General features: G+C 49.0%; 2 protein-coding genes and 2 non-coding genes across 4 annotated transcripts; 2 read left to right on the top strand and 2 right to left on the bottom strand.

Annotated features, from left to right (window-relative positions):
- Positions 1 to 33294: 33294 nt before the first annotated feature.
- Trnap-agg lies at positions 33295 to 33366 on the bottom strand. Its single transcript has one exon. It is a non-coding gene; the product is annotated as a tRNA-Pro (tRNA).
- Positions 33367 to 33548: 182 nt separating this feature from the next.
- Positions 33549 to 33620, top strand: Trnap-cgg. Its single transcript has one exon. It is a non-coding gene; the product is annotated as a tRNA-Pro (tRNA).
- Positions 33621 to 53297: 19677 nt separating this feature from the next.
- On the top strand, positions 53298 to 87204 carry LOC122372493 (neurotrophin 1-like). Its single transcript, XM_043349712.1, has 9 exons — positions 53298 to 53531; positions 67368 to 67428; positions 68224 to 68350; positions 73618 to 73699; positions 81852 to 81938; positions 83694 to 83797; positions 84146 to 84292; positions 85629 to 85756; positions 86126 to 87204. Exons 1-9 carry the CDS (start codon positions 53517 to 53519, stop codon positions 86332 to 86334), a joined length of 960 nt encoding a protein of 319 aa, XP_043205647.1. The 5' UTR covers positions 53298 to 53516; the 3' UTR covers positions 86335 to 87204.
- Positions 87205 to 87645: 441 nt separating this feature from the next.
- Positions 87646 to 105046, bottom strand: LOC122372494 (peptidyl-prolyl cis-trans isomerase E-like). The gene is made up of 7 exons (XM_043349713.1): positions 105027 to 105046; positions 101641 to 101728; positions 92585 to 92728; positions 91994 to 92113; positions 91055 to 91243; positions 89575 to 89748; positions 87646 to 88893 (listed from the first exon to the last, which is right to left on the bottom strand). Exons 3-7 carry the CDS (start codon positions 92699 to 92701, stop codon positions 88588 to 88590), a joined length of 906 nt encoding a protein of 301 aa, XP_043205648.1. The 5' UTR covers positions 92702 to 92728; positions 101641 to 101728; positions 105027 to 105046; the 3' UTR covers positions 87646 to 88587.
- Positions 105047 to 112632: the final 7586 nt, after the last annotated feature.

The raw sequence follows: 112632 nt of genomic DNA, 5'->3' as shown, positions 1-112632 counted from the left end.
AGACCGGTTAGTAGGGTGCAGTGCACAAGTTAGTTGGAGTACCCCCTCGCAATTTCGCACGTGCAAGGCCCATCCTCTCGCTCGCTCCGTTGTCGCCCAAAAGGCGTTTTACTGGTATTGAAATTAAACCCCAGAACAGCTATTTTTATAGGCTTATCTCATCGTGGCATCACTGCGATTAAAATCACCCCATCATGCAGAAACAACAGGGAATTCCCTTTTTCATTCGCATTCCGATTACATTATTGAGTTTCCACTTCAAAAAAAACGACAGTTCACATTGTATTTTGATAACACAAAAGGCCAAAAGCATTTCAAATCTTTCTCACCGTGATTATTACACCGTGTCTCTTACACAGCGTTTTACCGAAGAGAAAGTAAATAGCTGGCGAGGGCGAGAGGAAGAACTGAAGTCCAGTCTAGCAACGCCTTGATTGACATGCCCAGCATGTTGCATCACAAGTCACACGCTTCATTACATTCGTTTTCATCGCCCACTTTTACTATTTCTTTGCAGTATCCATATGCTGTCCAATGTCCATATTTCTTTGTGTTGTGGCCAAATGATTCAATTTATCACCGGCCTCCCGCTCCGCGTTTGTTTAGAGAATGATTCCGAAATATTCCCATATTTGAAGTCGTCGGTACCCTTCGATTATTTAAAAACTTGATTCAGGTAATATTTCAGATAACTTGTCGGCTAGTCGGCCGTTCTCCTTGCTACCATCAGTGATCGAGTAGTTAGATAGGTGCCTCAAGTAAATGCCATTTCTTGTTCTGCTTTATTTACATTTGCTCTAAACCACTCCAGCATTGCGTAGAAGATGTGAACAAATATTAAAGCAATATTTAATGAGAAGTAACTTGGAAGAAAAATTAATATTAATTCAAAATCCAATAAAACCCACACCTTGACCCACACACGCCAGTAACTTCAACTGTGCTGCGCGGCTTGCTGCCGATCGTTTACATTTTGGCTTTGGAATGTCATGCTCCGAGCAAAAATCAAGAGCATTATTAGCAATATTTCCTTAGGCACTTCCTCTTGTATGATCAGCAAATTTAATTCTTATTAGAGTAGCCAGAATTTTTTCATAATATTGTATATCTGAGCATTTAAGCTCGTCGACTTTAAATACGGAAAAATATACATAGTGAATGCATGTCGCCGACAAGATGTATGCATGCGCGCGGTGGCTCTCAAACTACGTAAAGCGGGCGTAGTGAATATATTCCTGTGGTGAAACAGAATAGTATTGTCGTCGTACTTTGTCGGTGTACTTTTCCAAAGTACACCAAGAATATATCACTTGGTGAAATCGGGCCCAGGGCTGAGGTTAAATTTTTATGTGGTTCGATAGAAAATTTTAAGCAAACAACGGTGCCTAACTTGTACTTCGATGTGGATGTACTTCCGTTACACCATATCGGTACTGTTTCAAAATGGTGGCATGAGTTTAACGGCACCTCGGCGACAAAGGCCATTTGGCCTCTAAAAACGAGCGGGAGTATCTAGCAATCATCAATTTAGCTGATAAAACGGTCGATATCAACACTATCAAACTGATGGGCATCGTATCAATGTGCACTGCTCCTTTGCAGCTGCCCAGTGTCTTTGTATCAGTGTATTCTGACCGTCTCCTGCGGTCCAACGTCTTTTGTCATTGCGCTGTCACGTAATGGCATGTCTTTGTAGTGACTGACGTCCATTCATGACTAAATAATGAAAACATGGCTTTCAACGGCCGCTGTTCGGCTTTCATAGCCGCTGTTCGGCGAGGATATCTGCAAAAGGTATGCATACCTGCATACCTGCATACCTGCATACCTGCAACGACAGAAATACCTATATCGTGCTGGCGCAGGCCTACTGAGTGCCACTCTATGTTCCGTCGGGTGTTTTTAACCCTCGCCCGCACATGCCATTTTCCCATCCTAGAGCGTACATGGGGGGGGGGGTGCCACCTACCGCGCCTTTTTTCGTTCTGCTGGAGATAGAGCTTCGCAGCAAGGACCAACAGATTTTGGAGAAGAGAAAAATCCAATGGTGCCCAATTTTACCTCATTAGGTCAATCATTGACCTTCCAGGTCAAATCAAACTAAAAAATGCTGCTGTTTGGGGCCACCGTTGGAATATCACGTCGCGGTGCCCATCATATACCGATGGCGCTGCCCTTTGTGGTGCCAGGCCAGCTAGAACAGCTCTTTGTCACACTATCCTAGGTTTTACCGGCTTTGGTCATTTCAAGTCAAGTTAGGTCAAGGGCAATAATATGTGTTTGTATGTCTGTGTGTCTGTGTGTACACTGATGTGTGCACCGATTGGTTTGTGTGTCCCTATTACATGAGAGCATGATCCATAAATGAAGTTTTCAAGCTTTTACCATAAATGCAGTCAAAAAGCTTCACGAAAATAAATTCAGCAAACCTAAAATGCAATGTTTTTAGGTGACCTATGTTGAACTCGACCCTAACCCTGACATCCGCACATCGTCGAACAACATGTTTCATGATGGGTGGGAGGTAAAAATAGCAAAAACGTACCGACATCAAGGTGTCCAAAGCTCACAAGACCCATAGCTAACGCAATATATTGAATTTTGGTCATTTGAGTCATGACATGACCTGAAAAACCAGGTCATATCTCCGAAACCAAAAACCACAGAAACTTGACGTTTTCATTGGACGCTGAGAATGGATAGAAGAGCAGCTATACGAAAAATCAGGCTTCTAGCTTTAATAATGTTTAATGCAGAACAAAAAACTACCTGGGAGGGAGGGGGGGTAACCCCCCATGTGCGGGCGAGGGTTAACCCTCGCCCGCACATGCCATTTTCCCATCCTAGAACGCACATGGGGGGGGGTGGTTGCCACCCCCCCCGCGCCATTTCGTTCCTGTTGGAGATAGAGCTTAGCAGTAAAGACCAAAAAGATTCTTTGGGAAGAGACGAATCCAATGATACCCAGTTTTACCTTCTCAGGTCAGTCATTGACCTTGCAGGTCAGGTCAAACTAAAAATGTTGCTGTTTTGGGTCACCGTTGGATATCAAGTGCGCTGCTTATCAAATACCGATGACGATGCTGTTTTCTGGTGCCAAGCCAGCTAGAACCTCTTTGTCACACTATCCGACCAGAATTTTGCTGCTGAGGTCATTTCAGGTCAAGTTAGGTCAAGGTCAATTATATGTGTTTGTATGTCTGTGTGTGTCTGTGTGTATACTGATGTGTGCACCGATTGTTTTTGGGTCCATATCACATGAAATCATGATCTGAGAAGCTTTTACCAAAAATGCAGTCAAAAAACTTCACAAAAAGTAAATTCAGCTTGCCTAAAACGCAATTATATTAGATGACCTAGGTTGACCTTGACCCTGACCTTGACCCCTATACATCGTCGAACAACATGTTCCATGATAGGTGGGAGGTAGATGGCAAAAAAGGCCGAAATCAGGGTGTCAAAAGCTCACAAGGCCCATGGCAAACGCAAGATGTTGAGAATTGGCCATTTGGGTCATGACATGACCTGAAAAACAAGGTCATATCTCCGAAACCAAAATCACAGAAACTTGAAATTTTCAGTGGACATCAAGGAAGGATAGACGAGCAGCTATACGAAAAATCAGCCTTCTAGCTTTACAAATGTGGAGTGCAGAGCAGAAAGACTGCCTGGGGGGGTGGCAACCACCCCCCCCCCCCATGTGCGGGCGAGGGTTAACTCTCGCTCCACTGCACAGTGGGGATTTTTCCGATCTAGCGCCTATTAATTCAAAAAATATTTTTTTGGATTTTTGTTTATTTTTTGTGTCAGTAGGGCTAAGAAATGTCTGAATTTTTCATATAGGCATTGTTTTATCTGTATGTCCACAGCAAAACTAGGAAAAATGCGCCCAAAGTTCACACTCATGCGTGATTACTCAATGGGCTCAGCAAGGCCCGAAAGTATAGCTCAATTTCATTGTCCTGTCCTGTTGGTTTTAATCTTGCGAGGTCTTAAAGTTGCATATCGTCTGAAAGGCACCTTTATTAGGAATGGAATGGCAAACAGAAAGTATGCCACAACCTTACTAAGGTCACAAAAATGCCCTTTACAAAAAACCCTTACAGACACCATATTGAAGGAATGGTATTCTAAATAAATGTAGGAAATCAACAATGTTCTCCACACTTTTCCACTCCGAAATATATCCTATCGAATTCGCCACTTTCTTCTGCACAAGGCAACGCCTAGTTTGGCTGCCGAAACTTGCCTGAACACGGAATATTCACATTAGAGTATCTTAACACCCACTCGAGGAGCGCTAGGGCAAACAGCACGATATAGGTATGTTCCGGACATAGGCGAATAATTTTACTTCGTGATTTATATGATGCATATTTTCTGAGACACATTCATTAGGAATAGGATGACAAGCGTAAATTATACATACCGTAACCTTATTAACCATCGCACTTGTGGGGAGGGGGAGGGGGAAGGGGTCGGATAAAACCCCATGGTTTTCCGCAAATTACTCGCGCAAAAAGCGGCCGATCGCGCCGAAACTTTCGGTACCCTCGAGATCATCAATTTTACATCTAACCTAAAAATTTCATGACTCTGACCCAACTGACCTTTGACCTGTGGCATATTTCTCGAGACCATGTTTGGCCGGAATCGCGATTCGGCGTATGCCAGCTCACATTATCCGCGGTTTCCAGTCTTTTTGTGGTTTTAAACGTTCAAATATGTGAAATGATGTTGGTGCCATGCATAATGGTGGGTGTCAAGGTCACGTTAAGGTCAAGTCAAGGTCATTGACCTTTTGATGACCTTGGTTCACTTTTTCGAGTTTTACTTGTTTCTAGGGTAGTTTTTGGTGCTGATTTCGATTTTAGCAGCCATTTGAATATTACGAAGTAGTTCTAGTGCCTTCGTTCCATGTTACGAAGCTATCAGTAGTAGGTGACACTTCTATGGATGGCCGGCAGGACGCCTACTAATTGATCTAACCTGACCTGACCCGACCTGGCCTAAATGCATAAAGACATCGTCTGTGATAAAAACTAACATGAAATTCGTGATCAGCACCCCAAAATACCCCATAACACCCTAACTTTGCGAAGTTTCAAGAGGTCTCGATTTCCCAACTTTAGTTGGGTCATTAAACTGACTTGGAAAGTCAGCTTATGACCTTGGACTTTGAAATTGGATATATTCGGCCTAATTTCGTCATAGGCAGCACGCTTGACTTTTCCGCGAAGCTCTAGCTTGATCAGGGGCCTGAAACGGCTGAGCGGGGGGTCCAATTGAACCCCCTATACTATGTTGATTATGCACATTTACAGGTACAATTCTCACCAGGACACACCAGCCAACATCTGTGCACAATCTGGCTACAATTCTACTATGGTTTGCCCTCTACGAATAAATACGTGCTAGATCGGAAAAATCCCCACTGTGCACTGAAGGGGGGGGGGTATTCATAGCCCCCTCTAGTTTTTCTGCAATAACTTCTAAACCACTTGACGCATCGACGCTAAGCTTTTATTACGTTCGGCTGCATCAATTTGACACCTTGTGCCAAAATTAAAACTTCGTAGCTACCATAGGTCAGCCGGAAATGACGTCAGAGTCACGTCATGTTTGACCGATTTCGTGTTCTTATCATGTGTTATATCATGTTCGACCGAGAGCTCAGTTTTTAGGCTAGATCCAATGTCTTTGCATGAGAGGACTTCGAATACACTCTGCTATCAAACTTCTGTCTCGAGTTTTTAAAACATTGGAAATTTTGAAAAGTATAGGTATATTACGGAAATCGTGATGCTGATCAGATGCTGATACCAAACCAAACACCAACAATAACCATGAGAAAATACCTAAAACCGAATCGACCTTGGAAAATGAGAATAATTTAACTTTTACCAAACATTCAGTCTCTTTTACATTAGGCCGGCTGCATAATACCCACAAGACACCAAATGTTTTAGCCTTGAAATACCAAATAACAAGTTCATATCGGTTTGGTATCGGCATACCAAAAAGTTGGTATCCTATTGACATCTCTAGTACGTATTTTAGCAAGATTTTTGCTGGATATCTTCAAAAATAGCCAAGTTATAAGCATTATAGTAAAATTTATTTATTACAACTTTTAAAAATCAATTTCACTGCGTATTTGACATCGTACACCAATATTAATAGCACCATCGTGTTCCTTAGCTCAAACTAACTGCATCCAAGTTCCAATATACACATTTTTTGCTTTCAACTTAAAAACGACATCGAATTCGAAATATCTGGCCAAAACGAATCATAAAACATGTGTCACGTTACCGATGCATGATATAAGATTTTCGTGACCTTTGATGGCCTGGTCCTGACCTGAAATCAAAGTACAAGCTCGGCGACCTCAGGGTATCTAACCCTCGCCGGCCGATGGGGGGGCGGGTGCCGCCCCCCCCCCCCATAGGGTTTTTCGCGATAGCTCCGAACACGCTGGCGATAGAGAGCTGAAACTTGGCATACCTGACCTTTGATCCAAGCCGCATCTTTTGACACCAACCGCATTTTTAGGTCAGGTCAGGTCACTGACCTATGACGTCATAAGTGAACCTCTGCACGGTCTTCAGATGTCGCAACTTCGCAACGCTCTCACTGCCAGAGGAGATGTCACAGGGAAATGAAACTTGCAGGATCTAGTATCCATTATGAGTCCCACAACTTGTATATCTCGGATTTTTCCTAAAGGTCATATGAGGTCAGGTCATTTTCGTGACCTCACCATTATAAGTCAATGGGGAAAAATGAAAACTGCTATTCTGGCGCCGGGAACGATCTCCAACTATCTCAAGCACACAGAATCGTGATTTTATGCACTCCTTGCAAGGTTAGATGCGTCACTTTTGCAATGTCGACCTTGCGTGACGTCATTTATGACGTCATCAAGGTCATATTAGTTTTTCGTCAATAACTCTTGATCAAATTGAGCTAGCGAGTCGGGGAAAGCCACCAATGGACTCAGGAAGACCTGCTGAATCGAATGATATGCGACATGACCTCTTTCGACCAACTTCGTGACCTGGGGGTGCTGACCTGACCTTGACCTGAGGTCAACACCCCAAGCTGACCTGACCCGGACAACAAGTATATCATTCGACGCGCCTGAGCGAGACAAACACGATGCTGCCAAAATCGGCGCTCTGCGGCCGTTTTTTGCGAAGTTATTCACCAAAAACTGAACCGTACCTTGGGGCACTTGACCTGACCTCAGAGGTCACCGGTTGACCTAGGACCTTAAAATCGGGTACCAATCTCTGCGTCTCGTAACGGCGCACACGCTCGTTTTTTCCGCGACGCGCTAGCTCCACCAGGGGCGAAACGGCGAGGGGGGTCGTACCCGCCCCCCCCCCCTCGGCCGGCGCGTATGTAGAAAACCAATAGGTCCGGCGAGGGTTAAAGTACCTATTCACGGCGTGTAAACCAACAATGAGCCTGATCTGACTTGTAAGCCGGCGACCTGTGACGTCATCGGTGACCTCGAGGTCAATGAAATAAGATTTTGTTCGACAGTTTTTTTCCAGGCTATCAGACGCCGTTTGAATTTTGACATTCGGCTCAGTAGTTTTGGAATACCCCTCCCCCAGTACGGCGTGTTACACGCAGATCCCAGTGGGGCGCGGGTTAGCAATCGTGCGCATCGAACCAATGAATTACTTTCATTTAAAACAATAAAAACTAATTTGTTCAATGAAAAAGCATAGGAACATGAATCACATATATTTTCGGTTACGAACACATTATCAACTCATCCTAAAAAAAAAAAACACGCCACTGGGTAAAGTTAGATCCTGTAGCTGACCGACGTGCAATGTAAATCAGCTGATCCACTGTACAATTTGGCAGACCCGAGGGAGCAGAGGGATCACCGGGAGCGGCCGCACTCGGGGAGACTTACTGCCCCTCCCTAAGTGCACCTCGTGTCCAAGAACACCAAACTTGGCCGGGTCCAAGATTCTTACAGATAAGGTTGGGACGCTAGTCACGTGATCCTTTTTCTGCTTTTCCCATCCCTACTCACGATTTTCATAAGCCTTGATTTACTCCTTGCACAGAGGCGTTTGTAGTTATTTTATTTACAAAAACTAATTCAAAGATATTTGAAATTAAGAAACACATTTTTACTCGCCATCTCAAACAAAAGTGAAGTTATTCTCGTTTCATTAATTTAAAGGGACCCTCCCACCTTCAAAAAAGTTAATGAATTGGCATGAAAGTGATGTCCCTTGGTTCAGAAAGAGCGAAAACGAATATCTACCAAATTTCACCGAAAAATATTCACTGGTTTTCAAGATATTAGGCTTTTACTTTTGTTTACTTTTTGGGATCTCCCCTGTTACTAGCGACTTTATTTGGAAGCAATAATTTGGCAGCCTTAAAGTGCGGCAGACGTTGCGCGCAAAGCAGCGTATACCACCACGTGTTAACGATGGTTTTAGTCTAAGATTTAAAAATCGTTAGATCTCCGCTGACATCACAAATTCTAAGGGGGCATTCCAATGCATTAGCCCCTTAGAATCCGAAAACTGCAAGTTTGAAATTCCGTATCTTCGAATTAAAGCATTTTTCGATGTTGTGAGTGCCCAAACCGGTATTTGCAGGCCATGGCCACCAATTTGGCTATCTCAACTCAAAACTAATGTTAAGGTGGGAGTGTCCCTTTAATCAGCTGGCAACCATCACCCATCGTCCTCGATGTAGTCGAACCTGGCGCACTCAGATTGTGTTCGAAATTTGTGACGCTTACTTGTTGCTATGGCGACCGAGCAGTAATTACGATTTTCATTTGTCAACAAGTGCTTGCGGAGCTGCCGCTCACACTTTTGAACGCAGTCTTTATGCGTCAGTTTGTTTTACGCGTCATATCTGAAACATGTTTCGTGAGGCTCCAAAACCATTCAATTCATCTCCTTCAAAAGAAGTGTTTTGTAACATTTTCGATATGTTTTTGGGCTTAACCCGCGCGGAGCTGGGGGGGGGGGGAAATTTTACCCCCCTCGCGAATTTTTGCGATATCTCAAAAACGGCGGCGCGCAGCGCCGCCAAACTTTCAGTACCTTTTCTTACATCAATTTGACACGTTCCCTGAAAATTTGAGCGAAATCCGTCGGAAAATTTTTGAGAAATTGACGTTTTAGTGACGTCATGTTCGTCATTTTCGCCTCAAAAACGGCAAAAGTTCAAACGCCGCTAACATCTTCATTTTTAAAGGAATCAAGACGTAACAAAAAGGTTATACGTAATTTTACTTTGTCTATCAAATGGCTATCTCGGTTTTTTGAAAATCTTGGATTTTGGCCTAATTTTTTTTTCAAAAAACTGACTTTTTTGGGAAAATCAATATAAAATCCAAAATTTTAAGTCTATCGAAAAACCGGAATATATAACAAAGAAGTGGTCTATGTGCACCTACATACCAAATTTTAGAAGAATCGGTTCAAAAATGTGGGAGTTATTCAAAATTTTATGACGTCACGACACACAAAATTTTTGAAAAATGATTTTTTTGGAAGTTCTAGACCTCGTACGGAAATAAAAATAGCACCATTCGATTCGCCGTGAAAAACTGCATCATATAGACACCTTTTTAGGCCTTAACCCTATTCCTGGCGGGGGGCCTCAGGAGCCCCCCCCCCCCCTGAGGTTTTTTGGTTATTTCTCCCAAACGCGTTGAGCTAGGAAGCACAAATTTTCTGACTTTTCCTATAAGGCTTCTACGCAACATGTCTGAAAATTTTGAGTTGATCTGACCTCAGGTCAGGTCACCAGAGGCGGTTTGGTGACCCTACCTCAGAAAAGTTTGCAATCACGCCAGAGCTAGAGTTTTTGACCGATCAATTTCTTCTCTTCAGGCTTTAGTTAGGGTACCAGTATGTGCAATTTGTATATCTCGGAATTTTGATATCGGTGACCAGGTCAGGTCAGGTCAATTTCGCGACCTCCCCATTATAAGTCAATGGGGGAAAAATCAACTCCCTGTTTTTACCACTAAAACGGGTCGGAATGGCCCCATATACCACACATGACTTCATATACGATCAACCTTCACTACCTTGAGGTCTGTTTTGCTGTTGGGCAGCTGTGAGGTCATGTGACGTCATCAAAGGTCACCAAAGGTTTTTGGCCAATAACTCCGTACAGGAACAAGATACAGACGCGTGGATGGTCTCATTGTGTTCAGCTCGTCAAGACGCATCGAATGATATACATGATGACCTCGAGGTCACGTGACCTGAGGTCAACCTTTGACCTTGACCTTTCGAGGTCAACATATATATCATTCGATGCGGATTGACGAGAGGATCACGATGATGCCCTTAGTTTGTTCCTATCTTGACTAATTCGAAAGTTATTCGAGAAAAACTCTCTCCATATCTAGCGCCGCCATTTTGACTTTTTCGACCCCTGTGACGTCATCTTTGACCTGACCTGAAAATGACTTTAGTAAAAATTGTAGACCTTGTCCATGCGTATCCGATGCCGTTTACCGCTTGTCGCTATCTTGCTTCGTTCTCGAGATCTCAGGGGGGGGGCCGAATCGGCCCCCCCCCGCCAGTTTCTTGTCCCGGCGGAGCCCGCCAGGAATAGGGTTAACAACCAACTTCAAAATTTGACCTCACTTGACCTGACCTTGACCTGACCTCGACCTGAAATTCATCCAGAGGTGGTCCATATCACTTATTGAGTGTGCCTATTGAATTCTATGTGTAAAATGACCCATAAAACATGTGTCGCACATGCCCTTTTCTATATTTTGTTTTTTGGTGACCTGACCTGACCTGACCTGACCTTGACCTTGACCTCTGAATGATATTGTATGCAACGAATATTGTCTTGGTAGCCTAAGAACACGTTTTGGGCGATCAGTCTCAGTCCATGACTCCATTCTTCGGCAACTACGGTGCAAGGCCGATACTGTAGAAACTTGCAATTTGTACCCTTGACCTGACCTTGACCTTGACCTCAAACTTTAAATTAAGTACATGTTTGTAGTAGTTCGTGATGAGAGCTTTCGATTGGCGTTTGAATTTTCCAAATCGGACCGTTAGTTCGGGAGATAACAGGGGGGGTAAAATTTACCCCCCCCCCCAGCCCCGCGCGTTCGGCTGGAGACCCCAGCCCCGCGCGGGTTAATTGCTAGCTCCATTCATCCTATCTTGCGTGAGGATAGTCATCACTCGGGGACCAGTCGTTGACAGCAAGGAACAACGACGAGGAGAAGGTCTTGTAAAAAGTCGCAGCGATTGCATTGAGCATTAAATTACAAAAATATTTTTACCCCCACCGTCTCAGGCGATCACGTGCCGTCACCTACCTGGCCGGGTCAGCCAAGTCCTCCCCTTGCCCTTTGCTCTGATTGTAGGCGAGACCGGAAACCAATCGTGCCACTGGAACCTGAATATTGAATAAAACAGATCATCCCCTATGCTCCTGGTGTGAGCGGTGGGGTGGAGTGAACAGGGCCGCGTGTAACTAATAACTGCATATATTCGGCAGTCAGTGCGGCCGACGGGCCCGCAAGTCGCTTGCGACAGCAGGGCTGCGCCGTCCTCAATGCACGGCCCTGTGTGCATAAAACAAACGGTGAGCTAGATAATTTATGAACTGCAATCGGACACTTTTTGGGATTAAATGCCAAAAGCACGCCGGAGACACTTAATTGGACATGACACAGCTCTTAGCAAAATTACAGTTTATTTTCAGTAGGAAGCAATCTAAAGGGACGTTACTTTGGGTGGTTTTAACGAGTCTTTGAATGTCAGTGTCAGTGAGGCCATAACGGCTGCACCGTGCCGTGCGTACTACACCAAAAGGTGGTAAGGGCCGTGGTACTGTCCCGTTCGCGCTGCTAAATCGGTAGACAATGAACAGTGAACACTGAACAGTAAACAGTGAACAGTGAGGGCGGCCACAATGCCGGGCACGTCCGTCGGAAGGCCAGCCCGGACGGAGCAGGAATTCCTCCACCGTGCCGTGTACCGGCGCGCATGACCGGGAGCACATTTATCCAAAGGAAATACCGCCGTATGACCACAGCTCAAGGAGCACAGTCAGTGGAGCACGGAACACACCGAAAAAGGCCAGCCCGTTTTCCACGCGACCATGCTCGCACGTGACTCATTGACGGGTGTCCCACACAGCTCAGGAATTACTGGGTCCTTCCACCGCTAACAATGGTTGGTGGCTGCTACTGGGCCGACCCCACACTGGGGGCCGCGTCCAAAAGGCCGGCTGACCTCACCGGTCGGCTGCGGACCCGCACTGTCCTCCGACCCGGGCCGACCCGGGCAGAGCGGGGAGCCGCGGGGAGAGCGGTGGGAGTCGGCGGGGAGAGCCCGTGCAGTGGCCCACCGATGGCAACACGGATATACTACCGGGGGGTATGGATATACAAAGGCTGGGGCGGGGGCTGGATCCTTGTCAAATTGGCAAATGACCGGGCGAACAAGACAGTGATGGCTGCAGCTGGGCTAGTAGGTCAGCTGGACGTAGTTATGTACCGTATGATGATATGTGGTCAGCTGTCCATCAACTGTCAACCGGTAAAGGTGTATTTGACTGACCACAGTACACGTCCACTGGGCGGACATGCTGAGTAAACATGTGTGCCGATTTACTGCCTCGTCATGCAAAGTGCAGCCCTACCAGGTGCCATGGCGTGAATCACTGACCGCTGACAGTGGTGTGACCTCCCGTGACCGGTGACCCCGCGCCCTGTCACTGACCCGTGACCGCTGACCGACCGGTCTGACCGATCGATCAGCGCGGACCGTCCAGAGCGCGTGCAGGGAGCGTGCAGGGAGCGCGCACACGCCGCCTTATCGCCGCTTAGGACGGGCGAGCGGGTAAGGTGTGAAATATTCATTGTGCAATGGGTGATGGGCATACCAGTGGTGTTTAAATACATTGCTTGTGAGTCATTTTATGAACGTCGTACTTTATGAATGAACGCAGATCTCCGAGAAGTGAGCGCCCTCAGCATGATCACCTCAGACAGATCGCCGCAGAGAGTTCACCGCAGAGAACACACGTCACGAGATTCCCTCATAGGGTCTGTTCCAGTCGCACTTCCTAACACCCCTAAACTCCTCCAAGATTGCTTTCCTGTTCCAGTGGCAGCTCTAGCCCCTACAAAGCCAAGGAGGGCCCTGCTCCAACCTCCTCTATCTTGCTCTTGGAGAAGTTTAGAGGTGTTAGGAAGTGCGACTGGAACAGACCCATAGAGATCGCCTCAGATAGATCACCTCTGAGTTCACCTCAGAGAGTTTACCTCACAAGTCACAGAGATCATCTTGACTCCCTGAACCCTGACACCCTGAACCAGCGGAGATTAGGTACTGAAAGTCTAAATCTTTACGGGCACTTATAAAATTTACTGAACATGGCTGGAACTGGGAGACAAAGGATCACGCGCACGGCTGTTCTACCACTTGATTCCATACTGCATATAAGTAATGTTTCGGTTATTAACCCACGAGCCGCTGGGGGGGGGGGGGGCATAAAGTTGCCCCCCCCCTTTACGTTTTGTGAAATATCTCCGAAACCTGATGAGCTACGAACGCGAAACTTGGCATAGCTTCAAATGAATACCTAGGCAATGTTTGAGGAAAGTTTGGTGGTTGTAGCACCTAAGATGACGTCACAGTGACGTCATGAAGTTTTGTCGTTTTCCGACATGGACCGTTTCTGATGACGCTGAGCATGAAACTCGACTGTAAATGAACTGGACAGCACCTGCTGTCATCCTAAAACATCTTACTACACTTCCATCTAGTTTCTGACCAATAATCGGCCCTTTATATTCGGTCCCATATATGTGATGTATCGTGAGGAATATGAGAGTCGCAAATCTATAATTTCACTTATGACGTCACTGTGACGTCATTTCAAATGGGATCGACACCAAATTTGGACACAACCTCGGCTAGGTATTCAGAAAGATGTGTGCAAAGTTTCGCTTCTCTATCTCTTCGCGTTGCGACGATATCGTCGCAGAAGTAAAGGGGGGCAACCCTATGCCCCCCCCCCCCCCAGCGGCCGGCGGGTGGCGCGGAGGCCCAGCGGCCGCCGGGTTAATATCTAATATATGTTGACAGAGAAGTCATGTGCCCAAGTTAAATATTTTGAAGCAATCAAATGTCTGGCGATAAGTACCATGTTAAACTTCGTCAGTTTCAGTTAACGCCACCGAGAGCGACATGTGTCTCAGTCCTGGGTCCCCTCCCCGGTGTGTGTCCCGTCTCCGGAGCGGTCCCCCGGTCCCCTCAGCCTCAATCCTGGGTCCCCGGTGTGTGTCCCGTCTCCGGAGCGGCCCCCGGTCCCCTCAGCCTCAGTCCTGGGTCCCCGGTGTGTGTCCCGTCTCCGGAGCGGTCCTCGGTCCCCTCAGCGTCTGCCCTGGCTCCCCGGTCTCCTCAGCCTCTGTCCTGGGTCCCCGGTGTGTGTCCCGTCTCCGGAGCGGCCCCCGGTCCCCTCTGTCCTGGGTCCCGGTCCCCTCAGCCTCAGTCCTGGGTCCCGGTGTGTGTCCCGTCTCCGGAGCGGTCCTCGGTCCCCTCAGCGTCTGCCCTGGGTCCTGGTCCCCTCAGCCCTGGGTCCCGGTGTGTGTCCCGTCTCCGGAGCGGTCCCCGGTCCCCTCAGCCTCTGTCCTGGGTCCCCGGTGTGTGTCCCGTCTCCGGAGCGGTCCCCTCAGCCTCAGTCCTGGGTCCCCGGTGTGTGTCCCGTCTCCGGAGCGGCCCCCCGGTCCCCTCAGCCTCTGTCCTGGGTCCCCGGTGTGTGTCCCGTCTCCGGAGCGGTCCCCGGTCCCCTCAGCCTCTGCCCTGGGTCCTGGTCCCCTCAGCCCTGGGTCCTGGTCCCCTCAGCCTGGGTCCCCGGTCCCCTCAGTCCTGGGTCCCCGGTCCCCTCAGTCCTGGGTCCCCGGTCCCCTCGGCCTCTGTCCTGAGGCCCCGGTCCCCTCGGCCTCAGTTCTGGGTCCCGGTCCCCTCTGCCTCAGTCCTGGGTCCCGGTCCCCTCAGCCTCTGTTCTGGGTCCCCTCCCCGGTGTGTGTCCCGTCTCCGGAGCGGTCCTCGGTCCCCTCGGCCTCTGCCCTAGACCCTGGTCCCCTCAGCAGCCAGCCTCTGTCCTGAGGCCCCGGTCCCCTCGGCCTCAGTTCTGGGTCCCGGTCCCCTCTGCCTCAGTCCTGGGTCCCGGTCCCCTCAGTCTCTGTTCTGGGTCCCCTCCCCGGTGTGTGTCCCGTCTCCGGAGCGGTCCTCGGTCCCCTCGGCCTCTGCCCTAGACCCTGGTCCCCTCAGCAGCCAGCCTCTGTCCTGAGGCCCCGGTCCCCTCGGCCTCAGTTCTGGGTCCCGGTCCCCTCTGCCTCAGTCCTGGGTCCCGGTGTATGTCCGGTCTCCGGTGTGGTCCCCCGCCACAGTGACCCGCCCCGACCCTTCCTCGTTGCGTGCGGTTCATTCCGTGATTAGCCGGCGCTCCGACCAAGTAATCCGACAAAACTGAGTGGCAGGGTGTGTTCACATGGAAACCGCACAACACCGCCAGGGCCGCAGGAGTCGGTACGAGCCGGCGCCGCACAACACCGCCAGGGCTGCATCAGGAGTCCGTACTTCACATGGAAACCGCACAACACCGCCGGGGCTGCAGGAGTCTGTACGAACCGGCGCCGCCGGAGGCCGGCGGTGATTAACCCTCGCCCATGTAGGGGGGGGGGGTTGGTGCAACCCCCCCCCCTGAGGTTTTTCGGAAATAGTGCAAAAACGGCGGAGCGCAGCGCCGCCAAATTTTGGGTACCTTATGGGGCAAACCTTGCGCATCTTTTGATAAAAAAAGAATTTGACCGGGTCATGTCAGGTCACGGAGTTATGACGTCACAAAGGGAACAGCCTCCGGCCGGATTTTCACAAACTGAGTGCCAACGCCCGAGGTTTTCTGCCGGTGGTACGGACATCGGTTGATGGATCGTGATGAAACTTCCCATGCATGTTGGGGCAAGTATTGGCTATCATATGGTATAAATAACTTGACCGGGTCAGGTCAGGTCACGGAGCTATGACGTCACAAGAGGATCAGCGTCCGGTACTATTTTTGAAAAGCGCCCGAACCACTATTTTGCTAATTCTTGTCACCTCGATGGGAATATGCAGCAATATTAGCTTCTATAGGGAGCAAATGGACCTCCCAAATCCAAAAATACAATCAGATTTCAAAAATTTAAATTTCGATTTTTCGAATTTCTGCCGCCGACTGTGACCTTGCCGACTTCCGGCGCTCCCAACGCGCCGTTTTAGAGCTAGGGAAACGAAATACATACCAAACGATGGAAAATTGATCAAGGAACACGATAGTGAAGGTTTCAAGTCGATATCTTCCACCGTTTTGCCGCAATCGCCGCGGAAAGTTGCAAAAGTCTATTTTTCCGAAAAATTTGACCTTTGACCGGTCAAAAGTAGGTCAAATATTGACCTAGGACCAAAAAATATACCACCAATCGCGAGATCTCGGCGAGAGCAATCCCTTGGTCTTTTCCGCTAAGCTCTACGACGCTCCGTTTTCAAACGCCAAGGGGGGGTCGCACCAACCCCCCCCCCCCCTGCATGGGCGAAGGTGGCAGATCGCCGTTTACGGGCGAGGGTTAAAACACTGCGTGCCAGACGGCTGTTTGACCGACACCACCGCCGGCACAGAGACGGGCTGTGATTGGTAAGGGGGCATAGAGACGGGCTGTGATTGGTCGGCGGCTGATGTGTCAAGGACGGTGATTGGCCAGAAGTGGCGTCAGGCGGTGACTTTGGCGTAGGCACAGCAAACAAATTGGTGTATTTATACGGTGCAACACATGATTATTGATTCAGGAACAACGAACATTGCGAAGTGTAACCACTGCTATAAGCCGGGATACATATCGTTAACAAAAACATCACCGTTCCCGATTGATGTGATGTTTGCTCGATTTTGCGATCGGTGATCGGTGGCGGAATACCCCAGCAACTGCCGGGTTAGCCCGGCAGTTGCTGGGGTATTTCCCCACCTCTCGTTTGTGGAGGGAGGGGATGGGGCGTTAAACGCCCCCAGCCGATAAAAAAGGCGCAGCGAAACGCTCTAGGCGGCAACCGAAAGAACGCGACGAGACGCTTCAGATGAGCATTTAAAGGTTGAATTTTAAGGTCACAGCTCGGGTTAACGTCAGGTCAAACACCTGAGGTAGGTGTTCTTCTAGCATTCTTATTTTTTTCTGAGGTGAGGTCACTTGGCGTGACCTGGTGACCTGACCTAAGGCGACCTGGGTCTGAAAGTTTCACATGTGCGGAAGAGAAGCACGAACAGGTGTGCCAAAAACAGCGCTACCGTGTCAAGGAAAAACATAGTAAGCGCCAATGTAAACAAAAATGAGTTAGATATGCTAAGGGGGGTTTGCGGGAGCGACGGACTCATTTCTGCAATTGTTTTTTTTTTCATAACTGTCCCCATAACTGAGATATTAATCAGGTAGAATATAGCAAGTCCAGTGACAACTTCCCTTTGACAAAGAAAAACATAGTATGTGGGGAACTGCTGCTTGCTAGGTTTTACCCTGCCCACCAAGGCTTCAACATCCCATCTTGCATTAATTTAGTACGTGACATGTGTTTCATGCTAGGTTTTTCCTTTTCTACGGGCATTATACTGCGCGCCAATTATAGGGGGCCCTGTTAAAGTGAGACATACTATGTTTTACCTCACAAGTAAATAAGCACGCAGTTTTTAGCTATTTAACCCGCGCCCTGCTGGGGGGGGGGGTGTTTGAACACCCCCCCCCCCTGTGGTTTTTCGCGAATATCTCAAAAACGGCGGCGCGGAGCGCCGCCGTTTTTGGTACACCTTATCATACATCAATTCTACACATGTTGTGAAAATTTCAGACCAAGGTCATTCAAGGTCAGGTCACCAGGTCACTCGAAGTGACCTCACCTCATAAAAAGTTTCAATGTCTGTCATAGCTACACCGAGTGACCGATCGCTTTGAAACTTTCAGCGATTGCTAAGAGCATTAGCATGTACAAAATGTATATCTCAGAATTTTGATATCGATGACCTAAGGTCAGGTCAATTTTGCGACCTCACCATTATAAGTCGATGGGAGAAAATTGAAATGCGCCTGTTTTGGACGAAAGACATTATAAACACTCCCAAACACTGAATTACAAGTGGTTTAGACACACTGAACATGAAAATGGTGTCTGTGACCCCTGTTTATGCCCTGAGGTCATCTTAGGTCACGAATGGTATCTAACAGTTTTTCGCAAATAACTTTTGATAGAGGCATGCTAGAGCGATGAAAACGCCTTAGATGTGTTCAGCTCGACGATACGGATCGACTGATATGCAACATGACCCTTTCCGGTCAGGTCATGACCTTGACCTGAGGTCAAATTTTCAAGTTGACCTTTCAAGGTCAAATTATAGTTCGTTCGATGCGTCTTGACGAGAGGAACACGATGCCGGTAAAAGTAAGCTCGTACAATGCTTGGGTCAAAAGTTATTGCGGAAAAACTGTTTCCGAAAAAATCGGCTATTTTTGCAGTTTTTGCCCCCTGCAGGCAAAACCGTTGACGTTAGGTCAAATCTGAGAAAATTTCCAGAAAGGGCGTTAATAGGGCTATCGAATGCGCTTTTCCGCGGCGCTGTAGCTCTATTGGTTCCCGAGTTATGCGTTGGCTTCTTGGAAATTTTCGACATTCGACCTGGAAATCGGCGAAAATTTGCCTTCAATGACCTCTGGTGACCTGACCTTTGACCTGACCAAAAAATTGACCGAAGTGATTTCCTCATTATTTTTGACGCTCTTTCGAACGCCGCCTTTCGCGTATCGCTACGTGGCCCAGGAGCCGAGTTAGAAGGGGGGGTGTTCAAACACCCCCCCCCCCAGCAGGGCGTGGAAATCCAGGACCCCCAGCCGGGCGCGGGTTAAAAGCGAAAACAATGCTATCTTTTTCCAGCGTTTCTGTCAGCTTATCTGTCACAGTAAGTACCTTTCGCCTATACCTCAACATTTGATTGATGGTTCCTACTAGCTTTTCGTTCTGGCAAACAACGTGCGCATCGGTAAAATAAAATCCGGCCAAATGACACAAAATATACCTGCAGGCTGCTTCCTGTTTCAGAAATCGGATTTAGATGGTGCATGTCGGACATGTTGAGACGCAGCGATATGGAGTCAGGGCATGAAAGTGTAAGTGACTGGCTTGAATCGCATCCTTCGATCCCTGACTGGGACATGCTGGACTTTATTCAAGAAGTTGAAGTGTCGAGCGAGAGGTTAGATAGTGCTGAGGACGTGTCACTTGTTGGAGATTTGCGCCCCGAACATCCCGATCCAAAGGAAAGCATCGCACATCACCGCCATCAGGATGGTGATTCAGACACAGTGTCTGATGGAGACGGCAATGACGAAGAGAGTGATGATGATGGGACTGCAGTTGGCCGACGCCGCCGACTAACGCAGCGAAGTCGAGCTCAGTATAACGTGGAGAAGTACCGGCTTCTACCTCCATGTTCTTGCAAGAAAGAATGTGGCAACAAGTTCCCCCAAGAAGAGCGGGAAAGCATCAGGAAAAGGTTTTGGGCATCGCCATTCAGCGGAAGGAGGAGCTTCTTCAATGCCCACATCGCGGTGAAGCCTGTGAAGAGACGCCGGGCTCGAAGTGAAGGTGAACATTCGTCCGAGAGAGAAGCCAAGAAATCGAGGACGATTGAATACAGCCTGCCAACAAGTGAGTTTTCAACTCATGTGTGTAAAACGATGTTCCTCCATACTCTGGGACTGAAGACAGTTGTTCTTCCAACCTTGAACAACTCATAAATGAACCCACTCGGTACATGGAAACAAGCAAAATTGCAAATTTGAGGGATCTTATAGTAATATCTAACGAACTGATGGTTGAAGATTCTGGACTTCTTTCTCCCTTCTCCAATATCGATCACATACCTGTATATGTTTCAATAAAAATAGAACGTCCTCCAAATATCAGCAAAACAATACAATTCTGGGACTACAGACAAACTGACACTGACAAGCTCACTAGACTCTTGATGGACACTGATTGGGACAGACTTCTTGACTGTGACATAGACACTGCAACTGAAAACGTAACTGAAGCCCTTCTAACTGCAGCCAAAGCCTCAATCCCAGTCAAGACATTTACTACCAAATTCAACAACAAGCCATGGTTTAACATTGAGCTCAAACGCCAAATCAGAAAACGTGACAGATTGTTCAAAATTGCAAAAAGACATGACACTCCTGAGGACTGGCAAAGGTGGAGGACTCAACGAAACCTAACAACAGAGACAAATCAACGACTAAAAGACATGCACATCCAATCAGAGGTTACTAAGCTATTTGACCAGAAACAAAATCCACGCACGTACCATAGGATTTTAAAGGGACTGATAGGGAAAAAAGACACTCATACTATGCCACCTCTCATTGATCAAGACGGAACGCCAATTACGAATGACTATGACAAGGCCACAATTTTAAATGACCATTTTGCAAAACAGACCCGACTTGACACACGTGACCTTAACGTACCTCACATTAATCCTCCACCACCCAATACTCCCCAGCTTGCGGAGGTCCAGGTGACCGAGCTCGAAGTTCTCAAAATTCTAAATTCCTTAGATGCAAACAAAGCATCAGGTCCCGACAAAATCCCAAACAAACTACTCAAAATGTGTGCACTTTTATTAGCAAACCCCCTCTGTAAACTATTTAATAAATCTCTGCAAGTAGGCAACTTTCCCCTTTCTTGGAAAAAAGCTTGCTAACACCCATATTCAAACGTAAAGGTTCCAGTTCCGACCCAATCAATTATCGACCTATCAGCCTTCTACCGAACATTTCAAAAATTCTTGAAAAATTGGTTTTCAATAAAATATATGAACATCTTTCAGAGCATGATCTTTTGACTGAAAAACAAAGCGGCTATAGGCCAAGCCATAGCACGCACATCCAACTTGTTTATCTATCGCATCAACTATACTCAGCATTAAACGAAAACAAGGACTTCACAGCCATCTTCCTGGATATTTCAAAGTACTTTGCTAAAATTTGGCACGAAGGACTCATTAAAAAATGCGAAATTCAATACAACATCTCAGGGAACTTATTGGCATGGCTAAAATCTTACCTTAAACACCGGAGTCAGGTTGTTCGAGTTGAATCTAGCATTTCGGCATCACAAGAAATACAGGCTGGCTGCCCCCAGGGCTCGGTCCTTGGACCTCTGCTCGCTTTGATGTACTTAAATGACCTTTCCGACCGAACAGAAAACGAAGCACTATTTTACGCGGACGACACTTCACTATATTTAGCACATCCACCACACAGCCAGCAACATGAACAATCACTACAAAGAGACCTTGACTTAATACGACAGTACGGATTAGACTGGGCCATAACATTTAATGCTGACAAGACGGTACGACAAACCTTTACCAACAGACTAGAAAATGACAACTTAACACTTTATTTCGATGGAAAACAACTGACTCCAGTTACTCAACATAGACATCTTGGACTTAACCTTTCCACTGACCTACATTTCCACCAGCATATTAATTACGTAATAAAGACAGTCAACTCTCTTCTAGGGCCAATTTACCCAGTTGCCAAATTTTTATCCAGAACAACTCTCAACGAAATATATACCATGTACATTAGACCACATTTTGATTATTGTGACATTGTGTTTGACGGCAACATCACCTCACACGACATAATGCGACTCCAGATATTACAAAATCGATGTGCAAGACTTGTGACCGGGGCCTTATTTCGAACACCGACTGACGCACTTCTCAAAGACTTGGGGTGGGAACGACTAGAGACGAGGAGACAAATTCACAAGCTACTATTCTTTCATCGTCTTTACTACAACTACCCCCCTCTTCCCTCATACCTCACAAATATTCTGACAGACACAAGACAAGACGCCACAGGACTTCGACTGCGCAACGCACGACTCCTATCGCTCCCGCCCACCCGTCTAACCTCTTTCCGCAGATCCTACATCCCTGCCACCATCCGACAATGGAACCTTCTTCCCGAATCGCTTCGAGACACCCGATCTCCCCGCGATTTCTCTCGTCAAGTCTGGCAGCCATGGGCGCCGCCACCGGGGGGGACGGGGGGGGACGCGTCCCCCCCCCCCACTCTCAGAATGGAAGGGGGACGTCCCCCCAAACTCATTACGGAGCGAGCGAAGCGAGCGTAGTCTTTCGTAGGTTAACGGAAATTTCTGAGTATGCCGTGGTCACGCTTTTGCTAGGCTTATATCTCAGCAACCACTTGACAAATTTACATGCGGTAATTTTTGTAGGGTAGCACTGATTCATTCCTTCTAACGAGCTTCGGACTATTCCCGATGCATGTGAGTGACCCCATAGCAACGTGCCACGTAAAAAACGAAGAGGTGTCAGTTTTGTAACAATTTCAATATCTCGGCAACTACTGGGCCGATTGCGCTGAAACTGTTGGCATGTAGGTAGATATACCCACTAGGCAGTGCATATCCATGTGCCACAGTTGGGGTGCTGCTGCACGTGCGCACATGCAGGGGTCGATTCCAGATCTCGAGAACGGCTGAACCGATTGTGCTGAAATCTGATACATGGTTAGGGACCGGTTAGTAGGGTGCCGTGCAAAAGTCAGTTTGGACCCATTTTGCACGTGCGCACGTGCAGGGTGCCGCTTCCAGATCTCGAGAACGGCTAGGCCGATTGCGCTCAAATTTGGCACATCCTTAGGGACCGGTTAGAAGGGTGCAGTGCACAAGTTAGTTGGAGGTATCCCCTCGCAATTTCGCACGTGCAAGGCCCACCCCACCCTTTCGCTCGCTCCGTTGGTCGCCCCAAAAGGCGTTTTACTGGTTGTACCGTTGTTATCCTACATACTCGAAATTTCCAGCTCTTATCCGACCAGTCATCGCGGAACTGCCGATTTTTGATATCGTGATCAACGTGTGTCGTATAACACGACTGGCCGAACACGGGCCTAATATATTTCGTCTAACCAGCCAAGAACATGACTTTACACTAATCCGACCTCGAAGTCAAAATCCGAACATTTTCGAAGACTTCAACTCCGACTCTGGCCAAAACTGGCCAAAACAGTCAACTCCGACTGATTCCGGCTCCGACCTCACACTTCTGCAGTCACGCTACACTAAATTTCGAGCTTCTAAGAAATAAGCTATACGGTTGCAGGACCACAAAACTTTGATGCGACTTGACTACTTGACTTGGTTTTCCTGACCTAAGGTTTTCTGGTATCAAGCTTGTTACACGGGCTGCACAATTCGTATTTTGGAGCAGTTTTGCCAAATGTTTTTTTGCCAATTTTCGCGGCGCTTCGCGCCGATTCGTGCACAAACCAAAAAGAGAGATTTGTGACTATACAACGCCCCCTCCCCCACGCGGCTATGCAATATGCATTACCTATGCAATATGCATTATCGATCATACCTATTAGTGGCATACATCAGCAATTATATCGTTATAGAACACGAGGCTTTGCCGTGTCAAACTGAATCGGACATCAGATGTGTATATCTATATAGGTAGGTACTCGGTGGGAATGCGGTCTATAGCCATTACTTTAAGGAAATACCTAAACATGGGTGTCCATTTCCGCCAAGTCCGAGCTCTCCAAATTCTCGGCCGGCTTGGCTTTGGAGCCTCGACCGCGCGGGTCAAGGTCAACGCTATAGGCACGGTTCGTCGGAAGGTCATCTCAGGCTCAAAAGAAACGATATATACCATTCGAAAGCTGACGGTGAGCTGAATCCAAAAATGTAATTTTTATCAAAATCGATCGATGGCCTTTTTTGAAAATTGCGTCTTTGTAAAAACTTAATAATGTTTTATTCAACGGGCTGTCCTGGACATTCTTGAAAACATAAACATGTATTTTTGAGTTCCAGTGAAAGCTGAATGCCGAAAGAACAATATTTAGCGAAGCAACATTTCCAAACATTAATATGCGTCTCCCACAGCCGAAAATAAGGCGCAATCACACAGCTCAGTGTCACGATGGACCAAAGTCAGCCACACAGAAGCGTGAAATGACCCTTATCGACTCGCAGACCCGGCGCTCTCGGCCCGCCTGACCGGTCACGGACAGAACGTTCGGCTCTCGTTCTACTAAACAAATGTCATATTTGTTAGTTTAACTGTCCACATCGCTATTGAAGTTATTCAGGATACCTGTGAAGAAAATTCATTGTTCTGTCATCCTCACATAATGCATTAATTTGCATTTGTTCATGTCTACTTTGCTCAATTGAGCTTGGTATCATGCCCATATAAGGAAAATTGACCGCGCTGAAATGTCAGAGGCTGCACCGGCCTCAGCTCGGGTGGAGTGGGGGTAGCGCCCGGCGGGGCAGGGTAACATTTGACCGGTCGCACGGCCGAGCAGCTGTCACCAGTACAGCCTCTGACAGTGAAACCCCGCTCACTTCCCCTGCGCGGGCACTGATCGCAGCTGGATGGAACAAAACATGCATAAGAAAAATGTAAATTAAAGCATGTTGTAAATCGAGCAGAACAATGAATTTTCTTCACAGGTACCCTGAATAACTTTAATAGCGATGTGGACAGTTAAACTGACAAATATGACATTTGTTTAGTAGAACGAGAGCCGAACGTTCTTTCCGTGACCGGTCAGGCGGGCCGAGAGCGCCGGGTCTGCGAGTCGATAAGGGTCATTTCACGCTTCTGTGTGGCTGACTTTGGTCCATCGTGACACTGAGCTGTGTGATTGCGCCTTATTTTCGGCTGTGGGAGACGCATATTAACGTTTGGAAATATTGCTTCGCTAAATATTGTTCTTTTGGCGTTCAGCTTTCACTGGAACTCAAAAATACATGTTTATGTTTTCAAGAATGTCCGGGACAGCCCGTTGAATTAACCCTCGCCGGCCGAGGGGGGGGGGGCGGGTGCCGCCCCCCCCATAGGGTTTTTTCGCGATAGCTCCGAACACGCTGGCGATAGAGAGCTGAAACTTGGCATACCTGACCTTTGATCCAAGCCGGATCTTTTGACACCAACCGCATTTTTGGGTCAGGTCAGGTCACTGACCTATGACGTCATAAGTGAACCTCTGCACGGTCTTCAGATGTCGCAACTTCGCAACGCCCTCACTGCCAGAGGAGATGTCACAGGGAAATGAAACTTGCAGGATCTAGTATCCATTATGAGTCCCACAACTTGTATATCTCGGATTTTTCCTAAAGGTCATATGAGGTCAGGTCATTTTCGTGACCTCACCATTATAAGTCAATGGGGAAAAATGAAAACTGCTATTCTGGCGCCGGGAACGATCTCCAACTATCTCAAGCACACAGAATCGTGATTTGATGCACTCCTTGCAAGGTTAGATGCGTCACTTTTGCAATGTTGACCTTGCGTGACGTCATTTATGACGTCATCAAGGTCAAATTAGTTTTTCGTCAATAACTCTTGATCAAATTAAGCTAGCGAGTCGGGAAAGGCACCAATGGACTCAGGAAGGCCTGCCGAATCGAATGATATGCGACATGACCTCTTTCGACCAACTTCGTGACCTGGGGGTGCTGACCTGACCTTGACCTGAGGTCAAAACCCCAAGTTGACCTGACCCGGACAAAAGGTATATCATTCGACGCGCCTGAGCGAGGCAAACACGATGCTGCCAAAATCAGCGCTCTGCAGCCGTTTTTTGCGAAGTTATTCACCAAAAACTGAACCGTACCCTGGGGCACTTGACCTGACCTCAGAGGTCACCGGTTGACCTAGGACCTTAAAATCGGGTACCAATCTCTGCGTCTCGTAACGGCGCACACGCTCGTTTTTTCCGCGACGCGCTAGCTCCACCAGGGGCGAAACGGCGAGGGGGGGTCGTACCCGCCCCCCCCCCCCTCGGCCGGCGCGTATGTAGAAAACCAATAGGTCCGGCGAGGGTTAAAGATTATTAAGTTTTTACAAAAACGCAATTTTCAAAAAAGGCCATCGATCGATTTTTATAAAAAATACCTTTTTGGATTCAGCTCACCGTCAGCTTTCGAATGGTATATACCGTTTCTTTTGAGCCTGAGATGACCTTCCGACGAACCGTGTAGGGCGGCGGCCGATTTGCTGCGCCCGGGCACCCCAACTCGGTAGAAATCGACACCTGTGTACCTAAACTACTTTCCTCAAACCAGTTGTTTTGCCACAGTTTTATGAGTTTTTAAACTTAAAATGGTCAGGAAATAATGAATATTTGCAAAAGGATTTTATATTTATTTTTACATCACTATTTTCCACCTTTCGTAGAGGCTACTTACCTATATTGCAGCGGAAGCTGATTACGCGTTGACCAAGCATAGTACGTAGTTCAAACCAGCTGAATGCTGATTGGCTCGCATTTTTCCGTAAGGGAATGGATTCCTCGGTAAGAGAATGACAAAGTGTAATCTATGGGGATGAGTTCAGTCTCCTAACTTAAAATCGATACCGATATATTTGGCTAGGGTGATCGTTGGGCCATAAAAGCTCCCGATTTGTTCTCGTCTCAGCTCAAGCTACAAAACTGTTACTTCAGTTCAAAACCTTATGTTAAAAGTGGCATATTTGCTTTAAACGTTGAATGCATCCGACCGAAAAAGCCACGGTAAGAATGTCTACTTTTGGGTTTTCAGTCGGTCAGTCCGTCCCCCCCAGTCAAAAATCCGTGGCGGCGCCCCTGCTGGCAGCGATATGGGGCACCAGAGCCACCAGCACTTCACTCATTTGGCACCAAGACACTCAACACACAACACACACGACTACGTGTCGGCCTAGCTACACTCAACGCACATCTCTTCACACTCCAACTCACTCCAACTCCAGCGTGTTCCTGTGGCTACAAACACGAAGACACAGCACACTACTTGCTCTGGTGCCCCCTTTACACAAACCACAGGCAAATACTCTTTAACGCCGTTCGACCAATCGTTCCAAATTTTGACAACTTACCAAGTAGACAGAAGCTTAACATTCTTCTATATGGAAACGACCTTTCTGAAACCCAGGGCACACTTGTTGCTCTCCACATTCACTCATACATCGCACACTCACGCCGGTTTAACACCCAACACTAGGTAACCCACTCACACCCAAGCACGCTGGCCTAGCTGCTGTCGCTCGGGCCCGGGCGCCTTGACCCGGTTCGTTTGTTGCTCGGAGGGTTGCTGGCGGGGCTAGCGTCGTCTGGCCTCAGGTATCGGTTAGGTTAGCATTGTCAATTTTATGTTCTTCTTCGGAGAGGCGCTTTAATTTAAGCGATGCTTTTGCGCCGATCCCTTATTTGCTCTGTACATTTATTTGATCCTTGTTTACTAAAATACACTGGAATGGAATGGAAACAGACGGCATGGTGACCAGCTTCATCAGGAATAAGACAGAATGTGTAACCTCAAGTGACGAACCAATGCCAGAGCTGATTGACAGGCGAGGAAAAGCCCCGGCACCTAACAGGATATGTACAGATCCTATCAAGAAACACATCAACTCCTATCACCCACAAATCAGTCACTACAGAAAAGAGCATGCGCCAAATAGGCGGTATCTTGAGTCGAATTTGACAATCACAGATATGTGGCGCGACTACAACTCATCTCACCAGCAGGTATCTTACCCGACATACAGAAAAGCCTTTGAAGAGGAGAAAATCACGTTCGGACAACCTCCTCAGGATGACTGTGACCAGTGCAAGCACCTTGAAAGTCACTTGAAGGAAATGAACTGGTCACTCAGTGCATTCAGTGAAACTCCAAGCGGCAGCTCTGGAGCTCATGGCTCTTTTGGTGTCCCAGAGAAGTTCCTGGACGGCCCCGCGTCATCCACGTCTTCTGCGCTTCAGGTATAAACCATGTACTTATCGTTTGTCGTCATCTGTTACTGATAGCCACACATGTGAACATCATCATGATGTCGTTCTAGAAAACCTTAACTAACCTTCGCACCTCCAAAGTCTCTGTTCTCACTGATCAACGTTGACCCCGATTTTGCAATGACCGAAAGGCACACTGACGAATTTTCGCCGTGTCCTTGGACGCAGGCCGAGCCGTCGTCTGCAGTGTCAGCCGGCGATACGAGTGGCAGAGGTGCCAGATCCAGCGTCCCTGGTCCTCCTCCTGCCGTTCCCGAGGAGGTCCCGGCTGACCCAGCGTTATCCACGTCCGCGTTATCGAATGCGCCAAAAGAGCATCACATCACTACGTGTGAAGTGTGTGTTAGTGGGAGAGAGCATTTGGGTCGTGCTAAAGTAGCGAGAGATGCATATCGAGACACTGTAGACAACTTGGATGACGATGAAATGGCGTATACTGCGGATATGCAAAAGGTGCTGCTTCTTCCAAAAATGACCACGAAAAAACACTTTTTTGTGAGCCGTCTGGTCGTGTTCAATGAGACGTTTGCCTGCATGAACGGCAAAACGCCTGACTATTGCGTCATGTGGCATGAAGGTCTGGCGGGCAGGGGGGCGGCAGAGGTGGCGTCCTCGTATTTGAAATGTGTGGAGCTCAGTGGTGCCACAAAGCTCGTGTTCTGGGCCGATAATTGCGTGGGACAAAACAAAAACTGGATACTGTTCACAGTTCTTGCCTCGTGTGTGAACACGTTGTGGGGCCCCGAGAGAATCAAGCTGCGATACCTCGAAAGGGGACACACATATATGAAGGCTGATAGTGTGCATGGCCAGATAGGGAAGAAGCTGAAGAAAACCGGCGAGGTCATCACTTTCGACGAGCTCTGCGACCTGTGCGAGAAGTCTGGTAGCAACATCAAGGTGGTGACGATGAGCAGCGCCGACTTCAAGAGGTGTGCTTCTGGTGTTCGCTCCCGCAAGGCGTCTGGTTCAACATGTCTCCCTAAGATCAATGACATCTGCGAGGCAGTGTTCACCAAGGGTTCGAGGAAAATGCAGTTCAGGGAAGGAAGCTGCACATCTGAGCTCAAAGAGGTTGACTTCCTGAGTCCTAAGTTCCGGCTTCTGGACCTCGGCTCAAGCCAGTCAAAGCCACGTGGAATTCATCCCACCAAAAAGGAGGGGATCTTGAGCCTCCTCTCGTCCTCTGGAGTGGCTCCTGCCAAAAACAGGTTTTGGCATGATCTGTCTGTGAGCAATGTGGCAGCAGACCTGGTAACCAATGAGTAGATAACCAGGCCCAGAGCTTGATTACCAAGCCTGATCTGGGAGGACTGGTGTGCATCTACTTTCTCAAAACTGCATGAACGTTTACTAGTTATGCCACTGTACGCCAATGCCAGTTAACTGTTATGTCAAGGTGGACATACCAATACATGTGTACACTGTGCATTCTCAACGTGTGTCATCATTTATGATCACAGAAATCCGGAAACATTATGGGGAAGCTAACAAATTTTGGACAAATTCATCACTGTTTAGAGCTCAACCTTGTTTAAAGTGATCCATTCTTTCAGTGAATGACTCTTCAGAATATTGCCACCGTCCACAATATCAATGACTTGATTCTTTGACTTTGACTTCTTTGACTCTTGAATGACTCGATCAGTTTTTTTTAAATGACATACTTTTTGCCAACCAAAATCTTAGGTAGGTAACAGGTGCCTGGCACAGAAAAACATAGCAAGTAACGTCGCTAGGTTTTTCTGTTTTCATCCAATGCTACACCCAATCTAGCAAGTCCACATTAACATATTTTCAGAAGTATTTCAAATGTCCGACTACTATTTCTCAATTACACACATAAAATATATATATAAACAATAATCAGCTAGGTGCATTTTATGCGCATTTCCTTAGGCTAGCACACAATAAAGTTTCCTCTTTTTTCTCGGTTTCATCACTTTGGCGCTTGCTAGGTTTTTCAAAAATAGGGTAGAGCGGAGCTCTGCGCCGCCGTTTTTAACCCGCGCCCCGTTGGGCTCTGCCGAGCAACGCGCCCGGTTGGGGGGGGGGCCATTTTGGCCCCCCCCCCCCTAAGATCTCGAGAACCACGCAACATAGCGACAAGCGGTAAACGGCGTTGGATAGCCCCAACGGGGAACTACCTTGTGACCCAATTTTATTGACCTAGGTCAAAGCGATGACGTCACAGGTCAGGTCAAAGGTCCAATTTTCACCGTTTACAGGCACTTCAAGAAATGCGTTGTAAAATCGAGTAAAATGCATTTCATTGAAAATCATCGATGGGGAAATGTTCTTCAAACACATATTTTGCTATTTGAGGTCACTGATACCAGGTCAGGTCACAGAGGTCAGGTCACTGGGGGGTCACAATATGAAAGTATCGTGTGATACATGTTTTATGGTCCATTTTACATGACAAATGCGATTATATGGGTCAGGCAGCTTTTGGGGCCAGCTTAGATCACGTTTTGGTCAAGGTCAGGTCAAGGTCAGGTCAAGGTCAGGTCAAATTAGGTCAAATTTCAAAGTTAATATTTTTGCATAAAATGGGTATCGACTCGATGCAGCTCGTCACGGGGAGTTCAATGGTGGTCTTTGTTTTGCCGTACGTAGTCTAGAATTGCTAAAAATTGAGTTCAAAAATTTGACGTCATCATTTTTGAACAGTTTTTTCGCTATAACTTGGCCAAAAAACGAGATATCGATCTGAAATTTGGTATGTATATAGAAGAGCGCTGGGACTATCACATATATTCCGGTTTTTTCGATATTCGGAAAATTTTTGGATTTTTTTAAAGTTTTTCTAAAAAAATCAATTTTTTGAATTTTTTTGGTCAAAAACCAAAAATTTTGAAAATCCGAGATAGCAGTTTTGTAGCGCCGCTTTTTGTCTACTAGACCATATAAAGAACTTTGAAATTGCTTGATAACTGTAGATTTGGTGAGCGTTTCAAGATTGCATGTTTTTTGCTCATTTTTGCTCGAACATGACCTCAGTTTGACCTCAATAACTCCTGACCTAAGGTGACCTAAGACTTGAAATTTGGTGTGAAGGTGTTAAATTGATGCCCGGGAAGGTACTGAAAATTTGGCGGCGCTGCGCGCCGCCGTTTTCTTGCTATTCAGGAAAAACCACAGGGGGGGCCAAAATGGCCCCCCCCCCCAACGGGGCGAGGGTTAAGATATCTGCGAAACACCGCAGGGTGTGTGTGTGTGTGTTCAAACACCACCCCCCCCCGGCCCGGTGCGGGTTAAGGGACCCTATCCCCCTTTGGGAATGGGGACCGGGAGGTCGGGCATTTCTCTCCCCCCCCCCCCCCTCCTAGATCTCTGGAAGTTACCGTTTGATTTTCAAAATTCCAAAAAACGTACGATAGCCTCACCGGGGAACCACCTTGTGACAAAGTTTCGTTGACCTATAGGTGCAATTGATGTCAAAGGTCAGGTCAACGGTCGCATTTTTCGCCGTTTACGGCCTACGGGTCTTCTAAGGAATGCGTTATAAAATCGAGTAAGAGACATATTTTCGAAAAACATCGAAAAAGGTTTGGTTGCCTAATCCATATGTTGCTTAGCCCTCGCCCGCACATGGGGGTTGCCCCCAGGTAGTTTTTCTGCTCTGCACTCAGCATTTTTAGAGCTAGAAAGCTGATTTTTTCGTACAGCTGCTCCTCTGTCGTTTCTTGATGTCCACTTAACATTTCAAGTTTCTGTGGTTTTTGGTTTCGGAGATATGACCTTGTTATTCAGGTCATGTGATCCAAATGACAAATATCCGATATCTTGCGTTGGCTAGGGGTCTTGTGAGCTTTTGACACCTTGATTTCGGCCTTTTTTGCCAGTCCTACCTCCCACCTATCATGGAACATGTTGTTTGACGATGTACAATGTCAAGGTCAGGTACAAGGTCAACCTAGGTCATCTAAAAACATTGCGTTTTAGGCAAGCTGAATTTACATTTCGTGAAGTTTCTTTGACTGTACCTATTTTTGGCAAAAGCTTCTCAGATCATGATTTCATGTAATATGGACACATAAACACTCGGTGCACACATCAGTATACATACATACACACACAGACATAGAAACACATATAATTGACCTTGACCTAACTTGACCTGAAATGACCTCAGCAAAAATCTGGTCGGGTAGTGTTACAAAGAGGTTGTAGCTGGCTTGGCACCACAATGCGGCATCGTCACTCGGTGTATGCTGAGCAGCGCACTTGATATCCAACGGTGACCCAAAACAGCAACATTTTTTTAGTTTGACCTGACCTGGAAGGTCAATGACTGACCTGAAAAAGGTAAAACTGGGTATCATTGGATTTGTCTCTTCCCCATTTTTTTTTGTCTTTACCGCTAAGCTCTATCTCCAACAGAAACGAAATGGCACGGGGGTGGTGGCACCCCCCCCCCCCCATGGGCGTTCTAGGATGGGAAAATGGCATATGCAGGCGAGGGTAAAGAAGTCATTGATACCAGGGCTTCGTTTCATAAAGCGAGTCCGTAACCTACGCCGGTTTTTGGTCTTATATTGTAAGTGCATGTGAAGCAATGACGATAGTTTGAATCGTTGACTTTATCTTGCAAGCAAAAACAGAAGGGAGAAAGGGAAATAAATTTATCGCTTCACATGCACTTCCAATACAAGAAAAAAAACGGCGTAGGTTACGGATTCGCTTTCAGAAACGAGGCCCAGGTCGGGTCATAGATGTCAGGTCCTCAAGGTTCACAATATGAACCCAATTATACTAGGGTCGTGTGATACATGTTTTATGGCAAATTTTACATTTCTAATTCAATGGTGTGGCCTACACGACCATTGGAGCCCGTTTAGGTTACATTCTGGTAGATGTCAGATCAAGGTCAGGCAAAAAAAGTAAAAGTTCGAAGTTCATATTTTTGCATAAAAAAGGGGTTCGATACGGCTCATCACGAGAAATCCAATGGTGGTCTTGATTTTACTATACGTAATACAGCTAAAATAGCTACAACTACAAACAGCTGCAACAGCTAGAAATTGAGTTTGAAAATTTTACGTCATCAGCTTTGACTATTATTTTCATCATAACTTTGCCAAAAATGGAGCTATCGAGCTCAAATTTGGCATGTCAATAGCAGACCAAGAGCTCTATTACCTACATGCTTTCCCGTTTTTCGAAATTTTGAAAATTTTGGTATTTTTTAGTATAGTATTGAAAAATACTTTTCATTTAGGGGGTGAAAATAAAAAATCGACCAGCCAGTGAAGGAGACCAGAGAAGTACACACGTCAGCTTGTAAATGCTAAAACAATAGAAACTAGCAGGATTAATGTCAAAAAAGCTTAGGGCTCGTCCGGGATTTGAACCCGGGACCTCTCGCACCCTAAGCGAGAATCATACCCCTAGACCAACGAGCCGCGGTTCACAGCCGGCATTAATGAGCTTTCATATAACGTACCACGCCTTTCACTGTGCGGCGTTGACGGATCTAGTCCAGATAACGGCGCCAGCCACGCCTCTCCTTCCGGATAGCAGGACGGTGAAAGTAACGGTGCATCAAGTAAGTATTGTCGGCTTGAAGTCCAATCGTTTCCTTGTCGGCTCGTTGGTCTAGGGGTATGATTCTCGCTTCGGGTGCGAGAGGTCCCGGGTTCAAATCCCGGACGAGCCCAATAGTGTTTTAATAGAAATACATAGGTACATACATACTTGAGTCCCGAATCATCAAAGAATATTGTGGCTCATGGTGATACCAAAGCAGCTAGTGGTGCCTATCGGAACCTGGACCTTCGGAATTCTGATTTTATCCAATGTCCAATTAGGAATTTGGTTGGAGAGAGGCAGCAGGCTTTGAAAAAAAAATGGACAAGTCAATCACGCAGGTACCGAAAACCAGTGCGTAGATGAATGATCGGTTATTAGCCGTAACAAATATACGTTTTTTTATTATAACTACTTACCATAGATACTGTAGTACGGTGGTCATACCCACTGATAGATAATTAGAATTAAATGTAGGAAGAGGAACTAACTACCTAATATATTAACCCTGCTCGATGTCCCAGCCCGCCCATCTGGCACCTGGCCTCTGCTGTGAACTACACTGTAAAAAATATTGACGAGCTATGTGTCAAAACAAGGGTCTCGAAACAGTCACCAGGTTGTCAATGCTTCCGGTACCTACCACTTGACTAGTTACCGCTTAGTTAGCTTACAGGCTGAGAACTATCCAGATCGTTATGATCCGGTATTGTAATGATACCCTAGGTGTACCTTTGTTTTGAAGTGCTGAATTAACTATCAAGGTTGTTTGACGTTTGTTTTCGCCTCAATCCGAAACGAGGAAGACCCTCATCAAATTATTAGGTGAAAGCCAGCCTCAGGATGATCAAAATACTAGGGGTAGTTTTGTAATAGTAATCTGTGAAGGTTGAGGAACAAGCCGTAGCAATGCACTCGTCACTAAACCAGCCTGAGATTATTCGCCAGGTAGCGGCTGCGTTTCCCTACTTGCTGAATCATGTTAGCAACTTTCCATTTCCAGACACTTTTTACGGCAAATAAATTGTTGGGTTATTTGGAAGGTGAATGACAATTTTATTTCTATAAGTCAATACATTTGTATTTCCGATTGCCCTAAAACTTTTTTTTTAATCGTTTGCGGTAGGTTTTTATTGTTCGCAATAAAGTTGCGCACCTGTGAATCCTTCACTTAATGCGTTCCCGGCTTCCCGGCGCCAGCTGTTGCGCTGTGCCGTGCCGCGTTCGGTCGGGGGTGCGCGAGTCTGTGCAGTGCGAGTGTTTATCACTGGGCAAACCTGTATCGTTTCCATTTGTGCAGTGTCTAGTTATGAAGAATTGCTTGCCGATATATGACCTGCAGTGATCGACGTTCTGATTCAATAACTTGCCATAAGCCATTATTCTCAACCAAATCGCGCAGAGACGTTTGCAAAGTTGTCGAGGGGGGGGGGGGCGAAACAAGAGCGATTTTAAATGAATTGCTCTCCATGCAGTGCAATAGGACTTAGGTTTAATTTTTCGAAAGTTGTGGAGCCGCCCCCGGTGTCCGGCCTGGCCAACTCTCTCAAGAACCGACAGCTAATTGAACACTGAAGTTTCACTACGACGATTTCCGCCAAAGTTATGAAGAAAGGGCAAGTGCAAGAAGTACAAAACTTCTCTTGGTAATCAAAACTTAGGTTTGGCAAATTCCAAACCCTAAGTCACTACAACTGTGGAAATAAATAAGCTGGTTATTGACGGCCAAGCTCTGGCCAATCTGAGGTTCAGACCTATCATCAAGTTCATGAGGCAGCTGCGGTTGGGCGGCTCACGGGCTCCACTGCATAGGCTCAGACAGGTAGGTACACTCGGGGGCAGATTGATGTTCCACAACTCTTTATCCACCGGGTTCCTATGGCTCAGCATTGGCAGCAGCCGCCTGGTACCGGTAGACTGTGCCGCTTCACTTACTTGTCAAGCGGCACAGCCTACCCACACCGTATGCCACCGGTCTGGGTCGGTGGCTGGAAGGCGATGTGGGCCGCCTGTGACGTAGCGCAGCGGTGAAGGCCGAGCCCGGAGGCATGGCTCGGGTCGGCGCGGCGCGGCGGCTGGCGAGGGCTGGGGAGTGAGGTGGGGTGGGAGCACGGACCATCGCGCGGCTGAGCGAGTGTAGTTAACTTTCGCGTCTCAAGGCGCCAATTATTCTACCTAACAATTGTGCTAAAGCAGTTGTTAAAATGTCCTATCCCCAAGACAGCGCCTATCATCATACTTGCCATGCACATTACGACACACTTGAAAGTGACATTGGGACAGCCGATAGAATTTATATCACACGTGCATCGAGTTGCGGAGCTACATTGTTTTTAACAGATATGTATTAAGGGCTTGATTGAGCTCATTGGTGTCTATTATTTCGCACAGCAATCGTCCAGAGACGTGGGAACTGGGGTTTTTGGATAGCGCGGCGTCCCAACTTTAAGCAACTCTTATGTTCCTCTAATGTGTGGTCGCAGCCACCAATAGCAAACCGTTCCATCTAGGAGCAAATAAGTAGCGCACCTGGGACGGTTCGAACTGGGTTTCTCCAACCGGTCACCCCACGACGCTAGCGTGTATCCACTGAGCTGCCGAAACCAGCGACCGCCCGCCGCGGTCAAACTCGATCAAATGTCACAATACTGTCATTGGCGGTCAGCGGGTGAATGTCATTTTGTTTTGTGCGGACGAGGACCATTCTCGGTAGCTCAGTGGATGAACGCTCGTGTCGTGAATTGGCCGGTGGGAGAAGCCCGGTTCGAACCCCCGTGAGTGGCCGACTTTTTGGCTCCTAGTTGGAACGGTTTGCTATTGGAGGCTGCGACCACATATTAGAGCAACAGTAATAATCGCTTTAAATTGGAGCGTTGGCTGCGGCACTACTCATAACCCCCAGTTCCCACGTCTCTGGACGATTGCCGTGCGAAACAATAGACACCAATCTGCTCAATCAAGGCCTTAATACTAATATGTTATACAAAATATAGCTCCGCACCTCGATGCACGAGTGACATAAGTTCTATCGGCTGTCCCATTGCCACGCTTAAGTGTGTCGTAATGTGCATTGCAAGTATGATGATAGGCGCTGTCTTGGGGATAGGACATTTTAACAACTGCTTTAGCACAATTGTTAGGTAGAATAATTGGCGCCTTGAGATGCGAAAGTTAACTACACTCGCTCAGCCACGCGATGTCCGTGCTCCCACCCCACCTCACTCCCCAGTCCTCGCCAGCCGCCGCGCCGCGCCGACCCGAGCCATGCCTCCGGGCTCGGCCCTCACCGCTGCGCTGACGTCACAGGCGGCCCACATCGCCTTCCAGCCACCGACCCAGACCGGTGTCATACAGGTGGGTAGGCTGTGCCGCTTGACAAGTAAGTGAAGCGGCACAGTCTACCGGTACCAGGCGGCTGCTGCCAATGCTGAGCCATAGGAACCCGGTGGATAAAGAGTTGTGGAACATCAATCTGCCCCCGAGTGTACTCTACAAAATGTCGTCTGTGTTCTTAGGTTCAGATCTATCGATAGGTATGTGCATGCTTCTGATTCGATTGATAACTGTAAACGGGCGCTGGAAGTGAAAGATTTGCTTGATATACGAAAGGTGCATTGCAAGAAAGCATATTATTTCAGAAATACACTTTCATTTTATCTTGAGCGTTTTTGGAATGGGCCGGATGAATTCGTCATCAAACTGGTAAGGGATTTCGTTTGAAGACCACCGATATTTAATAATATGATGGTCTTCAAACGAATTCGCTGGCAAATTCGATGACTGGATTGGGCGGCGTAGGATCTGCTGGTCATCTGACTATGGGTTGAGCAATACGTTAGTTTTGACCTAGTTTGAGCTTCATTCGTTAAGTAGGAACAAGACGATGCTTCTTTTGAGCATCGTCACTAAACAAGCCGCCCTCGTTTTGACATTGTTTTTCGTTATTATTGTTACTAGGTACTTTGTTACCATACACAGCATTAACGAGGACCTGCTTCCAAAACAAGGCAGAAACGCTCCAGCTATTTTTGGGACGTGGTAAAAACTAACCGACACCTGGTAACTGTCATCTGACGAACACAAAACAAGCCAGGGGCTCGCAGCGTGTGTCAAAAGTAGGATGCAAAACTAGTCTGTACCCCCGACATTTAGCGTTGAGAATCATTTGACGAGGGGCTAGTCAATATTTTTTACAGTGTACAGGTCAATGGCCCAGGCGTTCTGACCTCTTGACCTCAACCCACCTTTCGACTTGACCTTTCGGCTCCAGTGGCCAGCGGACCTGTCACAGGTGCGAGAGAAGCACGCGCTAGGATTTTCCAGGACTTGACAGTTAAATAGCACACACCTAGCGGAAAATTAATATTGTCTTTGGCTTACTCAACGACGCGTGCCGGAGTTTTCTCTGGCAATTACCGTAACATCACCAGACCTAGAGACAAATTGGTCGACGGCAGGACGGCACGCGCTGGGACTTTCCCAGGATCCGGCGATAAAATCACCAGACCTGGCGACACAGAATGGGTCAGCGGCCACGGTCCAGCATGCCTCCACCTGTCGGACTTCCCGAACCCACCAGCCTGCCGGCCGGCAATACAGCGACAAATGAGCGCCCTTATAGCGCTACTAACTCCAAACTAGCTGCTCAGAGTCACAGTAGCAATTGTTCGCCATTAAACAGCGGCGTGCCGCATTTGTCTGTTCACACTTGGAGCGCAGCCAGCCGCGCGCGGTAATCTGGTGTGCGGCAGTACCGCGCGGTAATCTGGTGTGCGGCAGTACCGCGCGGTAATCTGGTGTGCGGCAGTACCGAGCGGTGGCACGGGGCGGGGATTTCCGGCATCCGACGCCAGGCTTGTAATGACCGGCCTGGCCCACCAGTGAACAGAACTCACACGGCCACGGGCCAACTCTAGTTAAAGATATCACGCACACACCGCAATGGTGTGTTAAAAAAGTGGAGAAGTTTGTTTTGACGGTAATCAAAGCTCAGTGCAGGAAACGCCAGCGTTCGCTTCAAATTTGGGGCTTGTGTCATGAGAACGCATTTAAGATGTGCTCAAATCTAATCTCAAATGATGTCTTGGGCTTGGCACCAGCTCGTAGCTGCATGCTTATCACCTCCTGAACACGGGGTGCTTCATTGAAGTTGCGGCTTTCGACTTACGCCGGGCCTAAAATGGCCAGCGGCGGCGAGTGGCAGGGCTGCGCTGCTATAGGTATTACCATCACTAGCCCACTAGGGTTTCGGGCCTGAAATAGACCATATACAAGGGAATCTGACATGAATCACATGACTGTGGGCGTATTTACAAATTGCAACCGAGCTCCGCCGTGGGGTAAGGTGGGCAGGGGTTTTTGCACTACGGCTGCGGTTTTGAACTACCGTCTGTGGTAGAATTTTCAGGACGATGGCGCGTTTCATACGAAATCTGGCGCAATGTTTGTTTGCTTCTGAACTTGTACTGTTATTGCTGTGAATTCTTGAAGTGGGAGTGTTTCAATAACAATTTGTGGATTATTTGAGTTTCTTTATATTAACATAGAAAAGTATTATGAAACATTTTGTGGAAACTGCAAATACTGATATGATCAATTACTTAGTTTGGGAATTGATACACATTTTGTAGAGTAGTCTGGCAAATGGTGTAACAAACAAACCTCAAGCCTATCATGATCTGAAGCTGTTGTAACAAATCAAAATTGCTTTGATGTTACATAGTACCTTGTTGGAAAGACTGGAGCATGGTTCAAGATGATGCGTAAAAATTCAAGATTTGTGCGAAAGCTTGTGACTGAAGAACGAAAACAGTTTGATATGATGGCTCATTTAAACGTGGAAATGGACGACAAAAGTAGAGTTTCAACATTCCAGCATGTGAGAATAACTTCAGAAATTCATAGTTCTTGTAGTATTGCATTCTTCTTATGTACAGTTATAGGTTTTGTTAGGGTATTTCAAATTCATTGTGTCAGTTGAGATATAGATGGATTGCGGAAAAAATTTAGAATCATTGCATGGTAGCTAGGTACTTGTTCGGTAAAAAGGTATGCGATGAATGCCATGAGAAGGTTTTTTATTTAATATATGGTCGTTGTTGTACCTACAAAAATGCAAGCTTACTAGCAACTAGTTTCTGAATCAGAATCAAATCGAAAGTATTTGCCATGAATGTAAATATGTACCTGCAAAGTATGTCAATAAATTTGTGTGATGTTGACCAGATAGTTTTATCATCTGGGCATTTATGTCGCTTCTTACGTTAGGTGTTAAGCATAGTAATTACGGATGAACTTTGTGCCAATATCTTCAATGCACAATGTATGTAGCATGTCTACAACCCTCACTGATCCTGCTATAGCTATAGGTGCATTTGGCACCAGCTTGACCAAGGGCATGAACTTCACAGTTGCACAACCTTTTGTCATGTACCACCAGTCACTTTTTTACTTAAGGTGCACATAGCAGTGCACACAACAATGTGCAGAGGGCGTACACAAAAACAACATGAATAGTGTGCACTATGCACAGCATTGTACCCTGATTATTTGAATATTTTGACCACTTAACAGTCAACAGTCAGGAGATAATTATTGAATATCACATTTATTATACATCACTTGTCAAACAAGAGCATGATGACACACATTTTGACAAGCAATCATGGTAGTATTTCAATAAGTTGGACAGTCACCTCCCTGGGCGTCATTTTCCTAGGAAGGTACCTCTGCAGGTGTTGTGGTAGGCTAGGTTGAATTGGGTTAAGTTAGGCGAAGTAAGGTGGTTAGGACCAGGCCAGACCGTAAGGACTGGTCAGGTTGATTTTAATCTTTCATTCTAATTTGACATAGATACCTATTACCTATGTATTTGCTCCAGCCTGAATTTCATTAGGTAATGAGTTAATTTTGCTTTGTTTTTATCTGTCTTGTTTTGTGTTTTTGTCCCTTATATTTTGCCCCATAAGCAAGGGTGGAGCTTTTCCAGGGAAGGTGGTGGAGCATGATTGGAGGCGCTCAACCAGACGGCATAGGATGGCACGGTTTCTGAACGCGCACTGATGCCTGATTCAAGCCACGGTGTCTTCATGCGGGGCGGCGCGCTACTTAAAAGTCCCTAAAAGAACGGGAAGTGATGCCGATAGAACCTTCAATCATTCTGGGCTAACGCTTATGACTTGGGAAAAGTCGCGATCCCAATTCAATCGAAAACCTGTGGGCTCTTGTTCAGCAGGAGGTGCATGAAGAGCCACCCGTCATAAGCACTGCTCCACCGCAGGCACAGGTTAAGACGGCGTTGGTCCGCATCAAAGCCAGTGTGCTGGAGAATTCATTGGCTGAAATGCTCCAGAACATTCACCACTGTGTTTTTATGAAAGTTGGCTACAAGCTCAGTTAAAAGAAAAAGTATCAGATTGTTTTGCTTTTTAATTACAGCTGCAAGAAAGTTGTCCGAATAATTTCGTTACACCCCCTGTAATGTTCAAGTGGTTGCTAAATTCGAAATCAGCTCCAAAAACTAGCCTAGAAACATGTAAAACTCGAAAAATGAACCGAGGTCATCAAAGGTCATTGAGCTGACCTGACCTTCAGGTGACCTTGACACCCACCCTAATGCATGGGACCAGCATCATATCACATGTTTCAACGGTTGAAACCACGTGAAGACTGCAACCGCGCGGCTAATGCGAGCCGACATACGCCGAATCGCGATTCGGGCCGAACATGGTCTCGAGAAATAGGTCACAGGTCAAAGGTTATTTGGGTCAGGTCATGAAATTTTCAGGGTAGGTGTAAAATTGATAAAATCGGGGGCATTGAAAGTTTCGTCGCGATCGGACGGTTTTTACGCGAGTTACTCACGAAAAACCGATAAAGCGCACCCGAAAAGGCAGAAATATGCACATGCGATATCCTATACTGCGAAAAAAAGTGCATCATTTTTTAACGTCGCCGACAAATTGTAATTACCCTAAGCTCAGGCAGATTATGGTAGAAAATCCCCCAAGTGAAATACACTACGGCGGAAATAAAATACCCTACGGCGGAGCTCGGTTGCAATTTGTAAATACGCTGACTGTGGTGCTGTGCAGCACTCAGATATGCCTAATTAATGCGTACGTGCGATTGCTGACGTCACTGGTCCTATGACATCAGCTTTTATGTTTCAACATCAATATAGCCGGCACTAGCGCTGGGTTCTTTTCTACTGACCACTATACATATTACATAAGCAGGCTGCCACTATTCTCCGACCCCTCCCGCACAGACGGACCACCTCTATTACCGCACTGTGTCGCATGCAGACGGTTGTAGTTACGTTTCACCTCTATCTTCCCATCTTTTCGACACCGACGGTTCTCGTTCCGACTTCTGGTGATCGTTTGGATCCCAGAACAGACAGCATCTGTCCTTCTGTCCCCTCCCAATTCCAGTACAGCCAGCCGCCTGCGGTCATTGTTTGGAGTTTACACCCCGACCGACATTGCGACACACACAGACACACCCTCTGTGAGGCGGTGGATGTGCAGTAGAGCCATATGGTACGAGATGGGAGGATAGGAGGGAGAGGTCTGCAGCATAACGAGTGACGTCACTACCCGGAACTGGTGACGTCATTTTGGGGATCAGCTGTCCATGGGCAGAGTCCGCCTGAACGAGAAAATCAGCTAGTCGATAACCGGTAGCCATTAGCCAGTCTGTTATAAAGGCCCATCCTTACCACGTTTAACCCACGAGCCGCTGGGGGGGGGGGGCATAAAGTTGCCCCCCTTTACGTTTTGTAAAATATCTCCGAAACCTGATAAGCTACGAACGTGAAACTTGGCATAGCTTCAAATGAATACCTAGGCAATGTTTGAGAAAAGTTTGGTGGTTGTAGCACCTAAGATGACGTCACAGTGACGTCATAAAGTTTTGTCGTTTTCCGATATGGATCGTTTCTGATGACGCTGAGCATGAAACTCAACTGTAAATGAACTAGATAGCACTTGCTGTCATCCTAAAACATCTAACTACATTCCATCTAGTTTCTGACCAATAATCGACCCTTTATATTCGGTCCCATATATCTGATGTATCGTGAGGAATATGAGAGTCGCAAATCTATAATTTCACTTATGACGTCACTGTGACGTCATTTCAAATGGGATCGACACCAAATTTGGACACAACCTCGGCTAGGTATTCAGGAAGGTGTGTGCAAAGTTTCGCTTCTCTATCTCTTCGCGTTGCGACGATAGCGTCGCAGAAGTAAAGGGGGGGCAACTATATGCCCCCCCCCCCCCCAGCGGCCGGCGGGTGGCGCGGAGGGAATACGATTCAACCCTCATTCGACTTTTTTGCGCTCGAATTCGACTTTGCGCAAAATAAAACGACAGCGCTTAAAAGCGACAGTTGCCGCAAATTGCACACTCAAACTGCGCTGAAATACGACATTTCTTTCATGTCGCAAAATCTTCAAAGTTATGCATTCTAGGAAGCTCGCTGCAATGAAAAGAGGTAAATTTAGCCCCCCGGAATATGTGATAGTATCAGGACACTGTTTGATTCCGCCACAAATGAGAAAAACGCGATGCAGAACGATGCGGTGAAACTGCGCTCATTCGCGACAAATCGTGGGTAAATTGCGCCTGTATTCAACAGTCCTGTTGGAGCCTGAGTGGTCGAGCACTTTCCGTTTTTCTGTTCTCATTCGTTTATTTCGTAACCAATCTTTAAAAAATGATGCTCATTTGAAAGAGATTTTCTCGCTCGTCATTTCTGATGCATAATGCATACATTTAGTACATCACACTCACAACCATATGTACTTGAATTTTCAGATGAAGGATTTTGCCGCGAAGACGTAGTGGGTGTCGTATACCTTACCTAGATGTTGAGCTGGAATTCGGTGAACAAGTTTTTTTTAAATAATGACCTGAAGGTGACCCAAACACTTTTAATTGATAGGTGTGTTTGCAAAACGCATTTCGACAGCTTTTCTTTTGCTTTTAACACTGTATTTTTCTCGAAATACCGGTTTGAATAATTTTCCCGAGTCGACTTCAGGCGCAATTATCAGACACTTAGCCTAAAAACGACACTACCGAGTCAGATAAAAGCGCACTGCGCCATTTTACGACACTCTGCAGTATGATCCGAGCGCATATGCGCCCTTTCCAGACACTTTTATGTTTGATTTGGGCGCATTGCACTTACACTTGACGGCACAATTTACTTGACAGAGGCGGCTTCAGCCACTGGTTTTGTGGATTTAATGCCTTTTATGCTATACTTTAGCATGTTTAGATGTTAACGATCAGTTTTGTTGTATTTACTCTATGCACATACTTACCTGTTGCTTGCGCGGGACCCCTCTTCATTAGGCCTGTTATGCGTAAAGTATTAGCGGAGGGGATTTCCTTCGCACTGGTGTATGTGCTGCCAAATGTGTCCGTGTGGCGCTCAGCTGGTCGGTGTTGGCCGAGATATGAATGCATAGGTGTATGCAAGGCGGACGGCTCCAGTGGCGGTCCCAGGGGGGGGGGGCATCAGGGCCATGCCCCCCCAAAAGGCAAATCAGGGGGGATCATATCATTTGCCCCCCCCCCCCCAAACAACCGATGGGCCCCCATGGCCGTATGGGGCCCTGGCCCGTGTTCGATTGTCACGAGGCTCGAGAAACCCACGCCAGCTATTAACAGCTCCTATACCAGTCTTTGAGGGTCCTACACTGACCTCTGAGAGCCCTTCAGTGGCGGTCAAGCGTCCACATTGACCGCTGAGGACCCACATTGACCTCTGAGGGCCCTCCACTGGCCTTTAAGGGCCCCTAAACCGGCTTCAGGGGCCCATCCGGCGTCTGATAGCCTCACGCCGGCCTCTGGTGGCCTCATTTCTGTCTCTCTAGTCCCAAGACTAGCCTTTAAGTGCCTCTGAGGGCCCCGCACTGGATTCTGAAGACCCGATGTCGGCCTCTAAGAGCCCGCATCGGCCTCTGGGGGCCCATTTTGGCCTTTGAGGGCCCTCCGCTGGTCTCTGGGGTCCAACGCCGGCCCATACCGGCCTTTAAGGGCCCCACACTGACCTCTAAGGGCCCCATGCTGGCCTGTAAGGACCCACATTAGCCTCTGAGGGCCCCTGCACTGGATTCTGAAGACCCAATGCCGGCCGCTCAGGGCCCGCATCGGCGTCTGAGGGCCCATCTTGGCCTTTGAGGGCCCTCCGCTGGCCTCTGGGGTCCAACGCCGGCCCATGCCGGTCTTTTAGGGCCCCACACTGACCTCTGAGGGCCCATGCTGGCCTGAAAGGACACACATTAGCCTCTATGGGCCCTCACTGGATTCTGAAGACCCCATGCCGGCCTCTAAGGGTCCGCATCGGCCTCTGAGGGCCCATCTTGGCCTTTGAGGGCCTTCTGTTGGCCTCTGGGTTCCAACGCCGGCCAATGCCAGTCTTTTAGGGTCCCATTCTGACCTTTGAGGGCCCCATGCCGGTCTGTATGGGCCTACATTAGCCTCTGAGGGCCCCCCGCACTGGATTCTGAAGACCTGATGCCGGCCTCTAAGAGCCCGCATCGGCCTCTGAGGGCCCATCTTGGCCTTTGAGAGCCTTCTGTTGGCCTCTGGGGTCCAACGCCGGCCCATGCCGGTCTTTTAGGGCCCCACACTGACCTCTGATAGCCCGTGCTGGCCTGTAAGGACCCACCTTAGCCTCTGAGGGCCCCGCACGGGCTTCTGAAGACCTGATGCCGGCCTCTAAGAGCCCGCATCGGCCTCTGGGGGCCCATTTTGGCCTTTGAGGGCCCTCTGCTGGTCTCTGGGGTCCAACGCCGGCCCATGCCGGTCTTTAAGGGCCCAACACTGACCTCTAAGGGCCCCATGCTGGCCTGTAAGGACCCACATTAGCCTCTGAGGGCCCCTGCACTGGATTCTGAAGACCCAATGCCGGCCGCTCAGGGCCCGCATCGGCGTCTGAGGGCCCATCTTGGCCTTTGAGGGCCCTCCGCTGGCCTCTGGGGTCCAACGCCGGCCCATGCCGGTCTTTTAGGGCCCCACACTCCTCTGAGGGCCCATGCTGGCCTGAAAGGACACATATTAGCCTCTATGGGCCCCGCACTGGATTCTGAAGACCCCATGCCGGCCTCTAAGGGTCAGCATCGGCTTCTGAGGGCCCATCTTGGCCTTTGAGGGCCTTCTGTTGGCCTCTGGGTTCCAACGCCGGCCAATGCCAGTCTTTTAGGGTCCCATTCTGACCTTTGAGGGCCCCATGCCGGTCTGTATGGGCCTACATTAGCCTCTGAGGGCCCCCCGCACTGGATTCTGAAGACCTGATGCCGGCCTCTAAGAGCCCGCATCGGCTTCTGAGGGCCCATCTTGGCCTTTGAGAGCCTTCTGTTGGCCTCTGGGGTCCAACACCGGCCCATGCTGGTCTTTTAGGGCCCCACACTGACCTCTGATGGCCCGTGCTGGCCTGTAAGGACCCACCTTAGCCTCTGAGGGCCCCGCACGGGCTTCTGAAGACCTGATGCCGGCTTCTAAGGGCCCGCATCGGCCTCTGAGGGCCCATCTTAGCCTTTGAGGGCCCTCTAATGGCCTCTGGGGCCCAACGCCGGCCCATGTTGGTCTTTTAGGGCCCCACGCTAACCTCTGAGGGCCCCACGCTAACCTCTGAGGGCCCATGCTGGCCTGTAAGGACCCACATTAGCCTCTGAGTGCCCAATTCGGTTTCTGATGGTCTCAAACTGCCCTTTGCAGGTCCTGTACTGGTCTCTGAGGGCCCTAATTTTGCCCCTAAGGACCCAAACCAGCCTCTAAAGGTCCCACACCGGCCTCTGATGGTCCCAACTCCCATTTCTGTCTTTGGGACCCAAACTGACCCTTATGTGCCTCTGAGGGTCCCGTACTGGCTTCTGAAGGATCGATGCCGGCTTCTGAGGACCCATAACGGTCTTTAAGTGCCTCATACCGACACCTGAGGCCCCACACTAGCCTCTGAGGGGCCCCAAACTGGCCTATGAGGTCTCTACACCGGCCACTGATGGCCCTATTATGTTCTCTGGGGGGCTCAAGCCTTACCTTTGGGCGTCACGCACTTGCCTCTGAAGGCCCACATCAGCCTCTGGGGCCCTACCTTGGGCCTTTGCCCTTTGAGGCCCTTCGCTGACCCTTGGGTCTAACACCGGCCTCTGGGGGGTCTGACACCGTACTCTAAGGGCCCCATTGCAGCCTCTAGGCGATAGGTATCGCCGAAGCGCTATCGATGGGCCCATAAGGGCGCTGTACGGTGAGGAGGGCGCTATAATACGATAAGGAGGGCGCTGACAGGTCAGGAGGGCGCTGGCAAGTGTGGAGGGCGCAGAAAGATCAGGAGGATGCTGTGTGGTAAGGACCATGAAGGCGCCGACTGGTCAGCCCAGAGGGCGCCGAATGTGAAAAGGGCGCCGGCAGGCCATAAGAGCGCTGAATGGCGAGAAGGGCGCCGACAGATCAGAAGGGCGCCGAACAGACAGAAGGGCGCTGAAGATGATGCCAGGGTGCTAGATGGTCAGGAGATTGGGGGTGGATGTCTGGCAGTTCAGGATTGTGGGTGCATCTTCACCCACAAAGAGATATAAAATTGTAAACCTGGGCGCCAGTGCCGCATGGTGTACCGCAATGGCTAACCGTCGAGGGCGCCTAGAGTGCTGGACATTAGAAAGGCGCCTTCGGCGCCCCGAAATGATCGTGGAAGGCGCCGTCCAGTGAGGGCGCCTACTAGATTTGGGGGGTGGGGCTAAAGCCCAGTGTGCCCCCCCCCCCTTGGCTGCGCCCCTGTTTAGAGCGTTTTACTGTTGTGTTTTCTATCAAGATAAGGTCGATGAGATTGTTGCCTGTGCCCGCGTTATGTACCTACCTACTGTGTGCGGCCGTCTGATCCTTGCGGGGCGGACGACCATTGACGTCATTTCTTCAGCTGAGCAAATGTAAACAAACCTACTGACGAGTTAACCCCCTAATATACGGCCTTGGACGATAAACCGATTAATGAATATTATCCTGGGCCCTGGCCCCTGTCTCACCGCCCGACGCTGCGCGCGCTGGGAGCTAAGGCATACCCCTGACGTCACTCGAATGACGTTGCGAGCGATCTGTTAGCTTATGATGAATCGCGTTTGGAACAGAGGTCCTAAGGAACCAAGTACAAAGAGAACAGAGGTTTGAGTGTGAATGCTGCTAGCGTGCTGGCGGAGCGGCGCGCTAGCGTTTTGCGATGACGTCATAGCTTAGCGTCAGAGTGAAGTTTGTTGATATTGCCATGGAAACCCAACGCGCCGACGCGCGCAGCGCACTCAGCGATCTGCTGTGAAACACCACCCTGGAGTCAAGGTCACTGGAGTAATTGGGAGACATTTTCACTGAAGTTCCTCTACGTCATTAACGCCTTTGGTTTCACACTCGAACGCCGTCAACAGCCACAGTATCTATAATAGGGCAAAGTTTCCCGAGTATTTCATGATAGTAACTACAGAATGCAGATGGACCAGAGACATGCGATCAGCAGCTCATGACTATGACATTCGGTTGAAATAAATCAACCACCAATGAAGTCATAGCCTACGATTAGGCAGCCCAATTCAAAGAATATATGGAGCCGTAGATTTGTGGACGGCTCCGGCTCCGGTTGAGTACCTAGGCTCTTATTGAGCTTCGGACGCCACAAGCCATTTGCTACTTCTTCCCCACTTTCTTACCCCCCCCCCCCTTCCTCCCTGATTCCGCCACTGGCGGTTTCTGTCGCCTGCCGGCGCAGATGGAATGGGTGCGCTCGGACGGCTCAGTCGACTGTTGTTGTAAAGCGCAATTTGTTAAAATATGTGCAATTCTAACGCCGAATTAATTCGAAAAAGTGTCGAATGCCAAATCGTCTCCTGACTACAATGTTTGATGGATTGGCAATATCGTTGGTACCGAAGCATTATGAAACATTTATCTCGCTTTATTGAAGAGAGCAGGTTAAACTGAACACGTTTATTGTCTTTAATTGCGTACAACTCTCGGTGCGATATAAGCGCACTCTGTCTATTGAAAGCGCACCTCTAGGTCACGTGACTGGGGTGTGTCACGTGATTGCGCTTAAAACCGAAATCGGCGTCACAGGAGGCCCAGCGGCCGCCGGGTTAAGAGGGGTGAACAATGAACACAGGCGTAAAGCGATAGTTGCTTGTGCTAAATCACTAGTAAAATGCGTAGGTAAATATAAATACCTACAACGTTATGAATATCAACTCGGATCTGCACGTTGCACAATAAAAATTTGGTAGCATGTATTTAGCAGAGACCAGAGAATACTTTGTATACGTGCGCAAAGGCCTTAGTGACGCAATCGATGAGATAATACGTAACGCTATATAATACCAACCGACCAATCGTACTAGATTTGGAAATCATCATCATGATGTACTAAACATAAACTTGGTGCCCCGTTTGCAGTATAGTAACACAATTTGTTCATACATTTGCCCTGATGAGATGATGGCTTGGATAAAAGTGCACAATACTTCCACTTAGTGTGGGTTAGTATGGATAACTCTGCTCACTGAAAAAGACCAAAAATATATAAGTAACTATAGGAAAGGTGGATGGTGGAGTGTGGCAGCCGAGGCAAGAGCCAAAAGTTTGCTTCACAGTTTCACAACGCGCATTGTACAAGCAACCGCAGCAATTAACTCCTAATCTTCCCGATGTTTTTCATTACACTGTGGGAATTTCGGAGGCTCCTTAATGTTGACCAAATAATCCAGAATTGGAGGATCCGGAAATTCACATTGGTGGGTCGCTGAAAAAAAGTTCGGCTGAACCTGTTTGTATGATATAAAACTGTATCGGAATTCACTGGGATTGTATTGCGGATGCAAGTCCAAATATTTCGGCCAATATTGTTTGGCCTTGGTCACTGGACAACTACAATAAATAGCCTTGAATAACCCTATAAGTATAGCTCACATTGCAGCGATACCCAAAAATTTTTTTTTTTTGGGTATCGCTGCAATGTGAGCTATACTTATAGGGTTATTCAAGGCTATTTATTGTAGTTGTCCAGTGACCAAGGCCAAACAATATTGGCCGAAATATTTGGACTTGCATCCGCAATACAATCCCAGTGAATTCCGATAAAGTTTTATATCATACAAACATAAACCTGGGAAAAATATGACTCTAAAACAGCACTGAACCTGTTTGTCAGTGAGTATGTGAGTATGTGAGTGAGTTTGTCCAAGCTTTTTTGGACCTGGAATCAAAATGGGTGGACCGATCGGGACGAAAGTGGGACCGTTTGATTCGTCTCCGGCGAGGTAAACTTTTGGTGCTGGCCTTGGTTCGCTCGGTGCTTCGTGGCACATGCTATTCCGCTTCAAAGTTTCGGTGACACGAAATTTTTTGTCAAGGCTACAGGTCAACCCGAGGTCACCGGCAAAGCCATACTGGCGGGACACATCGGTAACACCTTGAACCAGTTTCCAGGGTGGTCACCGTCTGCGAGGGGTGCAGGCTGCACGTGCTGGGGTCGGAAAACCGTTTTGACGTGAGGTCCTCTGGCTCAAAGAAATTTTAAGCTATCAACCTCAAAATCGGTTCAATGGTAGTCCCAGGCAAGGCCTCCAAAATAATGCACATTTGGTTGAGCTTAACTCTGTGGTGCATGAGCTATGCACGTGCAAGCCGATTGCACCCCTTCGTACGTTGCCACGCCTGCAGGGTAAACGGCAGCTCTAACTGGTTCAAAACTTGCAGGTCATAAGAAGAATACATTTGATCACGACATTCCGGCGAGATAATTTATCTGTTGGTTTGGAGTTCGACAGGGGCATTAACCCGCGCCCGGCTGGGGGTCCTGGATTTCCACGCCCTGCTGGGGGGGGGTTGAACAACCCCCCCCCCTTGTAACTCGGCTCCTGGGCCACGTAGCGATACGCGGAAGGCGGCGTTCGAAAGAGCGTCAAAAATAATGACGAAATCACTTCGGTCAATTTTTTGGTCAGGTCAAAGGTCAGGTCACCAGAGGTCATTGAAGGCAAAATTTCGCCGATTTCCAGGTCGAATGTCGACAATTTCCAAGAAGCCAACGCATAACTCGGGAACCAATAGAGCTACAGCGAAGCGGAAAAGCGCATTCGATAGCACTATTAACGCCCTTTCTGAGTAATTCTCTCAGATTTGACCTAACGTCAACGGTTTTGCCTGCAGGGGGCAAAAACTGCAAAAATAGAGCCGATTTTTTCGGAAACAGTTTTTCTGCAATAACTTTTGACCCAAGCCCTGTACGAGCTTACTTTTACCGGCATCGTGTTCCTCTCGTCAAGACGCATCGAATGAACTATAACTTGACCTTGAAAGGTCAAATTCAAAATTTGACCTCAGGTCAAGGTCATGACCTGACCGGAAAGGGTCATGTTGCATATCAGTCGATCTGTATCGTCGAGCTGAACACATCTAAGGCGTTTTCATCGCTCTAGCATGCCCCTATCAAAAGTTATTTGCGAAAAACTGTTAGATACCATTCGTGACCTAAGATGACCTCAGGGCATACATTAGGGTCACGGACACCATTTTCATGTTCAGTGTGTCTAATCCACTTGTAATTCGGTGTTTGGGAGTGTTTATAATGTCTTTCGTCCAAAAGAGGCGCATTTCAATTTTCTCCCATTGACTTATAATGGGGAGGTCGCAAAATTGACCTGACCTTAGGTCATCGATATCAAAATTCTGAGATATACATTTTGTACATGCTATTGCTCTTAGCAATCGCTGAAAGTTTCAAAGCGATCGGTCATTCGGTGTAGCTATGACAGACATTGAAACTTTTTATGAGGTGAGGTCACTTCAAGTGACCTGGTGACCTGACCTTAAATGACCTAGGTCTGAAATTTTCACAACATGTGTAGAATTGATGTATGATAAGGTGTACCAAAAACGGCGGCGCTCCGCGCCGCCGTTTTTGAGATATTCGCAAAAAACACAAGGGGGGTGTTCAAACACCCCCCCCCCCAGCAGGGCGCGGGTTAAATTTCGACTACAGGGTCGAATAGAGACGACATGCTGCATAGTGCATTCGACCTCATTATTTCGTTTTAGACGGTAATCATTATCATTAGAAAAAGCAAAACGCTTTCTTTTTAATGAAGTCATTGGGCTATGGATCCTCCAATTCTGGCCCAAGGCAACGCACGAGCGCTGCCGGCATCTAGTTATATAACGATGCCGCTTTGGACCCTGATGGCTGATAGCCTCGTTCAGTACCACGAATGGTATTAGGTTCCCGATGTCGTGACGTGGTGTCGTGACTTTTTTGTTACCAAAATCACAAATTCCCAGCAAGGCTGCAGCCTACACAGACACATTTGTTATACTGTTGCGTCCTAAGCACGACAGCGGGGCCCTCGTCACCAAATATTGCAAACACCAGCTGATTATTTTCAGAGCCCGTAACACCCATTTCCTGGCTACCCGAGATAGGGGACACCGCCGGTGACGTAACACTGTCGTGGGAACTCCGCCACTGGCCGTCTGTTCTGTGTCCCAGTGACGTCATTATGACGTCAGAACAGCCGCACAGTCTGCCTGACTACCGGGCGGACGGCTGGTGTTCCATGCTCTGTCCGCTCATTATGACGTCACAGCAGCCACCCTGACTACCGGACAGCTGGTGTTGCGATCTCTGTTAGCATTGCAGATGTGGGAACGTCTATATTCAGATTGGTTCTGCTGAGCCGAGGTCCGGAGCGCCGCTCTCGTTACTCCGCGGCCTTCCTTCCAGTTTCCTCGGGGTTTACCTGGGGAAAGTACTGTACCCTGCGGACCGCTCCGGTCGGGTCCCTGCGGTGAACGGGGTGCGGGCTCCTCCACATGGCTGTGCGCTGTCAATTATCAGACACGGAACCGATCCAGGCGCCCCTGCCACCTTTGGGAGTGCGGTCAACAACCTAACCTCCAGACATGTCGCATTCATGATCTGTCATTAGTTCAGGCTGGTTCAGGCGGTGTTCATTACCACCCCCGTGGTCAGCGTCTTCATTTTTCAGTTTGCTTTCCTAATTCACGTCCATGGCCCACGTGCGAAGTCCATGGTTTCTGGCGTGTCTAGTCTCCACACTCCACAGTCTACACTCTACAGTCCAATCTGTGGCAGACTGTGCTGGCGACTTTCCGAGCTTCGCATTTTTAGCTATGGGCCCTATCTTATGTGCTGCTGTTATGAATATATGGTATATATTAGCTTCTCGAAACATGTCACTACCACAGTGACATTGATCAGAACATTGTGACCTGAATTTGTCTAAACCGAGCTGTGGTTTTCCGATCGTTCACCAGCCTTACTCCGGCAATAAGTCGAAATTCTGTGGGTAAAACGCACGGCCATTCGGACTATTGTCCAGTTCCACCACCCCGGTCCGATATATCATATTATCCGCGAAAACGTGCTGTGCATTATGTATGATACGAGTAGCCTGTCCAACTCATTACGTATTGACCATCGACCATATGCAACGTCTCAGTGGTAAAGGAGTCCTGTGACCTCTCGCCCGTCCAATGCCGTCCCATGAGAGGCGCTACGTGCCACGGGTACCTATATCCGACGGTTCCTGCTCCGTTCCGTGGCACGTGCTGTGCCCCTCCCCGCCGTGGTGCCACGTGCCACGGCACGCCCCCCCCCCCCCCCCCCCCGTTGGCCGCGTGCCGCCACATGACCCCAAACAATCACCGCTGTAGTGTTTCCCAGACGCCGCCGTCTGGAAAGTCTCTGTCTGGGGCCGGGAGCGGAGCGCCGGGTCGGAACCGGCCCGACCGGACTTCCCGCGCCGCCAGCTGACTGTGGGTGTGTGTGACGTCACTGGTGGTGGTGGCGGTGACGTCACTGGCCGCTGCGGTACGGGCCCGGCCGGCAGACGGCGGTCAGTCGCTGCGCCGCCGCGCCGGTGAGGGTTGTGCTGCCCGTGTCGGGAGAGAGGGAGGAGCACAGGGAGAGAGCGGGAGAGCTGGTCTCGCACACACACAGGGCGGCAGACATGAAGGTGCTATTGGTGAGTAGACCACGAGACCCATGTCATATGGGTGTTCGAGAAATAACCGTTATCGCCGTTTGATATTATGTAAATTGTTTGTAATTAGATGTATTTCTTTGTCAAATGACGTGATGACGCGAATTGATGTTTATGAAAACCAGAACAGTAGTTGGATAACGCTCTGCACGAGCGGGTAACACTTTTCGCAGTAAAAAGAACAACTAGTTTTAAATACCTGTTATATTTTGAATATTATCAAAAAGTCAAAAGCTCGTGTGATTATAAACAAGGCCATACATATACAAATTAAAACATTGATGCCACAGTAGTGAAAAAAATAGCAGCGCCGGGCTGTCACCTGGCCATTTGAAAACTACCGATGTTCCGATATCCCAGGTCGCATTACTTTTGTTTACCTATAGATTACGGAGCTAAATTTACTTACATATATGGACTACCAATAACACGCCTTTCGGGGCGGCAAACAAGCGAGCGAGAGGGTGAGCCTTGCACGTGTGGAATGGCAAGGGGTACTTGCAACCGACTTGTGCACGGCACCCTACTAACCGGTCTAAGGCAGTGAGCCAAATTTGAGCGCGATCGGCCCACTCTGCGCGAGATCTGGAAGCGGCACCCTGCACTTGCGCAAGTGCAAGCTGGGTCCCAACTCCAAACTGACTTTTGCACGGCACCCGACTAACCGGTCCAAATTTGAGCGCAATCGGTTCAGCCGCTCTCGAGATCTGGAATCGACCCCTGCACGTGTGCACGTGCGGCGGCACCCCAACCGTGAAACATGGAAATGCGTTGCCTGGTGGGTGCCTACTAGAGACGTCAATCGGATACCAACTTTTTGGTATACCGATACCAAACCGATACCAACTTGGTATTTGGTATTTCAATCCTAATGTGTTTGCTATTTTGTTGGTATCATGAACCCTCACTAATGTATAAGAGGCTAAGAAATCGGTATAAAGTTGGTATTTCCCTCATTTTCGCAAGTTGGTTTGGTTTGGGTATTTCCCCACGGTTTTGGTTGGTATTTGGTTTGGTATCGGTATTTCGATTTTCCGTAATTGACACCACTAGTACCTACTAGTGATGTCAATTACGAAAAATCGGAATACCGATACCAAATCAAATACCTACCAACCAAAACCATGAGGAAATACCGAAACCAAACCAACTTGGAAACATGAGGGAAATACCAAATTTTACCAATTTCTCAGCCTCTTATACATTAGGGAGGGATCATGATACCAACAAAATACCAAACACATTAGGATTTAAATACCAAATACCAAGTTGGTATCGGTTTGGTATCGGTATACCAAAAATGGTATCCGATTGACATATCTGGTGCCTACCTATATACCTAGACATGCCAAGTTTCAGCGCAATCGGCCCAGTGCTTTTGGAGATATTGCACTTGCTGCAAAACTGACACCTCTTTGTTTTGCACGTGGCACGTGCATAACCCTCGCCCGCACATGGGGGGAGGGTAGTTGCCACATTCGCTCGCTCGCTCGTAATCAAGCAATAAACCAATGAAATTTTTGCCACTAAATAAATGCCTATAAGCACCTAAATTATAGTGTCCCAATCAAAAATATAGAAATACAAATAAAATTAATAAACGAAAGATCATAATATATCTATAACAAATAACAGAATGCATGACTGTCTGTTTTGAAAATATATCTCCTTCAATTTCCTATCCAACCCATGTTGTCAGCTGGAGACATCGGCATGTTAAATATCAGCTAACGAGATATGACGTCATAAATGAACATCTCTACCTACACTGCACAGTTCACAGATTTGATAGTGCTACAATTAGCGACGCTTTCAATGCCAGGAAACATCTGCAAAACGTGTTCAGCAGGCTGCAAGTTTCCTGGCTCTACATGGTGCTTTGTACAGCTACAGATTTTCCTTTTCATACCGACCACTTGGGGTCAGGTAGGTCACGTAGGTAGGCCTTATAACTCAATGGGAAATGGAGCCGCTCATTTTCATCGGAACCACATAATTTAAAATCAGTTCATCGGTATTTTTATAACCCTCGCTGACAGTGGTTACTCTACCATCTTCGCCGGCAGGAGGAGAGGGGAGGGGAGGGAGAGGTGTTTAGTGTGCTATATGTACAGTGGATCTAGTAAGGATCTCCAGACGTAACTAGATGGCGTTGAGCCTTAGTCGAGTCCATGTCAAATTCAAGGAGAGGTCACTACCGAGCTGGCCCGTTGGGGAGGTGGGCTAGGGGGGGGCGGGGTGGCGAGGTCACGGTGTGGGTGACCTGTCAAACAGCCCCGGCGCGGTTGGGCACTGCCGCAGGCAAATGACGCACTCCAGCCGGCCTGTTCCATATCGCGGTGGTGGGCCCGGCGCGGCGGCCGGTAGCGTGGCCGCTTGGAAGGGAACTGGGAAGGATGATGAGGCGTGGGTTTACTAAGGCCGGTTTATCTATTGTCAACTATAACTAACTATGATGCACTCAAATAAATGCATATGTGATGTTGGCAATGCAGCTGGCAATGGAATGCTAGCGAATGCTGCGAGCGTCCAGTAGCTCTAAGGATTAAGGTTATTCGTATCTCCTGAAATTTTCAATTGATATAATTAAAGCACTAGAAAGATCGTATCGTTGGCCGGTTTTTGACTGGCTGGCGTTGCTTGTGTAGAGCGCTCTTAGGTAAATAATTATAACGGCAGGCCCTTTTTATGACGGGCCTCGGTCAAATTTAGTCGTTAAAAAGAAGATGGGGAAGCGTGGGCGAATATCCTATTTTTCTGCATTAAGTCTTGCATTAATAAGTTAAAAACAATAAGATCATTTAATAAAAATATTCGACCCGAAATTATGTTTTGTCTGACCATGATTGCGTGTAGGACCCCGGTGCAACCTGGTTTAACCCGGTCCAATCTGGTTCGGCTCCCTCATTTACCTTCGGGCTATAGCCTCGTAACATTAAGACGTCAGACATCCAACCAACAACTTTGGTCGAAACACTGTCCAGCACTTGGTCCAGCAAGCTGCGCAGGGCGATAGATGCCCGTAGCGTAGAGGATGGGTGACCTGTGAGCGGAAATCGATGTAGTGAGTTCGAGTCTCACTCCCGGCTCTGGCTTTATCTAGACACGAACCAAAACGTTTCCTTCTACTGCAACACTGACAAGCACGGTGATTTAGCTTTTCTCAGTATCCTCTCAACAACGTTAAAATTGTCGCACCTAAAGGTTTTGCTAAGTTAATCTTTAAGAAAATATTTTTGGTCATTTTCTGGCCCCATATCAACCCTTTTTCTTTTCTTCTCCCTTATTTTTTTATTCTTTTGGACCCGATAAAGCCCACCAATGCTGAGCGTGCCAAACAATGAATAAACATGGAACTCAAAGGACAATTTAGAAAAGCCTAAGACAGCATGCAAATGTCGACTAAAAGTTTAGGTCCTAGATTTCAATTATCATTTGTTTAAGATTTTTCTTAAGTGAATGGCGTTTTTCGCTTGCCCGTTTGTTTGAGACGATTATTCCCTTCAGGTGCATTTTTTCTGGCTGCACATGAAAAGGATATCACCATACCGGAGTGAAGGCACCCGCAACCATCATCCCTTCCCCTCAGCCGCGGCGCAGGTGGCGGGCGGCCCACTCCCGGCGCACGCACGCTCCGCGCCGCGATAGCGCGTCACTCCCCTCCCTCCCTCCCCCACAATGACCGGTGACCTCACTCCCCTCGCGATTTGGACTCACTCCACCCCGACCGTAGCGCCACGTGGTGGCTCTGGAGATCTTAAATAGACCCACTGTACTCGTAGGTACAGCCCCTTCGCGCTCGGCCAAAATTGAGCCAGCTCTTTGTTTACATGATATCATGTGCTGCTTTCGACGGAAAGTAGCCGACTGTATCCATTTTAGGCTTACATATTGATAAACGTATTGCTCACTGGTCATCTTGGAGCTCAGCTCAAATGCTTCCATTCAGACTTATTGAGAAATGTCCGAGGCAGAGGTCACCTAGAGCCAATGACCTCAGATGATCTCGGATGACTAGGACATACAATGAGTGAAAGATTATGCCTTCATGTAGTAGACACTGATGTCAAAGCTGGCATACCTACCTTTCACTCTTAACAGCAATAGAGAGGCTCAATATAATGCGACCATTGTGCTTGTTTGCCAGAGCTACGCCAACACGAGCTATAACATCATAAGTGGGATTGATTGATCAATTGCACATAACGGCCAGTAATCCCTCACTGCAGAAGTGTTATTCCAGTCCGAGACCCTTGACCTTGGTCGCCCCGTACCACTTCCCGGAGCTGTGGGTCGGTCGAACCGGACCCCCCCCCCTCCCCCCTCCCCCGGACCAGCTGGGAGGGGGATCAGGGGCGGCTCCAGACCACCGACCGGGGAGGACGGCGGCCGGGATGGCCTCTTGTGCCCAACTGCGGTCTCCCGTACGCACAGCGGAGCGTTGCCTAGCAACGGCTGTGTTACCATGGCAACCAGGTGATACCTGCTGTGCTCCACTGCAGTCCTCTCTATAGTCCGTCGGGCTCCTTTGGAATTGCCAATCGGCAAACCATTCCTCAATGAACACATGCTCCTGTGTCACTAGAGCTCCTATTTTTTTTTCTCCCCAGCTCCAATCGTCCTAGCCATTCCAGTTTTTTTTACGGTGCACCTCTAGCGTGGGTTGCGTGTGCTTTGTTGTACCGATTTGGCTGAGGCGGCCGCACCTTTTCTGCACGGCACTACACCACAGCAGCGTATTATACGGCTAAATGGACAGGTGCGGTACCCGAGCCCACTACTCCCATCAGTGGTAAACATTGTCATGGAGCAGTTGGGCGCGCTCTTAGTCACCCTCCTCGCTAGTCGAGACTCACCCATCTGGTATTCAGGAATAGGTACATCATCCTGATCCGCTTATCCCACACTAACTCCCGCATGTTCAATTTACATATAACGACGTGTTGCCGGCCCAGAGTAGGTACAGTCCACAGCAGAAGTAATGTGGGGCTTCAGTCATGGGCATATTCTGCTTCTGAAGCTTAGGAACGATTAGCCAGACTACAATGAAACATTGAATGTAGCTTATATGTATCGTCACCCTTGAAGCTGCAATTTTAGCTATTGACATCTTCTTTTCGATCACTCCGCATTAAACAGTCGCCAGTCAAAGCCAACCGTTGAGATTGGTAAAACCCTACATTACTTTAGCGGTGGGCTGTACATACCTGCTCAGTTTTGGCTTCAGCCTTCATGGTAAGAGTTCCTATTTCGATTTAATGGCTTGAACTTCGCGCCACCCCTCTGCTCCGAATCCAGTTCCTAAGTTTGGTTTATTTCCTTGTGTGTGTGTCGTGTGTTGTATTTCCGGGAGGAATTCTTACTCCATGATTTGCACCATATGTAGTTACGGCAGCCAAGCTATGTTGGTCGTTCCAGCTTTCGTCCATTGTTTGGCAAGCACACACTCAATTTATTACCCATGATAATAATCATGCAAAGCCATAGTCACCATCACGATTCAGAAAGCAGAGCCGATAACTACGGATGTGCACTGGCTGCTATCATCGTCAAGGATGTGGATTTGTCGTTGATGCCAGTTTACACAGGTAAATTATGTGTTGTGCACCTGCTGTAGCTGGCGGCTGCACCTCCCTGATACTTGGACCGTGTTTTGTCTGATGACGCGGCATGACATTGACCGCGGCACACACACAGCCCCGCTGTGAGTGTGTGCCTTAGTGACAGTCCGGGTGGGTGGGAGGCGCGTCATTGAGGAGTCACGGGAGGGTAGGAGGCGCGTCATTGAGGAGTCACAGGAGGGTAGGAGGCGCGTCATTGAGGAGTCACGGGAGGGTAGGAGGCGCGGCATTGAGGAGTCACGGGAGGGTAGGAGGCGCGTCATTGAGGAGTTCGGGAGGGTAGGAGGCGCGTCATTGAGGAGTCACTGGAGGGTAGGAGGCGCGGCATTGAGGAGTCACGGGAGGGTAGGAGGCGCGTCATTGAGGAGTCACGGGAGGGTAGGAGGCGCGACACGGAGGAGTCACGGCCGGCGGACTCTGACTCGGCGGCGAGTCGGTTTACCGAGTCGGACTCAGCTGTGTGAGACTCTGAGTCTCACACAGGCTCGGACGGGGATTTGTGTTTAACCCTACTAGTGGCAGGGGGGGGGTTGTTTTTATCCACCCCTCAGGTTTTTCGGGAATATCTCCGAAACCGCTGAAGCTACGATGCTGAAATTCTCTGACTTTTCCTAAAACTAAATTGGGCACATTCCCTGAAAATTTCAAGTTCATAACTTTACCAGGGGCGGCTCCAGAGCACTGGGAATTGGGGGGTCCTATTCGTGAAGCGAGTCATTTGGGCGAAGATCACGATGCTGCACCAGTTTTACGAACAGTGAATGAAAGGTATCATGTGATAACATATACAAAGTTATTGTTCATCCTCTTTTGACACGTTTTTGCTATAATAGGCGGATCCAGGCGTCCAAAAAGGGGGGCTATTTTTTACCTCCCAACATAGGTGCCCTGACACCGCCTATGCATGACCAATACAATTTTAGTCGTTCTCTCATAAGAAAATTGTAACATAACAAGACCATTGCCACCCTTTTTAGAAACAGTACCAACAAAAACCTTATTTACTATACTTTTTGTGTACCCCCAATCTCAATGATCTGTATCCGCCTATGATTTTTGAAAATGCATATTTTTAGGATCCATGTGAATTCCTGGTTCATTCTCTATCGATCGGCAAAAGTTGCGTTAAGATTGGTTCAGAAACCTGGCCGTGATAAACAGTCTAAAATGTATCTGCAATTTGCCCGTTTTTACCCCCCTCTACCCCCCTATTGACATTTTTTTTTTTTAGAAATGTAGATCTCGTTGAGCCAAATCGAATGCCGTTTGAATTTTGAAAATCGGCCGGTTAGATCTCGAGATATCAAGGGGGGGTCGTAAACAGCCCCCCCCCCCCTGCCACTAATATGGGGTAGCCAGGAGCCTGCCACTAATAGGGTTAAAGGGTGAACACGATCCCTTTCACCTTATACATGCGAATGCCGTAGTGCTTTGCTCTACAATTAGTCCATGACGGGGCCACTTTTCACATTGGCTTTCTTTTCGTTTTTTTTTTGTGCTTAGGCTAGTGGAAGGAGCAATTAATCTTCCCTTCTTTTTTCCCATGCATGAGAACCATGCGTCAATAATATTCAGGTGCATTATAGTAAAATATGTTCTACTTATTTCTGCAACTGTAGCGTGCTGGCTAGATCTATGAGTTATGGCTCATCCGGTTTTTACACGCCACCGGTCTTGGAACACATTTGTTTTACTTGGAACACATGTTTTGTAGATTAGCACATGCTATTTCGTTTATAATATTTCGTGCTGTATGCCTATGAAGAAGTAGGTGAGGGAAGCGCAGTCCCAAACGCTCCTCGCTAAGGAGCTAGTTACTTTCTGCCTACAAAGCTACGTTTAAAGACGATAGAGAGTACTAGTCAATGACACATACACGGCACACGCTCTATATTTCCACGTTCTGTGCTGCCCGACCCGGAAACGGCTCTCAAGCCCTATGATGCTGCACTGTTCCACTAGCGTACAAATAAGCAGAACTCTGCCTAAGTAGATACTGGTGGTATTTTTTGCAGCTACTTGACAATGTGGTATCCAGGTACAGCTCCACAGTCATCTATTGACGAGGTGTGTGAGGCATGTTCACTGTTCCAGCGCTGATCCGGGACATGGGCTGACGCCTTGCGTCATGAAGATCGACGGTATTAGTTCGTCCGCGGCTTGCAGCTGGCCTTTCAAGACGGGTGGTTTCGTTATCCATCGTAGTGGATGACATACGTAACGTCGCTGAGTTCTGACGTCACAAGGCCTGTTTTAATCAGCACTGGCACACCTGTTCCCGTTTATCGGTTGTTCCCCGCACTAACCCCGGAGTGGGGCGGACCTCACCAAATCCGGGTCAAACAACTGGCTGTGGGGCACCCAACCGAAGAAGAACTGTCTCCGCTCGGCTACCGCCACCGGACGGAAAGCCCGCACGGGAGCCGGACGGCGCCGGTCGGCCTCAGCCGCGCCACGGTCGCCGCCGATACAACTGCGGTGCATCCGGCTGCGCCGGGATCGTCCGCCGCCGCCGGCCCTGTCGCGGTGGCGGCGGCGGGCTTCTTTTCTTGGGTGACGAGTCGTCGATGTCCTGCGGTCGAGCTCTGCTGGTCAGGGTGACGACAGCTGGGCCGGCAGCTATTTTGGACCGGTGACGTCATTACAGGGAGGTTGTGGCAGTTGAGGTTCACAGACCACTGAACAAAAATCCAGTACATCAGTAGTGGACCGTGGTGACATTTTTCTTATTAGTAACAAGGTCTATTAAAGGGACCCTCCCACCTTCAAAAAAGTTAATGAATTGGCATGAAAGTGATGTCCCTTGGTTCAGAAAGAGCGAAAACGAATATCTACCAAATTTCACCGAAAAATATTCACTGGTTTTCAAGATATTAGGCTTTTACTTTTGTTTACTTTTTGGGATCTCCCCTGTTACTAGCGACTTTATTTGGAAGCAATAATTTGGCAGCCTTAAAGTGCGGCAGACGTTGCGCGCAAAGCAGCGTATACCACCACGTGTTAACGATGGTTTTAGTCTAAGATTTAAAAATCGTTAGATCTCCGCTGACGTCACAAATTCTAAGGGGGCATTCCAATGCATTAGCCCCTTAGAATCCGAAAACTGCAAGTTTGAAATTCCATATCTTCGAATTAAAGCATTTTTCGATGTTGTGAGTGCCCAAACCGGTAGTTGCAGGCCATGGCCACCAATTTGGCTATCTCAACTCAAAACTAATGTTAAGGTGGGAGTGTCCCTTTAATGTTTTCTCCAAACACATGATCCAGCTGTCAACTTTTTTGAAGGAGAATTAGCTAATTTACACTCAAATTCCATTTCTTCAATAATCAATATACCTACTTTAGTTTGATAAACACAACGGAGCATGAGGACACGAATGCATAGGCATTAGAATGATGATAACACAGACCTGTTTAAATATTTTTTATTTAAATTTAAAAGGGCCACATAAAATGCGTCTACACTGCATTTTATACCATGCAAGGCAATACCACATCCATAGCAGTAATGGTCTGCTTTTTGAAATGTGTACAGCTAGCCCTCATTGAAAGTCACAGTCCATGCCAATAAGCTTGAGAATGTCTATGTGATCCTAGCCCATTATCTGCATATCCGATCTCCAAGCCAGTCTGTCCGTGCCATTTCGGTGGTCCTTCCCGGAACGTATCGCGGTGGACCAGCCATAACCTCGTGTAATCCGTCCGCTAGCCGCTGTTTACACGTCGTGAGCACGTCAGATCTCCGTCAGCAGCGATCGCCGCAGTTCTGAACACCTGGACTGACCTCCCCCGCTCCCGGACCGGTTTTCAAAACCCAGTGATTTCATGCGACGAAATTACACTTAAAAGGGCAAAGTCTTGCAGTGGATGAAAGATTGAAGGGCATTTGTGTTGTTTGATGTTATGAGTACATTGCTACGGTGCTTTGGTACACTATTGCCGCGAAATGAGTCGCATTGGGTTTTTAAATGTGCCGTCTACGAAGTATGTCACGTATTTAGGGCGCTCAGAAGATTGAACGTCTCCTGCAGCCTGCCGCCGTGCACTACCTGTACCCTTATTTCCGCGTGTTTCACGCACCGCCGGCCTCCCCCGGCCGTTCAGCTGCTTTGGTGGCGCCCCTGCACTGCGGCACATATGTCGCCGCCGCGCGGCGTCACAGAGCGGCCACTGCGGCGCAGACGTGACGTGCAGTGGCGCAGCCGTGACGTGCAGTGGCGCAGCCGTGACGTGCAGTGGCGCAGGACCCACACTGCCGACACCAATTCAATGGACCGTGATTTGCATTTGATTTTGGCGAATTGTCCAGGAAATGGGCGGCTCTCACGCTAGCCGTTCATTGCTGTACAGTTGGTTTGGTTATATATGTGCGGTGGACCGATAATGGCCGTACTACGAATTAACCGAACCGAACTGACCGGCCGCCGGGTGACTTTAGTCGTATGGCGGGTTATTAATGGCATTGCCAACACGGAGCGGGACACAGGTCGTTGGCTTCTGATATCAGCGGTGTTCTCTATAGTATAGCTAGGGCACGAATAGGCGCCTACATACAGGCCCATAACTGGTGTAGTGCTACATAGGCAGTTTGAATTTTGCCTGTGTTACCGTCCCCTCTGCAGTCGCCCTTTTCTCAGGCGTCTAGCTGCATACAATCATTTCTATTTTAGCACTTTCGCTTTTTCGCAGCAAGAACCAGCGTCGTTCGATGCTACCACTTACTGTAAGCGTGTGAGCGACCGTCTTGACTCTTGAATATGTCTCAGTACGTATGTACTGTGCATTGCTTGCTCCATCGGAATTCGTTTGAAAACATATTTCTGAGCGGGGACAGTGTACATACAAGGGTGACGACACTCGGAGCCACGCGAGCTATGCACCAACTGACACTGGGTGACACTGGGTGACACTGGGTGACCTGCTCTGGAGTTATCGCCTCAGGGCACCAGGGAAAACATAAACACAGCACCGACCAGTAGCCCAGCCAGACCAGATATCCAGGAACAGTGCTATGCTGAATTTTATGTACATACAGCATTATAATATCCTTACTGAGTCAAGCACACTTTCCGGTGTGTGTGAACACAAACCGGTTCTGCCAATTGGCTGAAATTATCGGTCTGCTGCTGTTCGCTGTCTAGTGTCCAATAAGCCAGGCCGTTGCCGATAATGTTGATTGACACAGTGCCACAGGAAACGATAGGTTCTTTAGCTCAATACAGAACTCAGAGGGGAGCCAACTCGGCAAGGTTAAGGTGTCGCTGTCATGACCCGCGCGAAGCGATGAACACTGAGTCGACTAGCAGACTTTGCAGAGTGTTAGTAAATGACAATGTGTCATGACTCACCCTTTTGTCGGGTGCGGGGAAGTGGTGGTTCATGTTTCAAGTTTGGTCACGTTCGGCGCATCTCTACTGAAGTGTTGATGGCTCAGCAGCGGTCACTGTGGACGTTCTCCAAACCCGTAATAGCAGAACTTGGAAATGTATACAGTGAACACCGAGACTCAATACTCGAGTGGCCGTTTATGGGAGCGCTTGACTTTCAGTCTGCATCGGTGGTGCATGTGCATTCCAACTCATTTAACTTAAAGGAAATAGTTCACTTTCACGAAATTATTTTTTTTTGCAACGGATTTATGATTTTTTATGTTCAAAATAATCAGCAAAGAAAATAAAACTGTGGTCGATTTCACAGCCAGTTAGATAAAAGATAGATATTATTGTCAATATCAAGCGATGTTAACACAAAAGTAGTCGCACTTCACAGAGGGCTGGAACTCCCCAATAACGACACCATTCCATCCCTGGACTCCCCGACCTGCCGTTCCCCTTCGCTGCTCCCACCGCACTGCTGCCTTGCTGCCAGTGATCCCCGATCTTATGCCCTCTCCACCAATCCCCTTCGGCAAAAACCCTGAATTCTAGGGCCTAGCCAATCAGAGATCACCAACACATCAATAAGTCAGGCTCCTTGATCTGGTTGCCATGGCAACATAACAATTGTCACGAACTTCCTAATTCCGAATTAACACTACAACAATTGTCACGAACTTCCTAATTCCGAATTAACACTACACTCCTCCCTGATCATAATTGATCACAACTACATATATCTCGGGTCTGCCGCCTCCTCGTGCTTCTCCTCAGGGCCGGTGGTGGCTCCGCTGTGCGTGTTCCATTGAGACCAGTCCTTTCTACTTGCGTCAGTCCTCCGTCCCTATCTGCTTGAGCGTCCTCGTTTTGCGCGAAACTGTCCTCTTCCACTTCTGTTTCGTCTGGATCGTCTGCGTCCCGCACATGTCCATGCTGTGGCTCTGAGTCATTTTCTGCTCCTCCCAGAGCTCTTCTGCGCTGCTGTACTGAGATCAGCAGCGGCCCGTCGTCATGGTCGCTGTGCGGCGCTGGAGCGGCCGCCCGATCCGGGCCCTGGTCTGTGACGTGGCGCAGATCTCTGACGTGTCTCGGAATGCCGTCCACTTCAACCGATTGAGCGGACAGCACTTGCGTCACCGTGCCCTTGGCGCTCGGTACATCGCATCGCCTCCTGGGATCCTTGATCCACACCCTGTCGCCGATGCTGAACCGACAGGAATCGGCTTTACAATGGCAGTGAGAATTGGTGATGCCGGAACAGGGGGCGGAGATTTGGATCTGCGTTTGGTACCAGAATTCGATGGAGTTTCTCAAGACATCGCCGAAATAGCTTGTGGTCGATTTCACAGCCAGTTAGATAAAAGATAGATATTATTGTCAATATCAAGCGATGTTAACACAAAAGTAGTCGCACTTCACAGAGGGCTGGAACTCCCCAATAACGACACCATTCCATCCCTGGACTCCCCGACCTGCCGTTCCCCTTCGCTGCTCCCACCGCACTGCTGCCTTGCTGCCAGTGATCCCCGATCTTATGCCCTCTCCACCAATCCCCTTCGGCAAAAACCCTGAATTCTAGGGCCTAGCCAATCAGAGATCACCAACACATCAATAAGTCAGGCTCCTTGATCTGGTTGCCATGGCAACATAACAATTGTCACGAACTTCCTAATTCCGAATTAACACTACAACAATTGTCACGAACTTCCTAATTCCGAATTAACACTACAAAAACCTTTTTATAACAAAAGATTATTTTCTATATTTTGATATAGGAAGAACTTTTCAGTTTCTGTAAGGCACACGCGATCCAGTATGAAAAGAGCATGGGTCCCGAAAATTATTCAGAAACAGAGAAATTATCGCAGCCACCGGCATTTGGGCGATCTGCTCGATCTGATAATGTTCCCCTGAATGTCCTAATTGATCAGTACGAGAATTTCTCTAGAGTTCTCGTAGATAATTTCTCTACTTTCTGAAGAATTTTCGGGACCCATGCTCTTTTCATACTGGATGGAAATATATGCAAGGCACACATCCTCAACGCAAGACACCTTTTTCGGGACGAGAAATAGAATATCTTTGCCTAGGGTGATCGTTGGGCTGTAAAAGCTCCTGATTTATGCTCGTCTCAGCCCAAGCTACGGAACTGCTATTCCAGTTCAAAACCCATGTTAAAAAGTGAACTATTTCCTTTAAGTTAGCGGAAAAATGAAGAATTGTGCTTCTGGAAACGGTCATGAAATTCATAGCGTATCGCCGTTTGTAGGGTTGCAGTGGTGAAATGGTGGCTCTGAAGCTGATGCAAAAGGTTACTTCGAAGGAAGGAACGCAACATTAACAACTTTGGTTGTGAATAATGTTTGTTGTAAATAATGCTAATATTGTTTTGTTGGTACTAATTATTTTGTTGATAATAATTCATTTTGTGTTTATAATGGTTCGTAAAGTAATTTATCCAGGCTTTGTCTTTCCCTTTCGAGCGTTGCAGAATATGCATAAAGCGAATTGAGCTAAAGAGAACAGAAGAAGGAAAACCACCGGCCGGGAACGCTTGCACGCTACTGTATTCAGGAGCGCCAACTGCTCGCCTCCCTTGGAGGATAATGCGTGCCTCCACCAGCGTGCTGGGGCGTACCGCAGGGACCTATACTGGCGCTCGCCTTTTCCTCGTGGCTATCTCTGTAAGGCAACTTCACTGCGCAGCGACGTATGACGTCACTGTGGCGCAATGGTGTCACTAGGACGTCACGTCACTATGGGGCTATGATGTCGCTCCGATGTGCTGCAGCTAATCAGTCCCTGCTCTCTGCTGTTCGCAGGTGCTGCTGTCAGCATTACTGCTGGCCGATCAGGCTCGGACAGCAAGCATCATTTTCCCAGGTCAGTCTGCACGCTGTGGTGCTGTGATGTGGGAACGGTGTGGCGACTCACGAAATTGGATTTCACGGAAATATTCGATGACGACTCTGTCTAAACTGGAAGATAATGGCAGGCATCGTTTGTTTGTTTGTTTGTTTTTTGTTGTTGTTGTTTTTTTTTACTGTTATTGAACCTGTATTTTAAGCGTTTCTCTTATCCGATTTTTCCACCATCTGATAACCGGTAAATGATATGGCTGTTAAAGTGGCCCACCCGTGGCAAACTTGTTTGTGCTGGCTGCATTTACCGTACTTAATTAGTGAACTGAAGAATCGCTAGTGTGAAATGGTTTACTGATTACTCCAACTCCACTCGTCAATCAAGCACTCATTCATTCATTCATTCATTCATTCATTCATTCATTCATTCATTCATTCATTCATTCATTCATTCATTCATTCATTCATTCATTCCTACATTCATTTAATTGCGTTAATTAATTTCGTTCAATTCGATGTTATTCTCCGTTTCATTCCTTACACTTATTTTGTTTTCAACCGCCCACTTTAATGCCTTAGGAAGGACTATGTAGGTAATGAATCTTTCAGCCTTACAAAACCCCTCAGAGGAATGATCGCACCAGTTTAGCTCTTTTGATTCTGACTAGACCGAAACCAAAGCGGGACCTCCTCAGCAGCTGGAGCCCTCTCAACAGCAGTATCTGACCTCTCTGACCGACAGTGGCCGGACCGGGGCCCTCCCGGCCACCGGAGCCCTCGCAGCCCCCGCAGCAGCATCTGACCCTGTGACCCCCAGAGGCTGAGCCGGAGCCGCCGCAGCCGTCGGAGCCCTCCCGGCAGCCGCTGGTGTTCCGCGACACACCGCCGTGCGCCCAGAACCCGACCGGGGTGTGCTCCAGCGAGGACATACACGACTACCCCGCGTAAGTAACCGGTAGGCTATAGTTTAGTGATGTTAATTACAGAAAATCTGAATACCGATACCAAACCAAATACCAACCAAAGCCGTGAGGAAATACCGAAACCGAACCAACTTGGAAACATGAGGGAAATACCAACTTTTTACCAATTTCTCAGCCTCTTATTACATTAGTGAGGGCTCATAATACTAACAAAATACCAAACACGCTAGGATTGAAATACCAAATACCAAGTTGGTATCGGCTTGGTATCGGTATACCAAAAAGTTGGTATCCGATTGACATCTCTACTATAGTTGTAACTGACTAGTAGTGACTAGTCGGCCCTGACCTGCACAGTGCATACTCATCAGGTCATCGCCGGATCCAGGAAGGCGGTCTCAAGGGGTCATACCCCCAAAAAAAGTTCCTCCAAATCCCCAAAACTCCTTGGATGTCGTTTGACAAGTAAGACAAATATGTTACATATAATGCACTTTTGAATGTTGCCCCTGACGGCTATCGTTGGATGCCGGAATTGTCCTGGCGCTTCCGCTCTCCTACGCCGTCTGTTTCTGCTGCCGGCTGTCTGACCCCGTCTATGTCTGACGGACTGCTGTGACCCCGTCTGTGTCTGACGGACTGCTGCTGGCTGTCTGACCTCGTCTGTGTCTGATGGACTGCTGCCGGCTGTCTGACCCCGTCTGTGTCTGACGGACTGCTGTGTCCCCGTCTGTGTCTGACGGACTGCTGCCGGCTGTCTGACCCCGTCTGTGTCTGACGGACTGCTGTGACCCCGTCTGTGTCTGACGGACTGCTGTGACCCCGTCTGTGTCTGACGGACTGCTGCCGGCTGTCTGACCCCGTCTGTGTCTGACGGACTGCTGCCGGCTGTCTGACCCTGTCTGTGTCTGACGGACTGCTGTGACCCCGTCTGTGTCTGACGGACTGCTGTGACCCCGTCTGTGTCTGACGGACTGCTGCCGGCTGTCTGACCCCGTCTGTGTCTGACGGACTGCTGCTGGCTGACCCCGTCTGTGTCTGACGGACTGCTGCTGGCTGTCTGACCCCGTCTGTGTCTGACGGACTGCTGTGACCCCGTCTGTGTCTGACGGACTGCTGCTGGCTGACCTCGTCTGTGTCTGACGGACTGCTGCTGGCTGTCTGACCCCGTCTGTGTCTGACGGACTGCTGTGACCCCGTCTGTGTCTGACGGACTGCTGCCGGCTGTCTGACCCCGTCTGTGTCTGACGGACTGCTGTGACCCCGTCTGTGTCTGACGGACTGCTGTGACCCCGTCTGTGTCTGACGGACTGCTGCCGGCTGTCTGATCCCGTCTGTGTCTGACGGACTGCTGTGACCCTGTCTGTGTCTGACGGACTGCTGCTGACTGTCTGACCCCGTCTGTGTCTGACGGACTGCTGCCGGCTGTCTGACCCCGTCTGTGTCTGACGGACTGCTGCTGGCTGACCCCGTCTGTGTCTGACGGACTGCTGCTGGCTGTCTGACCCCGTCTGTGTCTGACGGACTGCTGTGACCCCGTCTGTGTCTGACGGACTGCTGTGACCCCGTCTGTGTCTGACGGACTGCTGCTGGCTGACCTCGTCTGTGTCTGACGGACTGCTGCTGGCTGTCTGACCCCGTCTGTGTCTGACGGACTGCTGTGACCCCGTCTGTGTCTGACGGACTGCTGCCGGCTGTCTGACCCCGTCTGTGTCTGACGGACTGCTGTGACCCCGTCTGTGTCTGACGGACTGCTGTGACCCCGTCTGTGTCTGACGGACTGCTGCCGGCTGTCTGACCCCGTCTGTGTCTGACGGACTGCTGCTGGCTGACCCCGTCTGTGTCTGACGGACTGCTGCTGGCTGTCTGACCCGGTCTGTGTCTGACGGACTGCTGTGACCCCGTCTGTGTCTGACGGACTGCTGCCGGCTGTCTGACCCCGTCTGTGTCTGACGGACTGCTGCTGGCTGACCCCGTCTGTGTCTGACGGACTGCTGCTGGCTGTCTGACCCCGTCTGTGTCTGACGGACTGCTGTGACCCCGTCTGTGTCTGACGGACTGCTGTGACCCCGTCTGTGTCTGACGGACTGCTGCTGACTGACCTCGTCTGTGTCTGACGGACTGCTGCTGGCTGTCTGACCCCGTCTGTGTCTGACGGACTGCTGTGACCCCGTCTGTGTCTGACGGACTGCTGCCGGCTGTCTGACCCCGTCCCTGTCTGACGGACTGCTGTGACCCCGTCTGTGTCTGACGGACTGCTGTGACCCCGTCTGTGTCTGACGGACTGCTGCCGGCTGTCTGACCCCGTCTGTGTCTGACGGACTGCTGCTGGCTGACCCCGTCTGTGTCTGACGGACTGCTGCTGGCTGTCTGACCCCGTCTGTGTCTGACAGACTGCTGTGACCCCGTCTGTGTCTGACGGACTGCTGTGACCCCGTCTGTGTCTGACGGACTGCTGCCGGCTGTCTGACCCCGTCTGTGTCTGACGGACTGCTGCTGGCTGACCCCGTCTGTGTCTGACGGACTGCTGCTGGCTGTCTGACCCCGTCTGTGTCTGACGGACTGCTGTGACCCCGTATGTGTCTGACGGACTGCTCTGACCCCGTCTGTGTCTGACGGACTGCTGCCGGCTGTCTGACCCCGTCTGTGTCTGACGGACTGCTGTGACCCCGTATGTGTCTGACGGACTGCTCTGACCCCGTCTGTGTCTGACGGACTGCTGCCGGCTGCTGACCCCGTCGGTGTCTGACGGACTGCTGTGACCCCGTCTGTGTCTGACGGACTGCTGCTGACTGTCTGACCCCGTCTGTGTCTGACGGACTGCTGCCGGCTGTCTGACCCCGTCTGTGTCTGACGGACTGCTGCCGGCTGTCTGACCCCGTCTGTGTCTGACGGACTGCTGCTGGCTGTCTGACCCCGTCTGTGTCTGACGGACTGCTGTGACCCCGTATGTGTCTGACGGACTGCTCTGACCCCGTCTGTGTCTGACGGACTGCTGCCGGCTGTCTGACCCCGTCTGTGTCTGACGGACTGCTGTGACCCCGTATGTGTCTGACGGACTGCTCTGACCCCGTCTGTGTCTGACGGACTGCTGCCGGCTGTCTGACCCCGTCTGTGTCTGACGGACTGCTGATGGCTGTCTGACCCCGTCTGTGTCTGACGGACTGCTGGCTGTGTGACCCCGTCTGTGTCTGACGGACTGCTGCTGGCTGTCTGACCCCGTCTGTGTCTGACGGACTGCTGTGACCCCGTCTGTGTCTGACGGACTGCTGTGACCCCGTCTGTGTCTGACGGACTGCTGCTGGTTGTCTGACCCCGTCTGTGTCTGACGGACTGCTGTGACCCCGTCTGTGTCTGACGGACTGCTGCCGGCTGCTGACCCCGTCTGTGTCTGACGGACTGCTGTGACCCCGTCTGTGTCTGACGGACTGCTGCTGACTGTCTGACCCCGTCTGTGTCTGACGGACTGCTGTGACCCCGTCTGTGTCTGACGGACTGCTGTGACCCCGTCTGTGTCTGACGGACTGCTGCTGGCTGTCTGACCCCGTCTGTGTCTGACGGACTGCTGCCGGCTGTCTGACCCCGTCTGTGTCTGACGGACTGCTGTGACCCCGTCTGTGTCTGACGGACTGCTGTGACCCCGTCTGTGTCTGACGGACTGCTGCCGGCTGTCTGACCCCGTCTGTGTCTGACGGACTGCTGCTGGCTGTCTGTGTCTGACGGACTGCTGCTGGCTGTCTGACTCTGTCTGTGTCTGACGGACTGCTGCTGGCTGTCTGACCCCGTCTGTGTCTGACGGACTGCTGTGACCCCGTCTGTGTCTGACGGACTGCTGTGACCCCGTCTGTGTCTGACGGACTGCTGCTGGCTGTCTGACCCCGTCTGTGTCTGACGGACTGCTGTGACCCCGTCTGTGTCTGACGGACTGCTGCCGGCTGTCTGACCCCGTCTGTGTCTGACGGACTGCTGCTGGCTGTGACCCCGTCTGTGTCTGACGGACTGCTGCTGGCTGTCTGACCCCGTCTGTGTCTGCTGTTGGCTGTCTGACCCCGTCTGTGTCTGACGGACTGCTGTGACCCCGTCTGTGTCTGACGGACTGCTGCTGGCTGTCTGACCCCGTCTGTGTCTGACGGACTGCTGTGACCCCGTCTGTGTCTGACGGACTGCTGCTGGCTGTCTGACCCCGTCTGTGTCTGACGGACTGCTGCTGGCTGTCTGACCCCGTCTGTGTCTGACGGACTGCTGTGACCCCGTCTGTGTCTGACGGACTGCTGTGACCCCGTCTGTGTCTGACGGACTGCTGCCGGCTGTCTGACCCCGTCTGTGTCTGACGGACTGCTGCTGGCTGTCTGTGTCTGACGGACTGCTGCTGGCTGTCTGACTCCGTCTGTGTCTGACGGACTGCTGCTGGCTGTCTGACCCCGTCTGTGTCTGACGGACTGCTGTGACCCCGTCTGTGTCTGACGGACTGCTGCTGGCTGCTGACCCCGTCTGTGTCTGACGGACTGCTGCTGGCTGTCTGTGTCTGACGGACTGCTGCTGGCTGTCTGACCCCGTCTGTGTCTGCTGTTGGCTGTCTGACCCCGTCTGTGTCTGACGGACTGCTGTGACCCCGTCTGTGTCTGACGGACTGCTGCCGGCTGTATGACCCCGTCTGTGTCTGACGGACTGCTGTGACCCCGTCTGTGTCTGACGGACTGCTGCTGACTGTCTGACCCCGTCTGTGTCTGACGGACTGCTGCTGGCTGTATGACCCCGTCTGTGTCTGACGGACTGCTGTGACCCCGTCTGTGTCTGACGGACTGCTGCTGACTGTCTGACCCCGTCTGTGTCTGACGGACTGCTGCTGGCTGTCTGACCCCGTCTGTGTCTGCTGTTGGCTGTCTGACCCCGTCTGTGTCTGACGGACTGCTGTGACCCCGTCTGTGTCTGACGGACTGCTGCCGGCTGTATGACCCCGTCTATGTCTGACGGACTGCTGTGACCCCGTCTGTGTCTGACGGACTGCTGCTGACTGTCTGACCCCGTCTGTGTCTGACGGACTGCTGCTGGCTGTATGACCCCGTCTGTGTCTGACGGACTGCTGTGACCCCGTCTGTGTCTGACGGACTGCTGCTGACTGTCTGACCCCGTCTGTGTCTGACGGACTGCTGCTGGCTGTCTGACCCCGTCTGTGTCTGACGGACTGCTGTGACCCCGTCTGTGTCTGACGGACTGCTGCTGGCTGTCTGACCCCGTCTATCGTCACCTGTGGCTGTCTGACCCCATCCGTCGTCACCTGTTCCCAGGGAGCTGATCCGGCAGGCGCTGAACACAGCTAGCGGTGCAGCGCTCTCAGAGATCACACGAGGCGACGAGGAATTCCCCTCGGTGAGTACTGAGTACTGAGTGCAGCCAGCCGGGGTCGCGGGTTCGATTCTCAGATCAGCCAGCACCGAACATCAGAGAAGGAAACTTGGTTTTTGTTACAAATATCGACGAACCTGGTTTATAATATGAACATATTTCACTTTGTTTTGAAAACCACCTTTCCCTCCTTGAATCTTTAAAGCCTTGAATCCAATGTTAAAAGTGAAGAGTTGTGGTACTTACTGCTTTCATGCTGCTGAATTATTGATTGAACTTTTTACAGAATGCAGTTAGAATACCATGGAGGTGCTCCAGTCAGCGCCTCACGTGTTTCATCACCATTATTAGGGCCCGTTTACGTGTTCCACACACATTTCTTTTGTCGTCGCTCACCCTCACTGACCAATGCTAAGGTTAATGGTCGGAGACCGTATAACCTTCCGTGAAGGAAGGGGGTCAGCCCAGGAGGGGGAAGGGGGGGGGGCGTTGCCGGGTGGTCGGTCAGGTGGCGCGTGGTAATGTCCCGTGAGGATGTGTCATTAAAAACCGGGAATGTAAGGGGCAGAACCTACTGGCGCTAACTAAGGCCAAGTGCGGGACGACGACGCCCTTTCCAATTATTACATTCGTTAAAAATACATTGTATAGTTTGTTATCCAGCCGCTGTGTAGGTTGTATTATAGCAGCGTATGAGACTAGCTAACACCGTTTACCTGAGTTCACAAACCAGTTAAATCCTTACCGACATCTGACCTTTCCGTGTTTGTGTCAGTAACTGCAGAGCCACGTCTTGGCCAGACGGTTTGGTCGGTAAGTGACCGCCCCCACCCTCTGTGGGGAGGGGGGCATGTCCCCTCTCTCTCTCTCCTTCTCTCCTCTCTCTCCCTCTCTCCTCTCCCTCCCTCCCTCGTCTACCTCCCTCTCAGAAGGCGTCTGGAAACCATCTGCGCCGTTCTTCGAAGCTTAACCTAGAAATTGCCTCCCTCCTTCGAAGCTCTGCGTCGTTATCCGAAATCTGTGCCATCTCCCGCGGGGAGAGCTTACAGCGAGCTGTCACGTGCCGCACTTGGCAAACGCCCACGCTTCTGCAACGTAGTTTTATTGGCTGCAGCGAGCAGGGGCGGAGGAAGCGATTGCAAATGGGAGGGCGTTTGCATTGACGCTTGGAGAAGAAGAAAGATGAAATTCAACAGTAACTGAATTGTTTTAATTAGTGACCTCACCCTCGTAGTTTAAATTTTAAAAAAAGTTAAGTCCAAACACTTGTTTATTAATAATTTCGAGCACAGCTCTTCATCAGAATACAAAGCAAAAAAAAAAAAACATTTTATAGCTTTGTATTCTGATGAAAACTGTGCTCGAAATTATTAATAACCAAGTGTTTGGACTTAACTTTTTTAACACGCGCAGTGGAAGGGTTGCGAGTACTACGCCCAGTGGAAGGGGGGGCGGATGTCGCCCCCCTAAGATCTCAGCTCCCACTGGAGCTAGAAAGACGAAATTTGGAGGGTAGGTGGGGGCCATGGGGACCTCTGTTGTGTGTGAATTTCATGACCCTAGGTCAATATCTTCAAGGTCAAATGAGGTCAAATGTGGTCAAATCTGCCATATTAGCGACTTTTTTGCGTTTACACGCCGATAACTCAAAAAGGTACCGGTTGATTTTTTAAATTCTTTCACTATACGAAAGAGCAAACATTTGTGAGTATGTATGGTGAATTTCTAGATAATCCAACAATAAATATGGCAGGTAGAAGCCTGCTAAGGGTAAGATGTCACCGGCTGAAGCGGCATCGGCCGACGCGGGAAACGCGGCAATCACAATTTTGTGTTTACATACTCATAAAACTCAAGTTGTTACCGGCTGATTTTCAAAATTATTTGACCATATGATTGCCTGTACACTTCTCAGTCTTCTCACCGAATTTGACGCGAATCTAATATAATCAGCGGTAAGGAGCGTGATGTAAAGACGGAACCGTCCCACCCCGGCACAGTCTACAATTCAGGCGGCGCGTAACGGCTAGCGCCGGCCGCCGCGCCGCCGCGCCGCCGCGGCGGCAGGATGTTTGACTTTACACCGCTATTACTAGAAAAGTTGTGAACCGATTTTCTTACTTCTTGCACGAGAAGATCTGCAATTCAATTCTGGACAGGTAGCCGAAATTTCACATTGATATTATGCTTGCGGCGCGAGTTATTGGTGAAAACAGGAGGGGTGGGCGAAATCCGCCCCCCCCCCTTCCACTGCGCGTGTTAAACTACGAGGGTAGGGTAACTAATTAAAGTGCTCTAATATTATCCTCGCACAAGTGCTGAGAAACTTAAAGAATACAGTAACTGAACTGTTGTAAACCACAAGACTGGCATTGCATTGACATTTATATGATTTGACAAGAACATCACCAGCTTATGCAATATGCATTCTAAGAGTACGCAAGTATGTACCTGTTTATATTCGGATCGAATAATCGGAAGCTCCTAAACGGCAGTCATGCTGTATGGCAAATAAACCGAACACGTTGGTGGTTGGTATACGTTGAACGCATACCGGACAGGCCGCATACAGACCGGACGTAAGCACTGGACACCTGCGGACCAGGGGGCCATAGGTACCGGACACATGTGAGGACAACCGGACACAGCGACCAGGGGTACCATACCGGGCACATTGGTCCGACATAACCGGACACTGGTCCGGACATAACCGGACACATGTCGGCCGCGGCTCTGACCAGCGCCAAAAGCCGAGCCCCCCGGAATGTGGGGATGACGATATTAATGCCAAGGTCACACAATGTCCTCCAATGCTCCCATCCAACGATCGCATTAGCCGCGGCTCTGAACCGGTATACACAATAGCGGATCTCTTCAGACTCGCGTGAGATTTGAATCTGGATTCGATGTGTCTGGGGATTAATTATCTATTTTTGATAGCGGACCTAGCTTAATTCCTGAATTCCTAATAGTGCTGGCGATGAGTTTTGCAAGTCCTATGAGGTGCATCCTCCAGCATTTTCTCAGTTAATTTATCTGACAGTAAATCCTGCTAACACATGTGAACTGTGGATTGAATATGTTTTTTTTTCGGTAGTTTACGGATATTGTGGTATGACAGTTTGACGTTTGTGAAAAGCGATAATGTGAACACATATATATTGCACAAACCGGTTTCGATATCACTTCATCAGTGTGCAAATATATAAATAAAACACACAAAATACAAAACGGAGACGAAATAGGTACATTTCGTCTCCTATTTCGTCCCGAAATAGGTAAGTACCTATTTCGTCTCCGTTTTGTATTTTGTGTGTTTTATTTATATATTTGCACACTGATGAAGTGATATCGAAACCGGTTTGTGCAATATATATGTGTTCACATTATCGCTTTTCAGTTTACGGATACTAATTTGATATTTCTCCGGATAATTTCACATTCTTGTGTTAGCCTTTGTAACGTTTTTGATGGACCAGTTATTGCCAGTGGGATCTATGGCTCATATCAGTCACATTCATCAGCCATGTACCTATCAGCCGGGAGAGTATCAGTGAGATGATTCCCGATAAGCTGTGGGCTAGTTAATCCGACAGTATACAAACTAGAGATGTCAATCGAATACCAATTTTTTGGTATATCGATACCAAACCGATACCAACTTGGTATTTGGTATTTCACCCTCCTATACTTGGTATTTTGTTGGTATTATGAACCCTCACTAATGTACAAGAGGCTGAGAAATTGGTATAAATTTGGTATTTGCCTCATGTTCCCAAGTTGGTTCGGTTTCGGTATTCCCTCACGGTTCTGGTTGGTATTTGGCTTGGTATCGGTATTCCGATTTTCTGTAATTGACATCACTAGTACAAACACTTTCTCACGAGTTTGCTCAGACCCTCTCCCTCAGACTACTCATACAATCTCAGACTGTTGAGTCCCTTACAGACTACTCAGACCCTCTCTCACAGACTACTCAGACCCTCTCAGATATACCCTCTTGACTCAGACTGCAGTACAATACAAACTGTATACAGTCTCTGCAGTGTTCGGGGTAAGCCTTACGCCGTGACCTTACCACGGACAGAGATCAGAGCCGCTGACCGGCTGGCTGATCGGCGGCGGTGAGACGAGTGGGCTCTAGTGTCAGTACCTACGGTTAGAGATTAGAGCCGCTGACCGGCTGGCTGATCGGCGCTGGTGAGACGAGTGGGCTCCAGTGTCAGTGTGTGCTGAGGACTCGTAACGAGTCGGTGATAGTGTGCTGAGGATTTGTGGCTGACCGCTGGCACCGCTGGCACTGGGACGCTGGGGACGGTGACTACCATACGAGATCCTGCGTGACGGTATGAGACTGGGGGCTGCTGCGGGGGTGTTACTGGAGCAGTAGTGTCGATAGATCAGCATCGCTTGGTCAGAGGGTTGTTGCAATGCAACAATTCTTATCGCTAAAATTATCCCATAGCATTCCAACATTATTGGCTGAATGAGGCCCGTAGCGTGTCTAACGTTGTTGTTTCTTTTTGGTCGTGCGTCGTGTTTTCACGGGTCCTTATCGTGCAACACCTGTGAATGAATTTGAAGTGGAATCTGGTGGTTACACACAATGAACTTCGTATTTTGAAAGGATCTATCTTTCCTCTATAATTTGAAGAGTTTCCAATGACCCAGTGATGGCCAACGAACCCACCGCGCGCTCCTCACAGCGACTATCGCCAGACCGGAAGTGCGGACTTCCGGTCGGCTGCACGCGCTGCCCGCCGCACTTCCGGCGAGACGAGCTGCCTCCGTCTGGTTGTCACTGACGTCACTGCTGTGTTTGCTGTCACTGACGTCACTGCTGTCACTGACGTCACTGCTGTCACTGATGTCACTGCTGTCAGTGACGAACTTCGCCTTTCTGGGGAGGGACATTACGGAAACAAATTCCGATCAAACGATACACAGCATTCAGATCATAAGCCACATCTCACCAAATCTTGCATATCTTTCCTCTGGGCTATTGTCACATGGACTCCAATGTTCTTCGAGGGAAGCTAGTCGCCAGTGCCGAAGTGCCAGGCAAGAGTCCCGTGTAACGCTAATGGGGCGTTCCACGACAAATCGACAAATAAAAAATTAAATTTGCACCCTCATATTTTATTTTTCGTTGAAAACTGGTGTAAGGGGTTGTGATGGGCGGAGAAGCCAGCTGTGGCAAGGATTTTTTCTTCGAACAACGGTTTCCGAGATATAGCCTCGGGCAATTCCAGCAGGTCGCGCTGCAGCCCTATGTTTGGCGGCCTATAACTCAGAAACTATTGGTTTTCTACGATAAAAAACTTTATATGGTTCAACTCACAATCAGCCAACAAACATTTTGGCTATCTCGGATTTTCGATTTTCGAAAATTTTGATCACGTGACCTTTTGACCTATTTTTCGAAGAGTGACCTTGATATTTTCCCCACTCAAAAGTTGACCTTAGGTCACGTGACCTAAGGTCAACTTTTGACCTTTTGACCTTTCGAGGTCAACATACATATGTTTCGATGCGGATCGACGAGAGGATCACGATGCTGCTATTAGTTTGTTCCTAGCTAGGATACCTTGAAAGTTATTCGAGAAAAACTTCATATATATGTAGTGCCGCAATTTTGACTTCCTTTTTGCTCCTGTGACGTCATCTTTGACCTGACCTGAAAATGACCTCGGTAAAAATTATAGACCTTATCCATTTGTACCCTGCACCGTTTACCGCTTGTCGCTATCTTGCTTTATTCTCGAGATCTCGCTGTCGCTCCCGCTCGTAATAATGGACAGGTCATAAAAATGACCTGACCTGAGGTCAACGCAAGGCGATATCCACTTTTTTATTTTCGCATATGAATGACAATTGATAATGCTTTAATCGTCATCAGACAAAATTGCAACTTTCAGTGGGGAAAATATCAAGGTCACTCTTCGAAAAATAGGTCAAAAGGTCACGTGATCAAAATTTTCAAAAGTTGAAAATCCGAGATAGTAAAAATGTTCGTTGGTTGATAGTGAGTTGAACCATATAAAGTTTTTATCGTAGAAAACCAATAGTTTTTTAGTTATAGGCCACCAAACATAGGGCTGCAGCGCGACATCCAGGAATTGCCCGAGGCTATATCTCGGAAACCGTTGTTCGAAGAAAAAAATCCTTGCCACAGCTGGCTTCCCCGCCCATCACAACCCATTAGACCAATTTTAAGCAAAAAATAAAATATGAGGGTGCAGGGCACTTGTCGATTTGTCGTGGAACGCCCCTAATGTTTTCTCTTCTTTATCAGTACCCCATCTGGAGGTCGTCTCTCCCATGCTAATAATGGCTCCTGGTCGTCTACCGAGAGTGTGCTGTGTCACAGAATGACAGGAGCCAACAGAACAGTGATAGCTCGTCTGGGCCGGTGAACGGACGGGCGCCAGTACACGACCTTGGCGATCGCCGGGCTCTGCTGCACTGCAGAGCGGATTAGCCCGGCCGAAGGGATTGGCACCTCCGGGTCCGGGTGGATCCGGCGGGATACGGGGACCAGTGGGATACAACTGAGATCTATCGGGAGGCTGAGGCTATTTTTGGAGCTCGGATACTCCCCTTGGCCTCTGGTGACCTGCCTGAACTCGGTGCGAACTGCGATCTTCACTAGCTATCGTTGTTTTGTCTCTGGTGGCCGAGCCTGTGTTGATTTGGCTTTGCTCTTACCGGTTGTTGACCGTTGCTTTAGAAATGTCTCTGCTCAACAACGTGCGTGTCGACATATAGCCCATGCGACCTTTCTGGCCTTTTGCATGGTAGGAGGTACATTGTTATTTCTTGTTCTTTGTAACCCCGTTGTTGTCTCTGAAAACCTCTGCCAATCCCGGTGTACCCAAATAACTCCCTAGCTTCTTCTCTGTTGACCTCTGTCAACCCACCATGACCTCTGCTGATCTCTGCTAGTATCTGACTCTCCGTGGCCTCTGCGAACTCACCATTACCTGTACTGACCTACCATCGTCGTCACTGTTAACCTCTGCTAACCCATAATGACCTCTACTGACCCACAATGACCAGTGCTGATCTCTGCTGACCCACTATGATCTCTGCTGAAGTGCTGACCCACTATGATCCCTGCTGACCCACTATGATCTCTGCTGACTCACTAGTCACTATGATCCCTGCTGACCCACTATGATCTCTGCTGACTCACTATGATCTCTGTTGACCCAAGTTATGATCTCTGCTGACCCACTATGATCTCTGCTGACCCACTATGATCTCTGCTGACCCACTATGATCTCTGCTGACCCACTATGATGCTGACCCACTATGATCTCTGCTGACCCACTATGATCCCTGCTGACCCACTATGATCTCTGCTGACCCACTATGATCTCTGCTGACCCACTATGATATCTGCTGACCCACTATGATCTCTGCTGACCCACTACGATCTCTGCTGACCCACTATGATCTCTGCTGACCCACTATGATCTCTGCTGATCCACTATGATCTCCACTGACCCACTATGATCCCTGCTGACCCACTATGATCTCTGCTGACCCACTATGATCTCTGGTGACCCACTATGATCTCAGCTGACCCACTAGGATCTCTGCTGACCCACTATGATCATTGCTGACCCACTATGATCTCTGCTGATCCAGTATGATCTCTGCTGACCCACTATGATCTCTGCTGACCCACTATGATCTCTGCTGACCCACTATGATCTCTGCTGACCCACTATGATCTCTGCTGACCCACTATGATCTCTGCTGACCCACTATGATCTCTGCTGACCCACTATGATCTCTGCTGACCCACTATGATCTCTGCTGACCCACTATGATCTCTGCTGACCCACTATGATCATTGCTGACCCACTATGATCTCTGCTGATCCAGTATGATCTCTGCTGACCCAATATGATCTCTGCTGACCCACTATGATCTCTGCTGACCCACTATGATCTCTGCTGACCCACTATGATCCCTGCTGACCCACTATGATCTCTGCTGACCCACTATGATCTCTGCTGACCCACTATGATCTCTGCTGATCCACTATGATCTCTGCTGACCCACTATGATCTCTGCTGATCCACTATGATCTCCGCTGACCCACTATGATCCCTGCTGACCCACTATGATCTCTGCTGACCCACTATGATCTCTCCGTCCGTTGCAGAATGTTTCGACGATCGGTATTCGTTTCGGCGGCAGCGTCCATGACGACAACAACCTGGTCGACGAGACCGCCGCCTGCGCCGCCTCGGTGGGTACAGACGTTCTGAGACTTTAGGCTTACTCGTTAAAAATAGTTTACGTTTACAATGCAAGGGCGCTGCATTCGACAAGAACGAATAGCTAAAATCCGAGCGCAACGGCTGGAATTCTTTACTTGATAGGTCATCATAGTTGCCAGCCACCTTTACCTGTTTATTTTAACTATTCAGATAATTTGTCAAGATCACGGAACATAATCGCTGGCATTACCGTTGCTTGTTGATTATTTTGTTCGACTGTGGGACACTGCTACGCATGGTATTTATATGTCCGCTGCGGCGCGTACTGATTTTGTCCACTTTAACCCGCGCCGGGCCTGGGGGTGTTTGAACACCCCCCTGCGGTTTTTCGCAGATATCTCAAAAACGGCGGCGCGGAGCGCCGCCGTTTTTGGCACACCTGTTTGTGCATCTTTTCCGCAAATGTTGTTAAAATTTCAGACCCAGGTCACCTTAGGTCAGGTCACCAGGTCACGCCAAGTGACCTCACCTCAGAAAAAATAAGAATGCTTGTCATAGCTACACCCATTGATCGATTGGCTTGAAACTTTCAGCGATTGATTAGAGCAACATTGTCTATAAAATGTATATCTCGGAATTTTGATATCGGTGACCTAAGGTCAGGTCAATTTTCCGACCTCTCCATTATAAGTCAATGGGAGAAAATTGAAAAGCGTTTGTTTTGCACGAACGTTTTTCTAGACACTCTCAAACATCGAGATATAGGCAAAATGGATACACTGAACCGGAAAATGGCAACTGTGACCCCTCGTTATGTCCCCGAGGTCATCTCAGGTCACGAACAGAATCTAACAGTTTTTCGCTAATAACTTCTGATAGAGACGTGCTAGAGCGCTGAAAACGCCTTATATGTGTTTGGCTCGACGTTGCGGATCGACTGATATGCAACATGACCTTTTCCGGTCAGGTCATGACCTTGACCTGAGGTCAAATTTTCAAGTTGACCTTTCAAGGTCAGATTATAGTCATTCGACGCGTCTCGACGAGAGGAACACGATGGTGGCAAAAGTAATGTCATGACTCTTTTGAGTCAAAAGTTATTGCCGAAGAAAACGTTTTTCGTAAAAACGGCTATTTTTGGAGTTTTTGCCCCCTGGAGGCTAAACCGTTGACCTGAGGTCAAATCTGAGAATATTACTCAGAAAGGTCTGTAAAAGGGCTATCGAATGCGCTTTTCCGAGGCGCTGTAGCTCTATCGGTTCCCGAGATAGCCGTTGGCAGTTTCTAAAATGTTTGACCTTTGGTGACCTCTGGTGACCTGACCTTTGACCTGACCCAAAAAATGACCGAAGTGCTTTCGTCCTTATTTTGGACGTTCTTTCGATTGCTGCTTACCGCGTGTCGCTACGTGGCCCAGGAGCCGAGTTAGAAGGGGGGTGTTCAGACACACCCCCCCCCCCGGCCCGGCGCGGAATCTCAGAGCACCGGCCCGGCGCGGGTTTTAACAATAGCTGACCAACTGGTACATAACTAACGTAATGTATTTATTAGCAATGGGAACATCTGTCCCCAACTTAGCACTGACAATTTATTTATTTTTCCCGTAGCCGGAAATTTAAATATTCCCTTATGAATTGGTGCACTGACCGTTCGCCTGTTGTTACCCGCAGTAGGAGAGTATTTTCCCTTTTAACGTCCCTAAGCTGACCGTTCACCTGTCGTTACCCGCAGTAGGAGAGTATTTCATCCCTGTGCTGACCGTTCACCTGCTTGTTCACCCGCAGGAGGAGATAATTTTCCCGACGATGGCGATGAACGATAAAAAGGAATGGCTGTACGTGGCCAATGTGGACTCAATGACCCAAGGCATCCGCGTGGAAAAGTGCCTGTAAGTACCTCACCAGAGCATCCGCGTGGAAAAGTGTCTGTAAGTGCCGACAAACTGACGGATTACGGGAGCTACTCAATACTGAAGGCGGCAAAAGGGCCGTTAGACGTGGGGCAGTCGTATTTTTCGGTTGCATCTCATTACTGTTTCTTTCATATATTGAATGTTGAATAGAGTCTCGACCAATATAAGTTCTAGCCTTTGATATATCACGATTGGCACATAAGGCATGACAGAAAATTTTGCTACTAGTGAAATATCTCCCTGACCCTACCATTTGGTTTGTGAATGAGTCAGTATCATCCCCATGTGAATTCACCTGACCCGGCGACCTCGCTGCCCCGACAGGGACGAGGGCAGGCCGTGTAAGATAGGGGAGCTGTTCACAGTCTGCAAACAGAAGTACATCTATCGGAAAATGCTGGCCATGGACGCTAACCAGAAGCTGGAGGCGGACAACTTCCGCATCCCCAGCACCTGCGCCTGCTTCGTCAAGTGAGTCCGTGACTCGAGTCAGGTGTCACAGTACCATCGTGATCCGAGTCAGGTGTCCTATAGTACAACCGTGTGACCCGAGTCAGGTATCCCAGCAGTCAGCGCTGCTTCGTCAAGTGAGTCTGTGACCCGAGTCAGGTGTCGTAGTACCACCGTGACTCGAGTCAGGTGTCCTAGTACCACCGTGACCCGAGTCAGGTGTCCTATAGTACAACCGTGTGACCCGAGTCAGGTACCTATCCCAGCAGTCAGCGCTGCTTCGTCAAGTGAGTCTGTGACCCGAGTCAGGTGTCGTAGTACCACCGTGACTCGAGTCAGGTGTCCTAGTACCACCGTGACTCCAGCCAGGTGCCCTAGTACCACCGTAACTCCAGTCAGGTATCCCAGTAGTCAGCGCTGCTTCGTCAAGTGAGTCCGTGACTCGCCAGTCAGGTGTCCCAGTACCACCGTGACTCGAGTCAGGTGTCCTAGTACCACCGTGACCCGATTCAGGTGTCCTAGTACCACCGTGACCCGATTCAGGTGTCCTAGTACCACCGTGACCCGAGTCATGTGTCCTAGTACCACCGTGACCCGAGTCATGTGTCCTAGTACCACCGTGACCCGATTCAGGTGTCCTAGTACCACCGTGACCCGATTCAGGTGTCCTAGTACCACCGTGACCCGAGTCATGTGTCCTAGTACCACCGTGACCCGATTCAGGTGTCCTAGTACCACCGTGACCCGATTCAGGTGTCCTAGTACCACCGTGACCCGATTCAGGTGTCCCAGTACCATCGTGACTCAAGTCAGATATCAAAGTTCCATCGTATGACCCGAGTCAGGTATCCCAGCAGTCAGCGCTGCTTCGTCAAGTGAGTCTGTGACCCGAGTCAGGTACCTCAGCAACTGTGTGACCCGAGTCAGGTACCCCTGAACCCGTGTGACCCGAGTGAAGTATCCCAGTTCCACTGTGTGACCCGAGTCAGGTCAGCTAGCCATCTAAGGGAGGCAGATGGGTTTGTTGTGTCTGTTTTAGATAAGGAGTCAAGGGTGTGGAGTGAAGGAGGAGTTTTGTGAGGATATCGCACTTGCCCAACTGGTGCGATATCGCACGACCTTCAGTGGAGGCACACATCTAATACTGGGTAGGAGCACACATCTGGTGGGCACATGACACTTGACAGCCGGTTAGGGGCTTCCATCCATCGCTTGGAGCATCACTTGTTGGCGTACCACATGCGAGTTATTTGTGGCCTAGCCCTACAAACAACTAGTAAGCCGCCGCCACACTCAGGCCTGCTTATCACATTCCCGTCGCTACCAGTCCCTCATGTGCATCTGGTATCTATTTCAGGAAGCTGACGACGCGTTTTAACGCCGGCGGCAACAAGTCGTCGCGCCGGGATAAGCGCCGCTCCCGCTCCCGGTCCCGTCGCCAGACGGCGGACAGCGGGTTCGCCTTCTCCGGCGGAGAGACCGACGGTGAGAGAAACTCCCGGGATGGCCGGGGGGGGGGGGGCTGACCCGAGCGACGGTTATAATTCGCGGCTTTGGGCTAATTGGGAAGCTTTTATTTGAATTTGGAGTACTCCGTCGAGTATTCAATTTCATACTGCGAATTCCTAGAATTCCTAGAATACTAGGGTTTGGTGCTACCTTGACTGCATTTTATGCAGCACTGGGAACTGTTATTACGAAGAGCTGGCACGTAATGCCATTGAAGCAGTCTTGTTCAATGGGTTCCTGATTCACGCAATCCGTTCAGAATCCATTTGTGTGAGGAGATCACCCCCCACAACCCGTTCAGTGCGCCATGCCACGTCTCTAGCCCCGTCCCGTCCCGTCCGGCAGGTCTGAGCGGCTCGCCGCTGGACAACTCGCTGTCTGGCGGCGCGCCGGCGCAGGGCACCGCCCAGCAGAGCATCGAGACGGAGGAGACGCTCAGCCCCTCCGACACCATCGGCAGGCAGAAGGTCCGCTTCGCCGGAGAGATTGTCGTCGAGTCCAACCCCATCATCGTCCAGAAAAAGCCGCCCAAGTCGGCCGGCCGGCGGAACTGAGCGCGGCGCCACCTGTGGACGGCGGCCACAAGCTGCAGTTCCAAAACCCGCCGTCGTGGCGCTGCTGTCGGCGCGGGGAATATGGCGGGCGTGGCGGTGATTTGAAATGTGGCTGGATCTGACACGGGATCCGAGAGATCAACAACGACTGAGTGCTGCCGTGCGTTGCGGATGGTACTCGTGTGTTCACCGATACTCGGATATATCTGAAGAGCTTGCACCGAGCTTTCGAGGGAACACCAGGTTCTAAAAATCCCGTTCTTTTATGGCATCTGAAGAGGTCTCCGGTATGATGGGCTGTCGAAGGGCAAGTTTCCAAACGAGAATTACCATACGCGTTTTATTTTAGGACTAGTGTTTATCTTTGAAGATGTGTTCCGTTGAATAGTTTCGAGCTGCGTGAGATCAGAGTGCTGTAAATTACTCTTATTCAGAATGTGCCGTTATGGCATGTATCATTAACGCACTGTACGTCTACGCGCCCAGGCACGGTTGGCACGAACAGTAGACGTACTTTTTGTCTATCTACCGCATTGTTTACATCAGATCCATTCCACAGCGACAGCGTAGCTTATTCCGTGGAAAGGATTTTATTCAGATAGCTTTACAATGGGCACGGGCAATTTACTCTATGATAGGACGAACGCGGAGGGCGATGTGAAGTACGGCTTATGACGACCTGCTAGGGGACGCTTCCATAATAGCAAGCGTAGAAACTGTGCTTGATAGCCTGTGTGAGAGGTTCCCGACGTTCCCAGGTCACTGTCGCGGGCCCGAAGACAATAATCCGCTGTGAAGTGTTATTCAGAAAATGGTCATTTGTGAGTTACAGTGGCCCACGTTTTACATCGATACCCTACGACGAACTTTTTCAGACATTAGTTACAATAATTTTATAATAAAATGTATTAAAAAAGGATGTGTTTTCATATCCAGATACAAATATCTCTTTTATGAAGGAATTTACCAAGAACTGAAGTCGATGGTAAAAAAGAAAAGAAAAACATCGTCCTATCGACTGTGCGATATTCAACTATTCGACAGTTCCCAGCAAGAACATAAGTGTCAACTTTTTCGAAATCGAGATTTCTATACCACTCGGCTGAGTCGAATGATATAAAAATCTCAGTTTCGAAAAAAAATTGACACTTAGGAAACTTGCTGGGAACTGCCGCATTGTTATTCACACGGCAGTCAAATAGAAACAGCACCCATGTCACCAGACGGCATTGGGCTCGTGCATGTGTCGACACATTCTACCCAGCCCTGTCCTTGAGGATCTGTAACTATAGATTGATCAACACACATCAGTCCATTATCAACACACTATATTTAGTGAGGCATCTGATGGTCACGTGATGAACAAATGGGTAATTGGGATGAGTGAGCGCCACGTCTCATTTACAAATGTACAACAGTGCGGCGATGATGTGTATAAGGCCAATGAGCTCCACCTCGGGAGCCGGCACGGGAACGGGTCCACGGCGCAGCCCCGTACTCCAGTCGGGGAGTCGACACAAACTATCGGGAGCCGACACAAACAGTCGGGAGTCGACACAAACAGTCGGGGAGCCGACCAAATTACTGTCGGGAGCCGGCACGGGAACGGGTCCACGGCGCAGCCCCGCTACTCCAGTCGGGGAGCCGACACAAACAGTCGGGAGTCGACACGGGAATGGGTCCACGGCGCAGCCCCGTACTCCAGTCGGGGAGCCGACACAAGCTGTCGGGGAGCCGACACAAACTGTCGGGAGCGGACACAAACAGTCGGGAGTCGACACAAACAGTCGGGGAGGCGACACAAGCTGTCGGGGAGTCGACACAAACAGTCGGGAAGGCGACACAAAGACACAAACTGTCGGGAGTCGACACGGGAACTGGTCCACGGCGCAGCCCGTTACTCCAGTCGGGGAGTCGACACAATCTGCATTCTATCCGACAGTCGCGCCTGAACTCTCATCTGGCTCTGGCTTTACCATCACATACACGCCTGACGATCCATCGCCCCAGTACACTCCCAGCATACGTCCGCAAACACGCTGATACAAAGCCATCAATATTGATGACTTTGGTTGAAGGTGGAGCCGTTTCGCGCCATCACCCTCCTGGCTCCTACATTACATCCATCCGTGATTCACGCCACACGAGACACACACTTCACACACTTCACTTCTCGTACACACACTTAACTCCCGATTCCTACTGCACCCTCGCCTCAGTCAAGTCCCATTCTCCCATCTCCCCATCTCCACGTCACACCATTTCTCCGCAGCTGTGAATGACCACCTTCTCGCCTGTTTTGCCCGACTTGGATCCCAGTCTCTCGACCTTTTTCACCACGTCCGCGCCTCCCGTTACCTTCCCGAACACCACGTGTTTGCCGTTCAGCCAGTCGGTGCGGTCGGTCGTGATGAAGAACTGCGAACCGTTGGTACCGGGCCCGGAATTGGCCATCGAGAGGCAGTACGGCTCGTGCGAGAGGGTGAAGTTTTCGTCGGCGAACTTGCCGCCGTATATGGACTTGCCGCCGGTGCCGTTATTGGCCGTAAAGTCGCCGCCCTGTTAACGACGGAGAGAGGGGGTGAGAGAGATGGACAGAGTGGCAGGAGGATAGCGGGTTACATACAGAGAGTGTCGGGTGACCAATATGAGCGTCACATAATCCATGAATTACTAACACCATCACACTGTAACACAACTGCAAACAGATCACGCAATTTGAGCACCCTAAGACTATCATGGTCCATCACAAACAACTCTGGTCAAGCTATCTCAGTTTGTCTCTTAAACAGAATAAAAACAATTCATCCCAAACGCGTAGGTCAGTTACAACTCAACACTCCATGTGCCAAATCAAACAGCGTAGTAAGGCCCAAACACTAGCATTTCGAGACGTTTATCTGTTCCCAAACACTCACACCCACCTGCAGCACCAAGACATGGTGCAACACAAACACACCTGACCACAACTACAATCACCTTCATCTGACAGTCTCTCTGACCCAAAAACACCGCCGTCCGGCAGTCTCACGCGCTCACAAGCATTCCGCTCCCTACCTGAAGCATAAGCTCGGTAAAAGCCCGTGCAATATGAACATAACAGACAGACCTCCACCCGACACTGTGCCCCACAACCACCAACCTGCAGCATGAAGCCGGGTATGACTCTGTGAAATGTACAAACATGGCCCACCATAACGGACACACCTTCACCCGGCACTGTGCCCCACAATCACCCACCTGCAGCATGAAGCCGGGTATGACTCTGTGGAAGGTGGAGCCCTTGTAGCCGAAGCCCTTCTCGTGTGTGCACAGACAGCGGAAGTTTTCGGCCGTCTTGGGTACCACGTCTGAGCGCAGCGTGATGATGATCCGGCCCAGGGCGGTGCTGCCCGCCTTCACGTCCAGATACACCTGCAGAGACACGTCAGAGGGGGGTAACTCGCCAGCCCAGGGCGGTGCTGCCCGCCTTGACGTCCAGGTACACCTGCAGAGACACGTCAGAGGGGGGTAACTCGCCAGCCCAGGGCGGTGCTGCCCGCCTTGACGTCCAGGTACACCTGTAGGGGACTGGCAATACGTCAGAGGGCTGGTGATTGGTACAGTCCACAGCAGAAGTAATGTGTGGTTTCAGTCATGGGTATGTTCTGCTTCTGAAGCCTAGGAACGATTAGCCAGACTGCAACGAGACTTTAAATGTAGCTTACATGTATCTTCACCCTTGCAGCTACAACTTTATCTATTGACGTCTTCTTTTCAATCAGTCCGCATTTAAAAATCGTCGGTCAGAGCCATCCGTTGAGATTGGTAAAACCACACATTACTTAAAGGGACCCTCCCACCTTCAAAAAAGTTAATGAATTGGCACGAAAGTGATGTCGCTCGGTTCAGAAAGAGCGAAAACGAATATCTACCAAATTTCATCGAAAAATATTCACCGGTTTTCAAGATATTAGACTTTTACTTTTGTTTACTTTTTGGGATCTCCGCTGTTCCTAGCGACTTTATTTGAAAGTGCGGCATTTGTTGCGCGCAAAGCAGCATATACCACCGCGTGCTACCGAACGTTTTAGTAAAAGATTTAAAAATCGTTAGATCTCCGCTGACGTCACAAATTCTAAGGGGGCATACCAATGCACTAGCCCCTTAGAATCCGAAAACTGCAAGTTTGAAATTCCATATCTTCGAATTAAAGCATTTGTCGATGTTGTGAGTGCCCAAACCGGTATTTGCAGGCCATGGCCACCAATTTGGCTATCTCAACTCAAAACTAATGTTAAGGTGGGAGTGTCCCTTTAAGCGGTGGGCTGTACCTATCCCACCCAGAGTCGTGCGTCAAGGTACACCCGAGAAGACAGCGAAACACCATAAAAGTGGTAACGTGAGTGTTGCAGAATTATGTCTAGCTTTTCACGCATTAGAGAATCTCCGACACGATACAGCCAAAGTTGTAAGAAAACACAATCAAACGTTATTACATGAAAAATACAATCTGGCTTCAAGGAGAAACTCTACCTTGTGTTTGCCAGTGGAGAAAGTCGAGCTGAAAGTAAATACTCCGCGTCTCTTCCCCTCTACCACTACTCCCCGCGCGCCCATCCTGACTGACCTGGGGCAGAGCACCCTCGCGGGCGGCGCGACTACCCCTACTCCCGGCGCGCCATCCCTGACTGACCTGGGGCAGAGCACCCTCGCGGGCGGCGCGCCACCCCTGACTGACCTGCGGTAGCGTGCCCTCGCGGGCGGCGCGCGGCGCGATCTTGGAGACCACCCGGCTCTCCTCCTTGTCTCCCTGGGTCTCCTTCTCCAGCGTCTCGCCGGCGTGCTGCTGCAGCCAGTTGTCGTCGGCCCAGACGGGCCGCGAGGAGCCCTCGCGGACCCGCAGCGGGCGCGCCAGGTTCACACGAATCTGGGCACAGGGGGAGTCCAGTCAGTACTCAGTACCACACCGGGAGGGACCCGCAGCGGAGGACAGTCAGTACTCAGTACCACACCGGGAGGGACCCGCAGCGGGCGCGCCAGGTTCACACGGATCTGGGCACAGGGAGACACCAGTAGTCAGTACCGCAGCGGACCCTCAGCGGAGGACAGTCAGTACCACCCGCAGCGGACCCGCAGCGGAGGACAGTCAGTACCACCGGCAGCGGACCCGCAGCGGGCGGGCCAGGTTCACACGGATCTGGACACAGGGAGACACATCAGTACCACCCGCAGCGGACCCGCAGCGGGCGGACACTCAGTACCACCCGCAGCGGACCCGCAGCGGGCGCGCCAGGTTCACACGGATCTGGGCACAGGGAGACACATCAGTACCACCCGCAGCGGACCCGCAGAGGGCGCGCCAGGTTCACACGGATCTGGACACAGGGGGAGTCCAGTCAGTACCACCCGCAGCGGACCCGCTGCGGACGGGCCAGGTTCACACGGATCTGGACACAGGGGCACAGCGGTCAGTACTCAGTACCACCCGCAGCGGACCCGCAGCGGGCGGGCCAGGTTCAAACGGATCTGCACACAGGGGGACACATCAGTACCACCCGCAGCGGACCCGCAGCGGAGGACAGTCAGTACCACCCGCAGCGGACCCGCAGCTCCGACTCGTGCATGTTGTCGACGGAACTCCCCCTGTCCCCGTGTCGCCATGGCAACCGGCGCTCACCGTGCGTCCGAACAGCTCCGACTCGTGCATGTTGTCGACAGCGGCGGCGGCGTCCTCGTTCTGTTCGAACTCGACAAACGCGAAGCCGCGGTGCTTCTCCGTCTCATAGTCGAGCGGGATCTGACGGGAAAAAGGCGCGGGAGTCAGGGGCGCTCGCACCTTACCATCGAGCGGGATCTGGCGCTAAATGAGAATCTGAGGTATTGACAAAACCTATAGTGTCCTAAAGTCGGACGGAATATGGTGGGAGACGTCCACGGGAGAGTCAACCATAGGAGGTTGGAGGAGCTATGGGAGCATACCCAGCCACCCAATCATGGGAGCATACCCAGCAGCCCAATCATGGGAGCATACCCAGCCACCAATCATGGGAACATACCCAGCCACCCAATATCTCTCAATGTGGTGATTACTCTGCATTTGCAGATAGCAAATAGTAAGTGTCAGCTACAGTGCAGGCACAATTACACTCTTAAGATTCTACTAGCCAGAAGGCTATAAAACTTCCAAAACGAGCACATTATACTATTTCTGACTGGGTACAGAAATAGTACCTAGGATCTGACCTGACCTGACTGGGAGCCCACTGACCTGGATGTCCTGAATGTCTCCGAAGGGGATGAAGGCGCCCTGGAGCACCTCCTCCGTGACCTCGTCGGCCAGTCCCCCGACGTAGACGGTCCGCTTCTGCGCCCCCACCGACGTCATCACTACCAGCTGTCGCCGATCTGCGGACTGGGCAGGGCAGCGTGGGGTTAGAAGGCATGGATATTGGATAGTTAAGGACAAACACACAGACAAACAGTTTTGCATGGGAAGATGGAATGGAATGGTCTGGTGTGGTCAGCCTTTACTTGCTACTATTTTACTTAAGGAAAAGGGCATTTTCAACTAGAAAAACAATAAACCAACATGCAGCAAGTGTTAATAGGTATATCATAAGCATCTTATAGGGATACCTATGGGCAAGGTCATGTCGACTTAAAGGAAATATACCACTTTTAACAAGGGGGTTTGAAATGAGATAGCAGCTTTGTAGCTTCACCTGATACTACCACGAATAAGGGGCTTTAATGGGTCTATGGTCACCCAAGGCAAAGATATCCTATTTCTTGTTCCAAAAAGAGTGCCTTGTGAAGGAATGTGGTGACTTGTAGAAAAATGCCAAGAGTGCAGGCACCTGTAGCAGATGCCAAAGCTCAGTCATGAGCCAGTCAGCATTCAGTTTGAACTAGGTCACACTGGTACCTACACAATATGATTGGTCCATGTGTAATAACCTCCCAGTAAACATGCCGACGTCGGCCCGACGTCGGGGTGACGTCGGCAACTCGGCATCGGCATGCCGACGTCGGCCCGACGTCGGTCCAACCTCGGCACGACGTCGGCTGGATGTCGGATATGCCCGCATGTTCCGACGTCCAGCCGAGGTCCAGCCGACGTCGGGCCGACGTCGTACCGAGATCAATTGGTGAGGTCCAGCCGACGTCGGGCCGACGTCGGGGCGACGTCGGACCGACATCGGCCGCTGTTTTGACTGTTAAAATAATATAAAATACATGTTTCATGTTACATAAAGAGCTTCTGTATTCAAAATATCCTCAGGAAACTCAAATCATCCTCCACGCCGCAACCCCCTGATCCGGACTGGACGGGAAACTTTATCCCATTTGGGATTGCCCGTAAGCCGAGCTAGCCCGTAGCCGGGTGCGGTGAGTGCTTGGGGGCTGCTCGGCCTATCCTTTGGTCAGGCTCAGCCCCGGCAACTCACCAGGCCGGGCCCAGTTCATATAGAAAGGCCAGTCGGCAAGTGTCACTTTGCCAAAGTGCCACTTATCAAAGGGACACTTTGGGAAACGTTGGTGCAGGTGTGTAAGAGTGGCTATATGAATCCATTGTGGGGTCGCCCTTTCCAATAAGTGTCACGTAACAGCAATGGGACCAGGGACTCTATATGAACTGGACCCAGGGTGCTCGCCAAGAAGACCAATGTCTCCATCCTATCATCCTTCCGGCTCTGAAATGGTCTTGTCAGACCGAAAGGGATAGCCCAACAAAACAAACCAAGTCCCCTATCTGGCTGCGTGGTGTAGTGGTTAGCGCACTAACCTCGCGTTCAATTAACACGGGGTTCGAATCCCATCGCCCGCTGATGCTTTTGGCGTGTTGTCCCAGTAAACATGCCGACGTCGGCGACTGGGGGGCTCGAATCCCGCCGCCGGTTGATATTTTTGGCGCGTTGTTCCAATAAACATGCCGACGTCGGCCCCGTCGGTCCAACGACAAACGATCTCGTCAACCTCGGCAAACGATCTCGGACCGACGTCGGCTCGACGTCGACTGGACTTCGGCTGGACGTCGGAACATGCGGGCATATCCGACGTCCAGCCGATGTCGGGCCGAGGTTGAACCGACGTTGGGCCGACGTCGGGCCGAGCCTCGGCCCGACGTCGGGCCGACGTCGGCATGTTTACTGGGCTCTGCAGCAAGCTACGTGATTTAGCTGTGCAACATTATTTAGCATCTACCAAAGATGGAGTATAGCCCTTCCAGTTCATCTGCACATTAATTGCTTAGTTCTGGTGGTGATGCCAGCTTTACCAATACCAACAAAATCGTAAAACTGTAGCAAATTGTTGTATATTTATGTTGTTGCATGTGCAGGCTGTGGCATGGTGTTGCATGTGCTTTGCATGGTTTATGAGCCTAATGCTTGGTTCCCTGTTTTCCAGCAATGTTGTGAATAAAAGCCTTCATTGAGGTTCATCGTTCATTACAATTTTATTCACAACATAACCTGCGTGCTGCATGACTCTGGCAAATCAAGATGGACAAGTATCTCAAGCCCCAAGAACTCAACATTGATCCCAAATCGCCATCTGCTGAAGATGAGTGGGATATGTGGATTACAAAGTTTGGGGATTTCTTCAACTCCATCGATCCGGCCCTAAATCCCAACAAGCTCACGCTTCTTCGGGCTCACATGTCATGTGCATGCTATAAGCTGATCAAGGCGGCCACTACCTTTGATGAGGCTGTCGAGATGCTGGAAGCAAGGTTCGTGAAACCCCACAGTGAGGTCTATGCTCGCCACAGGCTCGCTTCTCGGCGACAGCAGGCTGGGGAATCACTTGACACTTATCTCGAGGAACTGGGGCTCCTGGCATCTCAATGCAAGTTTGAAGCAGCTACAGCTGAAAAAGTAAAGGAGGATGCCATACGTGATGCCTTCATCAATGGCCTGTCATCCAGTGCTATTCGACAGCGTCTTCTGGAGAACCTTCAGCTTGATCTGAAAACAGCTGTTTCTCAGGCTCGTGCTCTGGAGATGGCCCAGCAGCAATCTGAAATGTATCATAGAAACAGCAGTGATTCGTCACCAGTGACAGTGACAGCCCATGCTCAGTCTGATCCTTCTTCTGCGGAGGAGACAGTGCCATCCGCTCGAGGAGGAGAGGAAGTGACTGCAGCAGTTGAACGTACCTGCTTCTTCTGTGGTGGTCCACATCATGCTCGAAACAAGTGTCGTGCACGCAATGCTACCTGTTCAAGCTGTGGTAGGCAGGGGCATTTTGCCTCAGTCTGCCAGATGGGGAGATGGTCCAGAAGAGCACAACCGACCAAGGACCGGAGACAAACCACAGCTTCTATGCCGATACTGTCAGCAATGCATGAAACCTCTCTTCCGAGTCTACGGTCTGCTATGACACGTGTCACAATCAATGGTCAAGAGTTCGAAGCGCTGATCCGACACTGGTAGCTCTCAGAGTTTCATCCGTACCCGGGTCGCAGAGGACGTTCACCTGAACATCGAACCCGCACATGGTACTGTGTGCATGGCCTCCACACGGCATCATGTCAAGGTGGCGGGGCAGTGTAGGGTGAGACTACGGGTTCAAGATGAATCATATGATGACTACCTGTTCTCTGTCATGGACGATCTGTGTGCACCTGTGCTACTCGGTCATGACTTTCTCAAGGCACACGAAAGCGTGTCCCTGACGTTCGGTGGCTCTCGATCCTCGCTCAGCCTGTGCTGTCTGACTCCCGCAGTGGTAACGCCACCATTCTTGTTCGGTAACTTGACGGAGGACTGTCACCCTATCCAGGCCAAGTCACGCCGCTACAGCGCCTCCGAAGTGAAGTTCATCGAGGGTGAGGTCGATCGTCTCCTAAAGGAAGGCATCATCTCTCCCAGCACCAGCCCATGGCGTGCTCAAGTTCTTGTGGTTGCATCTCCTAGCGGGAAACGTCGGATGGTTGTGGACTACGCCCAGACCATCAATCGCTTCACGGAGCTGAATGCTTACCCGCTGCCAAGAATCAACGAACAGGTTGAAAAGATCGCTCAATACTCCTACTTCAGCACGATAGACCTGACCAGTGCCTATCACCAGATCCCCATCGATCCTGAAGATCGCAAGTACACAGCTTTCGAAGCTGATGGAAGACTCTTCGAATTCCTTCGTATCCCGTTCGGGGTCACTAATGGGGTCGCCTGTTTTCAGCAGATCCTCGACGATGTCATCCGAGCTGAGAACCTGCGCGTCGCGCGACACATTTGCATACGTCGACGACGTGACCATCTGTGGTCGCACCAGAGAAGAACATGACAGGAACCTGGAGCGCTTCATCGACGCTGCAAAGAAGTTCTCGCTGACGATCAATCAAGAGAAGAGTCAGTATGGCAAGACATCCGTCAGGATCCTGGGGCATGTGGTGGAGAACCGGACGATTCGACCTGATCCAGAGCGACTTCGAGCCTTGATGGAGCTGCCGGTGCCCGAGGACGCGAAGGCACTGAAGCGAGCTGTAGGCATGCTCTCACACTACAGGGTGTCCGGATAGTTCTGGCGCTTTTCAACATTTTCTAAAACAAATGCCATTGGTTCATAGATACTAATCAATGGATCATAACAATGACCAGGGACACCAAGCCACATGCTTCCGCTACGTGCTCATTCAATGTAACCACCGTCGGCGCCGACGACGGCCTCGACGTAGGGAATGAAGCGTCTGCGGGTTTTGACGATGCGGGGCATTTCCAGGTCCTCCCATGCTGTCATGATGCGAGTCTTCAGCGACTCCAGGTTGGGGTGAGAAATGGCCTAGATCCTGTTCTACAAAACGCGTAGCACGCCTTAGTCGAGCGGGTCAGGTTAGGAGAATAAGGCGGCCTAATCTCATTTCGCCACGGTGATCTGGCCCGGCAAGCTCCTCTGTCAGTTTAGCTTGAATGGCGGCGGCGTTGTTGGAGGGTGCTCTGTGCTGTTGAAATGCGAAGTGACCCTTAGGGCATGTCGTCTTGACCCTCGGGTTGATGTGGCTGTCCAGGAACCCCTCGTGGGCCAGCCTGTTATTCATTTATTCGACATTGACGAAGATGATGGGACATTTTTGTCCATCAGACCCCCGCACTTTCTTCGATTGCCGCGTTGAAATGCTGCTCCGTTCCCATATCGCGTTCGAAACGGTCTGAGGATATTTTTTAAGGAATTCCCGAGTCGAAATAAACCTTTACCTGCTAAACCATTCATCGAAAAACGCCGCATCGCGCTGCAACTCGCGCCTCGTTCAAGTCGCACCCGGCCGCCGCGCGCAGGCATTCAGCGACAAGGCGCATCTTCGCCCATCTACCCATCACTGAAAACGATTTCAAGGTCATATTTACACGACCCCTGGCTGAGCAATCAACGAGGGGTCATGTCTGTGATGATTGGCTGAATGTCCAATAATCACAGCGCGCGTTACACGGCGTCCAAAAGAAGCGCCAGGACTTTCCGGACACCCTGTACTCCAAGTGGGTGTCATCCTTCTCCGAGAAGCTCCGGCCGCTGATCGACGGCGACTGCTTTCCCCTGTCGCCTGACGCGGTCGCGGCGTACCAGCGGTTGAAGGAAGACATCGGTGCTGCTACCATGTCAGCGATTGACGACTACGCTACCTTTGTGGTAGAGACGGACGCGTCTGATAATGCGATCGCAGCCACTCTTACTCAGAACGACAAGCCGGTCGCCTTCTTCTCGCGAACGTTAAACCCATCAGAACGCAAACAGGCATCCGTTGAGAAGGAGGCTGCAGCCATAGTCGAGTCAATTCGAAAGTGGCGGCATCTTCTGATTGGACGCCACTTCAAGCTCATCACAGATCAACGCTCGGTCTCCTTCATGTTCGACCGCGCGAGCAAAGGACGCATCAAGAACGACAAGATACTGCGTTGGCGTCTCGAGCTGGCGTGCATGAGCTTTGAGATCGTGTATCGTCCGGGGAAGTTCAACACAGTTCCCGACATGCTATCCAGGGCTGTCTGTGGCGCAACCACCACGGACACTGAAGATCTCATCCGATCTCTCCATGGACAATTCTGCCACCCTGGTGTAACGCGGTTGTGGCACTACCTCCGGTCGCGGAATGTGGCTTGTTCGGTGGATGATGTAAGGCGAGTCGTAACGCAGTGTAGAACCTGTGCACAGCACAAACCACGATTCGTCCATACCTCTAACACGCTTGTCAAGGCGACTAGAGTGTTTGAGCGATTGAGCGTTGACTTCAAGGGTCCCCTGCCATCAAACACTCAAAGAGCGTACATGTTTGTCGTGGTAGATGAATTCTCCCGCTTCCCGTTCGCTTTTCCTACTGCCGATACGTCTGCGGATTCGGCGATACAGTGTATGATGTCTCTGTTCACTATGTTTGGCACACCGGAGTTTGTACATTCCGATCAGGGCACCGCCTTCACGTCCTCTCGATTTAAGCAGTTTCTCCTACAGAACAGCATCGCCCAGAGCTTCTGTTCGGCATACAACGCCCCAGGCAACGGTCAAACCGAGCGTTACAACGGCATCATCTGGAAGTCTGTGTGCATGGCCTGTCACTCTGACAGCATCGACTTGAAAAACTGGGAAACCGTCCTCCCCCGGGCTCTGCACAGCGTTCGTTCGTTGCTATGCACAGCCACGAACCAGACGCCTCATGAACGATTCTTCAAACATCCTCGAAGGTCAATCAATGGTCAAGCTCTCCCTTCTTGGCTGGTGACATCAGACAGGGTACTGCTCCGTCGGTTCAACCGCGCCAGCAAGTACGAGCCTCTGGTGGATGAGGTCGATCTTCTGCACGTTACTCCCACGTACGCCAAGGTCCGACTGCCGAGTGGTCGTGAGCCGACTGTCTCTATCCGTCATCTCTCGCCCATGGGAGGTGAGAGCGCTGGGGAGCACTGCCAGATGGGTGATCATCGATCGAGTGACACAGACGTGCCTCCTATTGACTCGCCCTGTGACCCTGTGTGTCCCGCTGAGCGTGGCGACTCGTCTGATGCTGTGTCCGTCTCTGCACCGGATGTTCATGATGTACCTCCCGAGATCTCGCCTGACTGTCCTGATACCACTGTAACGAATTTGGATCGGCCTCTGCGAAGGTCAACCAGGGTGAAGCAGGTGCCTGTTCGATTAATGGACTATCAGATGTGTAAGCCGTGACAGGCGAGCGTTTTGACATGGTGTGGCGAGGAGTTTGTCTTTGTGTTAGTGTTGCTGAGCGTAGTTTTGGCACGCTCAGTCTTGAGGGACGGTGAATGTTGTATATTTATGTTGTTGCATGTGCAGGCTGTGGCATGGTGTTGCATGTGCTTTGCATGGTTTATGAGCCTAATGCTTGGTTCCCTGTTTTCCAGCAATGTTGTGAATAAAAGCCTTCATTGAGGTTCATCGTTCATTACACAAATAAAACAAAAAACAAAAGCAGAATATTTCCTTTAATAATGTCATCAGTAATTTTATTTAATAAGTAAAAAAGTGCTTATAGTGCTGACCTAAACAGATAGGTAAAATGGTATTTGTCAAGATAAGGTCCGCTCTACAGTTGTGGCTCTGTTGATACAAATATGCAACAGCAGAAATTTTAGGTTGTATGTAGGTTAGGTCAGTTTGGCAGTTTGTACATTTTAGGTTGTATGTTGGTAGGTTTTTAGGTTGTAGTTATCAGGTTGTACATGTACCTAGGTTTGTACATTGTTAGGTTGTTAGGTTGTAGGTAAGTAGGTAAAGTTAGGTCAGGTTTGATTGTTTTCTTTGCAAGACATTTATACATCATTTGTGGATTTAGGATGTCAAATAATGAAAGAGTATGAAAAAACATCCTTGAAATCTTGCGAGGACTTTATCTTGACATTTACTGGTAAATGTTGCATGTCATTATATCTACATACTACATAGGTACGTACCTACCTGGCCGTAATATTTTCTGGACAATTTGCCAGCTGGCGCCTTATGGTGGGGTGGCACTAGCACTTCAACTTAGCAGAGCTTGTCATATTTCAATGCCAGATACCTACAAACAACTAAATATCCCAATCCATCTTTTAATTTTTCTGTGAATGCCATTTTACATCTACCTATATGTCCATCTCTTAACATGTTTAAATCAATAAATAACATAGCTATCATCAGTGGCGGCGGAAGGTATTCTAGGATAGGGGTGCAAACGATATTGAAGCGCCCCTTCCCGCTGGGCGCCCCTTACCATGCCGATGGCCGTCCCTGCACTGGAAAATCAGTTTCGCCCCTATACAGGCGCCCATAGAAGTTTGCAGAGTGCTATTCCTGGTCATAATCATCTCCCCAGTAAAAAAAAAACGCAAAATACGCCCTAGCACTAGGGGTGTAACCGCCCATACGGACAGTGCAATTTTACAGGCCCCAATCTCGGACCTCCCTTAACATTCATATGTTGTAACGGCAAACCGCCCCCGATAAATGTTACACAAACTAATTTCCTCTCGCATATCGGCCATCAGGCACCCCTTTTTGTCGCATGGAGCCTGCAACGCTATAAGCCCTCATATGTTCGTGTTGGCGTTCGGAGGCTATCTATCGCCTTCAAAGACGTCTCCATAAATGTTTCTTTTTCGTCCCACACACAGGCGCCCCTCTTCCGCATGGCGCGCTTCTCGAGTAGCTGCGCCCTCCTAGCCTTTATCGCCTGGCAAGATTATATACGACAGGGTCGGCAGCATCTGCCTTTGTTTCAGATAAGGATGCCCTCCACTTTTCAGCATATCAAAAGATACTTTTCCCACGTCATTGCCACCCTCTTCATGTCACAAGTGCCTTTATCAGCTGCGGTGTCGCCTCGCACTGCTCAGCTTTATGGCTGCCGCACCTCTTAACTTCCTGCCTCCTCTGCAGATTTTCGAGGCGCCCCTTTCCATAGCTTTAGGGTGCAGCTGCCCCCCTTGCCCCCCTGCTTCCGCCGCCACTGGCTATCATACACCACCAGCTGGCCAGCCAGCTGATTTTATCCAGTTGTTAGTAAGGTCCTACTCCTACCTACCTACCTGCCTAATCTCTGCTTAGCGGTTGCTTCCACCCATCCGGTTGAGCTGAGGCGCGCCTGCACCATCAGGTTGTTGTCCTCCCTGATAAATGACTGATGACCCTCTGTTATTCCCTATCTCAATTTGATATTGCTGATACACTAGTGAAAATGATAAAAATGGTAGGTAACAATAAACACGAGTGCATTTTAAGGCAACAAAACAATGTACCTAACACTATAGAGTATTGGAAAGGCGTAGAAAAAGAAAAGAGTCAAAGACCATGCAAAAAGTTAGTAGCTAAATAACATATTGATATGTAGGTACTTACTCGATTGACAATTATCAATTAGGAATAAAATTGATATCTTTCCAACCAAACCAAACGTTTTCGAGAATGCTCATGCTGAGAGGCGCACTTGAGGGGCTCTGGTATTAACTGGATAATTCGCCAGCTGACGCCGTATGGTGGCGCTAGTGGAGCAGCACCATATGACGTCAGCACAAAACACCGTGAGCAGCTATGAAATGGGAGCGAGCACCACGGAAATATCGAAAGGTGATGGACATGTACTGACTTTGGTCATTCAAGTACCACCAACACCATACAAAAATCATATAATATCATCAAGACTGATTCTGGAATCGATTCGTCCGGGTATTTAAAACACACAAAAAATGTTTGTTACCGAATTCTGAAACAGTATAAGGATATTCTTGTTCCTTACTTTTACCTTGTGGAGTACTTTTACTTGCTTTCTAGTGCGCCCATCACTATCTTGAAATCTGGATTGCAACGCTGTAGGAAAACTTTTTTTCATTTGTCATTTCTTCCACTTTTGAGCAGTGATAATTTATTTGGTTTTATACATTAAATAATGAAGACGGCTCCTAACTTTTTAGGGATCTGCAGTGGCCCAGAGAGCAAAATCAGATATTTTCTAAGAACTTGAGGCCACTATTTTCTTATATGCTAGAAAATATACAAATATTGACATTAAAAGAATGATACGGGTATATAATTCTGCAGAAATATAAATTCAAAGTATTTAAATTATTCAAGAACCTTTTTAAAATCTTCCATAATGACTTCTTTCAATACAAGCTGGATGCAATTTCAATCAATAAAGCAGCACAAGGCAGTACATTGAGCTACGATGATCCATAACCAATCGGCACCTGCAATTTGATTGATCTTCGAGATGTACCCTGCCCCTGTTCCCTGACTTTCCCTTTTCGTTGTACCGGGTGAAGTGAATATTCTGTGAATATTCTTCTGACAGTCAGTTTTTAGTCCTACATTATGTTGTCAAACAGATTTAATTGGTTCAAAAACCGTCGTAGTCCGTCTCATTCGCAGTCTACATCTCCACATGCGCACCCATACATGCCCAAAATTTTCACTACGTATGTACTATGTACCCTGCAGCGTATCCTGATGAAAAATGTTTTGTTGAAATCATAGACACTTCCCAAGGTAGGCCATAGTCCATGGCCATATATTTAAGTCAAAACAGATAAAACAGATAAACACAATTCCAATCATCAAGTCAACCAGCATCGACAATCTGCACATAAGTTCTAAACCTATTGTAAGACTACTTTGTATTCAAACTTTGTATTGCAGAAGGGTGGAAGCTGCATGGAATTATGCGACAATTTTAGCGTGCATCCACGCTCGAAAGAGCAGGGTTAATTGTAACAATGTCAATACCATAGCAATAACGTAATTGTAGGCGTTGTGATTCGGTTGTTTCTTGTCTGTGCTGGCCATTGCGCGGGCGGTCCAGCGGCGGAACTCGGCTTCGCCGCCGTGGCGCGCTGGCAGTTGCTTCTTCTTCTTCTTCTGCATCCCATCGCCAACCCGCTCAGGGGGGCGGCGGCGCAGGCGGGTCGAGCGGCGGCTCGGTCCGCCCAACATCCTCGATGAAGGTGACGACCTTCGTCGCCGGGCCGCCGAGGACGTCGACCAGGCGAGGGTCGGCACCCGAGCGGCGGCGGCGGGCCGCCTCATAGGCCGGACAATCGGTCAGTAGGTGCGCCGCGCTGTCGGGCTCCCCGCACGCGGGGCATTCGTAGTCGGCTTCCGGGCCAATCTTGTGGAGCGTGTCACGGGTCAGCGGTGATGTGCCGGTCCTCAGCTGGGACAGCGTCACCGACCCCAGCGCGCCAGGGAGTCGTGGCCAGGCGTGGGGTCCGGGTGCGGGTGGGCAGCGGTTGCCCTCTGTCGCGACAGCTCCCGGACATGGCGCGTGACGGCGGCTCGCGCACTCGACAGGTCGATCGGTGCGCTGTCTTGGTCGCCCGCCGTGGCCTCGCCAGCCAGGCGGTCGGCGGTTTCGTTGCCGTCCAGCCCGGCATGGCCTGGCACCCACTGGAGCACCGTCTCGGTGCCGTTCTCGGCGAGGGTGCTCAGCACTCAGCAGCCTCCACACCTCGGCGGCCAGGGCCATGGTCTGGTTAGCTGGGCCGCGGCCGAGTAGTTGGAGCCCAGACCTTGAGTCGGTGAGGAGGCGGACCGACTTGGTCGATGCCAACTCCCCGTCCTCCAGGCCGGCCACAGCCGCGAACGCCTCGCGCATGGCGGTCAGTTCTGCTCTTAGGCTGGAGCAGACCGCCCCTGCAGGAGCGCGCACGGTCTCTTCTCTGTTGAGGTGGTGGAACTGGATCAGCGCCTGCGCCGCCCTGTTCCGTCCGCCGCGAGCCGAGCCGTCCGACCAGATAGTGACGTCCGGGTGCGGGAGCTCTGCAATGGCTCGCAGGGCAGCTTCCCTGCGGACTGCAGGCGGGTCCGACCGGCGGGTGGCCACGGGCAGGTCCACCCTGAAGGTGATGCCGCCGCGGTGGCCCAGCCATGGCGGGTCGCAGCTGTAGAACGCTGAACCTGTAACACAATAGAATTGCAATTGTAACAAAGACCTGCATGGTCAGCACACATCTGCAGTGACTGTCATCCCAAGTTGGTATGAATTGGCACAAAGTTGGGTCATGGTAGCAGACGTAGCACAAGCTGTTGTGATATGCCATACCGTAGGACTAGGTCGTAGGTTGTAAATTTTAGGTTTAAGGCTGTAGGTTGTAGGTCAGGTTAGGTAAGGTTTGGTTAGAAAGACCCATTCTCGTGCATCGGGCAGCTTGTGCTACATCTACCTGACCAATACCCAATTTGGATTCCCAAAATTGATGGCAAACAGGCTTTTTGTATAACAAGTGTGGTTAATTGTTCTAATCCCCACTGCAATGTGAGGGTAACTGCTTTTCTACAATCACAAAATTTGAATTCATATAGGTAGGTGTTTACATGTTCAGAAAATGATACAAAATATGACACAATTAATTATAGCTGCAACTGGATAGTGGATACCAACCTCAACTGAAAGTTTCTGCAGCCTTATAACCTAACAAATGACTAAATTGCCAAAATAAATCCCTTAGTACAATAGCTTGACTCTAAAATAACAGAAATTTTTCATGCAGACCCTGAAATGGAGGGTTTATGAAAAGTAACAAAAATAAACATTCACTAATATCAATATGTTGTTATAAATTTCATATGTAGCATAAGCGCCAATACTGCCTTCATTTACAATGTTGCTACTGTTTTCCACTCACAAACGCTGCCCTCCGTGGACAGCAGCAGCAGCAGTGAAACGTCACCCGTGGTGTGACATCACCACCCATGACGTAATGGAAATCCAGTTGTTACCAAGGCCCCACTTGAGGCGCACGAGGCGTTAGGCATGTTTTGACTGAGTTGCGTCACATTCAGCACGCTGCCATATTTACTGCACACTTTTCCCTTTGCTGTGGTAGGTCGTCTCCTTCTAGGCAGAAAAATTCACGGCCAAGATATAATATACCCCGCGATATACCCCCGTGATATACCCCCCGTGATATATAAGATATACCCCGTGTCTCTCGGACGACGAAAATTCTACGTCGTCCGGGTCCGTCCAATCCTGCACAAGCCACAAGGTCAGCGGGGGCTCGGCTGCGGTTATGGAACATTGGAACGTGATACTCTTACCTGGTACTCTTACCTGGTGGGGCTCCTTCTGCTTCGCAGCCGGTAGTAAGGACTGGAGCAGGAGGAACCCGGATAGGATCAGGACACGCCAGTCACAGTCTCCCCACGATGATGTCCTGTAGACATGGCCAGATGACTGGAAAGTGTGTGTCCTCGTGGCATACCTATGCCATTGGAAAACAACACTTATCGGTATGTTTGCACAAATATCGCGAGACAGATGTAGTCGTACAATGTGTTACCTAGTGCCTGTGCGAGAAGTCGTTTGAAAGACGACAGATCTGAAGCGGCCACCACGGGCCACGGCCTCTGGCAAACTATTCCAGATAGCCACCCGACGATGCGAAAACAAGCGCTGCCGCACGTTCCAAACAGCACGTGCTACATGCAGCTTGAAGCAGTGACCACGAGTTCCACCTCGGGGAGGCTGATGGAATGATGATTACTGATGGAAATGTGATTGGCCGGACGACGTAGAATAGAATCTTCGTCGTCCGAGAGACATCGAAAGCGGGGGCCGGGGATAATGAGTAGATAGTAAATACAAAGTAATCTTGGATATATAAGCTGCGTTTACATAGGGATTGTTGCAAGCTTATAGCTTCGCCCGTCATCCCGCACCCCACTGGGGTCTGCGTATAACACGCCCTACTGGGGGGGGCCTTCATAGCCCCCCCCCTCATAACTCCGAAACTAGGTACTGGGCCGATCGTCAAAATTCAAACGGTGTCTGATAGCCCCGGAAAAACTGTCGAACGAAACCTAATTTCATTGACCTCGAGGTCACTGATGACGTCACAGGTCAGGTCAAAATAAAAATTATTTGCATTTTGGCTTGTTCACATTTTGGGCTCTAACCGCCGTCTTACAAGTCAGATCAGGCTCATTTTTGGTTTACACACTCGTGAACAGATGCTCTAGTTACCCTGAGGGTACCAAACTTGTAGTTTGCTTTTCAGGTCAAGGTCAGGTCATCACAGGTCACGAAAATATTATATCATGCGTCGGTCACGTGACACATGTTTTATGCTCCATTTAGGCCAAAGATTTCGAATTTGATGTCGTTTGTGTCATTCGAGGCCATTTTGAGTCGAATTTAGCTTAGGTCAGGTCACCTTCAGGTAAAAAAATGTCAATTTTTGAAGTTAAAATTTTTCAACATAAAAGGTGTCTATTGGATGCAGTTTGAGCTCAGGAACACGATGGTGCTATTTATATTGGCTACGATGTCAAATACGTGCTGAAAATTGATTTGAAATTAATAATTGTGAATTGTTTGCAATAATGCGTACCTATAAGTTGGCCATTTTTGAAGATATTTAGCTAAAACTTGCTAGAGTTAGTCATAATAATGCGTTCTATCACATATATTCCGGTTTTTCAGAAACTTAAAAACTTTTTTTTAATGTAAAAATATAGATTTTGAATTGTATTATATTAAATTTTCGAAATTTTTAAAATTTCGAAAATCCGAGATAGCAGATTGATAGCGCAGTCTATTTTGAGTCCTTTCATGCAAAGAAATTGGATCTAGCTTTAACCCTCTAGTGCCCCCGGTATCATATCTGTAAGTCAATTTGCAGAAAATTCGCCTGCTAATCATAGAGGTGAAAATTGTTGAAAACCCTGTTGTATCAGAAGTGGTACGTCCTGGCAACCACCTGGTGGCAAAATTTTTAAGTAATGATTTCTCAGTTTCCCACCAGGTGATTTTGAAGAGGGTCAGTTTGTCCTTTGCCGAAAATCAATTTGAGATGCAAGTGTAAATTTAGGCATTTAGAAAACAAAAAAATTAGTTATTTGGAAAGAAACTTGGTATACTGTGAGACAAATGTTCAACATATATCATAGTATGTTGCAAAACATCGCAACTTTTTCAGGGTCAAAGATATGGACCCCCATTTTTGGGGATGCTATATATGATACGGTGGGCATAGCACTCCAATATTTTCTATGAAATTTTCGCCGCTGCAACATACGGTGTGCCAATACCATAGTTTTCTCAGGTGATAAGCATTGCAATGGCCTGTGAGTCATTGCAAATGACGATGGTACAAGATGCATAAATTTGTGAAGTTCGCACCTCTTGCGCCAGATAACTCTAATTCGCTCCAGACTTAAAATGTCATAACGATATTGGTACGCTTATGCCGCCTCTCATCCTTGTCAATCTTCCAACATCTAGCTTTCTATGAGTGGCCTTACATGCCTCATACATCTCGACTTTTCTAACGCTCATAGGAATCTGGTTTTCCAACTGTTTGACGATGACAATAGTGAACTTTTTGATCTGCAGGACACTAGCAGACCATATCTTCTTAACCACGTTAGGAATGACATGCTATCGATGACAAGCTTGTTGATTTCAAGGAACGATTATCCGTGCGAGCATTTATACTCGTGAAACCAAAAATTGAGACTTGATGTTAGGGACAGGAGGATTTCGCGGTCTCTTGCACAATTTCGATATTCCAACAGGGGTTGTGGACGGGCTTATTTATGTCTTGTGGGTCTATGTGTTATCTGGGCATGGCTGAAGACTTGCATTAGCAGCCAGCCAGCATTTTTCATTCATATTGGAGAACGACTCACCATTTGTTTGCGATTCAAATCTCCTCCGTTCATCCCAGTATTAAGAGGTTGAATGTGGAGTGGAAAACTATATCGTCATCTTCAGAGGAAGCTGGCTAAACGGGCTCGCCATGAAGACAGACTCCGGACCGAAGGGCGTGGTTCCTTTGATTTCCTATCTAAGAAGTAGGCAACCATGCACTGCTGCCAGGTTCCAGCAGGTGCCTGACACCTGGCAAGCATTTTCACTGCCAGGTATGTCATTTGTTGTCATATATTGACATATACCGCCAACTGTGGTAGCTGAGTGCCACTGAACAAAAAGGATTTACATATAGGTACTAAAACATGGATACTACTTTTGTACTGACCATAAGAACCAGTATAACGCCTTATGGGGCGACTAACGGAGCGAGCGAGAGGTTGAGCCTTGCACGTGCGAAATTTCGAGGGGGTACCTCCAACTGACTTGTGCACGGCACCCTACTCACCGATCTCTAGCGATGTGCCAAATTTGAGCACAATCGGCCCAGCCGTTCTCGAGATCTGGAAGCGGCACCCTGCACGTGCGCACGTGCAAAATGGGTCCCAACTGACTTGTGCACGGCACCCTACTAACCGGCCCCTAACCGCGTACCAAATTTGAGCGCAATCGGTCCAGCCGTTCTCGAGATCTGGAATCGACCCCTGCACGTGCGCACGTGCAGCAGCACCCCAACTCTGGCACATGGATATGCAGTGCCTAGTGGGTGCCTACCTACATGCCAACTTTCAGCGCAATCGGCCAAGTAGTTACCGAGATATTGCAACAATTACAAAACTGACACCTCTTCGTTTTGCACGTGGCACGTGCATAAGGGGTCACCCACATGCATAGGGAATAGTCCAATACTTGGTAGAAGGAATGAAGCTACCCTACAAAAATTACCGCGTGTAAATCGGTCAGGTGGTTGCTGAGCTATAAGCCTCGCAAAAGCGTCCGCACGGCCGGCCGGCCGGCCGGCCGGCCGCTCATACTCAGAAATTTCCGTTATTCTACGTAAGACTCCGCTCGCTTCGCTCGCTCCGTAATAAAAGTTTAAGTGCGGCATTGCGTAATGCGTATGCTCACCTCCATATGAGGTCAATGAATATTGTGCAAGTTCCTGCCGATCGGTGCACAGTTACCTGTACCTTTGTTGTCTGACACGTACAACGGTTATTGCACTGGTCAGTGCGCGGCTGTTATACTGACGCCGATGACATCAGGACCGCACGATCAGTCAAAGTACTAACTGACGATTCACAGGCTGCCAGAGTTTCAGTCACCCGAGATTGTCCGGCTATCATGAAGATAAACCAACATCGTCTTTGGCATTGATCCCGGTCCGTCGGCACGCTGTCCAGCACTTTGTATCAGAACTGCTTCACTTCAACCACTTACCGCGAGCCAACTGTAATGTCTTCATTTCTATATCAAGTATGCATAACGCATCTACGTTTGAGAAGCACGGCTCACATGTCTAAATTATGAAAAAATTGCACAGGTGCAACGCGCTGTATCGTGGAAATTGAAGGAATAGAAGGCACTCGTAAATAGATGCCTATGATTAGCGTTGTTCCCTGAGCACCGACGGAAAGGACATTTTGATACCAGAAGGATGCCAATGAAATATTAAGAAAATGTTCTGATCAAAAGTGCACAGTAAAGGACGTCTTGTTGGCATTTTACACATTTTAACTGCCACTTTTATCACTGAAATTCTTAATAACATATATTTTCTCATCTATGTCTTCACTTCCTTCTGTGTGGTCTGATACCACTAAAAATTACCAAGTGGAATGCCCAATGTATCATATTTGATGCAAAATTTATTTCCGAAATTTGAACTGCGAAAAAATTTTTGACTCCAGATTTCGAACAAGGGACCCAAAATGAATCATACGTCACAAGGGGCTAATTTTAGGAACCGTGGAACTATGTGTGGGCATTAGAGGGTTAAAACTGAGCTCTTGGGGGCGATTGCCGTGGTTCAATGTTTTGCGTCGAAATCGGCCGAACATGACGTCACTCTGGCGTCATTTCCGGCCGACCTATGGTAGCTACGAAGTTCAAATTTTGACACAAGGTGTTAAATTGATGCAGCCAAAGGTACTGAAAGTTTAGTGTCGATACGTCAAGCGGTTTGGAGGTTATTGCAGAAAAACGGGAGCCCCAACATAATCCCCCCCCCCCCCCAGTGCGGCGCGGGTTATGTTGCAAAACATGCAAATGTTGCTTTACAATTTACAAAATGATCCGATCCCCTCTAAATATTATACGAATACAGTATTCGTTTTATTACATGGCCAACTCTCGGAATCTTTACTTAGTACTCATTCATCCCGTAATAAAAAATATCCAAACACAAATATCATGGTACAATTGAATGTATTGGATATACAATCTATAGCCACGTCACATGTCTACGGCACACGCTTAGTTGCTTTACATGTTAAAGTTGCTATAGCACTCACTACGTTGATATAGCAATAGCACTCACTACGCCGTACTTGAGAGTGTGGAGACTCTTCGATTTGTAGCGTTCACCGTCCTTGCGTTTTACAGTAATGAAGAACTCCTTCACAGCGTTGTCCAGGACAGCGTTGCTGTGCATGCAGCTTTCAACAGATATGCCTTTTACTTGCAAGAACTCAATGAAGACGTCTTCTGCTGATTTAATCACCTTCTTAGTGCCCTGAGCCCTGCGCGATGAAAATAGCTCATCCAATTCATGCGGCTCCAACAAGTTAAATCGGGGTATTTGAACGGACATGTTCAAATGACGGCCCAGTTCTTCTGACACTGAAAGGTCAGTAACCTGATGCCGGGCAATAGTAAAAAATATCTCATGCCAAATTAACACAGGAGCCATGCAATAAATAACAATAATGTGTACCATGCATTGGCGGATCCAGGGGGGGGGGGGAAGTGCACTGAAGCACCCGACATCGACGAAAATTTGTAGTTTTTCGAGAATACATACGCAGGTGCATAAACGAAAGATAAACAAAATTCGGAAAAGTTTATTTTCAATTGCACAGCAGTCAGTGCGTAAGGAATCGAAATCCGATTGGTCATGGAATTTGAAGAGACTATTTTGGGCATGCCCCCAGTCCCCAGGCAGCGTCCAATGCCATCTCTGCCGCCAGTAGAGATGGCATAGGTATAGGAGAGAGCGGGGGCACAGTCGTGCATGGGGCACATTCGTTTCTGGCAATTCATGGGAACACAAGTGGCTGCCCAAACTCAAGGTAAATTAAAGAAATATGCCTATAATTGCCGACCCCGTTCAATGTAGAAGACAACATTGAACCTGCTATCATGTTTGATAAAAACGCAAAGTTGCATTATTTTTGCGTCTTTCAAACCTTTTTCATAGCTTTCGTTTTCGCCATCCTGACTCCAAAATGCGGTTCAGGTTCCCAAAATTCACGGCGAAGAGCCTTCGGCCGTGAATTTTGCCGAAGAAGCTTCTTCGCCGAAGAAGCTCACTCTATGCGTATATTCACCAGGAGCGTCGCCATGGCTCCCAAACTTGTACGGACACATTCCGTCAGCCATCACACTAGTCAAAGGGGTTAACTCCATGAAAGATAGGCATTGTTAGGCATAGATAGGCATTAAAAGATACACGTCTCTGAAAAGCCTTGCGTTGTGCATGTTGTGCCCAACAGGAAGTTAATTTTTAAAAAAGATTTAGAACTAAACGACATACTCTGTTATCAAAACGAAGTTAAGTGAGAAAATATCTAGGCGCCCCTGAAACCATGGATGGACGTCTAAAAATTCGATTGTTTTCTGATGCCTGGGTGTGTTGGCTGATGTAGCTAAATTAGCCTGGCGGGGCTATTTGGGCAAATCTTCTTTGCATTGTTAGGCATTACACAGAAATTTTAGACCCCAGCCACTCGAGTTCCGGTCACCAGGTCACGTCAAATGACCTTTACACGGGAAAAACGATGAACTATAGGTACTGAATGATCGCTTGAAACTTTCAGCGATTGATAAAAGTAACAGTAGGAATGTAAAAAAAAAAACATTCATCTCCGTATTACGATATCGGTGACCTAAGGTCAGGTCAATTTTGCGAATTCCTCAATATCAATAAAATGATATTGTTCTGCGCTTCTTTTTGACGAAATGCGTCACTAACCCACGCATGACTGCACTGTAAAAAAGTTTAGCATTTGGGGTACTAACGGCTGCTATTCGTAGCACCTTTTAGCGTCAAAAGAACCCTACGACGTATTTACACAGAAGCATGGTGCTAATACTGTGCTAATGATAGCTAACATTCCCATCAAATATTATAAGTTTAGATCACCTATTCTAATTAATGTTTATGTTTTTCGGAGTTGTTCAAGAGGATAAGTACAAATATTACATTTATTCAGATATTTCGGTACTCGTTGTGGTACCTTCATCGGTGAAATGGCGCACAAAGTTTCGGTTCGTAGTTCGACAATCACATACAATACAAAACACGCGACAACGTCATCTAAAAATCTACACTTTAAATATGCCTGAGAAGACCTAATTACCTAAACCTAATTTAGCACCAAGCATATTACAGGCAATCTACCAGATGTTGGTGACTTTTTTATAATAAAACTACGTCGAACTACGAACCGAAACTTTGTGCGCCATTTCACCGATGAAGGTACCACAACGAGTACCGAAATATCTGAATAAATGTAATATTT

Source organism: Amphibalanus amphitrite, unplaced genomic scaffold (assembly GCF_019059575.1).
Source record: "Amphibalanus amphitrite isolate SeventyFive unplaced genomic scaffold, NRLGWU_Aamphi_draft 001366F_arrow, whole genome shotgun sequence".
NCBI lineage: Eukaryota > Metazoa > Arthropoda > Thecostraca > Balanomorpha > Balanidae > Amphibalanus > Amphibalanus amphitrite.
Note: the sequence above shows the minus strand (reverse complement) of the source record. Positions and strands in the feature narration are given on the sequence as shown.

Coding starts and splice junctions, on each gene's coding strand:
- LOC122372493 (XM_043349712.1), top strand. Junction 68,351..73,617: donor GACATACACGACTACCCCGC/GTAAGTAACCGG, acceptor ACCTGTTCCCAG/GGAGCTGATCCGGCAGGCGC. Junction 81,939..83,693: donor CCGCCGCCTGCGCCGCCTCG/GTGGGTACAGAC, acceptor GTTCACCCGCAG/GAGGAGATAATTTTCCCGAC.
- LOC122372494 (XM_043349713.1), bottom strand. CDS start 92,701: ATGACGTCGGTGGGGGCGCAGAAGCGGACCGTCTACGTCGGGGGACTG. Junction 91,244..91,993: donor CGGAGCTGTTCGGACGCACG/GTGAGCGCCGGT, acceptor CCCTGTGCCCAG/ATTCGTGTGAACCTGGCGCG. Junction 89,749..91,054: donor GCGAGGGCACGCTACCGCAG/GTCAGTCAGGGG, acceptor GTGTCTCTGCAG/GTGTATCTGGACGTGAAGGC.